At 42.6% G+C, this 120,201-nt stretch overlaps 2 protein-coding genes across 7 annotated transcripts; both read left to right on the forward strand.

The window, feature by feature from the left end:
- Nucleotides 1–16,323: 16,323 nt before the first annotated feature.
- U2AF1 (U2 small nuclear RNA auxiliary factor 1) lies at nucleotides 16,324–35,935 on the forward strand. 6 transcript variants are annotated; one of them, XM_038404412.2, is made up of 9 exons: nucleotides 16,372–16,504; nucleotides 20,914–21,001; nucleotides 24,029–24,059; nucleotides 24,674–24,740; nucleotides 29,821–29,870; nucleotides 30,762–30,860; nucleotides 32,862–32,995; nucleotides 33,570–33,662; nucleotides 35,645–35,935. In XM_038404412.2, the coding sequence occupies exons 2-9, from the start codon at nucleotides 20,955–20,957 to the stop codon at nucleotides 35,799–35,801; spliced, it is 678 nt and encodes a 225-aa protein (XP_038260340.1). In that variant the 5' UTR covers nucleotides 16,372–16,504; nucleotides 20,914–20,954; the 3' UTR covers nucleotides 35,802–35,935. The 6 variants fall into 6 exon arrangements, with proteins under 6 accessions (XP_038260325.1, XP_038260333.1, XP_038260340.1 ...); XM_043506669.1 differs by lacking the exon at nucleotides 16,372–16,504 and adding an exon at nucleotides 17,332–17,583; XM_038404397.2 differs by lacking the exons at nucleotides 24,029–24,059; nucleotides 24,674–24,740 and adding an exon at nucleotides 25,647–25,713 and having other exon boundaries at nucleotides 16,324–16,504.
- A 6,540-nt stretch (nucleotides 35,936–42,475) lies between these two features.
- Nucleotides 42,476–104,987, forward strand: LOC119855182 (cystathionine beta-synthase-like). The gene is given in 21 exon segments (XM_043506654.1): nucleotides 42,476–42,701; nucleotides 52,609–52,660; nucleotides 66,445–66,652; nucleotides 69,848–69,954; nucleotides 71,163–71,297; nucleotides 80,472–80,533; nucleotides 80,535–80,552; nucleotides 83,193–83,327; nucleotides 85,027–85,096; nucleotides 86,866–86,957; nucleotides 87,852–87,977; nucleotides 88,600–88,684; nucleotides 88,909–89,014; nucleotides 89,804–89,819; nucleotides 89,821–89,859; nucleotides 89,861–89,880; nucleotides 91,225–91,359; nucleotides 93,037–93,145; nucleotides 99,821–99,905; nucleotides 101,313–101,347; nucleotides 101,350–104,987. Coding segments are annotated over 19 exon segments (1,656 nt in total). The 5' UTR covers nucleotides 42,476–42,701; nucleotides 52,609–52,660; nucleotides 66,445–66,446; the 3' UTR covers nucleotides 101,425–104,987.
- Nucleotides 104,988–120,201: the final 15,214 nt, after the last annotated feature.

Raw genomic sequence — 120,201 nt, forward strand, 5'->3', positions numbered from 1 at the left:
GTGGGGATGCCTGTTGGGAAGCGCAGGGTTACATTCCAGTTGGAAGGGCTAGGTTGGCTGTCACAGCTGAAGGACAGGAGAGGACTGAAGAAGAGTCTGAGTTGTGTGGAAGTGCAATGTCAATGGACTGGAGGTTGGGAAATTTTAAGGACTATCCCTGCAAGTGATAAATAGACTTAGTTTTGGGATTTTTGTCATGGATTATTTGCACCATGTTTTGGTAACAAATCGGCCCCAATGAGGGGGGTTATTGAGATAAGAGAGTCTATTGGGGATCCTTTAGGGGCCAAGAGGGGAGCTGGAGCAGTAACCCTGACGGTAAGGCATCCAGTTGCCGGGGGCATTCAGGGAAAAGGGTTCACAGGCAACAACACACATACTGACATGCAGCCAGCCTGTGATGTGGACATGCCCTGAGAGAGTGAGAATGACAATACTCAAGGTCAGTGGTTCTTCTTCTGTGAAGGAAGCTCAGCAATCCCATTTCCACCTCCCAGAGATGCCTTTGCCACTGACCACTTCAGCATTGCAGGATGGGAAAGTAGCCATGTTCCACACCAAATCTCCATGAGACCTTCTCTTGTGAAACCTTTTGCACTGTTATCTCAACAGTCATACCAAAGAAAGTGGGCTTCTGGATCTGATGATTACACCTTGATCATTCAGAGTGGCCCACACCAAACAATTTGAGCCAGTGTCTTGAGGGCTGATCTGAGTTAATCCTCTTCAGATTCTTGAAGTTTACCTATTTATTACTTGTGTTACTGTAGTGCCTAGGAGTGCAGTCCTGATCACTAGGATTGAAACTACACTATATGGAGTTCTTTAAAAAAATCGTAAGTTATTCATTGTCCCCCCTGCTATTGCTCAGGGATCAGTGAATCCCACAATGTAGGCTCCCCCCATTTTGGTGCAGAGGGTAGGATGCTGTCCTGGCTGCTGGTGCTAGTGCTAGGAACTAGGGTTGTCAAGCGATTTAAAAAAGTAATTGCAATTAATTGCACTGTTAAACAATAATAGAATACCATTTATTTAAATATTTTTGGATATTTTCTACATTTTCAAATATATTAATTTCAATTACAACACAGAATACAAAGTGCACAGTGCTTGCTTTATATTATTATTTTGATTACAAATATTTGTACTGTAAAAACCAAAAGAAATAGTATTTTTCAATTCACCTAATACAAGTACTGTAGTGCAATATCTTTATTGTTAAAGTGTAACTTACAAATGTAGAATTATGTACAAAAAAATAACTGCACTCAAAAATAAAACAATGTAAAACTTTAGAGCCTACAAGTCCACTCAGTCCTACTTCTTGTTCAGCCAATCACTCAAACAAGTTTGTTTACATTTGAAGGAGATAATGCTGCCTGCTTCTTGTTTCTCTGTGGAATAGTGACATCACAAATCCTGAACATGTTCATCCCTTGCTGTAAGCTGAGATGCTCATAGGCTTTGAGCTTTCTTTACCACCACCACCCCCACCCTTGGGAGACAATAGCAGCTGTAACCAACGCAATGTCACCTGAAAGTAAGAACAGGCATTCAGATGGCACTGTTGTAGCTGGCGTTGCAAGGTATTTATATCCCAGATGCGCTAAAGATTCATATGTCACTTCATGCTTCAACCACCATTCCAGAGGACATGTGTCCATGCTGATGACGGGTTTTGCTCAATAATGGTCCAAAGCAATGGTGGACCAATGCACATTCATTTTCATTATCTAAGTCAGATACTACCAGCAGAAGGTTGATTTTCTTTTTTGGTAGTTCGAGTTGTATAGTTTCTGCATTGGAGTGTTGTTCTTTTACTCTTTTGAAAGAATGTTCCACACCCCCTTCCTCTCAGATTTTGGAAGGCACTTCAGATTCTTAAACCTTGGTTTGAGTGCTGTAGCTGTCTTTAGAAATCTCAGATTGGTACCTTCTTTGTGTTTTGTAAAATCTGCAGTGAAAGTGTTCTTAAAATGAACAACATACGCTGGGTCATCATCCAAGACTGATATAACATGAAATATATAGCAAAATGCAGGCAAAACACAGCAGAAGACATGCAATTCTTCCCCCAAGAAGTTCAGTAACAAATTTAATTAACTTTTTTTTTTAAACGAGCATCATCAGCATGGAAGCATGTCCTCTGGAATGGTGGCTGAAGCATGAAAGGACATATGAATGTTTAGCATATCTGGCATGTAAATACCTTGCAACGCCAGCAGCATTATCTCCCGTAAATGTAAATAAAGTGTTTGTCTTAACAATTGGCTGAACAAGAAGTAGAACTGAGGGGACTTGTAGGCTCTAAAGTTTTACATTGTTTTGTTTGTGAGTGTCGTTATGTAACAAAAAAAATTGAAATTTAATTTGTAAGGGGGTTGATTTATATAAGAACTAAGTATTATGGTTGTTATTTATTATGATGATGAAGTTGAACTTTCAAGATAAACAGATTGCACTACAGTACTGGTATGAGGTAAATTGAAAAATACTATTTTTTCTGTTTATCATTTTTACAATGCAAATATTTGTAATAAAAAAATATAAAGTGAGCACTGTACACTTTGTATTCTGTGTTGTAATTGAAATCAATATATTTGAAAATGTAGAAAAATTCCAGAAATATTTAATACATTTCAATTGGTATTCTATTAACAGTGCGATTAATCATGATTAATTTTTTGAGTTAATTGCATGAGTTAACTGCGATTAATCGACAGCCCTACTAGGAACATCTCAAATTGGCAGCCCACCACCTGTAGCTGAGCCACCCTCACTGCTGAATTCAGTGAGGTTTTTAGCCTCAAGTAAGGGCAGCTCAATAGTGTGAGAGGCTAGAGGCAGCATGATTTGGGGAACTAAAGTGAGTCAATTAAGTCTGAAAGTAGTTAATGAGTCAATGAGAAACAGGAAGGATGTTCCAAGTGGCAGGAGCTGCAGTGGTGAAGACCCTTTCAGTGATGAGATGTTTGGAGGGGACAGAGAGAGAAAAACACTCTTCAATTTAAGAGCAGCTAAATGCCCCGATATTTTGTGGGTTTTTCTACACTACAAGCACTACTGTGGCACAGCTACAGTGCTGCAGCTATGCTGCTGCAGTGTAGACACTTACTATAGCAATGGAAGGGAATTTTCTGTTGCTGTAGTAAATCCACCCACTTCAGATGCAGTTGCTAGGTTGACAGAAGAATTCTTCCATTGACCTAATGGTGTCTATCCAGGGCTTAGGTTGGCTTACCTATGTCTCACAGGCATGTGAATGTTTCTCCTTTCAATAATCTGCAACTTTTCAACTCTCTGTTTGTTGTTGATGAGGCTAAGAGTGGAAATTTTTTTTTGCTCTTTTAGTCTTTGCCTTTCTGATTTCGAGTTTATTCAGACTTAAACTCTCATTCATTTAACTCTTGTGTTACTTCCAAATACCTTAATAAATACATGTATGAAAGCACAGTTCTAAAAACTAACACTCTGCTACTGGCAAATTCCCTTTGCCCTCTACTAATTTTCTAATTCTCCTGGCAAGGAAGCACCTGTATAGCATGTTTTTACTCTTAGCCTTGGTCTACACTAGGAGTTGAGGTTGAATTTAGCAGCATTAAATCGATTTAATCCTGCACCTGTCCACAACGAAGCCCTTTTTTTCGACTTAAAGGACTCTTAAAATAGGATTAACGCTGAAATCGGCCTTGCCAGGTCGAATTTGGGGTACTGTGGACACAATTAGATGGTATTGGCCTCCGGGAGCTATCCCACAGTGCTCCATTGTGACCTCTCTGGACAGCACTCTCAACTCAGATGCACTGACCAGGTAGACAGGAAAAGGCCTGCGAACTTTTGAATGTCAATTTCCTGTTTGGCCAGTGTGGCAAGCTGCAGGTGACCATGCAGAGCTTATCAGCAGAGGTGACCATGAAGGAGTCCCAGAATCGCAAAAGAGCTCCAGCATGGACCGAACGGGAGGTACGGGATCTGATCGCTGTATGGGGAGAGGAATCCGTGCTATCAGAACTACGTTCCAATTTTCGAAATGCTAAAACATTTGTCAAAATCTCCCAGGGCATGAAGGACAGAGGCCATAACAGGGACCCAAAGCAGTGCCGCGTGAAACTTAAGGAGCTGAGGCAAGCCTACCAGAAAACCAGAGAGGCGAAAGGCCGCTCCGGGTCAGAGCCCCAAACATGCCGCTTCTATGATGAGCTGCATGCCATTTTAGGGGGTTCAGCCACCACTACCCCAGCCGTGTTGTTTGACTCCTTCAGTGGAGATGGAGGCAACACGGAAGCAGGTTTTGGGAACGAGGAAGATGATGATGACAAGGTTGTAGATAGCTCACAGCAAGCAAGCAGAGAAACCAGTTTTCCCAACAGCCAGGAACTGTTTCTTACCCTGGACCTGGAGCCAGTACCCCCCGAAACCACCCAACGCTGCCTCCTGGACCCACCAGGCGGAGAAGGGACCTCTGGTGAGTGTACCTTTTAAAATACTAAACATGGTTGAAAGGCAAGCATGTTTAATGATTAATTTGCCCTGGCATTCGCGGCTCTTCTGAATGTACTCCCAAAGCCTTTGCAAAAGGTTTCTGGGGAGGGCAGCCTTATTTTGTCCACCATGGTAGGACACTTTACCACTCCAGGCTAGTAGCACATACTCGAGAATCATTGTATAACAAAGCATTGCAGTGTATGTTTGCTGGCGTTCAAACAACATCCATTCTCTAGCTCTCTGTGTTATCCTCAGGAGAGTGATATCATTCATGGTCACCTGGTTGAAATAGGGTGCTTTTTTAAGGGGACATTCAGAGGTGCCCGTTCCTGCTGAGCTGTTTGCCTGTAGCTGAACAGAAATCTTCCCCACTGTTTGCCACGGGGAGGGGGGAGGGATGAGGAGCTAGCCACATGGTGGGGGGAGTCAAAATGTTACCTTGGAACGAAAGCACATGTGCTATGTATGTAATGTTAACAGCAAGGTTTACCATGAAAAAGGGTACCCATTGTTCTATAAAATGTGTCTTTTTAAATATCACTGTCCCTTTTTTTTCTCATCCAGCTGCATGTGTTTCAAGGATCACAGGATCTTCTCCTTCCCAGAGGCTAGCGAAGATTAGAAGGCAAAAAAAAAAACGCACTTGCGATTAAATGTTCTCTGAACTCATGCTCTCCTCCCACACTGACAGAGCACAGACGAATGTGTGGAGGCAGACAATGTCAGAGTGCAGGAAAGCACAAAATGACCGGGAGGAGAGGTGGCAGGCTGAAGAGAGAGCTGAAGCTGAAAGGTGGCAGCAGCATGATGAGAGGAGGCAGGATTCAATCCTGAGGCTGCTGGAGGATCAAATTAATATGCCCCAGCATATGGTTGAGCTGCAGGAAAGGCAGCTGGAGTACAGACCGCCACTACAGCCCCTGTGTAACCAACCACCCTCCTCCCCAAGTTCCATAGCCTCCTCACCCAGACTCCCAAGAACGCGGTGGGGGGGCCTCCGGCCACCCAGCCACTCCACCCCAGAGGATTGCCCAAGCAACAGAAGGCTGGCATTCAATAAGTTTTAAAATTTTAAAGTGCTGTGTGGCCTTGTCCTTCCCTCCTCCACCACCCCTCCTGGTGCTTCTCTCCTCCACTACCCCTCCTGGGCTACCTTGGTAGTTATCCCCTTATTTGTGTGATGAATTAATAAAGAATGCATGAATGGGAAGCAACAATGACTTCATTGCCTCTGCAAGTGGTGATCGAAGGGAGGAGGGGAGGGTGGTTAGCTTACAGGGAAGTAGAGTGAACCAAGGGGCAGAGGGTTTCATCAAGGAGAAACAAACAGAACTTTCACACCGTAGCCTGGCCAGTCATGAAACTGGTTTTCAAAGCTTCTCTGATGCACACATGCCCTCCTGTGTGCTTCTAACCGCCCTGGTGTCTGGCTGTGCGTAACCAGCAGCCAGGCGATTTGCCTCAACCTCCCACCCTGCCATAAATGTCTCCCCCTTACTCTCACAGATATTGTGGCGACACAGCAAGGAATAACAGTGGGAATATTGGTTTCGCTGAGGTCTAACCAAGTCAGTAAACTGCGCCAGCACGCTTTTAGACATCCAAATGCACATTCTACCACCATTCTGCACTTGCTCAGCCTGTAGTTGAACAGCTCCTGACTCCTGTCCAGGCTGCCTGTGTATGGCTTCATGAGCCATGGCATTAAGGGGTAGGCTGGGTCCCCAAGGATAACTATAGGCATTTCAACATCCCCAACGGTTATTTTCTGGTCTGGAAAGTAAGTCCCTTGCTGCAGCTGTTCAAAGAGACCAGAGTTCCTGAAGATGCGAGCATCATGTACCTTTCCCGGCCATCCCACATTGATGTTGGTGAAACGTCCCTTGTGATCCACCAGTGCTTGCAGCACTATTGAAAAGTACCCCTTGCGGTTTATGTACTCGCCGGCTTGGTGCTCTGGTGCCAAGATAGGGATATGGGTTCCGTCTATGGCCCCACCACAGTTAGGGAATCCCATTGCAGCAAAGCCATCCACTATAACCTGCACATTTCCCAGGGTCACTACCTTGATATCAGCAGATCTTTGATTGCGTTGGCTACTTGCATCACAGCAGCCCCCACAGTAGATTTGCCCACTCAAATTGATTCCCGACTGACCAGTAGCTGTCTGGCGTTGCAAGCTTCCACAGGGCTATTGCCACTCGCTTCTCAACTGTGAGGGCTGCTCTCATCTTGGTATTCTTGCGCCTCAGGGTGGGGGAAAACAAGTCACAAAGTTCCATGAAAGTGCCCTTACGCATGCAAAAGTTTCGCAGCCACTGGGAATCGTCCCAGACCTGCAACACTATGCGGTCCCACCAGTCTGTGCTTGTTTCCCGAGCCCAGAATCGGCATTCCACCACATGAACCTGCCCCATTAGCACCATGATGCCCACATTGGCAGGGCCCGTGCTTTGAGAGAAGTCTGTGTCCATGTCCTCATCTCTCTCGTCACCACGCTGACGTCGCCTACTTGCCTGGTTTTGCTTTGCCAGGTTCTGGTGCTGCATATACTGCTGGATAATGCGTGTGGTGTTTAATCTGCTCCTAATTGCCAAAGTGATCTGAGTGGGCTCCATGCTTGCCGTGGTATGGCGTCTGCACAGAAAAAAGGCGCGGAACGATTGTCTGCCGTTGCTCTGACAGAGGGAGGGGCGACTGACGACATGGCTTACAGTGTTGGTTTACAGGGAATTAAAATCAACAAAGGGGGTGGCCTTGCGAGAAACAGAATGGCCCCCTCAAGGATAGAACTCAAAACCTCAAGGAAAGAACTCAAAAGTGAGTTTAGCAGGCCGTTGATTTCACGGCGGGAGGGAGGAGAAAATGAATACAAAACAAATCTGGTCTATTTCTTGTTTTGATCCACTTCATCTATATTTATACATCTTGCTGGCAGCAGACTGTGCAGTACGACCGCTAGCCATCGTCATCTCCTGGGTGCTCGGCAGAAGACGGTGCATATGACTGCTGGCCATCGTCTTCTGCTGGCTGCAGATTAAAAGACAGTGCTCTGCCGGTAGGACTGAATCGCCATGAAATGAAACTTAAAAGGGAAATGACTTGGCTGAATCACTCCCATGTTTGCCCAGGCGCTCCAACCTCATCGAGGTCGGTTAAAAGAGCACCCTGGACTACATCGATGACGGCTACCAGTCATACTGCACTGTCTGCTGCCAAAAGGCAATAAACTGTTGCTGTGTAGCAATGCAGAACCACATCTGCCAGCACCGAGGAGACATACGGTGACAGTTAGCTGAGCAGGCTTCATGCTTGTCGTGGTATGGCATCTGCACAGATAACTCAAGAAAAAAGGCGCAAAACGATTGTCTGCCCTTGCTTTCATGGAGGGAGGGAGGGAAGGGGGGCCTGACGATACATAACCAGAACTACCCGCGACAATGTTTTAGCCCCATTAGGCACTGGGATTTCTACCCAGAATTCAAATGGGCAGCGGAGACTGCAGGAACTGTGGGATAGCTACCCATAGTGCAATGCTCCGGAAGTCGATGGTTGCCTCAGAACTGTGGACACACTCCGCCGACTACATGCACTTAGAGTATTTGTGTGGGGACACACACAATCAACCATGATTTGAACCATGATTTGAGGACTTCAATAGCTCAGACATGGGTGAGGTTTTTCATAGGAGTGGTGGGTGACATTCTGTGGCCTGCGCTGTGCAGGAGGTCGGACTAGATGATCAGAGTGGTCCCTTCTGACCTTAGTATCTATGAATCTATGAAAACCCGTATAAAAACGCTTTCTACAGAACCAACTTCTATAAATTCAACCTAATTTCGTAGTGTAGACATACTCTTAGGGACGAATCCTGCCATACACTCGAACACTCGCTGATGTCAGAGTTTTGCATGAGTTTCCTGTGGCAGGAATGGACCCCCTGTTCTTTTTGAACACAGACTAATACCAAGTATTGTAAATAGAGAGAGATGACCTTGCCTCCTGTATTCAAAAATGGTACTGTTGGGGTTTTGATTGTTGTTTTTTTAAAGCTGTCCTGAGCAGTAATGCTATATGTTGGTCTGTAGGAAAGTGTTTTAAAATACTCAGCAAATAATTTAGCATTAGCAACATTAATTCTGTTTCCACATGTGACCATTTCTCTTTTCAGATGCTAGTGAAGAAGTCCCTTATTTTCTTGGAGAGTTGTAATTAGCTGTTAAAATTACAATTAACAGAACTCATACAACGCAACTGCAACTATTCAACTGTATTAAAGTAAGCAGCGTACATGTTAGTGCTTTAGTAGTATTGACTGGACAAATGGGTTAGAGCTATATCAGTTATTTTGCATGTCATAATTGGAAAAGAATATTGAATTCATCGGATGCATCCGATGAAGTGAGCTGTAGCTCACGAAAGCTTATGCTCTAATAAATTTGTTAGTCTCTAAGGTGCCACAAGTACTCCTTTTCTTTTAGCTTATACTGCTGTTCACCTGATCTAGGAAGACTTGCTTGTCCCTGTGGAAAACACAAACAGAAAAACTCAGACATACGGAAAAATTAAGATGCATAATCTCTGGAACATATTATTGTTACCTCCTTTGGATCTGAGCTGTTACCCAATATTTGGGGTGTTGCAGGTTGTTTCTGTTAAGAGAAGAAACTGATGACGGAGCTAGGCATTTCTTTGGTATAATCCTGTTAAGTCACAAAGAATGTGCAAAGTCCTGTTTCCCTGAACACATCTGTAATCAAACAGCAGTAGATAGTTTCTTTGGTCACAGATCCAAGCTGCTTTCCAGCCTGCAGTCTGACCAAAAGCACTCTCTTAGCTGTCTCTCAGGGTCACCCTACAAGTGCTTCTCTGGCTGTCTCTGGGCTTCCTTGCTCCTTTTTTGTCTGCTTCTGCTGTGTTTTTTTGCTATTTCTCTCTCTCTCACACACACACATACTCACTCACCTTCCATCCAATGCCCATCCCCATCTCCTGCATTTCCATTCAGATCTCAGTGAAACCTCTCTGCCCACATAGCTCAGATTCCTGACCAGCCTTGCACATGGCCTGCATTTTGGGTGGTGGCTTCCTTTTGTTTCAGCTATCTTACTCCAAAAAGGAGCTTAACTGCTCTTTCTATTTATCCTGAATGAAAGGCAGCCATTACACCATCAGCTGCACTGGGGTTTTACTCAGCCTCCAGCATAAAATTATAAAAGGAAAAGTGTACTTAGGAAGACAAATACTGAGTGTTTATCTGATCTGAGGGAGCAATCCTGATTGGGGGAGAAGAGGGGGAAATATAGACCAAAAAAGCATAGGTTGAGAATAAGGCACTTCACATCTTTCTCATTGCAAATCTATCAGACAAAGAGAGCAGACTGCCAGTACCTGAACTCCAGGTCTGTTTTATTGAACAGGGAATAGATTACAGAATTATATATTAGTAAAGGATATTTGGATGAATGATTAGCTGGGTCAAAATAGAAGAGTCAGGGAAGTTTATCTTACTACCACATTAAGTTATTTCCTCTGTGGTGTCTGCATGTGGCCCTTGATCCTCCACCGAAAGTATTGCGTGAATGGTTTAATTTTTCACCACTGGAGGGAGCTACAGTGATGCAAATGAAGGTTCAAATTAAGTTTTTCATCAATTAGTAGTGCATCTGTTACATTTATAAGAGCCCTATTCACCAGCACATCCTAGTAATTGGTTATTGGGGAACTCCTACACTGGTTTCATTAGGAAATTTGAGAAAGAGAGCTGAATAGGGCTCTAAGTAAGTGTATTGTCTTTCAGGTTGCAGCTTTTTATAACTGGACTTTTTTTCTTAACAAAATCTCCCCTGTAAATACATTTTCAGGATAAATTTGGCATAGTTTGGGCTTTTTTTGGAGGGGGGAGGGTTCAGGGGAGTGGGAAGCATACATCAATCAACCTCATAATGGAAATAGCTTATTTGCTGAAGGATCTTCCCCTAAATTACCACTGTTTGATCTGATGTTCCTTCTGTATTTCACTTACAGAAAAAAATTTATAGATTTAATATTAAATAATAGAAAAATTCTAGAGTTTTACAGAATCTACAGCAGCTACGAATCGCTCCTCCTTTCAATTAGTTTCTGGTTGCAAAGCTATATGTCCTTCCCCACAGTGAGAGAAAGGATGGCCTTGTGGTTAAGGCACTGGAGTAGGATTCATGGGTTCAATTCCCAGATCTGACACAAATGGCTTTCATGACCTTGGGCAAGTCACTCTATCTCTAGATCTCATCTGTACAATGCAGGTAGTAAGACTTCTCCCGCCCTCTTTTGAAGTCAATAAAAACAGAAATTGCTGTTGCATTATTTTGCCTGTTTTTTAAAAAAAATCTGAAGTTATCAGAAAATGAAAAGCCCCAAATCCAATTAACTATGGAATCAGAGTGCAAGAGACCAGTGAGAAACCAATAGTCTATGGTCTCAAGCTACCCCCTTCCCTCTAGTGCTCAAACCCAGTCTCAGAGAAGAATCAAACCTGCACAGTCTCTTTAGTGTCAGTCTTGGAATTCCATACTCTGCAAAGGTTTCAGAGTAGCAGCCATGTTAGTCTGTATTCGCAAAAAGAAAAGGAGTACCCGTGGCACCTTAGAGACTAACAAATTTATTAGAGCATAAGCTTTCGTGAGCTACAGCTCACTTCATCGGATGCATCCGATGCACTCCTTTTCTTTTTGCGGATACTCTGCAAAGTATCATAATACAATGCACAGTTCAGGGCCCTTGGTCCAAGAAGCTTGACACTATTACTGCCCCATAATAACATAAAATATTGGTTTTTTTCCCCACTATACTTCTGGAGCAAATGAAAGCCCAGCATATCAACGAGTTGGATTTGAAGTATTTGCTCAACTATAAACACCACAGCATACATTCAGTCCCTGTCCAAAGAGACTCTCTAATCACCTAACAGTCTCCCTTGGCACACAGAGAGCAGACCAAAAGAGCAACAGCAGCAGTGGGGGATCACTAGAGCCACTGAAACACTGACAATATGGCCCTTCATCTCTACAGAAGATCTGAGCTCAGTCTCGTACTTCAGTCTTCAGTACTGCCCACTTACTGAAAGGAACCAGAGACCTTTGGCAATAACTTACAAAGACCGTCATTCAAAAGGTGTTTATTTTTCTCTCTCATTCCAGCTCTCAGAATGCTGTAGGATGATTGCAGTCTTGCCAGCTGGATCATGGCACTTCAAATAAGCAGCCCCATTGGCACAGAGCAGCAGGCAGCCACAGAACTCCAGTACCCAAAATACAAATGCTTACGTTTCATGGGGAAGCCCTTCTAGCAGGCCCCTGTGAGGACCAGCAGTAGAGCAGAATCAGAGAGTCTGTCCATCAGCTGATGTCATCAAGCGGTCTGCATGCTGGAAGTCATCAGAATAGAAATTAGGATGTTGACTGTTGCATGTTACCCTTATTATAGCAATGAGACTGCCATGTGGTGATATTTTGATTCAGCACCATGGCATCACAGGGATTTCTCAACCTGTCACCTTTCATCTCCAGGGGGAAGATTTGCCTAATATTTGGCCTAAATTCTTAATCTCTTCCCATTTCTCCAAGTTATACTGCATTAGGTCACCCTAAATACTGGGAAGGACCTGCATTTCTCATTCTCTGGGAAATTCCAGAAATTAAAATAAAAATCCAAAACAGAACAAAAAGTGGACATTTTAAAATATCCTTCAGAATGGCAATTCCGAATTATTGTTTTGAAAAAGTCAAAATATGCATTTTTCATTTTACATTTTTCAAAATGTTTCCCAAGCTCCCTTTGCCCAACATATGGGGAGACAGGCAACTGTCAAGGAAGTGGAAATCCCAGTGGCACTGGAACAATTTTTTTGAGTGGGGGTGCTGAGCTGCACCCCTCTCACTCCTGTCTGCGCCCCTCACAGCCTCCTCGAGCTGGGCTCGGGAGCAGGGCCGTGGCTCCGGGGCGGGGGGTGGGATGCAGACAGGGGTAAGATGGCAGAGGTTGGGGCCGCAGCTAGGGGCGTGGGGCTGATGACTGGGACCTGGGGCGAGGGGCTGGCGCCTGGGACCCTGCATTTGGGGCCAGCGACAAAGACCTGGGGCCCAGCGGCCAGGCAGGACCCCAGGCCGGCAGCTGGAACCCCACATGTGAACTGGCAGCAGGGACCCTGGGGCCAGCAGCAGAGCCCCTAGGCCTGGGGCCGGCGGCCAGGGCCCCACATGCAGGGCTGGCAGCAGAGCCCCCGGGCCTGGGGCTGGGTGGGACCCTGAGGCCGGAAGCAGAATCCCCAAGGCCGGCGGCCAAACGGGACCCCAGGCCGGCAGCAGAACCTCCGGGTGAGGGGCCAGTGGCCGAGCAGGATCTGCGGCTGAGAAGGACCCCGGGGCCAGCAGTGGAGCCCCCGGGCAGAAGTGGGGCTGGCAGCCGGGACCCCGGGAGGTAGGGGCGCAGGGCCAGTGGCTGGGATGCCTGGCGCAAAACCTAGGGGTGTTGCAGCATGCCCCCACACCTCTGCTTCCCATGCCTATGAGAAACCCTGGCAGGCTGCCCTGGAGCCTAGGAGCGTGAACTTTCTAGCAGCCTGCTCTAGGCTCCTGGGGATTACCTATTGAAATCCCAGAGAAGTGGGAACAATGTTCTGATGGAAAAAATAAAAATTTGAATTTTCCAGCAGAAAATGTTGATTTTGCAGAAAATGAATTTTCCCTCAGAAAATGATTGATGGGAAATTCCTGACCAGCTCTAATGGTTCACAGTTCCTTTCCTTCCTTCGTATTAACAGTGTTGCAGATCATCCCGTGATTTCCCCTTCCCAGTCGTCTTTTGACCAAGCAACCCAAATTTACCTATCCTAAATTTTCCTCATAAATCAGGACTTTCAAAGGCTCAGTTATTTTTGTTGTTATTCTCTGAACTCTATTCAGTTTATCAAAAGCTTTCTGGTAATAAGAACTGAAAATAATATGCCAGGAGGAACTAACCCTTGTTCTGGGTCATGATGCCTTTTGAGGTGCCCAGAAATGAATACAGAATCCCAAGCAGCGTCTCAACAGAGCCATAAAGCAGGGATCCCTTTTTGCACTAGGGCAAGGACATAACATCTTTAAGTGCAGGAACCCAGGTGGCTCCAGTTCAGTGGTGCTGAATGTCTATAGCTAGAGAAGTGTTTCTGGATTCTTTCAGGATGAAAAACACTGAAGTAACGGAAGAGGAGAAGGACCTTGGAGTATTGGTTGATCATAGGATGACTATGAGCTGCCAATGTGATATGGCTGTGAAAAAAGCTAATGCGGTTTTGGGATGCATCAGGAGAGGCATTTCCAGTAGGGATAAGGAGGTTTTAGTACCGTTATACAAGACACTGGTGAGACCTCACCTAGAATACTGTGTGCAGTTCTGGTCTCCCATGTTTAAAAAGGATGAATTCAAACTGGAGCAGGTACAGAGAAGGGCTACTAGGATGATCCGAGGAATGGAAAACTTGTCTTATGAAAGGAGACTTAAGGAGCTTGGCTTGTTTAGCCTAACTAAAAGAAGGTTGAGGGGAGATATGATTGCTCTCTATAAATATATCAGAGGGATAAATATAGGAGAGGGAGAGGAATTATTTAAGCTCAGCACCAATGTGGACACAAGAACAAATGGGTATAAACTGGCCACCAGGAAGTTTAGACTTGAAATCAGACGAAGGTTTTTAACCATCAGAGGAGTGAAGTTTTGGAATAACCTTCCAAGGGAAGCAGTGGGGGCAAAAGATCTATCTGGTTTTAAGATTCTACTCGATAAGTTTATGGAGGAGATGGTATGATGGGATAATGGGATTTTGGTAAGTAACTGATCTTTAAATATTCAGGGTAAATAGGCCAAATCCCCTGAGATGGGATATTAGATGGATGGGATCTGAGTTACTATAGAAAATTCTTTCCTGGGTATCTGGCTGGTGAATCTTGCCCATATGCTCAGGGTTTAGCTGATTGCCATATTTGGGGTCGGGAAGGAATTTTCCTCCAGGGCAGATTGGAGAGGCCCTGGAGGTTTTTCGCCTTCCTCTGTAGCATGGGGCATGGTTGACTGGAGGGAGGCTTCTCTGCTCCTTGAAGTTTTGAACCATGATTTGAGGACTTCAATAGCTCAGACATGGGTGAGGTTTTTCATAGGAGTGGTGGGTGACATTCTGTGGCCTGCGCTGTGCAGGAGGTCGGACTAGATGATCAGAGTGGTCCCTTCTGACCTTAGTATCTATGAATCTATGAATCTATAAATATAACTCGCATGGTGCCTCTCCTGGGATTTTTAAATTGACTTTTAAAGGGAGAAAAGTTATATAGCATTTTGATAACTGACACTAGTACTTATAGTAATACAGCAATCCATTTATCAAAGCCTGGCAGTTATCATTTTAAGGGAGTTTTTTGAGCAAAGGTTTGTGTCCAATGCATTTTCATAAACCAAAGTTATTTTAAAATGTTAGTGTATCCCTGTCAGCTCTTGCCAAGTTCATTTTATTTTGTTTTCCTGATGCATCCCTTACTGACAATCACTAGGTTAGCTGAGGCACACAGTGGCATTTTCTGTTTGTGTGCAGCTGTCAAATGCCTAGAGATCAACTGAATGCCTTTCATTGAGTGAAACCATTGTCAAAGTATAGTAATGTTACTAAAACTTTTGTTGCATATTAAAAACCAAACATTTGTAAAGGTCTATTTTGTAACCAACCAGAAGAATGTTCAGTGCATTTTTCAGTTGCCATTTTTATTCCCCTATCCCCAGAACTGGAGTGATTGTTTTTGGCCCCCAATGATACAAATGCATATGTACAACTTTCTGCACATGAATTGTCCTAATCACTTCAGTAGGAATATAAAAATTGTGCTTAGATATGGTCTGAGCCACATATTTCTGTTTTAGAGAAAAGAAGCATCTCATAATCCTCTCCACTGATTTCCATACACATCCTGATAGTTACTGTACAACTTTACGCAGGACTAGAAGCACACTATACATGCTGTTTGAGGAATGCCGATTTCCTACTTTTGATGTCCTTAAAAGATTTCTTGTGGTTTGTTTTTATTCCTTTTCACTATTCCCTCTTCAGAACCCAGCACAGCCCTGCCCTGCTATCAGCCCACTCCTGTTGGCTTATGGGGTACTCAATAGGCAGTCCTATGGCCCAAATCCAACCCCCCCCCAGACACTTTTGAAGGAACCCTGAAATCTTTTTTATTTAATGATCATCCTTTTTTCAAATTATTTTATTCTGGAGTGTGGACCTTGACCAAGAAATTTGGACCTTGACTACCCTTCACGAAAGCTTATGCTCAAATAAATTTGTTAATCTCTAAGTTGCCACAAAGGTGTATCCTCCTTTTCTTTTTGCCGATACAGACTAACACGGCTGCTACTCTGAAACCTTCCAGCCAAGGGCACAAGCCAGTATTGCCAACCCTTGTGATTGTAGCAGGAATCTGGCCGTGCAGAGCTGCTGCCTTGAAAGCCCCAGCGCCGGGAGTCCCGTGATTCGGTGGGAGCCTCAGATGACAGCCCGCGGGGCGGAGGGAAGAGCTCTGCACGAGCAGCTCCTACCCCGGCTGGGGTTTGACCCCGCTGATTTGAGCCAGTCCCGTGACGTGGGAGGTGGGGGTCGGGGCCCCCTGCTCCCGACCCTGCGCTTCACAGGCGGGCTCCCTGCTGAGGCTCGGGAGCCTTGGCGGCGGGGCCAGGCTGCGCGTGCGCCGGGCTGAGGCAGCTCGCACTGACTGAGCCCCACGCCCCCGCCGCGAGAGAGAAGCGGGTGAGGAGGTGGGGGGGGGCGCATGCGCAGATGGCAGCAGCTCCCCTCCCATGCGCCGGTCAGTGGCTGGAACGCGGTGGGCGGGGCGGAGTGTTTCCGGCGCGAAGCTGTGACGCGCTCAATCGGCGCCGGGGGCTCTCCGGCGGTCGATCGGTGGTGGGAGATGGCGGAGTATCTGGCCTCCATCTTCGGTACAGAGAAGGACAAGTGAGTGCCCTGTGCCCGTAGCTGCGCCACCGGCGGAGGCTCCGCGCTCCGGGTACCCTGCAGGGGAGAGATGGCGGGGGCGGGCGGGCTCGTGCGGCCTGTTCATATAATGGGTTTCAACGCGGAGTTCCCCCCCCCCCGGGTTCTCGCGCCATGGAGCGCGCGTGCGCGCGCCCTGCCTGCGCCGCAGTTTCTTGCTTCCCGGCCTGGAGCAGGCGGAGCGGCCTTGGCGATTGGAACGTGGCGGCGCGCGCTCCCTTCTGTGGGTGTGAGAGGAAACTGGGCGGCGCGCGCTGCCTTCCGGAGACCAGGCCCGTGTGGGGGAGGGGAGCTGACTGTTCCCACGCCGAGCGGGCCGCGCGCGGCAGAGAGTCTTTCCACGCGCTTATTCGCCGATCCCCATGAGGAGCCGGCTCGGACACCTCCGCACTCTGAGGCGGGGACGGGGGCGGGAGCGAGCACTCTGTGCGCGCGGAGCGCCACCCCACGTGCTCTCCCGCGCTCTGCCTGGCTGTCGGAGTCTGCCGCCCTGCTGCGGGCACGCGCTCCGGGGCGCGCCTCCCGCCGGGCGGGCCCTCGCGTCCCGGTGTGGAGCCGTGAACAATTGGGGATGGGGCCCAGCGCCGGGCCGAGGGCTCCTTTCAAAGCGTGCTCAGGCCAGTAGCTCCCTTCCCCCCGCCGTCCTCTATAGAGCCGCCTCGACACCCTGTGGCCGCGTAAATCCAGCTCCTGCTGCTCTGGATTACAATAGCGAAAACGACCCTCCCGGCTCTGCTGTCGCTTTGCTGCTCGTGAAGCTCTGATCAGCAAAAGCCCTGGAGCCGTTGCTGTGCTCATTCAGGGGCACTAATGTATCCTCTTTACCCTTGATCGATGTCTGGAAGATTCATTTTTTGCAAACTCCAGGGCCAGCAGTCTCGTTTTGTTTGTTTGTTTGTTTGTTTGTTTGTTTGTTTTTTTTTGCTCTGCTCTTAAAAAGATAAACTTAGGTTCTCTAGAAATGGGTGATGCCGTTGATTCTGACATTGCCCCCGTTGGTTTTTGATGGCTCATGGTCATCCTTCTGTCAGAAAATGAGGGTATGCGGCTTTTGAATGTTGCTAATGTTGCTGCCTACTTGATGGAATGGATTATTGATAAATCGTGCAAACATTTTTGATCCCTTTAGGGACTGTGCATGATTTTCCTCCCACCCACCCCACCAGTTCCATTCATTCTAAGTGAGGAGAATTGAAAATGAAACTTTGAAATTGTCATTGAGTGGAAATTGTTGGGGGTATTATGAATTATTAGAGGTTTTGTAGTTATGTTTTTAGCTTTTAGATTTGGAGCGAACTCTACTCCTTCCCCCCCCCCCCCTTTCTCCTGGGTCATACTCCACCCTGCTCCTGGAAATGGCTGGCTGCTGGCACGTCTCTTTTGCTGTGGAGGAAGGGGCCGGTGTAGCCAGCCACTTCCAGGAGTGGGGTGGTGCCAGGGCCGGCATGCAGCCTGCCTGACCCCCACTGCGCTGCTGACCAGGAGCCGCCTGTGGTAAGGGCCTCCCGGCTGGAGCCTACACCTCACACCCTCTCTTGCACCCTAACCTCCAGCCCGGAGCCCCCTCCTGCACCAAAACTCCCTCCCAGAGCTTGCACCCCTCACTCCTGCACCCCTTCCCCAGGCTCAGCCAATGCACACCCCACAGCTGAGAACGTTACACGGATTTGTGACAATCCCTGATGGATTTTGGATCTATAAACCACAAATGGCACTAATCAAAAGTAAAACTCATGAAATTAGGTGCAATGTAACCACGTGATCCCTGCACCCAAACTCCCTCCCAGAGCTTGCACCCCTACCCCAGGCTCAGCCTGGAGCTCCCTCCCACACTCGGAACCCCTTGGCCCCAGCCCAGAGCCTGCATCCCCTCCCACACCCCGTCCCCCTGCCCCTGCTGGGTGAAAGTGATTGAGGGTGGGGGAGAGCGAGTGACGGGGTGGGGAATGGAGTGAGCGGGACCTCAGGGAAGGGGCGGGGTAGAGCCTGGATTGATCTTAACTTCAAAAAGTGATCTTGTGTGTAAAAAGGTTGGAGACCACTGCTGAAATATATCCATCTCTGAGGGTTGTCTACACTTAAAATGCTACAGCAGCACAACTGCACTGATGCAGCTGTACCACTATGGCATTTCAGCGAAGATGCTACCTACACCGATGGGAGGGGTCTTTTCCTGTTGCTGTAGGTAATCCACCACAAGAGGCGGTAACTGTGTCCATCCAGGAGATGCCCATCCCTCAACATAGTGCATAGGAAGTTATGTTGGTATAACTGTGTCGCTCACCCCTGAGCCACGTAGTTATACCGACATAAGTTGCTAGTGTAGACTGGTGGTTCTCAGCCAGGGGCACACATACCCTGGGGGTAATGCAGCAGTCTTCTATGGGGTACATCAGCTCATCTACATATTTGCCAAGTTTTGCAACAGGCTATATAAAAAGCACGGGCAAAGTCAGTACAAACTAAAATTGAATACAGACAAAATGAGAAAGTAAGCAATTTGTCAGTAATAGTGTGCTGTGACACTTTTTTGTATTTTTGTGTCTAATTTTGTTAACAAGTAGTTTTTAAGTGAGGTGAAACTTTGGGGTACGCAAGACAAATCGGAGTCCTGAAAGGGATACAGTAGTCTGGAAAGGTTGAGAGCCACTGTAGACCAAACCTGAGAGGCAGCGGCTGGGTCAATTGGCAGAATTCTTCCATCAACCTACCTGTGATTACAGTGGGGTTAGGTCAACCTAGCTACATTGCTCAGGGCTGTGAAAAGTTTCATGCTAGGTCAACCTAAATTCTAGGTGTAGGCCAGGTATGAATTAGAATATAATCTTTAATGGGTGTTGAATGTTTCATGCTGTGGTCTGGTGATAGAAGTTGCTGCTTAGAAGCCCAAATAAATACTTCAGCTTTCTTCCATGCCTGTAATTGTGACTGCAAAATGGAATTTATTAAAATCATTGTTGTCAATATGCAACATGTTATGCATAACCCATTAGAATTAAGTGCTTTTCACTCTGTTCCTCTGTGCTATGCAGCTGAAGCAACAACGTGAAATTTACCAATTATTTAAGTTCTGCTTTTTAATCACTGTAGTGAACATACCAGAGTTAATGGGGGGCGGGGGGGGAATTGTGGGGACATGCAGAGCGGTAGCTGTGTTAGTCTGTGTCAGCAAAAAGGAGGCGGAGTACTTGTGGCACCTTAGAAACTAACAAATTTATTTGGGCATAAGCTTTCGTCGGCTAAAACCCACTTCATCGGATGCATGCAATGGAAAATATAGTAGGAAGATGCATATATGCAGAAAACATGAAAAAATGGGTGTTGCCATACCAACTATAATGAAACTAATCAATTAAGGTGGGCTATTATCAGTTGAAACAAGTTGGTTGCTTTTACAGCTCGACAAAAGGAAATATGAAGGAATTGTTGTAAATTGTGAGTGTATGGATAAAGAAAAGTAAATACAGACAAAAGCAAGGTTATATACTTTGTGTATGTATATAGCCTATATTGGCAGTTTTCACTCTCCCTGCACTATCTAGTGCCTGTGCTTACTTTTCATAACTAAGGTAAATAAGTCCTTTAAATAGAAGAATGAAGTCCTGTTCTTATTGGTTCATGGGCAGTTTATGCAGCCATGGTACAAATTACCTCTTGATTATAAAGAGAAATAGTCAAGGCTAGGTCTAGCAGTTGTTTGTAGTTGTGAAATTAGAAATACTGTGTGTTCAGTTTATATGTTTCATTGGGAGCCAGCGGGCATTGAACTGTGCGTTGGGGGGTGCAGGGAGAGGGGGAGCTAAGCTAGTGGAGTCTGTCTTCCTGTGCTGGGAATCGTGTCTCCCAGCTGCAGTGTAGACATCCCTTAAGTGTCAACTATTTGACTGTTGGCTGTTTTAGCTAGTGGGATGGGAAGATGGAGTGAAGCTGACTGAAAGGAAGGAAAGAATTGGGGTTTGCCTGGATGAAGAGAGAGACAGAAAGGAAAGAAAGGCAAAAATGAAAGGATGAGGAAGAAGGAGAAACAAATGGCAAGAATAGTGGTTACAAGTGAGAATATTTTCCCACTGACCCTGAATTTAACAATCGGGTACTGAATAAGAACACTTAAGTACTTTAGATTGCAGCTGCTCTGCTTGCTTTTGATTGTCCTGGAGTTCAGCAGATCTCTCAAGTCATGGATGAGGGGGAATCAGTATAAGCTGACTAGTCCCATTACTGTCTTGGACTTTATTGATTTGATTGACCTATGTAATTGTGCATTAAAGTTAAGTTGATAGTGTGCATTTTATGTTAAATGCTATTTGTGTATTAATATCCTCTTGCCTTGTATTTCCATAGACTAATTATCTCTTGTTTTTTACTTGCAGAGTGAACTGTTCATTTTATTTCAAAATTGGAGCTTGCCGTCATGGGGACAGATGTTCTCGATTGCACAATAAACCAACATTTAGCCAGGTTTGTTCCCTCTTGTAGAATTTATGTACATCTCTCTTTAAATGTAGGTTCTAAGCACTTCAAATGAATAATTACCATATCCAAAATTAACTGAGGCCAAAAAACGTTTTTATGTATTTGTTTTTTCCTCCCCCAGCATTTATAATAGTCTCCTGTCACCCTAAAAGTTGCAGGGAGCAATGCTATTGTAAGCTTGTCTATAGTAGAGACCAGACAGTTCTAACTGTAAGGTGTGTGCCTTCTCGGAGATGTTTAGGCACTTAAACGAGATTGATTACATCACAAACAATGGCAGCATGTTTTACCCATCCCAAATGGGAGAACTTCCAAGATTATTTTTTTATAAGCAAATTTGCTTCCTTATCTGACATGGTCAGAAGAGATTTCCCTGCCCTCCTGTGATCTTTGGCCCAGGCTAAAAGTGTTAGCGGTCACTTGCTTAGCCCATTGGGTGTGGAAAGATTGCTTCTCTACCTGTCTAGCTGCTTAAGGATATACAACGATTGACTCTACGTAATATCCAGTCTGTGGCTGGTTAAATGTTACCTGTGAAATGAGGAGTGGATATAGGTTATAAAGAGAGGGGCATTGGTTGACATGCATTTTTGATTTATTAGCACTACAGTTCTCTCAAAGAATGTCTTCTACACTCCTGGAAAATTTCCGCATTTAAACTCCAGTTTATGTTTACTTGGTTTTCTATCATTGCTGATTGTCAAGATATGCAGGTAAAGAGATGATTTCTCATTTATTAAATAATTTTTAGTGGTTAGGAAAGCTCCTTCATTTCCAGCTATTTAGCCACAGAAATACAGTATATGCAACAGTGGAAGTGCCTTGCTAATATGCCTCAACCATGAACTGGGGAGACCACTTCTAATATCTCATCTACAATAGAGTTCTCCCATTTTAAGAATCTGCTTTAAAATTCCTCTTGCAAACATAGCTATGCTACTGATTGGTCAGAAACCATTTATTTTTAAAAGCTGTTATAATATTACAGTACGGATTCCATAGAAATGTAGAGCTGGAAGGAACCTGAGGAAGTTAAGTCCCACTCCCTGTGCTGCGGGAGGACCACATAAAGTTTAGACCATCCCTGACAGGTGTTTGTCAAATCTGTTCTTAAAAATATCCAATGAGTGGGATTCCACAACCTCTTGGAAGCCTATTCCAGAGTTTAACTACCCCTTATAATTAGAAAGTATTTCCTAATACCGAACCTAAATCTCCCTTGCTACAGATTAAGCCCATTACTTGTCCTACCAGAGACATGGAGAAAAGTTGATCATATTCCACTTTGTAACAGCCCTTCACATATTTGAAGACTGATTTCAGGTCCCCCCTCAGTCGTCTTTTCTCAAAACTAAACATGCCCAGTGTTTCTTGACCATTTTCCTCAGATGTCAGCATTCTAAACTTTTTATCACTTCAGTTGTTCACCTATGGACTCTCTCCAGTTTGTACTTTGTACTTCCTATATTATGGCTGGACACGGTATTCTAGCTGAGGCTTCAACAGTGCCAAGTATAGTGGGACAGTTGCGTCCTATGTCTTACCTATTTGACACTCCTGTTCGTGCACCCCAGAATATTAGCCTTTTTTACAACCATTTTTCGCAACTGTTGAATCATATTCAATTTGTGATCCACTATAACCTCCATCCTTCTCAATAGCACTACCATCTACCCAGTTATTCCCCATTTTGTAGTTGTGCATTTGATTTTTCCTTCCCAAGTGAAGTACTTTGCACTTGTCTTTGTTAAATTTCCTCTTGTTGAATTCAGACCAGTTCTCCAATTTGTCCAGGTTTTTTTAATTCTAATCCTGCCCTCCAAAGTGCTTGCAACTCTCCCAGCCTTGATATCATCTGTAAACGTTAAAGTATAGTCTCCACTCCATTATCCAAGTCATTAATGAATATGTTAAATAGTACTAGATCAAGGACTAACTCCTGAGGTACCCCACTGGATATGTCCTCCTAGTTTGACAGCAAACCACTTATAACTACTCTTTGAGTATGGTCTTTCAACCAGGTGTGCACTCACCTTATAGTAATTTCATCCAGGCCACATTTCCCTAGTTTTCTTATGACAATGTCATGTGGGACTGTGTCAAAAACGTTAGTAAAATCAAGCTACATCATAGCACCTACTTCCCTCCATCCACAAGTCCAGTAACCCTGTCAAAGAAGAAAATTAGGTTGATCTGGCATGATTTGTTCTTGACAAATCCATGCTGGCTATTCTTTATAACCCTATTATCCTCTAAGTGATTACAAATTGATTGTTTAGTATATGTGGGTTAGTGCAGGCCTAGTTGTAGGGAGACTTGGGTTCGATTCCTAACTCTTTCACTGATTTCCTGTAACAACACATCTAATGGATACTTGCCATCCATGCTGTCTGGCTTAAACATGTTTTCAGAAATCACTTTTTAAACCTGAGTTTAAAAGTAACTGTTTCCTAACAGTGAACCACAAATTTTCTCTCTGGCAATTTAATCCTTGTTTAGCTGATGTCAGTTGAAGTGAACTGCTGGGCTTGACAGGGTCATGTTGTGAAGTCAGTCTACTGTGTGTGTGATATTGGACTTGACACACAAGCTGGATTGTGATGTCGCTAGTGAATCTGATGTGTAATAGGTTGATTATGGAAGTCTTTATGTAAATATTGGTAATCAGCTGTGATAGAAAATCAAGGAACAGATCTTATTAATAGAGAGTTATTGCCATGGTTATATTTTATTGTGTTGCCACCACTGGTGCAGGTATTGGTTTGGTTGATGTGTTAGTAAAATCAGTTTATGATTTAAATGTAATTTAACAGGTTCTAATCTCTTGGTGGCATCAAAAAACAAAAGTGTTGCACCAGTTAAATTCAATTGGGGATGAAAGTTCATGCAAACTAACATTAAACTTGTATATTAAGTAATTAAATCTAAATCTCTTTGAGCTGATTAGTTATATCGACATTGGAATTTTATGTAATATTAGTTTACTAACTTAAACATGGTTTGTTTTTTCAGACAACTTGATTTTAAGAAGAACGGTACAAATGTAAGGTTTCAAGCCTGCCTGGTCTAATTCTTCAAGTAAAAAGCAGAAGGGCTAAAAGGATATTGATCTTTATTGAAGGATCGGAAAACGTGAACATTTAAAACTATTATATTATTTAAACAGAAATTCCACCAAGAAACTGCTTGATGAGACAATAGGGGGTATCTAGTTGATACTTGAAAAACTTGATATCTGAGGCAACTGTTTAAAGACTTTACAACATCGCATGCTATGTTCTGTGCACTGTCACAAATGCTGCTTTTCTAGGCTCACAGTAATGAATTTGGTTTAAATTAAGATAAATGTGCATATCTGCATAACTCTGAGCAGCTTGAAGAGCAAGGTGATGTACTTCTGACACAAGATGTCATACACTTATCCCAAATAAACAGTTTCAGTAAATATACTTGGGACAGTTCACTAGGGAAACCAAACACAGCTCTTTCTTGGTGGTTAATTTAAAACTGTTTTCATAATATGATGGTTTGGATGCAGTTACAGAAGATACTCGCAAATACAAAAGGAAAAATCTTATGAATAGTTGTCTCTTTGCAATTGTCTGTTATATGCACAGCAGCCAGTAGAATTCCCCTTTTTATTTTTTTTCCCCGCAGACCATCTTGATTCAAAACATCTATCGTAATCCCCAAAACAGTGCACAGACGGCTGACGGCTCACACTGTAAGTCCCACAGTTGGAGAAATTTTTTTAAAGAATGGTGTTAAAGAGCCCACTCCTAATTATGAGAAAATAATGTTGGCTTCTGAGCTGCTGACATAAAGCTGTTGCAAACAGGACAAGTGATGGAACTCTTCTTGCGCATATATCAAGAACTTGGTAAATGTACATGTTTATAAAGTGCAGAAAGTGACTTCTATAAAAAGATAAACTAATTGGATCTCCTTGATTCAAAATCATTTGCACAGTGCATGAGTATTTTTACATCCTGTAACTGTTAAACCCTGTCACTTATTGTTGCATTCATTTTTTTAAATGATTACATTGCAAGCATTTATCAAATTCTTGATATAATATGAAAACTTAGGTATATTTATGATGTACGGTAAGTTGCCCAAAATTGTGCATTTTATTTCACCTTTCCTTTCTTTAGGAAATGGAGATTTCATGTTATACCATGATTACTGTGTTATACATTAGAGCCTGTGCTGTTTTTAGTATGTTTTGAGGGGTTGTTTTATTCACTAATTGTTCAATAAGGCCAAAATCAAACATTTGACTGTGCTGATACCTTACATGTTACAGCTTTTACTATGAACCTTGGATACCATTCATTGTATTGGAAACTTTTTCTGATTGACCCCATGTAAACACTTCTATTGTAATGGAGGTGAGCAAACTAATCGTTAAAGTAAAAATACAGTAATCGAGTATCATGAGATCTCTATTGCTTTACAGTGTTAGGTTGGTTCAGAAAGGTCACCAGCTAAGTGAAAATTTCCCCTCTTGGGAAAAAATAACTACCTCTCTTTCAGCACTGAGACTCGGCTAAAGCGATCACCAAAAGGAAACCAGTTTCGTGTTAAATTTCTTTTCCATAATATAAAGTTGTTGCGTTTTGTATTTCAGACCATTGCCCTCTTGAACATTTACCGTAACCCTCAAAACTCTTCCCAGTCTGCTGACGGTTTGCGCTGTAAGTTCATACAAGTTCCTTCACTGGTTCCCTGGGCTTGATTGTCAGAGCTCAGTGTCGACTTAAGCTGGTCTACCATTTTAGCTTAACGGATCAAACTGACCACACTTCATAAAATGTGTCAACAATTTTTTGTCCTTCTCACCCCTTCCCCCTCCCCCCCAAGAATTTGTTTCGTAGGAGAAATTGGATATTTGTCCATTAAATCAAAAAATGGTTGAAATGATAACCACTGTAAAGCAGTGATCCACTGCTGTCTCCTTTTGCCCTTCTTCCCCTCTGCCACTTGCCTGCATCCTAGAAATATACTTTTGCTGTTATGTTTCAAAGCTACGCATTATATTTCACTGCTCAAAAAGCAGGACAGTCACGCATTTACTTAACCCATAACATGTTTCCCATCACTATGTTAATGTTGAGAGCTCTCAAATTTGGAACTTTCAGACTGCTTGCAAAAATATTTGTCCTAGGCTAATGATGTGGCTCCAGTTTAGTGACTACTTTGGAAGATAAATTGGACTGACAAATGCTGCTCTTGTGCAGCTGTCCTTTTGGATAAGTGCATGTTTAAAAATCTCCCTTACTTTGAAAATTCAAATTCCAGAACTAAGTTACATATTTGCATAGTAGGAAATAATTTTAAAAGTACTCTTGGGGAAAGGAAGCAGTTTGGATATTGTTATGAACTAATTTCTTAACTCTTCTGTAGTTAGGAAATGGGTAAAAAGTCTCATATTGTGCATCATGACAGAAGTTAAATGACTGAGATTGTCAGTTTGTGACTACTGATCTGTCATTACAATTGAACCAATGACACTAGTAGAAAAAGACGTTAAAGGCTTTAGAACTAAAAAGATGGGTGTTATTTTTCTAATATTTTATAACAAATGGAGCATGTGGTGGTAAAGTTTTGTTCATTTATTACTTTTTTAACCACTGGATCATAGCTGGTAACTAATTCGAACTAGTCTAAGTTCCCGGCGCCAATTTAGAACTGCACAGGTGCTCAGGGAACCTGCCCGGGGGAGGGGCACCCCAACCTTGACCGGCCCCCAGCCTGCTGCGGCTGGGGCACCACCCTGGCCCCAACTATGCCGTAGCCTGGGCCTGCTGTGGCCAGGACACCCCTACTCTGGCCCGAATCCAGATGGCGCAGCACGCCCCGGACCCAGGCGCAGCAGGGGCAGCCCTGCACAAACCAGGGTGGAGCACCTGGACCCAGCTGCAAACAGGGCGGCACGGCCTGGACCTGTTGCAGGGCGCCACTTCCTGAATCTAGGCCCGGGCCTGTCACAGCCGGGACGCCCTTCCCTGAACCTAGCCCTGGCTGGACCTGCGGAGACCAGGGGTGGGGCGCCTATCCTGCAGCCCCAGCCCTGGAGCTGTCGTAGCAGGGAGAGACACCTCTTCCCCTCCCAGTCCAGTTGCTGCTGTGAGGAGTCTCTTTCCCCACTGTAGCCCCAGAGCACCCTCCTGCACCCCATACCCCCAGCCGGAGCCCTCATACCCCTGCACTCCAACCCTCTGCCCCAGCCCTGAGTCCCCTCCCACACTCCAAACCCCTCGGTCCCACCCCACCACGTGATTTTGTTATGTGCACCGGTATGAAGTTGGTGTCTCACATCACCTCCATATTCGTGCAAATAACAAAATTCATTCCACACATGGGTGGGAACAATTAGAGGGAACACTGGTTACCAGCATTTAATTAGACATCGTTCTATTTTATGAAATCAAATACTAATTTCAGAGTGAAATGTGATTCATAAGATAAACAACTTATAGGATAGCATAAACAACATATCTTATAAAAAAAAAATTAATGCCCCTGATTAGATCAACTTGACACTTAATGTCAGTTGTCAAACTGGGACTTTTCTTTAGAAGTAGAATGTTGCTTATGAAGTTTGTCTAAGTTTATAAAGTTCTATTGGCCTGTAGGCTTTTTGTTATAGATGTTTACGGTGTTATTACTATCTGTGTATTGCTAAAAATATGCAGTTGGAAGTTGGGTACTTCCTACACATCAGCTAAATTCTCAGTGAGCTGGTAACTAATTTGAACAGAATTATAGTTGCTTGGTTTGCTGTGCAGCTGTTTAGGTTTTATTTGCCCAGACCCTCCTGGAGTTTGCAAGAATCTTTAGGTAAACAGATTCTCCAAACTAGAGTTTGATATTAATATTTAAACTTCAGTTTGTTTGTCTTGATAGATGGGTAATTGTATAACAGCCTAACTATGCCTGATATAGTAGAGTTATAGCTCTATTTTATCAATGGGTGTGCTGAAACCCTCCCTATATCTTTTCAGCTTTGTCCCTATTTAAATACTTCATATATTCTTAATGGATAGCTATTTAATGTTGCTTTACTGTTTTCCTCTCCATTGTTGTCATAGAGGATTAACATTAATTTTGACTAGTAATAGTCTTGATTTTATCTAGTAGTTGGGCTTTTCAAGATTCAGACACTGATAGCCCTGGAACTTGAATATTTGTGAGATCTGTGTATGATGCCTATCCTTTCCATCTTAGAGGGACACTCTCAAGTACTTTTCTTTTTATAATCTTAGTTTGGCAATGGAATGTCCGTATCAGTTTTCAGCACTTTCCCATTTCGTAAACTTAGATCATGCTCCTTTCTTCCTATGGAGCCCAAACTGATGTTTTTTAAAAAATCACTCGGATGTTAGTGTGCTATCATCATTATGTTGGCACAGCCCTGGGAATATGGTTAGTTATTAAACTGTCTCTATGTAATGAATGTTGACTAAATGTTTGGGAGTTTTTTAAAATTGCTGCATAGGCAAGGGTTTCTTGAAAAGCAAACGTTGAATCTGGAAGGTCAAATATATTGAGCCTAAACTACTTGACCAGTGTCCCTTTAACCTTATAGAGGAAAATCATCCATAGTTCTACGAAGATTAGGTAGCTTGATCGGTTAATATTAAGCATCTTTCAGTAAAGATGAAAAGCTGTTTTAAATGGCATCATTTGCACTGTGATCCAGAAATGGCTGGGTTCAGAACACCTGTTCTTGCACAGTGACTGAGGCAAATAAACATAGCTTTATTGGACCATCATCCTATCGTATTGCAGGTTTTGCTCAGAAAAGCAATGGTGTTGCATTTTAAAGGTTAAAATATTGTTTTTGCATGAAGTGCCACATCTATTTTAAAACTACTCTACTTGATTGTAATAAAGCCATTTAACTGAAGACTTAATCAATCTGGCTTTAATGTATATAACTTATTAAATAAAATGTATGGTAAAATGGTGTAGAACTGGAAATATCTATTGTAATTTATTTTGCTATACTTAATACTTTGAAAAATGAGCAAAATTTTAATTTACGTTAGTTTTTTAGCAGCAGGCAAGCAGCACTCACCTGCAAAGGCCAGCTAGGAGCATGAAAATGATATAATGTGAATATATGGCCAGCCTCTCGCATTAAAAAACAAAAACAAAACCATTCTGCAGTGTTACAGAAAGATAAATTGGCATTAAAAATAAAATGGAAAAATGCTTTCTACAACAAAGCCACATAGTTTCACTCTTTACTGAGGGAACAAGAAAAGTGTATCTTGTATTCTGAACAAATTCAGTGGATCATGATGAGCTGCAGTTTTAATCACATCAGTGATTTCTCAAACTAGTGTATTTATACTGGAGGAGTGAACATCTTTAAACAAAGCTCCACCTTTAGGAAGAGAAATATTAATAATAACCATGCTTTAAAATAGTTAACGTGACAAAGCACTTGCCTTCTGTGTAGGTAAACCATTAGTAGATAGAGGGTGGGGTTCTACATTTAATCAGTCACATTTCAAAGTAAATCCTTTCCCCTTAAATTTGGCGTGTACTATTTGGATGCTGATTAAAACTTGTCTTGATTTGACCATATTAGTATCACATACTGAGATATGCCTTTCTTTTGGGACTCAAAGCTGCTCACAGTTATTTTTAATACTCCTTAATGATTAACTACATGGCATCTCTTATGCTTCGGTAGATGACTTCTTCTGTTCTCTAAAATATATTTTGTAGTATGTTCAGAGTCTGGTCATTCAAATATTGATTCTAATCAGTATGACTCTTGGAATTTGCAGGTGCTGTGAGCGATGTTGAAATGCAGGAACATTATGATGAATTCTTTGAGGTATGTTGAAATTCACTGTTTAAAATGCATTATATTCTTCAAACATTCTTAATTTTTCAAAGGCAAACATATAAAGTTTAGTTGGTCGAAGTGAAAAATTACAAAAAATAAACTTTCCAGCTAATCCTTGATGGGACCAAAAAAGGAAGAATATCATTCTCTCAGATTTACTACTTCTAATTCTGATAAGTAGTGCCTTAAATGCACATTACAAGAAACACTCCCTGCCCCAGAGAGTGTACTGTTTTAATGATAATAAGATTGGATGCTGGGAGTGATCAGGGAAGGATGGTGGAGAGGGGAAAAAACACAAATTAGTCATTTGGTTGCTTGACTGATATGTGTATCCTGTTAGTGTTTAGATATTTTTTGTATAATTTCAGTTTTACATATATTCCCTGCTGTAGTCTTTTTAATTTGCCTATAACTCTATTGTTTATATTAGACCTTGGATTAAGTTTCAAAACAAAATACCATATGGTCTATTTTTGGTGTCTCGGATTCTGCTTTTTACCTCACACAGCTGAGTTAAAAAGTATACTTCAGTGTTAGCAAACAATAAATTTGGAAATATAGTAGACTGAAAGATTGGCTTTTCTTTCCAAAAGGCTTTAGTGTCTTGTATATTTCATTTTCCAAATAAAGAAAAGTTACCTTTTTGTTCTGTCGTTAATTACTTTATCCTTGTAGTACTCACAGTGTATTAGATATTGTCCATGCACACAGGCTGATACAGTGCCTGCCCAGAAATTTACAGTCTTAGAACAAAAAATGTATGAAGGGTATTGGGAGAGAGAATAGTCTTCCTACTTAGAAATGATTGATTGTCTTGTAGGTATGTTTAATCCATCTAATTTGCACAGTGTTTTTAATAAATTTCTCTATATTTAGGAGGTCTTCACGGAAATGGAAGAAAAATATGGTGAAGTTGAGGAGATGAACGTTTGTGATAACCTTGGAGATCATCTCGTTGGAAATGTATATGTAAAGGTAAGATGTAAAAGCACCTCTGCAATACATCATGAATACAAATTTTTCTTTAATATACACAATTAACATTTTCAAAACATGGCGACACCTTTATGAAAGTAATTACCTGTACGTTGGAGTGGTTATGTATATATGTGTGTGCGTTTGGATTAGAATCCAAACCAGGCAGAAATACGTCCCCTTACAGTTGATTCTGTCTTGTTTTCATAAAGTTTAATCTCACCTTTTTAATTCTGAAGATATTTCCCATAGATGAATTGTTGTCTGATTTACATTTGGGCATTGAAACTCAGAGCGGTGAACTATAAAATTGTTAACTTACAAGTATGATTGTGACATGCTCACTTAAATGTTAATTACTTCGTTGTTGGAGAAAGGCCCGGTTGTGTTCAGCAACTGCACTTGAGAGGAGTTTCTGTTTACACTGAATGTCTTGCAATTTCTCTGAAGCCTCTCAAAATAGAAGCACCAGATGGTTTTAAGGAGAAGACTAGAATAGTTGGGTTCAGTTTTGACTTCAATTGTGACCAGGATCAGCTCAGTCCACTCGAATAAAAAAAAAAAAAATGAACTCTCTTGCTCTGTGTTAATTTGTGTGTCAACTGGTTAAACTACAATACAAGTAGATTTTTTTAAAAATAAAATTCCAATCAGTTTTTTCAAATGTTTCAAGACTGTTAACTTGTTTTATATTCTCCCTACTGAAATGTAATAAATGGAATATTTACACTGTTGCACATTACAGTATTAAACTTTAAAATTAGAAGTACAATATGCTTAAAAGGGTTAATCAGATGAAAATCATACTTTAAAATTCTTGCCCAGCTTGCTAGCAGTTGAATTTATTAGAACTGTCATAACTTGCCTACTCTTTGCACCTTGCTCAACTTGAACATTGAGGCTAGGCTTTTTTTTATAATGTTGATGAGATCATTACTCAAACTGGAATAGGTGTAAAAAACAGATTCAATGAAATGGCATTTGTACAAGCCTGACCCTGAAGGGGGGCAGGGGGTAACTGGGTATTTACAATAATTGCTGAGATGCATACAGCCATTTTAAGTGTTCCTAGTTTTATCCTGACACCCTTCTTTAACCCCAATCCTTGTCCCAGTTGCATGTCCCCTTTCATTGCCCACTCAGACTTCTGACTGTCCTCACAGAATTTTGATGGAATTCAAAAAGTATTTATCACATACTTTCCAGTCAGTTTTGCTTTCTGGTTCTTAGGTAATTAGTACTATGTATTGTTTTGGAGTGTAAACACTGAACGGTGGGATAGAATCCTAGAATATCAGGGTTGGAAGGGACCTCAGGAGATCATCTAGTCCAACCCCCTGCTCAAAGCAGGCACAATCCCCAATTTTTGCCCCAGATCCCTAAATGGCCCCCTCAAGGATTGAACTCACAACCCTGGGTTTAGCAGGCCAATGCTCAAACCACTGAGCTATCCCTCCCCCCTTATTGGTTTAAATCTCACAGAACCTTTTTATTGCACACTTACTTTTTTGAATTTGAATTTGAAGTGTTCTCTTCTTAGAGAACATAAATTCATGGTCTAAAATGCTTGACAGCCTCTTTAAACTCTAATTGTCCAGTAAATAGTAAGTTAGATAACCGTTTTATATTCATCAGTCTGATATACTTGCAAGTTATGTTATGTAAGTCATATTCCTCACAAATGCCTGCAAGACCAATTAGTCTTTTAAACATGGAATGTTAATGTTCAAAAAAATTCTTTAGTCTGGAGAGAAACCACTAAGTCCTCTCCAGATTGCCTATTCATGTTTAAAATGTTACTGCTTAAATAATAAACTGAATGGACCCACATATGTTTTATTAAGACACCACTTAAGAGTAGGGCCAAATAGAATACAAAATGGACTACTAGTTTTATTACTGGCCTTGAGCACATGTTAAATATCCAGCCAGGAATTAAATGGTAATGTTTGACCTATTTTATGTAACATTTTGAGAATGTTAATTTTACTTTCTTCTCAGTTTCGTCGTGAAGAAGATGCAGAAAAGGCTGTGATTGATCTGAACAATCGCTGGTTTAATGGTCAGCCGATTCATGCTGAGCTTTCACCTGTGACTGACTTCAGAGAAGCTTGTTGCCGTCAATATGAAATGGGGTAATGAAATGATATTTGCTACTGCTTATTTATTATAATAGCTTAGAGAGACCTCCAAGTTAAGCTTTTCATGAGTAAGGTTTCTCAAGAGCATTTCCAAACGATGCATTCAGTAAAAATACAAGAAAATACACCTAAAGCTACCCTAACATAGAGATTCTAGAGTAAGCTCAGTTCACATATCTTAGCACCCATGTGCACTCAAAAAAAAAAAAAAAAAAAAAAAAGTACTTGTGGCACCTTAGAGACTAACAAATTTATTTGAGCATAAGCTTTCGTGAGTTACAGCTCACTTCATTGGATACAGTCTCTTCATCTCTACAAAAAAAATTCCCTTCACTTTCAGACATTCATGCACCAGGCATACAAGTAATTCCAGTAAATTATGCTCAAGTGTAACTCTGACTTCAGGGCAATTTAAGATATTTTACCAAGAGTCATACTTCCCAATGTTTAATATTACATTAAAAAAATCACAGATCAGTTAACATAACCACTCAGGTTTATATAGAAGAAAAGCTAAGAGTATAAATTTGAAATGCTTTCTTTGTGGTAATTTTCTTCTACTCCACAGAGAGTGTACGCGAGGAGGTTTCTGTAACTTTATGCATTTGAAGCCCATCTCCCGAGAATTGCGACGTGAATTATATGGACGTCGTCGTAAGAAGTAAGCATTCGTATTTTTAATTTAAAGCCAACTGATGCAAATAATTTAGACATTTTTTTCGCTAAGCTTTTTGAAGATACAAAGAATAGGATCTGACTTTGAGGAAAGTTGTTTAAATCATTTTTTCTTCTCCCAATCCAGTTCTGTTACGGAATCACAATCTGACTCTTCTGTAAATATTCAAGACTTACTCTGGCTTTATGGCAAATTTAAAAAATAATCAAAAATGGAGGGTGGCAGAAAGTCAGAGTTTCCCCTCTAGGTTATCAGTTCATATCTATTCCATGTTGGGAAAGTGAAGTCTGATTGTTGCATGTGTTAGATGAGTTGATGATCTTGGTTCCATTCCTAGTGGACAGTTGCCAACCTCACAAAATTCCATAACAGTTGGTGCTACTGTTCCCCCTTGGTAGGCATGCTGTATATCGAGTGGGCAATAGTCAAACTTCCACACAGTTGCAAAAAGGTTTCTGTTAATCTTAATTCAGGTATGTTGGCGCATGTTGCATTGCTGCTATCAGTATGAAACCTCTTTTGCTGTTAAGACTTCGCTTTCCAGTATTATCAGTGAAACACTTTCACAAACACAAAAATTCGTATTTTTCTAAAAATGCTGTTAAATTGTCTTGCAATATTTTGGAAATTGGAGGAGTAAACTTAATTGTGAAAAGTTCATATTGCATTGTTTCCTGCTTTCCTGAGAAATTAAGTATTAATTAATTTTAAATTTGAAAGTGTCAGGGATACATTTGTTTGCATTATTTATCCTAAGAACGTTGTTATAATGTAAAAAATGTGCTGCTGACTTAAGAGCCACATGGTTACTTTTCTGGTTCCCAACCTCTTTTCCCTTAATCAGAAACACTTGAGCTCGGCCTCTCTTCCTGAAAAGCCTTCCTTGTCCTTTCTTGTGAGATTGTGAATATGGATTTTCAAGAATGGATTATGTATATTTAAAGGTGACCTGCAGTATTGTAACCAAAATGAGACTTGTGCCAAATGACCCAAATTACAAGGGGCAAAGTAGACACTCAGCACAAACGATCTTGCTTTTTCATCTTTTACCTTACACATACACACTTCTACCTATCTCCAAAAAAGCACCACACATTTTTGCTGTGACACACCAGAATGCGTCATTCTTTCAAGTCCTAGATCACCAAACTCCCCTGAAATATAAAGTTGGTTTATTCACAAGTTGGGGCAAACACAGTTACTCAGTTCCACTTTGAGCTCCATAGCAATGTCTATAAATAAAAAATCATGTTGTTCATATTTAGTAATATAACTTTTTAAAAAAATTTAAATGTATGATTTTCCGTTTGGTAATACAGCGGACTTACTAAAGCCTTTCAAAATCCTTCTCAAAGATTTTTGTGACCTTCTTCCCTAAGAGGCTGGCTCTGGAGCTCTGAGTGGCTGTGACATAAGAGAAGCATTTTTGGACTCCTGCAGTTCACTGGCCTTACTATGTTGGTGATGGAGAAGGTGGAGGGAGACTGAAGAGGAGGAAAATGCTTTGGTCTCATGCTACTTGGGAAATTCAGTACAGAAAATCCTGATTTGTTAGGTTTTTTTATATATAGCAGTCCCTATGGCCCGTACCATTAAATCTGTAAATGGCTACAAAAGACTTCTCACAGTGCTGCAACTGGTTCTGCATAACAGTGCGATTAACTTAGAGGGGTACTTACAGGGAACTGACCCTTTTCTGGCCATTCAGACAAGTGACTGCAGTTAACAGTTTTCACTATACATACTGACCCTTCACTGCCTAAAACTGAAGAATTCTGTAATGATGGCCTTGTGGGCTTGAAAGTGCTGGGCTCTTAGGTGGTGGTAATACCTAATCCCTACCTTATTTCAAACTCTACTTCTTTTTTCTGGTATTTTCATTTGAACCATTGATCCTTGGTACTCTGTAGAATATTGCTGCATTGTTTCACTATATTTACGAACTACAATCTTAATGCTTTTTGCAGGCATAGATCCAGGTCAAGGTCCCGTGAACGTCGTTCTAGATCCAGAGATCGTGGTCGTGGAGGCGGTGGCGGAGGAGGTGGCGGTGGCGGAGGAGGAGGAGGGCGGGAACGTGATAGGAGGCGGTCAAGAGATCGTGAAAGATCTGGTCGATTCTGAGCCATGCCATTTTTACTATATGTCCGGTAGAAAGTGTTGTAGTCGATTGACCAAACAAGTTCCTAATGAGATTTTTTTTAAAAAAAAAAAAAAAAAAGATGGGCTTCTGAATAAAAACTTGTAGAGATACAGTATTCTTTGTGTAACTTGTTTCTTGTGGGGGAAGTCTTTTTTTTTAAACTGTCATTCCTCTTTCTTGACAAATAGCTGGATTAACTATGCTTGCGGTAAAGGTGGCAAATGTATTGGAGGTGTGCAAGTTTTTACATTTAGGTATGAATTAACTTAAGGAAAATGTGTATGCCTGTGTATATAATATAAAATAGTATATTATATACATGGATAACATGCTATATTGCTTAAGAGACAGTTACAATTTAAGTTTCCCTTTCTGCTATGCTGTCTGCTTTTTTAGGTTAGTTTAGGCACATTTAAAGGAAGGCTGTGCAAAGTGCATTTATTTACTCAGTAGAAATGCTAAGTTACAAAAATATGTATGTTAATAGAAGTCTGCACTGTCTATCACTGTGACTGTGGCATTTACAATAAATCCAATTCATTGGTGTAAAATCTAAAGCCTATTCTCTAAGCCCTCTGGAGTAGTTGAACTGCTACTCCTGGCTGTGCCAGAATTCATAGTTAAGCGTGTTTTTTATTTTATTTTTTTTTTTTTTATTCTTCACATACATACACATCTACCTGCCTCAGATGATTCCTTAGGAGGATAGTGTATCTAGTGCAGTATTTAAGGCAAAAGTTATGAATGCAATATCTTATAACAGACTATCAAGTTATCATGCAAAAGCTCATGCTCCATACAGCAGGATGAGTTCTGTGTAAAAAAATATCTGAGTATCGGATCCACCTTCATGGAGGGTTTCTTTTACTTGAAGTTGCATTGGCTGTCCTTTGAACTGAAAGCATATCAGTATTCAGGATAAGCAGTAAGTTGGGCGCTAGTGAAAAGTACACTGTACCTTCTCCATTTGTTGCTCACTTCTAAGAGAAGATCTGAACTGTAGTTAAAAGTATCTTTTCCTACATAAGGCACTTGCATAGCAAAGCTAATGGACAAGAGCATTTTATTATATTTTGAAGTTAAGTTATTTTTAGGCTTACTCTATCTACATTCTTCATTGCAACTGTGAATCATAGCTGTACTTCATAAAGCAAAATACATTTTATGGGATTCAGTGCTGCTTCTAGCGCTAAAGCCTCTAACTTACAAGTTGCTGGAACATCTTAAGTGCTATACAACTTGTACAGTAGCTGATTTTACAAGATGTATAATCAGACTTGGATCCCGGTCTGCTTATCGATCCATGAAATAGCATAAAGAGTTGTAGAAAGTATCCACCAGTTACAAATTCCTGTACATCAGGAATTATTTAGCTTTCAGAAAGGGAGGAAATTGATTAATGCTACTAGTGTTTTCAAAAGCTTGTATTAATGAGAACTTGCCTAAAAATTGTTGAAGAATAGCTCTCTCTAAATTCAGTGGATATAGACATTTTGTGGCCAGGGTAATAATTAACTTTGTTTTTATTTTATCCCCAAATGATAAAGTAAGAAAAGACCGCACTCGCTGGCACTTAGAATTGGCAAATAGTGATTAATACTGAAGGAGGGAATCAGAAAATCTTACACATCATACCTCTTTAAGGTGAACTTTTGGGCCAAAATGAAAATTGAGTTATTCCCAGATTTGTGAAGAATGCCTTCACTAACCAGGTTGGGGGGAAATCAGCACATACAGAAACTTGGTTTTAAAGGCTAAGGGCAAAGCAAAAGAAGCTTTTCTCTTACAGTACCATTATGATGTGTAAAGATGGCTTTGATGTTCTATGTTTCAATACACTAGAAATTAGGCCCTGGCTTCCTGTCACCTCAAGGACTTCAACAGTGTTTCAAGGACCTTGAGTGGCAGTATCGCAATGAGCTGAAACCTGGGGGTGCCCCTGTCACCAGTTGAGAAGTTGAAATTGTTAACTCTTAGCCCTCTAATTCATCTCAATGTACATGTTAAGATTTACCCATTTTCTCTTCAGTGACATTCTGTGTTACTTAATACCCTTTTCTAGTTAGATTGCAAGATACGGATGGTATTCATGTGCATTCAGGCAATGCCTACAAATCAGGGATTATTTTCTTGTTTCACATGGCAAACAGCATGTGTAAGACCTTGTCTGCACCACAAAGTTATGTTGCTAACTAGCCAAACTGATATAAGCCAGTGTCTACACAGTGATTTGTACCAGTTTATTTAAATCATTTTAGCCTGGTACAGCTTTCGTTTGTAAACAAGACCTAAACTTGTACACATCACAAATGAATTGTAAAGACCACAGTTTCTCATGGTTTGCTTTATTTTACTTCAAAATTTTTCTCTCTCATTGAAATCCACTGAATGTATCATTTTGTGGCCTTGTGAATTAATAACGTAACTCAAACGTGCATTCAGGGACACTGATAGCAAACCAGGGGATGTCATTGAATTTCACAAGGAAGAAAAGCGTTTACAGTTTTACATTTCCACAACCTGACTAGTGAGAGCACAAGAACACATCTAGCACAAACTCACTTTTCATTGTAGCCTTGCCCTTCACCTGTAATACTGCATACTACATTAGTGAAATTGTTCAGTGTGAACTTTTAAAAGGACTTGGCACAAATGTCACTTCCTCGAAGCCACTTAAAATTGCTAATTAAGCTTATTAATGGAAATGCAGAAACTTCACTTTAATATCCTAATCCCCCTCTCCCCATATACAAAGTGTAGAACAGGTAATATTTTTTTTTAAAGGTAGCTACTCATGACTATCCAAATGTTAAGATTTCTTCTGTTGAAAAACATCACTTTTAGCTCATGGAACTTCTTAATCTCAAGTAAATGACAGCATATGGTACCTTTGATGTCTGGATATGCTTAATTTTAAATAAACTCATAATTCCAAGTGACTTCCTCTTACTTGTATTAGTCTCAAATCTGATTCCTCTGTAAAATGCTGCTTGTCCATGAATATGATGTATGTTAAGACTGTAAAACCAAATGGAGAACTTGTTCAAAATAAAGCTTTTTTTGGTACATAATCTGCAAGTAATAGAAACATAACCCTTCTTTTAAACCAGACACTTTTCTTTAAAACTGTGCCAGCAAGGTTGTCAGGTGCTAAAAATTTTAAACACCCCACCTGTCAACTAAACTCTTATGTTCATTTGTTAAGAGACAGATCTCTTTTTTTTTTCTTTTTTTTTAAATATTTTAGGGAATGGTATTTGTTTCCTCAATCTAAAAACAATTATAAAGCCATATATAGCACTTGGCCACAGGTGTTACCAAGTGGAGACCACGGTCTTTCCTTATGCAAATCAATAAGGGTTGTACTTGAGGAAAGGCTGCAGGATCTGTTTTGTATATGATTGTAGAAATCAGTCTTTGCTAATACCACATCACTTTTATTTAAGAACATGACAGAAGGAGCTTGCACAATTTAGGAAATAAGTAATTAGTGTCTTAAAAGCCCAACACACTCCCTTTCTCCCTGTCATTGTACAACACAACTTGGTAAATTGGTTTCAGTCAAGGGTTAGTGATTGTAGCTGGTTCCTCTGCTGACATTGTCACTACATTTCAAGCTATCCGCACAGACAGGTTAAATCTGAATTTCCTGTGCTTTTATCCTACACATGTATAATCTCACTCTGCAGAGTAGAAACTACTTTAAAAGCCTTCAGTGCCTGAGAGCTGCATCTTTGAATTTTTTTAAGAAGTAATAATTCTGCTACTTGGGAGCTAAATGTTTATTGTACAGTATCAGAGCCTTGCCTCTGTTCTAGATAGTGATTTTTGAAAGTAGAATTCCTAAATTCTAATTAAATATACTCATTGTAACTAGAAATATTAAATGTCTCTCTCCTTTCTGACTAAATTGATATATCACAAACTTAGAACTGTTTACTTTGTATATACATAAACATCTTTGACCTGGTTGGTGGACTAGTCAGCAAGGCTTTTTTGTTTAGTGGGGTCTCTGTTTTTCCATAGTCACTGTTTATTTTAACGATTGCCTATAATAGTAAATCATGTATATGGAAATCAGCAAAACCTATATCTCATGATTCCATATGTATCACAGGTCCAGTCTTTGTCCTTGTTGATGTCAGGAGTGAACCCCCTATAATACATGATTTACCATGCTGATTTTCCTTAACAGTACAGTTATGGTGTTTATCTGTAATGGTGGCCAATCTGCATACTTTACCCTTTTGTTCCTGGATTATTTTAAAATCTGTTTTAAAATATTTTGATATGTCAAATACACTTACTGCAGTTTGCACTAATTAGCACCCAGATCCAAAGGCAGCAAAGAGGCTTAAGCTTTTTCTGCACATACACATTGCACTGGTGTAACTTAAATCACTGTATAGCTGCTCTCTTAGGGTTCATCTTCACTACTTGCCGGATCTGAATGATGTAGCTGAAGTTGCGTATCTTAGTTCGAAACCCCCTCTCCCCCCCCAAGTGTAGCCCAGGCCTTAGTGGCTTATTTCAGTTTAATTTAGGTGGATTAGAAATAGGTTTTTAGTTAAACTACTGTAAGTCAGGTTTATATTTGAGTGCTCAAACAGCCTTTTTGTACCAATATGGCTATTTGGAATTGCACATTTAATTAAACTAGTACAACTGTGTGTGAAGATAATCCCTAATACCATTCACACAAATAAAGTGAGCAGGATGTGGCCACTTACTGAACAGTCAAAACTTGGGAACTCTAAAGTCTCCTGTGCTGCACCTCCTGTGTCTCATTCCTGTTCTTGCAGACTACTCTGTACAGGACACACTATTCCCTTTTTTTTTTTTTTTTTTGGGGGTGGGGGGGATGGTCCTTTTAGTTCTTGGTGGTTCTGCCCACTGGTAACTTTCTAGCCCTTATGTTGCAGAGAAGGACTTGAATGTTTGTCTGTGATATTTCCTAACAATCATTAGTTTATACTTCTCATCCACCTCCCTCCTCCCAAGCCATCCAGAACTAGTTTTGAAGGCCCTTAAAAATTCTACATATTGAGCAAATTTGTGGCTGTGAGGTGTTAGAGTTGCACATTATCTGACTGAAACTGAGTTAGCTCTTTTGCTGAGCAGCCAATCGTAAACTTTGGCAACGAGGAGCTACTCAATAATGAAAAGGCATCACCAGAACTAAGCACAAGCTGGTTTCCAGTTGTGGCTCAAATTGACTCTTTGTGGTCTTAACCATTTTTAGTTTCAATATTTGTAAAATGGGGATGATGATGAGGATTAATCATCACAACACACTACAAGGTAATTAGGCACTGATTATAAAACCCTATATAAATGCTAAATATTGTTGCCCATTTTGCTTGAGCAGTTAACTGCTATTTGGGGCTTTGCAGGGTTATTTGTTCAGAGGAAAAATTGTTGAGCGAGGTATATACTTTGGTGCAATCCTGTTTGCTACAGTCTGTGCTATTCTGTGTAAATTTTAAATTGCCGATTAAATTTTCCTCCAAAGCAATTGGTGCATCATGTGGGTTGACATCTTATTAAACCCCGAGACAAGAACTGCATGTAATATTATGAAGAGCTACATGTGCCTTGAAATTCCTTGTTTATCACTGGCTTAGTGGGTAGGAGTGGTGCTATTTCTTTTCAAATTGAAGTAGCTGCTGCTACAGGAGTTGGATGTATTCCCCACAATGAGTGGGAGAGATGAGATCAAACTTAGATTGGATGAAAATGCTTCTCCTACAGGAACAGGTAGCTGCTGGTCTACTATCTCTAAATTACATGTAGAACCTCAATTACAAATTCACTGCTTATTTGAATTATTGACATCACCAGGCTACTGTGGCAGCCTGCTTGTGTCTTCCTTAGCTTGGGGACTGAGGCCCAGATCCTCAGAGGTATATGGGTGCCTAACTCACTGAAATCATTGGAAGCTAGGTGTCCAAATATTGTTAAGGGTCTGGCCTGAGTCCTTAAAGGGCTTCATAGGTGTCCAAGTATTGTCAAGGTTCTGGCCCCAGTCCTTAAAGGGCTTCAACTGGAAGACTCCCTTTCAGCAAAGCATTGAACGCTCTGGTCCCTGCTGCAGCATATGGTTAAATCCAGCGGGACTACTCACATACTTAAAGTTAAGCATGCGTTTAAGTTCTTCCCTGAGCCAGGGCTTGAGTGCTCTGTACCTTTCAGGATCCAACCCTTGTTTGCCCATTAAAACACAAAACCAAACCTCCTTATTTATTGTTGTGTGAAATGCTGTAAAATAACTTATTTCTACATCTGTTCACTAATACCCCTCCAGGTTCTTCTGCTGGCACCCATCACTAGAGTAACAGCAGCTTTCAGCAACGCAGAGCTGGTGTATGTACGACCCTACCCCTGTCACGGCATCCGTGTGGACAAAGGGGCCTGCCTGGACAAGTCCAGTTGCAGGACCGGGGCAAATCTGCAGCTAGCTCCCTGGATTGGTGGAAGACCAAAAAAAAATATATATATATATTGGAGCCCCGTTCCTTCTCTAGGGGACGCTGGGGCTTAGCTGAGGGGCTAGAGGGGCGGACCTCGGCTGCGTCCTCTCCCTAGGCAGTCAAAGGCTGGACGCGGCTGCGTGGGCGCCGCGGACTCTCACCCGGCTGAACACACGCGCAGGGGGCGACTCCGCTTTTCTATTGGTGGGGCGTGTCCCCCTCCGCCCCCGGCCCGGCCAATCAGCGCGCGTTCCCCCCCTCCAAACGCTAGAGAGGGTAGCGGCTGGGAGACTTCGCTTCGCAGGCGCGCGCGCGCGGGGCAGGCAGCTGCGGGGCCCGGCGTCTCAGCCCACGCGCGGGGGGACTCGCGCCGCCGCCGCCGCCGCCGCTTCTCTCTTCCTGTCACTCCAGGCAAGCGCAAGCGGCGGAGCCGCCCCAGCGGCGTGCGGCTGGGAGAGCTCGGCTGTGGGGTAGCGGGGAGAGGGAGAAGGGGCATGGGCAGCCCGGGGGCTTCACGTTGGCTGGGGAGATGCGCCGCGCTGCCGGGGTTGCGTCGTCGTTGCCGAATCGGCGTGTTCTTTGTGCGGGGTGCGTCTCTTCCCGGCCGCTTTCCGATTGCATCAGCTTGCGCTGCATCCGGTAGAGGGGGTTGCGAGAGGTCGGGTCACCCAGGTGGTAGTAGTTAGGATGACGAATGGGTTTAGCGTCCCGTCCCCCCCCCGCCCCCCCGTCTGATTTGGAGACTTCCCGAAAGGGAGCGAAGGTATTGTGTGCCCCAGCCCCCCGCCATCGTTACATCGCTATATTCTCTCTCTCCTCCCCCCCAATAAATGCAGGCAATGGTGGAGATTGGAGTCAGCCGCCTCTCCTGCTGGGTGGTGTAGGGCGAACCTTGATGCGATGGTCGGAGTTGGGGAACAAAGCTGACGAGTTCTTGTTACTTTGTCCTTCGGTCTTTAGGAAATTCACTGCATGAAATAAACTGCTTGTGCTGGTTGAAATCTGGAGAATGTTATCCTGGGGGATGAGATCTTGACCAATTGCTGCGATGATTAATACGTGTGTGAATGTGTGATCGAGTTAGTCTGGCGCATAAGAATATCCAGGTGCCAAGTTCCGGTCATTTTCTTTTATTCCAAGTCTTGCTGAAATCCTGGCTGCTCGTAATATGCTACCCTGGAAACAGGGTCGCCTTTAGGCACCTAGTGCGAACTAGAGTTACAGATAGCTTTTGCAGATGGGATGAGTGGATAGCTTTCTCCAGTTACCGTTTAGAGGGTAAATGGTGTTTGACTGGGTTTTGTTCTGGCAAAATTCCAGTGTATTAAATTCTAGTGTTTTTAAGATGGGCAAAGCTAATTAGAATATGATGCAATCTGCTGGACAGTAGAGAAAACATTGTTGGATGGAAAATCCTCTTCTCAAGATGATCTCCTGTGAATTAATTTATCAAAAATATTATTTGCTGTATTCATCTCAGTAGTACTTATCCTGATAAAAGAGAGATAGTAAATATTGTCTTTCCACAGGCCTGTGGACTGTGTATTTTTAAAATGTATTTGGAGGTTATTTTGTTTCCTGGGGTGAGCAGACAAACAGAAGGCAGCGGGGAACTATTCTATAGAAATGGATGATTTGTAAGTAATATTGATTAATGGAAAGTTTGTGATGCCCAGGGGTTAACATTTCTGTGGGAGAGCCACATGTAAAGAAAAGCACAAATCTGGAGGGAAAGACTGGGAGTTAACTACTGGGAAGCCTACATCAGTTATTGAGTGAGTCTCCTTTGCCTGTTAGCATAGGTCCTCTTTGGCTGCTTTGTTGTGTTAGTGTTCCAGTTTCTCTCCCCGTTCCTTACAGGCTTGGCACTAGTTCTTTGTCTGACCATCCTGGGCTTTCCTCTGCCAAAAACCTGAGGGCTCTTACATGTTCTTCTCACAACACTTATGTGGCTTGTTAAGGCTGGTGAATGTTTTCTGTTGTTTTATACAACCCCCAGTACACTGAATATGATTGGGGCCCCTGAGAGCTACCACAGTAAAAATGATTATTCTAATACGAATAAAACATTATTGAATTGACCAGTAATAGATCTGATTTCCCCCCCTTTTTTAAAATAAATACGGTCTCTCATTTTTTCTGTATATCCCATATCTTTCTAAGGGCTTGGTCCTGCAAGGTGCTGAGCATGCTGGCCATAATCCAATGAAGTAACTAGCCATGTGGTCTATTTTTAAATAAGTAATTGTCCTATTTATGCCAATGCGACTCTGGTGAATTGGAGTCAGAGTGCTCAGGACCATGCACGACTGAGCACTCAATAAGGGGAAGGAAATTCCAGAGTAGTGAGGGAAGGGAAACAAGAGCCTGGAGACCTCATATATAATGAGAATAAAATGGAGGAGGGGTAAAATGGAGGGGGAGAAATTGGGATGGAGAAACAAGCATGTGCTGCTGGGTGAAGGTGTTTTTGGTTTTTTTTTTTGGTTTTTTATAAAATATGGAGTTGCTTAGTCTAGTAATTCTGGGAATAAGAAACCCCACCATGCACAAAGTTTAATGAGATCATTGCATACTGTTGCCTGAACAAGTTCTATATGCTTTAATCCAAATGCTTGGGAGATTCGGTTACCACAATTCTACTTTATTGAGTGTGACTCAGCAACTCTTAAGTCTTTAATTTGCCACATACCATTGTGTGTGGGGTTGGAAAAAGAGGCATGTAACTCAGTGCTTCTGTTTCACTCACCTTGGTGATGCAACAGCACTGCTGTAAAAATAAAAAGCCAAAATCCTGTGTGGGGGTTGTTTTTTTTTTTTTTGTTTTAATATGGGTTTGAAGTTGTTACAGTGGATTTGTCATGATGTAGCTCTGCTTTTTGGCAAGCTGCTTCAGTGTTGTCTCTCTGCCAAGGTATAAGCTCTGTTATGCTTAGCACATTAAGGAAATTTGTTAGAATTCTAACTTGAGGGTGTTACACAATGTTTAGTAGCTCCTGATAATTTAAATTTCTTGAGGTGTTAGATTACAAGAAATGTCTCTACACCACAGGACTTGTACTGGGAGCCTCTAAAAATATTTTGCTTTGATTTTTAAAGAATAGCGCTGCTGAGTTAGTTTAATTTTTTGGCTAGTCCTCTCATTACTGCTAATCTAAACTGTTTTCACGAGAAGCATTATGACATATTTCTCTATTTGTATCTAGCTCGTATTGTGTTTGAGGCTTTTATTTTATGCAAATTTAAACTTTTTTTACCTAAAAGTTTGGTTGTTCTGGGTTTTGGTTTTGTTTTGCCGGGGGGGGGGGTGTTAAATTGACTTAGTTAAACTGATGCAACTTTATGTGGATACACTTAATTTCATTTTTAAACCTGGAGAACCAGGTATAAACAGATATACATATCCAACTAGGGATTTTCACTGGTTTAACTAAAGGTGTGATTTAGTTACAACTAGCTCAAGTTTGTGTGCAGACTAGGTCTGAGAGTGCCTTACTCTTAATCTCTCCTACAAGAAACAGGTAATCCAGAACTGCTAACTTTACCTCTGTTCAGTAGGGACAGGTGCCACTTTCCACCAGCATTCATTACAGATATTGCCCAAGTAAGAGATGTAGTACAGGACTGTGGAACAGCAGCTGTTTAGTGAATTACATGTGGAACTAGGAATTGAGATCAGAATTCCATTTCCTGCTCTCTGTAATCTTGGGTGAGTCACTTAATCTTTTCTGTGCCTCCATTTCCCTACTTGTACAATGGAAGGAATGCCCCTCTGCCATGTACATTGGCCAAACTGGACAGTCTCTACGTAAAAGAATGAATGGACACAAATCAGACGTCAAGAATTATAACATTCAAAAACCAGTCGGAGAACACTTCAATCTCTCTGGTCACTCGATCACAGACCTAAGAGTGGCTATACTTCAACAAAAAAGCTTCAAAAACAGACTCCAACGAGAGACTGCTGAATTGGAATTAATTTGCAAACTGGATACAATTAACTTCGGCTTGAATAGAGACTGGGAATGGATGAGTCATTACACAAAGTAAAACTATTTCCCCATGGTATTTCTCCCTCCCACCCCACCCCCCACTGTTCCTCTGATATTCTTGTTAACTGCTGGAATTAGCCTACCTTGCTTGTCACCATGAAAGGTTTTCCTCTTTCCCCCCCCCCCCCGCCGCTGGTGATGGCTTATCTTAAGTGATCACTATACCTTCAAATCAGCGGCACTGCGATGGGTACCCGCATGGCCCCACAGTATGCCAACATTTTTATGGCTGACTTAGAACAACGCTTCCTCAGCTCTCGTTCCCTAATGCCCCTACTCTACTTGCGCTACATTGATGACATCTTCATCATCTGGACCCATGGAAAAGAAGCTCTTGAGGAATTCCACCATGATTTCAACAATTTCCATCCCACCATCAACCTCAGCCTGGACCAGTCCACACAAGAGATCCACTTCCTGGACACTACGGTGCTAATAAGCGATGGTCACATAAACACCACCCTATATCGGAAACCTACTGACCGCTATTCCTACCTACATGCCTCTAGCTTTCATCCAGATCATACCACTCGATCCATTGTCTACAGCCAAGCGCTACGATATAACCGCATTTGCTCCAACCCCTCAGACAGAGACAAACACCTACAAAATCTCTATCATGCATTCCTACAACTACAGTACCCACCTGCTGAAGTGAAGAAACAGATTGACAGAGCCAGAAGAGTACCCAGAAGTCACCTACTACAGGACAGGCCCAACAAAGAAAACAACAGAACGCCACTAGCCATCACCTTCAGCCCCCAACTAAAACCCCTCCAACGCATCATCAAGGATCTACAACCTATCCTGAAGGACGAGCCATCGCTCTCTCAGATCTTGGGAGACAGACCAGTCCTTGCTTACAGACAGCCCCCCAATCTGAAGCAAATACTCACCAGCAACCACACACCACACAACAGAACCACTAACCCAGGAAACTATCCTTGCAACAAAGCCCGTTGCCAACTCTGTCCACATATCTATTCAGGGGATACCATCATAGGGCCTAATCACATCAGCCACACTATCAGAGGCTCGTTCACCTGCGCATCTACCAATGTGATATATGCCATCATGTGCCAGCAATGCCCCTCTGCCATGTACATTGGCCAAACTGGACAGTCTCTACGTAAAAGAATGAATGGACACAAATCAGACGTCAAGAATTATAACATTCAAAAACCAGTTGGAGAACACTTCAATCTCTCTGGTCACTCAATCACAGACCTAAGAGTGGCTATACTTCAACAAAAAAGCTTCAAAAACAGACTCCAACGAGAGACTGCTGAATTGGAATTAATTTGCAAACTGGATACAATTAACTTAGGCTTGAATAGAGACTGGGAATGGATGAGTCATTACACAAAGTAAAACTATTTCCCCATGGTATTTCTCCCTCCCACCCCACCCCCCACTGTTCCTCTGATATTCTTGTTAACTGCTGGAATTAGCCTACCTGCTTGTCACCATGGAAGGTTTTCCTCCTTTCTCCCCCCTGCTGCTGGTGATGGCTTATCTTAAGTGATCACTCTCCTTACAGTGTGTATGATAAACCCATTGTTTCATGTTCTCTGTGTGTGTGTATATAAATCTCTCCTCTGTTTTTTCCACCAAATGCATCCGATGAAGTGAGCTGTAGCTCACGAAAGCTTATGCTCTAATAAATTTGTTAGTCTCTAAGGTGCCACGGGTACTCCTTTTCTTTTTGCGAATACAGACTAACACGGCTGCTACTCTGAAACTTCCCTCCCTATGCTCTGTAAAGTACTCTGAGAGCTATACATTAAGAGTATTATAGAAGTGCAGAGTATCTCTACATATTTATGCTATGGGAGGAAAGGTCAGATCTGCTTTCCACTTTTAGTGGAAAGTTTATACTTTTAGTATAAACAAAAGTAGTCCACTTAAATACAGAATTGGATAATGAAAGTTACCATCTCCAGATTAGGGACAGAAACTTTCCAGTCTCTTTTCTCTAATGCTCTCATGCTTTGATATTTGTACAGGAATAGGGTTGCCAATTTTGGTTGAACATATTCCTGGAGGTTTCATCAAATGACAGTCTTTAATTAAAGATTAATCTTTAATTCCTAAAGACTCCCATACAATCCAGGAGGTTTGGCAACCCTATACAGGAGTCTTGTTATGCAGAAAATCTGTTGGACTGTGTGTGTGTGTGGGTTGTTTTTTTTTTAAACCAAACAAAACAGGTCGGCAAGGTGATTTGACAGCCCCTCAGATTTCATGAGAAGTCCTGATACTACTCAGTACACCAGTGTCTCTAGCTCCAGATCTGTGTGCAGGCAGTCCTCTTTTCTGTATGAAGTGTTAACCTGGGACATTTTGCTGAACTTGCTCTGGGTAGTCTGATACTCATGGTTCACCATTACTTTGCCATCAACCCTAGTTTTAACATCCTGGTAACGTTAAAGGGGTGGGGAAAAAGATAAGTTTTTATTTCAAGCCACAGGGGAGGACTTGGATATATCAGTTCAGCACTGAGGAAGAATATTGATGCAGAGAAACACCTGTGCATTCATCTTCATCTATAGGATAAGACTATTGTGAGAGAATTGGACTGAACAACTTTGAATCCCAAAAGCCCCTCTGTACCTCTCTTGAGATGTACCTCTTCCACAGAGCCATAGTGTAATTCAGGTATGCCCCACTCCAGCAAAGCACATGAGTAGACCCTTTGGCTTCAATTGGACTATTTGCTTAAGATTAAGCATATGCTGAGTCATGGCCGTAGAGTCTTTCCTGAGTTTGCCTCTTGTGGGTGTTTATAAGTCACCAAATGCTGCAATATCTGAGTACCAGAAAGTTTAGAAGATTCTTGGAAAACCACAGTTATACACTAGTTTAATGAGACTTCAGATTTCTCTGCTTTCCCGCTTCGCTGCTCACAGTACAGTCAGGTCATCTTTTCTGTGTCAACAGACACTGATTGGCTGTTGCCTGGGATGTAACAGGATAGTTTCTTCTAGTCTCTGGGAGAAGGGTGCATTCTTAACCAGAGCACTTTCTCTGTGCTTTGTTTCTAGAACGTGACTTTCAAAAGCACTCAGAGTTGGCCTAACTCTGCTCCCATTGAAGTCAATTGAAGTTTTCTCATTGACTTCAATGAGAGGCAGAGTAAGGCCAACTCTGAGTGCTTTTGAGAATCCCACCCCAACATTCTGCGAATAAAGGGATTAAGAAATGCAGTGTGTATCAGCAGTACGTGTACCTGCCTCTGAAGGCCTTGCTAACTGATCTGACTCAGATGTTTGGGGCCACTAGATACTGACATCAAACTGCTCTTTCCATCTTCCACCTCTTTCTGTAGGTTTCAGAGTAGCAGCCGTGTTAGTCTGTATTCGCAAAAAGAAAAGGAGTACTAGTGGCTCACGAAAGCTTATGCTCAAATAAATTTGTTAGTCTCTAAGATGCCTTTTCTCTTTCTGTAGCAAACTCAAGTCAAGAACTAAGATAAATGGTAGAGAAATACAGTCCCATTCTCCAGACAAGGCACGATGGAGTCCTGTACCCTACTTTCTACTTAGCATTCAGCCCTCAGATATCCATCAGATCTCACTCATAAACCTGTTTGGTTGTCTTTTTTTGTTTCGTTTTTGGACAACTTAACTTCAGCTTCAGGTGCAACGTTAGATCCCATGTGGAAACTTTTTTATTTTATTTTTTTATTTTGCAGATGTTTAACACTGCGTCAGATAAATAGCCTTGGAAATGGACGACTTGTACAATGGGGGAAAAATACAGTGCAGGCAGTGTCAGGAACAGTTTTCTAGTCTGGTCTTGAACCCTGTTCTGAAGGGACCTACTCTAGGGACAGAAAGGCATTTTGAGTTTTATTCTGTCTGAACTCCCCATGGAGGTGCCAGCTGGGATGTGGATGGTTGTCACACTGGTGATCTTAGTCCAGATCCCAGTGATCACAGAGTGACAACTTTTAGCCACTGCGGGCATAGTTGGGACTCAAACTGGTGCCCTCAAGATCTCACCAGCAATCTGTTGAGCCACCCCAATGGCCTGACTGGCACTGATATGGAAAGCAAAGTTCAGAGCAGGCTGCTAGCTGAAGAAAATTCCAAGTAAAGGAGTGAGCAGAAGATCTGTTTTTAAAAATATTCTCCATCTCTCCAAGTTTAAAGGGCTGGATACGATGAATGACGAGAATGCACTTGCTCTAGAAAGCAGTGAATACAGATATAGAACTAAATGCTTTTCTACCGTTTTTCTATTTTTACATGTTTCTATAAAATAGTTTTCTAGTTTCTGGTTTTGTGTACTTTTGTGTGCAATGGAAAAGATTGGGCTTTTTTTAGTTACCTTTGATTCAGTCAAACTGGTAAGGGGGTGTAATTTTTTTTACACAACTCCCTGTGCCAGCCTAAATGTCTGTGTCTCAGTGGGGATTTACCCCAAAAGAAGGAAGTGTTGCTGATGCTTCTGACCTTCTGGGTTTTCTGCTGGAGGAGGAGCATGAAGTTGCACTCAAATTTCCCCAGCAGAGGCTGCTGTAGGGGTGCACTAAATCAGTGTATTCCCTTGCTGCTCTGTCCATGCCTCTCCCTTGCCAGTCTTGCCAACTATTCATTGGTGACCAGGTGGAACTGTAGCTTTCCACTCCTGTAACTTTGCCACCTCCTTGCCCACATTCTCAAAATACTTCCCACCATCAGGGGCCTCTATTGGCACAGAAGCTAGGCTAGCCCTTGGATGAATTTGGGCAAGAGGACCTAAAGCTGTTCTACCCTATGTTTTGCTGAATTTGCATGTCAGAATTAGCCTTGAGCCAGTCTGAGTGTGAATTCAGGGTCTTGCTGGTATATAGAGTGCATGATTGCGGGATCATTAATATAATTGATGATGCTTATAAGGAACTGATCCCAATTTTTGGCTTTTCTGGGTAAAGAGTACAAACCAAGCTCAACTCTTAATCCCATAGGATGTTTATACATCACAGCAAGCTTGACTACTGCTGGTTAATGTTCTTTCATATCCATTGGGGACTAGATAAAGAAGTTGTTCCCTTTTTAGCATAAAGGGCTGTCCTCACTCTCTTAGATGTCACCCTAGAAAAGTTGATTCTCAGAGCACTAGATGGCTCGGCAGTAATAGAGACTAATTCTCTGTTATGGCAGTCAAGGTCTTTGTGTCCGTGTGTGGACTTTGTGGTAGCACATAGAGATGAGGTGCATCTTTAAAAAAAGAAACATGTACTAACTTTTTAGAAACAGGCACAGTAACTATTAAATCCTTAGGATTTTTTTGTGTCCTTGCTGAATACAACAACGCATTTGTGTGCAGGGTCTTTTTAGAAACAATGTTATGTTCCAGGATAAAAAATTTGGCAGCTATGATAATTCTACATTGGTGTGCTTCCTCTTTTTTTAAAAAAAAAAAAAAAAGGTTGTCCCATCTTTAAACGTTATTTAAAACTCAATCTTTAAAATGGCTTCCTCTTTCTTTATAGCAGAGGTTTCTGGTCCTTTAGCAAAGGAGATGACAGGAGTTCATGGGGTATCTGATGTATCTAGAAAAGAAGTGTACGTTTGATGGTAGGTAAGCAGGTATTGTGAGGGGGGAATATACAGGGGAAGATGGTTTTGAGGGAGGAGATAATGGATATCTCCATGAATAGGGGGTGTCTCTGAGAGAATGGGCTTCCTTACAACCAGGGGTGCTGGGCCGATTTTTATAATGGGGGTGCTGAGAGCCATTGAACCAAACTGTAAACCCTGTAAATGAAGGAAACCACTTCGACCCAAGAGGTACGACAACACCCCCAGCACCCCTAGTTCCAGCACCTGGGCTCACAACCCTGTTTCAATGGGGGCAGCAGGCTGCAAATATACTTTTTCTTCAACACATAGATACAAGCTCTTCTGTAGCAAATATTCAAGCATATCACTCTTTTATACATCTGGAAACAGTGTAGCAACCAAGCTTAAAAGCTTTATGCACAGACTGAATAATCTGAATTGGTCCAGAGTTTCTGCTCCAGACTAGTCTACTGCCTTCCCCTTGCAAAGCCATTGCTCAAGGGGCCTTGGCGAAATCAGAGCCCAATGATGGAAGCTGTCTCTTTGCTGTTTATTGCTACAATATACAACCTTTCTGTTCTTTACCCACTGCATCCAGCCAAATGGCACTTTTCAAAGGTGGCATTACTTGTTTCTATATTGTGCACACAGAGAAAGTTGTTCTTTCTCTTTAAGAAGAGTCTTTCAAAACATTTTTTTTCTCATTTTTTGTTTTAGGAGAACAAACTGTATTGGAGACCCCTGAAGCAAGAAGTTTAAGGCATTGGTGGTAAGTTTCAGGTTCATAATTAACCCTCTTACAGAAGCATGTAGTATTACTAATAAAGTAACCAAATCCCTTCCTGTTGGGCAAAACTCTCACTGCCTTCTTCCTTGTTTGAATATAAAAAAGGTATTAGCTGTTCCAGAACTCAGTGTTCTCACTGGGTGTGCTTGCAAACACACATATCAACTATAAATTCTGTAGACACATAATCTTGTGTATGTACATAGAGGCCAACTGTTTCATCAATCATATGTATACCTGCATGTGCCTCAGAGGAAGTCATAAAAACCTCTAGAATAAGTTTATTATACTAAAACTATCATGATATTGTGGATTGGCATCTCAGGACTTTGTATGAATATGACAGCATGCTGAGTCCCACTGGGTAGCTGGAAATGTCCAGTTTCCCAGTGATATAAAATTCCAGTTTTTAATCCCTTATGGCTGTCAAATATCAGACTTCATACTGGTACCTACTACTTGTCTAGGACTAAACATGGCCTGCCTTAGGTTTAGGTATGTGCTGTCTTTTTAATTTTTGTTTTGTGGGGGATGGGCAGGGGAAATTAAAAACACTTCTCAAAGTGTGGTTTTGTTATGGGGGGGTGGAGGGGAGAGAAGAGGGGGTTAATGGTGACTGTTTAAAACTGCTTAAATGCTTGGAGTGTTAGAATCTGCTCCAGGGAGAGGGATTAGTGGGCCGAAGCCATGTTTTCATCAGTGGTGCATGATCAATAAAATGTAGAATAACATTTTAGAATCATCACACGGTTCCACTGTCTCGTGGTTCTCCAGTTTATTAAATGAATATCCCCTCCAGATACATAGCATGTGTCTGTTTGTTATAGTGGCACTGAGGGACCCTGATCAGGATTGCGGCCCCACTGTGCTTAGGTGCTGTACAACTGTGGAAGTAGTCGTAAAAATATTAAGGAAAAGCTCGGACACTTTCAACGACTTAAGCCAGATACTTTTTCTAGCTGCCAAACGTACAACTATGAAGGCATGGGGACAAGTCTCAATCATGCCCTAATAAACAGTTGGCTGGACTTTGAGAAACTAACTTTATATATGCTTAGACTAGCTCATAAAGCATGGACTCCCTTTTTTGGATTTTGCCTTCTAACACCGGAGTCCTTCATTTTGTATACATGCAGGCAGCACTAGCTTACAACTGAGAAGAACTCTCAACAGATCTCTTCCATACCATACTTGGGCTTGTTTGCTCCTTTCCCCTGGGAGAGGTCAAAGGGGGAGCATTTCTGCTAGCTTTTCCTTTTCCTTGGAGAGTTTTCTCCAGATTGCTCCATTGGTGGAGAAGTTTGTAGGGCTGCTCAGTGCTGTGCTTCTCTGAACACCTACGTTTCGTAGCCCCATCAGTACTTCCAGCAGAACTGCAGATTCTCCTTAAGGCCACTGAGCTAAGGAACTACAAACAGAAAATCTCTGTCTTCCCCTGCTCTCATTGCTTGGGCCTGCTCCGCCCTGCAGTTTGATGGGTGTAAGCGACTTGCGTCATCCTAGTTGTGCGTATACACCTCTACCCCAATATAACACGTACTCTGGGGGTGGAGCTGCTTTAATAACAGAAGTGCTCGAGACTAATACAAGTTCGATATAACGTGGTTTCACCTATAACGCGGTAAGATTTTTTTGGCTCCCAAGGACCGTGTTATATCGGGGTAGAGATGCATTTACACTAAAATTTGTCTCCTGCCAATGTAAGCACCTTGTTACAGCAACATAATAACTGTATGTCCACCTTTGTTGAATATAAATAAGGGGGAAATACATGAAAAATAAGGGATAACACTTCATTTTAAACAACATTTTAGAGAAATATTTCCCTTAGCATGTTGTGTATTTGTTTTCCTTGGGTGTTCATTTCTGTTGCCCTCAGGTATACAATGCAATTATCACAAGCTGCAATTTTTAGGTTTAAAATGGTAGTTATCAGTTTTAATACATTTCAATACATCTGTTTTAAAATCAGTTAATAAAACTGTGTACATGTGCAATTGAAATTAGTTAATTTGAATCTTAACATTGCAGAAACCAGCTAAATATTGATTCTGTTCATCTGTCCAGATCTGTTTACATGAGGAAAATCTTTTCACTGCTACATTTGAGATAGGAATGGACATAATAAATTCCACGAGTTTTAAGAAATTGGGATGAGGAGCTGACTATGTTTTAAAGCTTAACTTTTCCTCTGCACACAGTACTCTCTGAACCTTCTTTGCAATAAAACATCTTCGTGCTCATATGTGGCAAGCGTTTGCTGCTTACTTAGAATTCTGGAAAGGGAAAAGTTCATTAATGGCTTTCTCAATTCTTCCTGGCATCTTCTTACCTGTGTTACAAGTGCAAAAACAAAGTCCTGCTGAGGGAGCGGGGTGGGAGTGTGGGGGCACTGCTGAAAATTTATCCTGTTTTAACAGGCAAAATCTCAAAGAAGTCATATCCATGATTTTTATTTCAGATGTGCAATTCATTGCAGTCTTAGAAGAACACAAAAGGAGAGCCTATATTTAGCTTGTGGTTAGCTTGTTAAAAAGCTAAGTTTCTTCAGGCTGAATTCTACATTGAAAACAAGGTTTAACCAACAGTTAGATTGCTTAGTGCTGTCCAAAGATTTGATTTGACCTGACCTTCATAGAATCATAGAATAGAATCATAGAATCATAGAATATCAGGGTTGGAAGGGACCCCAGAAGGTCATCTAGTCCAACCCCCTGCTCAAAGCAGGACCAAGTCCCAGTTAAATCATCCCAGCCAGGGCTTTGTCAAGCCTGACCTTAAAAACCTCTAAGGAAGGAGATTCTACCACCTCCCTAGGTAACGCATTCCAGTGTTTCACCACCCTCTTAGTGAAAAAGTTTTTCCTAATATCCAATCTAAACCTCCCCCATTGCAACTTGAGACCATTACTCCTCGTTCTGTCATCTGCTACCATTGAGAACAGTCTAGAGCCATCCTCTTTGAAACCCCCTTTCAGGTAGTTGAAAGCAGCTATCAAATCCCCCCTCATTCTTCTCTTCTGCAGACTAAACAATCCCAGCTCCCTCAGCCTCTCCTCATAAGTCATGTGCTCTAGACCCCTAATCATTTTTGTTGCCCTTCGTTGTACTCTTTCCAATTTATCCACATCCTTCCTGTAGTGTGGGGCCCAAAACTGGACACAGTACTCCAGATGAGGCCTCACCAGTGTCGAATAGAGGGGAACGATCACGTCCCTCGATCTGCTCGCTATGCCCCTACTTATACAACCCAAAATGCCATTGGCCTTCTTGGCAACAAGGGCACACTGCTGACTCATATCCAGCTTCTCGTCCACTGTCACCCCTAGGTCCTTTTCCGCAGAACTGCTGCCGAGCCATTCGGTCCCTAGTCTGTAGCGGTGCATTGGATTCTTCCATCCTAAGTGCAGGACCCTGCATTTATCCTTATTGAACCTCATTAGATTTCTTTTGGCCCAATCCTCCAATTTGTCTAGGTCCTTCTGTATCCTATCCCTCCCCTCCAGCGTATCTACCACTCCTCCCAGTTTAGTATCATCCGCAAATTTGCTGAGAGTGCAATCCACACCATCCTCCAGATCATTTATGAAGATATTGAACAAAACGGGCCCCAGGACCGACCCCTGGGGCACTCCACTTGACACCGGCTGCCAACTAGACATGGAGCCATTGATCACTACCCGTTGAGCCCGACAATCTAGCCAGCTTTCTACCCACCTTATAGTGCATTCATCCAGCCCATACTTCCTTAACTTGCTGACAAGAATGCTGTGGGAGACCGTGTCAAAAGCTTTGCTAAAGTCAAGAAACAATACATCCACTGCTTTCCCTTCATCCACAGAACCAGTAATCTCATCATAAAAGGCGATTAGATTAGTCAGGCATGACCTTCCCTTGGTGAATCCATGCTGACTGTTCCTGATCACTTTCCTCTCCTCTAAGTGCTTCAGGATTGATTCTTTGAGGACCTGCTCCATGATTTTTCCAGGGACTGAGGTGAGGCTGACCGGCCTGTAGTTCCCAGGATCCTCCTTCTTCCCTTTTTTAAAGATGGGCACTACATTAGCCTTTTTCCAGTCATCCGGGACTTCCCCCGTTCGCCACGAGTTTTCAAAGATAATGGCCAAGGGCTCTGCAATCACAGCCGCCAATTCCCTCAGCACTCTCGGATGCAATTCGTCCGGCCCCATGGACTTGTGCACGTCCAGCTTTTCTAAATAGTCCCTAACCACCTCTATCTCTACAGAGGGCTGGCCATCTCTTCCCCATTTTGTGTTGCCCAGCACAGCAGTCTGGGAGCTGACCTTGTTAGTGAAAACAGAGGCAAAAAAAGCATTGAGTACATTAGCTTTTTCCACATCCTCTGTCACTAGCTTGCCTCCCTCATTCAGTAAGGGGCCCACACCTTCCTTGGCTTCCTTCTTGTTGCCAACATACCTGAAGAAACCCTTCTTGTTACTCTTGACATCTCTTGCTAGCTGCAGCTCCAGGTGCGATTTGGCCCTCCTGATATCTTTCCTACATGCCCGAGCAATATTTTTATACTCTTCCCTGGTCATATGTCCAACCTTCCACTTCTTGTAAGCTTCTTTTTTATGTTTAAGATCCGCTAGGATTTCACCATTAAGCCAAGCTGGTCGCCTGCCATATTTACTATTCTTTCGACTCATCGGGATGGTTTGTCCCTGTAACCTCAACAGGGATTCCTTGAAATACAGCCAGCTCTCCTGGACTCCCTTCCCTTTCATGTTAGTCCCCCAGGGGATCCTGGCCATCTGTTCCCTGAGGGAGTCAAAGTCTGCTTTCCTGAAGTCCAGGGTCCGTATCCTGCTGCTTACCTTTCTTCCCTGCGTCAGGATCCTGAACTCAACCAACTCATGGTCACTGCCTCCCAGATTCCCATCCACTTTTGCTTCCCCCACTAATTCTACCCGGTTTGTGAGCAGCAGGTCAAGAAAAGCGCTCCCCCTAGTTGGCTCCCCTAGCACTTGCACCAGGAAATTGTCCCCTACGCTTTCCAAAAACTTCCTGGATTGTCTATGCACCGCTGTATTGCTCTCCCAGCAGATATCAGGAAAATTAAAGTCACCCATGAGAATCAGGGCATGCGATCTAGTAGCTTCCGTGAGTTGCCGGAAGAAAGCCTCATCCACCTCATCCCCCTGGTCCGGTGGTCTATAGCAGACTCCCACCATGACATCACTCTTGTTGCACACACTTCTAAACTTAATCCAGAGACACTCAGGTTTTTCCACAGTTTCGTACCGGAGCTCTGAGCAGTCATACTGCTCCCTTACATACAGTGCTACTCCCCCACCTTTTCTGCCCTGCCTGTCCTTCCTGAACAGTTTATAACCATCCATGACTGTACTCCAGTCATGTGAGTTATCCCACCAAGTCTCTGTTATTCCAATCACGTCATAATTCCTTGACATCACCAGGACCTCCAGTTCTCCCTGCTTGTTTCCAAGGCTTTGTGCATTTGTATATAAGCACTTGAGATAACCTGTTGATCGCCCCTCATTCCCAGTATGAGGCAGGAGCCCTCCCCTCACAGACCTTCCTGCCTGTGCTTCCTCCCGGTATCCCGCTTTCCCACTTACCTCAGGGCTTTGGTCTCCTTCCCCCGGTGAACCTAGTTTAAAGCCCTCCTCACTAGGTTAGCCAGCCTGCTGGCAAAGATGTTCTTCCCTCTCTTCGTAAGATGGAGCCCGTCTCTGCCCAGCACTCCGCCTTCATGGAACACCATCCCATGGTCAAAGAATCCAAAGCCTTCTCTCCGACACCACCTGCGTAGCCATTCGTTGACCTCCACGATTCGACGGTCCCTACCCAGGCCTTTTCCTTCCACGGGGAGGATGGACGAGAACACCACTTGCGCCTCCAACTCCTTTATCCTTCTTCCCAGAGCGACGTAGTCCGCAGTGATCCGCTCAAGGTCATTCTTGGCAGTATCATTGGTGCCCACGTGGAGAAGCAGGAAGGGGTAGCGATCCGAGGGCTTGATGAGTCTCGGCAGTCTCTCCGTCACATCACGAATCTTAGCCCCTGGCAAGCAGCAGACTTCTCGGTTTTCCCGGTCAGGGCGGCAGATAGATGACTCAGTCCCCCGGAGGAGAGAGTCCCCGACCACCACCACCCGCCTTCTCCTCTTGGGAGTGGTGGTCGTGGAACCCCCAACCTCAGGACATCGCATCTCATGCCTCCCAACCAGCGGAGTCTCCTTCCGCTTTCTCCCCCCAGACATATCATCTGGTCCACTCTCCGCATTGGTACCTGTGGAGAGAACATGAAAGCGGTTAGTTACCTGTGTCTGTGTTACTGGAACCCGGACATTCCGCTTACCTCTTCTGGAGGTCACATGTTGCCAAGCTTCTTCACTGGCCTCTTGGCTCCTCTGTGCAACCTGCTCTACATCTTTAGAGCTTTGTGCCCCTAGAAGGCTATCCTGAGTTTGGTCCAGAAAATCCTCAGTCTCTCGTATACAACGCAGGGTCGTTACCTGTTGCTCCAGACCTTCAATCTTCTCTTCCAATATGGAGACCAGCTTGCACTTTGTACAGACAAAGTCGCTTCTGTCCTGTGGAAGAAAGACAAACATGGCACATCCAGTGCAGGTCACAACAGCTGAATCCCCCCCTTCCATATCACCTACCTACTACGGAGCTTCCTCAGAGACGTTGGCAAGATGTAAGCCTCACTGGGCTCACTCCAGGCGAACTCCCAGGCAAACTCCTGCTGTGAGCTGCTCTGCTGTCCCCGCCGCTCAGCTGGTTCGCGGGGCTCTGGCTATTTTTAAACAGCCAGGCTTCCCTGACGCAAACACACAGACACCCTAATGCCCGCCCCCTGCAGGCTAGCAGCCAATCAGACACTCACTCAGGCTCCCTCCCAGCAAACACACGCTCGGATACTTCCTCAGCAAGCAAACACACACACTCGATACTTACCAGTCCCAGGCAAACTCCTGCTGTGAGCTGCTCTGCTGTCCCCGCTGCTCCGCTGGTTCGCTGCCGCTCAGCTGGTTCACCTTCCCTTACCCATGTGACAAATCAATGACATAAGGGAGTCAAGGGAGTGGGATGGTCACCCTAACAATAACACCACCTCCCTGTGTGGTGTAGAGCTGTGCAGTGCAAGTGTAGCGGCTGTATTTTTGTGTTGATTCTGAGTCCTCCAGCAGCTGTACCACAATACCGCTGTTCCTGCAAGAGTGATTGTTCTGGTCGCAGTTTTGAATTCTATTGCCCGGGGGTCATAGAAACCCAAAACCTGCCTCTTTAGGTTTTTGAAATGCTGTTTCCTCATGGCCTGTGCCAGTTGTGCAGGGGGATGCTGAAACAGGGATGAGCAGCAGGGTCCCATGAAAGCAAAAGAACTCTGTCATGGTTTCCAGAAGGCCAGGGAGGGCAGCAACAAATCTGGTGCTGTCGTGCAGCCCCAGCTGCTTCTACAGTGACTTGCATGCCATACCTGGCAGCAACCCCACAAGCACCCTGCAGACCTCTGTGGTCACTTTGCAGGAGCTCAAGGTGGAGACTCCTGCCAGCAGGAGAGGAGGTGGATGCGTGGGGACATAAAGACGTGATGGTGGACTCAAAGCATGCTGCAAGCCAGGAATTGTCTGAAACTTGGCTGGAGTCGAGCCAGCCCCTCCACACAAGCGTGGATGAACCTCCTGGTGAAGGGGAAGGGCGTTTGGTAAGTGCCTACATGCGTGTGTTTTTTTTTTTTTGTTTTCACTTCTTTGATTTTCACTGCCCAAAACGTCACCTCCCTCCCCTTTTGCCCTTCTTCCCCATTTAGAAATGGCATCCATTCCATCCGCAACCTTAAAACAGAGGCACTCCCTTTTGAAGGCTGTCTTTCCTAATGTAATGGGAATAGGGAATACATTCAAAAACACCATTATGGCTGTCGGATTACGCCATCCTGTTCAGATCAGTGTCCTGTGCTCGGGTAGTAGTAGAACAAACAGATAGTTGGCATCTGCTTTTCAGTCCTTTGGCTTGTTGAGCTAGGCAGGGAGTCAGGGCAGAGTACTTTATCTGTGTAGGGTTGTCCGTTTTAGTTTCTTGAGAGAGCTCCATGAAACGTACATGGAGATACTTTACAGTCCTTTCCCATAGATTTCTAGGGATGGCAGCCTGGTTTCTTCTACTGTGATAGGAAACTTTCCATACCACTCCTGTGGTGAGTACTCCAATGGTGCCAGGTGACAACAGGTTTGGAGCCCACGGGTGGCTTTGGGATGCTGCCAGCAGCTGGGTTCTCTGCCTTTGTGCCTCATGAGTTAATATCAGCCCGGATCGCTGTGGCCTGTGGAAAATATTGCTAGCACTCTCAGCACTTTCCTTATACCCATACTCAGGTAGGGGAGCCCAACATTTATAGCTTCCACGGTCCTCTTTTCTCCCTCCCCCGCCACTAGGCCATACTGACTATGGTTTGAGCTGCAGAATGGTGCTGTAGTGATCAGCTCCAAAGCTGAAGTGACAATTAGCATTTCTAAAGGTATTTATGGGAGTAAGGGAAAGGAATTCTGACACGTCTTTTCCTTTCCATGGTGGTTGCAAATCTAATGGTGCATTTGTCTGTTTTAATCAGGGGCCTCCAGGGGTGCCCCTCTGCACCTGCTGAACATCTGACCCTCAAGAAGAGGAGCAAGAAGAGGACTGGGAGAATCTGTTCTGCAAGATCCTCCAATCCTCTATGGTCTCAGATGGTGAATGCAGGGCTTGGAGAGGCCCCATGACCATGGAAAAGGTCTGGGAATGGAGAGAGTGGCTACTGCAGGAGAACCAAAAGGACCAAGAGGCACACTGGAAAATGCACCAGGATATAATGGGATTACTCAAGCAACAAACAACTTTGCACAGAATTACTCACCTTCGTGCCCAAAGATCCTGAATTCAGCAGCCTTTCCAGACCTTGGAGAACTCCATGGTCACAGCTCCCTACAACCCCAACACACTGGTGGCAGCATGGTGTACCTCCTTACCCCTACTACTCCACAGCACAGGGGACAGCAAAGAGAGCAATAGCTACACGTACACCAAGTTGTGAAAACAGGTCGGTGCTTGTGTTGCCATACAGTATAGTCAGTTATTAGGTTTTACATACATGGACATGAATGTTTGCTTTTTAATTCTATTTTTACTGGGGATTTAAAATACGATTCACCCAGTTAGTGTTGATAAAAAGTTTTTAATCTTGTGTGTGTTTGTTCTTTGATTTTGTTGTCTGTTTCTTTGCTGAATTTTTGGAAACTCAGTATCTTGCTTAGCCTACCCCTCACATTACAGAATACAGAGCACGAGGTGAAAACCCACCTATACTAAGTACAAGCAAATAAGTACACATGAGAGACACGTTATAAGCAACATAACACTACTGTGGCTGATTGTTAAAATGGTCTTCAAAGCCAGCATTTCTCAAGTGCAGCTACTGTGGCTGCATGTGGCCCCAGGGGGGTTTTCTGCAGCCATGACAGCCTCCTGGGCAGAGATGGGGGAGGGGCAAAGCAGCCGCTCCTCCCTGCAGTGTCCAGGGGCGGGCTTCCACCATTGGAGTCTGGGGGTGGGCTTCAGCTCTTCCCCTCCTCCCAGCTCCAGCCGTGGGGCTGGTCTTATCTAGTGCTGTAGTCAAGATGCCAGGAACAGGGTGAGCCTGGGGTGTGAGGCTACGGAAGGCAGCTCAGGGCAATGAGTGGGGGAAGCAGCGGGGGCCGGGAGATGCAGTGAGCACCGGGGGATCTGTGGGGGCCAGGGGCACCAACATACAACTGTACCTTTTTATTATTGTCTGGGCGAAAACAAGACCCTACATAAATAAATTACAATAATTTGGACATTTCTAACACAGGTGAATTGTACCTCCTGTATTAGCAACACTTGTGAGAATTGTGCTGAGCTGTGCAGGGTCCATGCTTCTGCCAGAGGTATGGTAGAGCCTGAAAAGCGGTGTGAGGGACTGTGGAATTTTTAAAAAGGCACAACATGTATGGGATAGAGAAAGTGGGAACTCCATCCCTGGGTGAATTGCTGGTATCTCACAAAGCATTGAGCTGGAAAGTAGTATGGAGTCTACTAAGATACCTACACATGGTGCAACACATTCTACATTGACACAAGCACTTGTGGTGAGAATGTGTAGCTCTGATGCAAGCAACTGTTCAGCTATGTGCCTGAGGGGCAGACAAAAGTCAGCAGCTGTATGCTGACATAACTTGAGTCAACCAACCTTGGTAGCATAGACTTGGCCTGGATCCAAGTGAGCATTGAGCAGCTGGGCTGGGGGAGGAAGAGACAGGTGTAGCCAGCTGCCCCAATACCCTATCAGTAAGGGCAGTGTGGCAGTATGCTGGCAAGCAGTAATATAAGAGGGCTTCATTTGTTCTCCCATATTAGAGAATCTTTCAACCGCTGTTTAACAGAATTTACAGATTTATCTGATATCCCTACCACACAACTGTTACTAATCCTGTTTTACCAATCCTGTCCACTTTGTTTTGCAGTATTTGCTCTGAAGCACAGGGAAAAAAAAATTCTACTTTGATGAATAGTGAATAGTAATAAGATTCCTGGGGGGGGGGATCAAATTTCTCTTGGATTAAGTCTATGCTTAGGAAAATGTCAAACTGGGAGGCTTCTATTTTAAGCTAAAGTCCCAAAGAGATAAAATGAGTTTCTGAGAAATGAAGTGGGAGAGCTTTTAATCTTGGGCATAATATCAGCAGAAAACTTGGCAACCTTGTTAAAGTCTAAAATCCATTTAAATTGTAAACAAAATAAAATAAATGCAGCAGAGCATATCTGAACAGCTGTGTGTGTCGCACCTCATAGCGGCTACTATTTGTCTAGCATAATTTGTTTACATTTTTTGAAAGGGCCAAATTCTGCCCTGCCTTGAAATCAGTGGGGCTTTATGGTTTGTCAGGACATAATTTGGCCTAAATGTAGGATTAGAATATCTTGTGACTGGAAAAAAATGTGTTCATGTGCACAGATATTTTATTTTCAGGATGCGTATCCAGGCAGCCTGCACTTCACACAGGTTAATTATGCTGAGGGGTGTTCGTGAAACTGAGGGGATAAAGCCAGGCATAGCTGTTGTCCAACCTTTCCTGCACTGCTCTGCCAGTGAGGTCCTGGTCGAGGCGCATCACCCTCTCTCCCAAGGCCAGGGCCTCTGCAGAGTGGAGCCTGTAATGGTTTTGACACCAATAAACACACGGGCAAAAATTTTCCAAGTGACTTACAGGCTTTGGGTGGCCAATTTGAGACCACTTAAAGGAACTGTTTTCGAAGGTGGGCACTCAGCACTTTGGAAAATCTCAAGCCCTTTCAAGGTGTCTCAAGATGGGCACCAAAAAATAACTAACTAGTCACTTTTTAAAATCTTGACCAGTCACTGATGTGGAGTGACTTTATCTGGGGTTTGAGCCTATCTCTGTAGAAGTGAAAAATGAGTCTGCGTCAGAGAATGCCCCATGAAGCTTTTGTTTTGCTTGCTGCCAGTATTCTATGCATTGTGGCCTAATGCCCAAATGAGGTAAAGACAAATAAACCTGAAGAGCATATTGACTAATTGATTCTTCTGAATCATTTACCTTCCATGCTGAATACCCTAATACAGATGCACACCCTAGAATTCACTGACCGCTGTTATCTTTATAGGTTTATCCTGGGCAGAGAGATTTGGGCATGGGTCTAGAGGGAAATAATGGAGATAAAATGAAGAAGAGTGCTTTGATCCAAATTAGGTTTAGGATGGTGTTCAAATTCGAAGCTGAATCAGGGCCAGGGTTTAGATTTGCTGGGTCTAAAGTTTCATAGGATTAGCTGCTGTTGTGAGATTCCTGCCATTGTGAGATGCAGTGTCACGGGAATGGCTTTCTCAAGCCATTCTGGTCTGGAACCAAAATCATAACACAGAGAACCTGGATCTGGCACTTGGGATCTCAGATTCTCTTCACCCTCCGGAAATTTTAAAGAGATTTGAGGGTCTGGTTTCAGCATATCTCTAGAAAATAACTTCCAGAGCAAAAGGAAAACCTGTTATGCCCATCAAATGTAGTGGGGTTTATAATCCTTTTAAAATTGATATGTTCAAGCAATGGGGTTTCTTATGTCCCCTCCCATGAGAATGCATTTGGAAAAGACATGGGTTCAGCTATGCTACCCTATCCAAAAAAGCTATGTCATTGGGGGGGGGGGGTTTGTAGACACATGACCTAAAATAAGACCTATTAATCATCTGCATAGAGTGACTCAGGAAATCTAGTCCAAAATAAATAGTCCTTCATAAAACTGGCCCTGTGAGCCTACCGCTCTTTCCTGTAGAGCTTGGTCTTGGAAGCAATTCAGCTCCAGGTTTTATTTTTCTTTGTGGCTTTTGCTAAAGTTTCTCCCCACATCCAGGTTAGTTTCCCTCATTGCCTTGCTCCAGAGCGGGCGGATACCTACTCCCCTGCCCTCCCCAGAGACAGAGTTTTCAGGGGTGTTTCTGGGTTTTTGCCAGACCAGTAGTTCTATGGCAGCTCTCTCTCACTTTCACCCACCCATTGAGGATCCTCTTGCCTCTCTAACACAACCATTCCCTACCCCCTTCTCTTCTACCTACAACACAGCCACATTATCTGGTTAGGAAGATAAATGCAGGTCTGTCTAGAGTCAGTCAGCACTGCTGTCCGATCATCCAGGGGGTATATGCCTGCCAGCCATCTGCTTGGGATGGGGAGATCCTAGCTCTTTGGGGTAGAAAGTGGTGATGGCTTGTTTTTTGTTGGGGGGGAGACTCCACTGCTCCATTGATCAGTCTTGTCTCTTGATCTTTGAGACCGCCTGCTGTAAACTGTGGGCAGCTTCTAATTAATACCAGTCTGTCTTCACGGCATTATCATTGCACAGGATGTGGTCACAAATTTTTGCACTCAGTGCTGCCCCAAAGCCAAGCCCAACTTCCCATTTCAGTTATCAGCCCTTCATAGCTTGAACCGTGATCATAACACTGACTGGCGTCACGGTGCTGCATAAACCCTAACCCGCCCTTAAAAGACCGTTGTATGTTATTGTTTTCATATATAGGGAAACTTAGGCTGGAAGATCACTCATGTAGTTGCTCTGTGCCGATGGGAGTGAGCTCTCCCATTGACATAATAAAACCACCTCCACGAGGGGCAGTAGCTATGTCTGAGGGAGAAGGTCTCCCACTGATATAGTGCTGTGCACACTGCTGCTTAACCCAGCAAAATTTACGTCGCTCAGAGGGGTTCGCTATTCACATCCCCGAGCGACATAAGTTTTGCCAACATAAGTACTAGGGTAGATATAGCCTAAGATTCTGATGCTAAGTGATTTGCCCAAGCTCACCATAGAGAGTTAGCAGCAAGCTATTATCAGATCATAGAAGTTCCTGCCTCCAGCTGTGTGTTTAGATGGCTAGGCGATGGCATCTCCCTGGAACTTGATACTAGAACAGTATGAGACTGAGCCCCTCCTCTAATGAGGTGAAAAGATGGGGAAAGCAGAAGATTCCAGAAGACTTCAGCTTTGTGTGTCATAATAAAGGCAAGACAGTAGCAGTATGTTGTGTAAGCCTACATTGCTCTTATGTTCGGTTGCTTCCATAATAATCTGTAACATCATGATACAGCAGGGTTTAAAGTAGTCTGCTGCATATGTTAAGTGGCTTTGAGGTAATCCTTTTGCTTCCGAGGAAGCTCAAAGTGAGTCTCAATGGCAGGTTCTTCTTTCCTTTTCAAAGACATGATGCCTTCAGTTCCTCCAAAAGCAGAGATGGACACCGGTTCCTGCTCTCACTTCTCTGCTAAATGCCTGCTGAACGGAGGGCTGGAGAAGGAGCCCTGTAACATCGGTGAGGAGAGAAAGTGGATCCGACCTGACACCCCTAGCAAATGTACCTGGGAGCTGGGGAAACCCCCCTCTGAATCCCCTCATTATCACCCCACTTTGTAAGTGATACCTTTCTTTCTTTGTTGCCTTGCAGTGTTAACCAAGACTTTATCCCTTCAAAGCACTGCATGGGTTTAACTAAAGATGTGAATTTTTTTTAGCTGTATTAGTTAAATTGGCATGCTTTTGCATATGGATACTTTTATATCCGATACCTATAATGTACAGTTGCAAGCTCAATATGTTTAAACCTAGCTTATGTTATAAAAGAGGCAAACTCCCATTGACTTTAATGGGGTCAAGAGGTCATCTTTTGTGTTTGACAGTTTTTTGCTTTCTCATATTTACACATTCACTTTCATCTTCCTTAAATGGTGCTATTTAACCCTCCCTCCCCAAAAATGCAGACAAGAAATGAATAAATTCACCAAGAATTTCATCACACCTACCTATAATTGCAGCATTAATCTGTGCTCAGCATTTCATAGATTCTTACAGCCAGAAAGGAACATTAGATTCATAGATACTATTAGATCATCTAGTTCAGTGGTTTTCAAACTTTTTTCATTTATGGACCCCTAAAAAATTTCGAATGGAGGTGCACAGCCCTTTGGAAATCTTAGACATAGTCTGCGGTCCCTGGGTTGAAAAACTACCGTTTTATGGTAATGACAACCTTTTGCAGACCCCTTAAATATAGTCTGCAAACCGCTAGGGGTCCACGGATGACTGGTTGAAAATCACTGATCTAGTCTGACTATTTCCAGTCTGCTTTTGTTGACAAACCATGGTTTGGAGCAGTCATGGCATTGATGGAGATTATTTGTGCATGCTCAGCAGAGATGACTGAAGCATTCATTTTCCCTGGAAGGGCTGAAATTTATGCTAACCTACTTCAGATGGTGAGAGCGTAGCAGGCTGTGGATCGCAGCTTTGTAGCTCTTGCCTTTGACCTGGGAATCATTCTTTACCTCCCTCCCCCTGTATATCTCGCCAGTGAATATGCTTTTTATTGTAGCCCCTATCTGCTAGAAGGAGAAAATGTCTGAAATCTTATAAATTCCCTCCCTGCTCCCCCTCGTTACTAATTTGAGATGCAGAGAACTCCTTTTCATCTCTTTCCTTAAAATTAACAATACCCCTTCCAAGCTAGAACAGCCTGTTCTTGATGTTTAATAAATAAGTTTTCCAACTCTTCTAAACAAAACATTGTACAAACATTCCTTCCCATTAGCCTTTTGCTTAAAGAAGCTGATGGGAAGGTGCATTAGCCAGAGGGCTTGTCTATACGGGCAAGTTTCTTTGCAGTAAAGCAGCTTTTTGCACTCAAATGGCAGATGCGTACACACTGCCATTCTGTGCATAGAAACTCCTCAGTTGCAGCGCTGCAAAAAACCCACCTCAACAAGCATCGTAAGGCTGTTTATGCAGAGGCTCCAGCACTCTGTTGCCAGTGTAGGTACTTAATTGCTTTCTGTGCTGTAATTGGCCTCCGGAGCTGTCCCATAATGCCTCAAGTGTCTGCGCTCTGCTCATTGTTTTGAACTCGGCTGCCCTGGAGATGTGTGCCCCTCCCCTTTCAAAGCTCCATTTCTGACAGCTGTTGTGTGCTGTGCTGATCTGCTCCGGGACACACCGCAAACCGTTAATGTGGAATGCTCGTGCAGTTGAACACAGAGGCGTGCTTATGAGAGAGAGAGAGAGTGCACCCAGGGAGGGAGGCGGGGGCTGATGTCGGGGTTTCCCCTTCCCCTGCCTCAAGACTGGTTGCTTCTTGCTGCTGTCTGAACTTAAAAGACAGCATGTTGAGAGACTCTCTGTCCCCCCAAAACTCACTGTCTCTCTTCCTCCCCCCCCACACACACTCTGCCTCCCACCCCCACCACTTCAGTTGAAAAGTAGCTGTCAGTGTATTAGGATGCCCATGGAACAATGGGATTGGGAAATCTGCATCATGTGACGCTGTGCCTGCGCCATGAGACATTGCAAACCATTCCCAAAGCACCCTGCAGCCAGTTGCACAGTGGGATAGCTACCACAATTCACTGCTGTCTTTGCAGTTGCAAGAGCTGCTAATGTGTATGTGCTCCAGCATCACAAAGAGCACAGTGTGGACATGCAACAGCAGTTTAATTCCAGCGTTTTAATAAAAGGGGTATAACTTGTGGCGCAGAAACTTACCAATATAGACATACCCAGAGTTAGCTCATGTTAAGTAACCTATTAAGCAGTTGCCCTGATCAAGTGAATAATTAAGTTGTTGGTAATGATGACAATAAACTACATTAGCCATTTTTCAAACTTTGGGTTGCAACCCAGTACTGGGTCGCTCTGGTCAGCACCGCCGACTGGAATATTAAAAGTTCCATCGGCAGTGCTGCCCAGCTATGGCAGGCAAGTGCCTACCTGTTTTGACACCGTGCTGCACCCCGGAAGCAGCCAGCAGCTGGTCCAGCTTCTAAGCAGGGGGGCCACGAAGCTCCGCATGCTGCCCCCGCTCCGAGCACTGGCTCTGCACTCTGAACTGGTGGGGACGTGCCTAAGAGCCAGACCTGCTGCTGTCCGCTTCTGGGGTGCAGTGCAGTCCGCAGTGCCAGGACTGGCAGGAAGCCTGCCTTAGCCCCCCCACTGCGCCACTGACTGGGAGCCGCCAGAGGTAAGTCCACACCCCAATACCCTGCCCCAGCCCTGAGCCCCCCCAAAACCTGGAACCCTTTCCTGCACCCAAAACCCCTCATCCCTGGCCCCACCCCAGAGCCTGCACCCCCAGCCCAGAGCCCTGACTTCCTCCTGCACCCCAATCCCCTGCCCCAGCCCTGAGCCCCCACAAACCTGGAGCCCCTCCTGCACCCAAAACTCCTCATCCCTAGTCCCAGTCCAGAGCCCCTTCCCACACCCTGAACCCCTCATTCCAAACCGCAGCCCCCACCCCTGAGCCCCCCCACACACCCCAAACCCCTCATCCCCAGCTCCATTGGGTCACGGGCATCAACAATTTTCTTCAACTGGGTCCCCAGAAAAAAATTTTTTTGAAACCACTGAACTACATAAGGCGTGAGGTAAATGCATGTTCTTTGCACTATCCATACCATTTCACTGATGTCTGATTACTCCAAAAGTTTTGGATCAGGGTTTTGCTATCTTAGAGAGTCCTTTCTGTTGTGAACTTCTGTACGTTTAAAAAGAATATCCAAAATAAGCATTTGACCTCCCAGTGTTACCGCCAACAACTAATCGATGTGTCTGTGCATTAGGCCAAAGTCTCCAAACATCCTGCCAAACATTCTGAAGAAAATTGGTGATACTCCTATGGTACAAATCAACAGGATCGGAAAGTTCTTTGGACTCAAGTGTGAACTCTGTGAGTACCTGCTGCAGATAGAAGTTAGAGATGTATCTTCAGATGTCGAGTTAGAGGTGTATCTTCAGAAATCTGGATCACCCTATTTAACAGTGTTCATGAGAGCTGGTTGGGAAATGCTTTTTATTCCTGCGGAAAAAGTTGACAAAAATGAATGTGCTGCCCAAAAAAAGAGAGAGAGAGAGAATTCTTCAGTTTTTGGGTTTGTGTTTTGATTGCCTCTACATCCCCTTCTCCCCCTCCCATCCCCCGCCCCCGCGCTCGTGCGCATAAACAAAAAGCAAATCTCACACACTACGCATTAAAAATGGACATTTTCTGATGACATTTCCCTTTTGATTAAAAAGCCTTTTTTTTGGTCAAAAAAGTTTCAAGTGAAACTTTCAACCAGCTCTCAGTGTTGCCACTGGACCCTTCAGAATGAGGCTGCAGAATAGTCACCAAAGAGCGTGCAAATGATGAAATGGTTGAAGCAACTGACTTTTTAGGGAAGATTTAAAAGAACAAACTACGGTCTGCATAGCTTGGCTAAACAATGACTGCTGCATGGTAATAGTGTAAAAGTACATGGAGGGAATCATCACAGAAGACGAGATTCTGTTTACTATTGTCCAAAGGGCTGAAACTTGGAGATAAAATTCAAGGGTGGACTTCTTAACAGTTAGAGGAAGTTCCCAAGAGGTGGAAAATGCAGTATGGAACAATCCTTCATTGGCAAGGGAATGGCCTATTTAAAAAATCCCATCTGATACTGGTAGAGCACCCTAACCTGTCCTCACTCCCCCTCTCCTGATTTGAGCTACACATTGTTTTTTAATCCTCCTGATCTTCTGCCTCAATGTAACAAGGCAGAGAAAAGAGAACAAAAGGAGAGACCTATTAGTTAAGATGAAACTGACATGGTGTGGGACTTCTTGTTCCTGTGGCCAGCTGTGAAATGTGCCAAGAATTTTATCAAATTGGCCAATAACACTGGAAATGCTGACTTCTCCATTGTACTGTAGGCTGCCTCTCCCTTTTTCTTGTTGGGAGGTAGGGGGTGTTTAATTAGGCAGAAATTACCTTAGCTGGAGTGTTTTTGGATCCAAGTAAGGAGTCAGAATTCCTCTGGTGAATGTGGTAGTGCCTCTTTGTTTAAAAAAAACAAAAACAAACAAAAAAAAAACCACACACACACCCCCCCATTTGTTTGACTATTCTGTTTCCAGTGGCAAAGTGCGAGTACTTTAATGCTGGGGGGAGCGTGAAGGATCGAATCAGCCTGAGGATGGTGGAGGATGCGGAAAGAGCTGGGATTTTGCAACCTGGGGACACTATCATTGAGCCAACATCAGGAAACACAGGTAGGAATTTCTAGGTCACAGTGAGATTGCTAAGCAACTGTGGGAACGTGGTCTGAAGGCTTCCATGGAACTATAGGAGAGGAGTCGGAGCAGAGAGGGCTGCTCATTCAAAAGAGAAAATGCCTGACAGGAGGAGAGAACCTCACAGAAGTTCTGCTCCCAGCTCAGGGTCCAGCTGATGAAGGAAAATAGGATGCTTGGTGCTGGTTAGAGTGGGTGGTAACTAGTGTTAAGGTTACAGAGGCTACTGATTACTTTTTTGTATTTAGAAGTTAGTACCTGAGTGACCCACAATTATTAGAGGACTTGGTTGTCCTCACTATATCCACGTCAGGTTGGGAAGTATTCTCCCCATTGTCCAGAGCAAATTATAAGTGACTTTCCAAAAGTCACATGAGGCTGAACTGGAAATCAAACTCAGGTCTACTAAATGTCAGTCCAGCACCCTATCCACCAGACCATCTTTTGTACTCTTGACTCTGTAGGAATAGATCAGTAGTCCAACATCCTGTCTCAGATAGTGGCTGATGCTGGATGCTTCAGAGGAAGGTGTAATCTCCAAGTTATTCAGTGACTGAGAGGGGGGCCAAATAGTTGATGAGAGCAGTCTGGAATTCTTTTTCGGCTTCTGCTCTGAAGCACAAGGGTTGCTAGCTCTTGTATCTTTATTCTACAATCTTGTATCCAACTGAAACTACAGAGAGTATGCAGGGGGGAGGATGAATGGGCTCCTGGCCCATGAGTGGGGCTTGTGGACACTACTGGAACACATAATAGAGTACCCAAGCTGGAATTTGCCCAGGACATCTTGGGTTGTGCTTGTGGAAAGAGCCATGTGCGTCCAAGTGGTGAGGTGTTTAGCTGTGCAGTTTTCCCAAATGACTTCAGGTAGTGCAGAGTGTTGTACTGAGGCACCAGTTCTGCTGTGAACCTGTTGAGTAGCCAACGCCACATCCTGTGGCACTTAGCTGTTCTTCAGAGGTGTCCCATCTGAAAGTTGACACAGCTAGACCGTGCTTAGCTTTGAAGAGCTGCTGATAGCTCAGCACAAGTTAATTTCATACAGCTCTGCAGTGCAAGCTGGAGTGAGGTCTGGAAAGGAGGAACAAAAATAGCTTCAAGGTTAGAGCCTTTGGTAGGCACATGACATCCTCGCAAAAACACTGGGTGACTATCTAGATACAGCTCTGTTTTCAGCACTCACCCTTTGAAGCCTGGAACTGCAGTCTGAATCCTACTTTTGAGACCTATGAGTTTGGATCTGTATTTTTCATGCCTCTGACTCCTTACCTGTGGTGACACTGCTGGCTATAGATGACACTGTGTTCTTTCATACAGGACTATGTCTCTTAAATCAGAATAAAGAACAGGAGTACTTGTGGCACCTTAAAGACTAACGAATTTATCTGAGCATAAGCTTTCGTGGGCTACAGACCACTTCACTGGATGCATAGAATGGAACATATAGTAAGGAGAGAGAGAGACACACATACATAGAAAATGAAAAGGTGGAGTAAGAGGCTAATTAATTAAAGATGAGCTATTATCAGCGGGATGAAAAAAAATTTGTTGTGATGATCAAGATGGCCCATTTAGACAGTTGACAAGAAGGTGTGAGGATATTTAACGTGGGGAAATAGATTCAATATGTGTAATGACCCAGCCACTCCCAGTCTCTATTCAAACCCAAGTTGTTGATACCTAGTTTGCATATTCATTCAAGCTCAGCAGTTTCTCATTGGAGTCTGTTTTTGAAGCTTTTCTGTTGCAACTCCTTAACAGATTTAAAGGTGGCAATTTTGCAAGGCCTAGAGTAAGCAGCTGTGATGCTCTCCAGGGGTACCCAGCGTTTTGAGGCACATCACCACCACCACCTGCCCTAGAGTGAGGGAGTCTTGTCAGTGCCTACCATGGATCAGCTTCTGAAACCAACAACCTGTGACAGCACAAGTATTGCCTTCCAGGCCTCTTCAGGCCTTCCTTTGTCTGTTCCAGTAGCAATGGACACACACAAACTCCCAAACCCTCTCTGAGCATTCCCTGTAGTAACCAGCCCCTTATCCACTCACAGAAATCGTAGGTCTAGAGGATTCAAGTGACAGTGAGTAAGGATACTGGAAACAAATGGCTATAAACCGAAATCATAGCACGCTTTCTAGAGGCTAAACAGGCTAACCTCCTGTCTACAGAAGTTTCTCATCCAGAGTCCTCTACAGCATTTTCAGTCAAGCTTGGCTGAAACCCCTTTTTCAGAAAGCAAAAGTGCTGTCCTTTTACTTCCTCAGTGAAGTGTCTGGTGTTCCAGTTGCCCCACTCCCAGATATACCCAAGTAAACCCTTGTTATGCACCTCCAGATAAGTTTCTCTGCCTCTGCTCTGTTTCTCTTCCTGTTAGTACTTTTTTACAATCCTTCCTTTGCATTCAGTTCTGACTGGTGAATGAGACCATACTCAATTTGTGTGCGAATAGACAGATGGAGAGACATCTCCTGTCTGACAGAAAACCAGCTTTTCACCAACCTTGATACAGACTTTAAGAACATATTTTCAGTATACATACATAACTCTTTACATATTTCAGAGTAGCAGCCGTGTTAGTCTGTATTCGCAAAAAGAAAGGAGTACTTGTGGCACCTTAGAGATTAACAAACTTATTAGAGCATAAGCTTTCGTGAGCTACAGCTCACTTCATCGGATGCATTTGGTGGAAAACAGAGGCGAGATTTATATACACACACAGAGAACGTGAAACAATGGGTTTATTATACACACTGTAAGGAGAGTGATCACTTAAGATAAGCCATCACCAGCAGCAAGGGGGGGAAAGGAGGAAAACCTTTCATGGTGACAAGCAAGGTAGGCTAATTCCAGCAGTTAACAAGAATATCAGAGGAACAGTGGGGGGTGGGGTGGGGGGAGAAATACCATGGGGAAATAGAAAAGGAGTACTTGTGGCACCTTAGAGACTAACAAATAGTTTTACTTTGTGTAATGACTCATCCATCCCAGTCTCTATTCAAGCCTAAGTTAATTGTATCCAGTTTGCAAATTAATTCCAATTCAGCAGTCTCTCGTTGGAGTCTGTTTTTTGAAGCTTTTTTTGTTGAAGGATAGCCACTCCTTAGGTCTGTAATCGAGTGACCAGAGAGATTGAAGTGTTCTCCAACTGGTTTTTGAATGTTATAATTCTTGGCGTCTGATTTGTGTCCATTCACTCTTTTACGTAGAGACTGTCCAGTTTGGCCAATGTACATGGCAGAGGGGCATTGCTGGCACATGATGGCATATATCACATTGGTAGATGCGCAGGTGAACGAGCCTCTGATAGTGTGGCTGATGTGATTAGGCCCTATGATGGTATCCCCTGAATAGATATGTGGACAGAGTTGGCAACGGGCTTTGTTGCAAGGATAGGTTCCTGGGTTAGTGGTTCTGTTGTGTGGTGTGTGGTTGCTGGTGAGTATTTGCTTCAGATTGGGGGGCTGTCTGTAAGCAAGGACTAGCCTGTCTCCCAAGATCTGTGAGAGTGATGGGTCGTCCTTCAGGATAGGTTGTAGATCCTTGATGATGCGTTGGAGAGGTTTTAGTTGGGGGCTGAAGGTGATGGCTAGTGGCGTTCTGTTATTTTCTTTGTTGGGCCTGTCCTGTAGTAGGTGACTTCTGGGTACTCTTCTGGCTCTGTCAATCCGTTTCTTCACTTCAGCAGGTGGGTATTGTAGTTGTAGGAATGCATGATAGAGATCTTGTAGGTGTTTGTCTCTGTCTGAGGGGTTGGAGCAAATGCGGTTATATCGTAGAGCTTGGCTGTAGACAGTGGATCGTGTGGTATGATCTGGATGAAAGCTAGAGGCATGTAGGTAGGAATAGCAGTCAGTAGGTTTCCGATATAGGGTGGTGTTTATGTGACCATCGCTTATTAGCACCGTAGTGTCCAGGAAGTGGATCTCTTGTGTGGACTGGTCCAGGCTGAGGTGATGGTGGGATGGAAATTGTTGAAATCATGGTGGAATTCCTCAAGAGCTTCTTTTCCATGGGTCCAGATGCTGAAGATGTCATCAATGTAGCGCAAGTAGAGTAGGGGCATTAGGGGACGAGAGCTGAGGAAGCGTTGTTCTAAGTCAGCCATAAAATGTTGGCATACTGTGAGGCCATGCAGGTACCCATCGCAGTGCCGCTGATTTGAAGGTATACATTGTCCTCACCCATAACTATTTCACATTTGGGGACAAAGTCACAAAGTTCAGCCACCAGGTTAGCCGTGACAGTATCGGGGATACTGTTCCTGACGGCTTGTAGTCCATCTTTGTGTGGAATGTTGGTGTAGAGGGCTTCTACATCCATAGTGGCTAGGATGGTGTTTTTTAGGAAGATCACCAATGGACTGTAGTTTTCTCAGGAAGTCAGTGGTGTCTCGAAGATAGCTAGGAGTGCTGGTAATGAAGGGCCTGAGGAGGGAGTCTACATAACCAGACAATCCTGCTGTCAGGGTGCCAATGCCTGAGATGATGGGGCGTCCAGGATTTCCAGGTTTATGGATCTTGGGTAGCAGATAGAATACCCCAGGTCGGGCTTCTAGGGGTGTGTCTGTGCGGATTTGTTCTGTGCTTTTTCAGGGAGTTTCTTGAGCAAATGCTGTAGTTTCTTTTTGGTAACTCTCAGTGGGATCAGAGGGTAATGGCTTGTAGAAAGTGGTGTTGGAGAGCTGCCTAGTAGCCTCTTGTTCATACTCCGACCTAGTCATGATGACGACAGCACCTCCTTTGTCAGCCTTTTTGATTATGATGTCAGAGTTGTTTCTGAGGCTGTGGATGGCACCTTCAGTCCCCAACTAAAACCTCTCCAACGCATCATCAAGGATCTACAACCTATCCTGAAGGACGACCCATCACTCTCACAGATCTTGGGAGACAGGCCAGTCCTTGCTTACAGACAGCCCCCCAATCTGAAGCAAATACTCACCAGCAACCACACACCACACAACAGAACCACTAACCCAGGAACCTATCCTTGCAACAAAGCCCGTTGCCAACTCTGTCCACATATCTATTCAGGGGATACCATCATAGGGCCTAATCGCATCAGCCACACTATCAGAGGCTCGTTCACCTGCGCATCTACCAATGTGATATATGCCATCATGTGCCAGCAATGCCCCTCTGCCATGTACATTGGCCAAACTGGACAGTCTCTACGTAAAAGAATGAATGGACACAAATCAGACGTCAAGAATTATAACATTCAAAAACCAGTTGGAGAACACTTCAATCTTTCTGGTCACTCGATCACAGACCTAAGAGTGGCTATACTTCAACAAAAAAGCTTCAAAAACAGACTCCAACGAGAGACTGCTGAATTGGAATTAATTTGCAAACTGGATACAATTAACTTCGGCTTGAATAGAGACTGGGAATGGATGATTCATTACACAAAGTAAAACTATTTCCCCATGGTATTTCTCCCCCCCATCCCACCTCCCACTGTTCCTCTGATATTCTTGTTAACTGCTGGAATTAGCCTACCTGCTTGTCACCATGGAAGGTTTTCCTCCTTTCCCCCCCTGCTGCTGGTGATGGCTTATCTTAAGTGATCACTCTCCTTACAGTGTGTATGATAAACCCATTGTTTCATGTTCTCTCTCTCTGTGTGTGTGTGTGTGTGTGTGTGTGTGTGTGTGTATAAATCTCTCCTCTGTTTTTTCCACCAAATGCATCCGATGAAGTGAGCTGTAGCTCACGAAAGCTTATGCTCTAATAAATTTGTTAGTCTCTAAGGTGCCACAAGTACTCCTTTTCTTTTTAAGAATATCTGAGGAACAGTGGGGGGTGGGGTGGGGTTGGGTGGGGTGGGAGGGAGAAAATAACATGGGGAAATGGTTTTACTTTGTGTAATGACTCATCAATTCCCAGTCTCTATTCAAGCCTAAGTTAATTGTATCCAGTTTGCAAATTAATTCCAATTCAGCAGTCTCTCGTTGGAGTCTGTTTTGAAGCTTTTTTGTTGAAGGCTAGCCACTCTTAGGTCTGTAATCGAGTGACCAGAGAGATTAAAGTGTTCTCCAACTGGTTTTTTGAATATTATAATTCTTGACGTCTGATTTTGTGTCCATTCATTCTTCTGGCTCCGTCAATCTGTTTCTTCACTTCAGCAGGTGGGTATTGTAGTTGTAGGAATGCATGATAGAGATCTTGTAGGTGTTTGTCTCTGTCTGAGGGTTTGGAGCAAATGCGGTTATATCGTAGAGCTTGGCTGTAGACAATGGTTATTAGCACCATCGCTTATTGTCACATAAACACTTCCCTATATCGGAAACCTACTGACCGCTATTCCTACCTACATGCCTCTAGCTTTCATCCAGATCATACCACACGATACATTGTCTACAGCCAAGCTCTACGATATAACAGCATTTGCTCCAACCCCTCAGACAGAGACAAACACCTACAAGATCTCTATCATGCATTCCTACAACTACAATACCCACCTGCTGAAGTGAAGAAACGGATTGACAGAGCCAGAAGAGTACCCAGAAGTCACCTACTACAGGACAGGCCCAACAAAGAAATAACAGAACGCCACTAGCCATCACCTTCAGCCCCCAACTAAAACCTCTCCAACGCATCATCAAGGATCTACAACCTATCCTGAAGGACGACCCATCACTCTCACAGATCTTGGGAGACAGACCAGTCCTTGCTTACAGACAGCCCCCCAATCTGAAGCAAATACTCACCAACAACCACACAACAGAACCACCAGCCCAGGAAACTATCCTTGCAACAAAGCCCGTTGCCAACTCTGTCCACATATCTATTCAGGGGACACATCATAGGGCCTAATCACATCAGCCACACTATCAGAGGCTCGTCACCTGCACATCTACCAATGTGATATATGCCATCATGTGCCAGCAATGCCCCTCTGCCATGTACATTGGTCAAACTGGACAGTCTCTATGTAAAGAATGAATGGACACAAATCAGACGTCAAGAATTATAAACATTCAAAACCAGTTGGAGAACACTTCAATCTCTCTGGTCACGATCACAGACCTAAGAGTGGCTATCCTTCAACAAAAGCTTCAAAAACAGACTCCAACGAGAGACTGCTGAATTGGAATTAATTTGCAAACTGGATACAATTAACTTAGGCTTGAATAGAGACTGGGAATGGATGGGTCATTACACCAAGTAAACCATTTCCCCAGTTATTTCTCCCCCCCACCCCACCCTCCACTGTTCCTCAGATATTCTTGTTAACTGCTGGAAATAGCCTACCTTGCTTGTCACCATGAAAGGTTTCCTCCTTTCCCCCCCCTGCTGCTGGTGATGGCTTATCTTAAGTGATCACTCTCCTTACAGTGTGTATGATAAACCCATTGTTTCATGTTCTCTGTGTGTGTATATCAATCTCCCTCTGTTTTTTTTCCACCAAATGTATCCGATGAAGTGAGCTGTAGCTCACGAAAGCTTATGCTCTAATAAATTTGTTAGTCTCTAAAGTGCCACAAGTATTCCTTTTCTTTTGCAAACTCTTTACATAGTATCTGTCCATGCTTTTCACAGTGATATTTGTGACCAGTGTGACAGCAACTTTCATTTGAGACCTCACATGACATTCTTTGGTGAACCAGAATGTACATTCCAGAATCAGGGTAAACCCCCTGCACCTCATTGCCAGTTGGCATCAAGAGGGTTCTTGGGTCACACCAGCACAGGGAATTGCTGGTCACTCCTGGCCTCTGCCCATAGCTAGTAAGTTAATTTCTCTAAGAAGGGCATAGGATTTCTCCTCCCTTGCAGCTGGCTCCTTAGTTTGACATTTGCAGCACTTTCATGTTAATCTCCTAAAAGTATAGGGTGATAGAGTTTGGGGTTTAGAATGTCTTTCTGATTGTCAGCGTTGGTCAGGTTTTACCTCCGTATCGGGCATTAGTGAGACCATGGTTGGAATACAGTATCCTGTTCTGGTATCATCACTTCAGAATGGATGTTGATGAGCTGATTGGGAATTTTTCAGTGAAATATCTTTTCATTAGAAAACTGACTTCTCAAAACCAACTTTTTGAAGTATATGTTTCAACAAAACTTCCTCAGAGAAACCCACCCCAGAATACCTAATGGCTACTGATTCAGAGTAGAGACTCGAACCTGTATCTCCCACATCCTAGGCCAGGCATCCTAACCACCAGGCTCTTCTGGCATAATACATATTTAATTATTTATACAAGGTGGAACAGTTCTGACATGAGAGCAAGACGACTTCCCAGGTGAGTGCTCTCTCCACTGGGCAATTGGTTATTGTGAGGTGGCTCTTTTAAATGGAGCAGGAGGGGGTGGGGAATTCAAAAAGTCTCAGTTTTGCTCTGCTATGGAATGAAAACAAATTCCAAAACCTTGATGTTCATGAAATGGAGTTCTAATTTTCTGGCCAGCCCTAGCTGATACATTGGAAAGGGTTCAGAAGAGAGCTACAGGAAATGATTCAAGGACTGGAAAACATGCCTTAAGGTGAGAGAGAGAGAGAGAGAGAGAAACCAACAGGTTGAGCTTCTTTTATCCAAGAGAAGATTGAGAGTTGACTTCATCCCAGTCTACAAGTACCCACCTGGGAAGAGATCTGTGAACAGCTCTTTAATCGAGCAGGTGGAGGCATAACAGGTGCAATAATTGAAAGCTGAAGCTAGACAAATTCAGCCTAGAAAAAAAGATGCAAATTGTTAAGTGAGGATAATTCTAACAGAAGTTATGGGCTCGATGTAGAATTGAGTGAGGTTCTGCAGCCTGTGTTATGCAGGAGGTCAGACTAGATTATTTTAATGGTCCCTTCTGGCTTTAATCTATGAATTCTATTCACTCCCAAACTACATCTGTAACACGCGGGCAGAGGTGGGGTAGAGGTAAAAACTAGGCTGGGAAACCCAGCGACATGAACTTGCAAATTTCCCAGTCTTTGCTCACCTTGTTGATGGCTCTGGTCTGGGGTTAAGCCAAATGTTGCTTTTAAAGCAGACAGTCCTGCTCTCCAACTATCTTGGAGAGTAGCAACCTTTTCCTTTTAGTCTCTGTAGGGATACCCCATTCAAGCTGGGGAGAAAAGCTCTTAAAACGGGGACATGCAGAAGCTACCATTGTGGTTTTGTTTCATTAAACATACTCTGTATTTCTCCACTTCCAGGAATAGGGCTGGCCCTGGCTGCTGCAGTGAAAGGCTACCGCTGCATCATTGTGATGCCAGAGAAAAATGAGCATGGAGAAGGTCAGAACTACTTGTATTGCCAATAATTAAAAATAAATTTGTCTGAATATGTTTAGATCCTGATGGGAGGAGGATGTCATCTTTTTGACTGTGAAATTGGATACTGAGGCACTGCAAACCAATTTACCATGTGTCAGATATTTTTAAATAAATTGATCAGAGTATATGTATAAACTTCTTGAGGTGGGGAAGGGCAGAGGGGGTTGCTGTCAATGTGAAGGGGAATATTGGTAGGCCAATCGCAAAGCAAAAAGGCAGAAATTATAGAGGTGAAGCTGCCAGTAGCTGTAGCACCACTGAGCATAGGAATTTTAAAGTATTCATGTCAGTGACAAGAAAGACTTGAGATGCGAGCAGAAATTGAAGTGATACTTAATCTAAGGAAAGACTGTCATTGAGTGGAGGATCTGAGGGAAGCCAGTGGAGACAGCTGAAGAACTGGATGCTTTAACATCATGCTCTGTGTAGAGTGGTGAGACCTGAGAGAGAGTGCTAAATTGCAGTATATTGTTTCAGGTTACACAGTGGGAAAGTGATGGCAAGTGGCTAAAAAGCAAAAATGTTTTTTCCTCAGGTAAGGAAATTTTGGATCCATATGTGCAGAGGAAGCTTTAATGACCAAGGGGAATAGATCAATATGGAATCCTTCATTGTAACAGTAGTGGAAAGAAATAAGTTTCTAGCCTTCATGACTTCAGCCTTGCTGCGCTTGATCCCAATCCTGCATCGCTCACTTGTGTAGAACTCCCACTGAAGGTCAGAGGGAGGTTGGCCTGAGTAAGGATGGTGGGATCAAGCCTCTGCTCTTTTGATTTCAATTCTTGGGTATCCAGTTAAGTTGGAAGAGAAAATTCAGAGCAGCACATAACTTCGCCATGGGAATAAGATGATCTTGGTCCAGATAGTTCCCTTACACCAGTGCTAGGCTGGATGGTAGAGAAAACAATGCCGAGTGTTCATGATTAAGCTATAGGCACTATGCACAGGCTCCTGTGTGGATTTTTTATTTTTGTTTTTGCAGCCTGCATTTCACTCTTTGAACCAAGGAGCATTAGGGCCCTACTGCGCAAAGGCAGTGAGTTATGGCATCGGCACAGCTGTTTTAAGAATCTTCCATTCCCAGGTCTTGGGTGTGTGAAATCTTGCAGCTGTTGAACCCAGGCAGGCCTAGGGGTACAAAACCACACGTAGCCAGAAGAGGTACCTGAACATTACAACTGATATATTTAAATACTGCCTTTCACACAGAGATCCCAAAGTGCTCAACCAACTTCACAGATAAGAACTGCTTTCCCCATTGTTCTAATTCAGCCCTCTTGAGGGTTGGGATGGTGTAAGTAGCTTAAAATCTGCCTACATTTTACAATAGTCAAGAACAAGTGAAGAAAAAAATTTGGCCCAGCTAAAACTACAGCAACTGTAGGAGGCAAAACTGGAGTGGAACGAAGTGAGGCCATTGGAACTAACATCACTAATCTTGACGAAAATGACATGAGATTTTTAATGACCACAAATGATTAGGACCTCTGTTTTCAATGTCCTTTGAAAAGATAACAACTTCAGCAGTAGAGGTGCCCTCTGGTACTCTGCTGGCACATGGCAAAGTTCCGACATGAAAGGCAGAGTGCTCCATGCTGAATTGCCCACACCGCATCCTGCAGGCACCTGGATTTGCCCTGGAGTCCTGTTGCTTAAACACTGGACTACACCCAACCCTCCTTTGCTAATGACTTTTTCAAAAGATCACACTTCTCGTGGTATGACTGCCAAACATAAGGAGGATGTCTGTTAAGGGATCTACCACCTTGCTATCTAAGTGGGAGGTCTACTGCATAATATGTTTGAAATCACTGCACTTAATACTTATTTTTAACATTTTATTATGTTGCTGTCTGTGAGCCAACCAAGAGTGGGTCCTAGTGTGCAAAGCACTGTCCAAATCATTGGAAATAAAATGGTGGTTTTAGGCTATGGCACTGGGAACCTTGGCTGTGTCTTTATTAGACTGTAAAGTAGCTGGTGTGTACGTGTTTTTAATACTTTGCACTGAGTAACCCCTCACTACACACACAAAAAAGGTATGTAGAAATGTGAGTGTCCTCAATTCATACTCCAGACAAGCGGACTGTAGCCAAATGCTGCTTTCTTATTTGCCATTGAATGTTACATTTTCAGGTCAATCCATCATGTAGCTTTCAAAACATGAGTTGTGGGAAGGGGGGCAGTGTTGCTTGGGCGTGTGATAAGAATTATTTTAGCTCTGTAATTCCACCAGCAGAATTGATTAGATTTTGCGGGGGCTGGGGGAAATCTTCAAACTAGCTTGAGGTGAAAATGTAGGTTACATACTAGTGACAAATGTGCATCCTTGTAGGCAAATAATCATAAATTTTAGCCCACAAGACTTTAAAAAAAACCAGACAGAAAGGACAGCGTTTAACCTGTGTGGGGCATCTGTTTTGAAACACTTTGCCTCTGGGAATTGAATTGATACAGACTTTAAGCAGTGGGTATGGAAGAGTTGCACACTCTTGTTTATGTAAAGTTTATGGTCGGCTTTTTTTTTTCCCCCCCATCTTCTGGCATACCAGTTGGGTCTCTGTGCCTATGGAGATTTTTGACTGACTCTGTTTGATTCAGGTGGATGTTCTGAGAGCTCTTGGTGCTGAGATTGTGAGGACCCCAACTACTGCCAGGTTTGACTCACCTGAATCTCATGTGGGAGTAGCATGGCGACTGAAAAATGAAATCCCCAATTCCCATATCCTAGACCAGGTAAGGTCCTGAACAACTGAGGTGCATGTGTGGGATAGAGAGAAATATTGGTTATCTCCTTTTCCTGCACTCCACAGATGAAAGGGTAACAGCCCTGGATAGGGGTATATGTAGTTTGAACCTGGGATCTCTGGATCTAAAAGTGTGAATTGCTGTTGCCTGACCAGGTTCCTTAGCTCAGCAAAAATAGCAGCTCACAAATGTCTAAATGTGCCTTAGCCACTAGAGTGACACAAAAAGCCCAGGGTGAACTGGCTTTTCAGATTGAAGCAATTTAAATCAACAATTTTAATCATGATTTAAATCAGCAAACCAGAAATAGTGATTTAAATCATTCGTTTGAATCTTGTTTTGTAGTTGTATTTTTAAGTTCATTTCCTGAAGAAAAATTGGTAGCCATTGAAATATGTTGGTTTACAATTAAATATAGCTTTTGCACTAAACTTGGGATGACTTTTTGCTAGCCAGGAAAATATATAATTGCTTAATAATTATGTATTGCTTAATGTACAGTACTTTCAGATGCTTAATTTTTACATTTTGTTTATTATGTTACAGAATGATGCATTTCTTATTTACTAGATTAACTTCTGTACCTTTGATTTGTGTCAAGCTCTATTTGGATGAAAACTGGAACTGAATTTAAAATGTGCAAAATAGCACTTAATTATTTTTATTAGTTAAATAAAACTGCCTTAAATGTGCTGGATACATAAGAAAAATAGTAAAATATTGTTTGCATTTACAACTAACTGATTTATTAAACAAGGGAAGTATCTATAGTTAGTGAATTGAACTGATTGTTTCTGTTCACCATGTCCCTCAAGATTTTAGAAGTAGTAAATCTCATCTTCTCACACCTAGTTTTTATTCTTTGATCAGAAGAGAAAAACACACTTTTCTGCCTTTTCAGTTCTGAGTCAATTTCTCAACTTAAAAGGAGTTAGTCAGTGAACTGAAGTAGTTGAATAAACTGAAATGAAGAAAATACTCTTTGTACCTGCAGAAGAGGCTATTGCTATCAAAAGCTGATTTAGCACTTCAAACTCTAGTTTCTGGTGCTTGCCAAGTGACTTCCACTAGTTCAGTGGTTTGACTTTCTTTAAAACTTTGGCAGCAACCATATTCTGCTCAATATTATATTTCTAATTTAATTGTGATATTGATAATTATAGTAAGTTTAGGCCGTAAATAGGTTGCCATAATTTCAAATGTTTATTTAAAAAAAAAGATTTAATTTAAATCTGATTTTAAATAAAAATATACACATAATTTAAATTATCTATTTTTATCCACCCTGAAAGAACCACCCTATGTTAGCATAGGTTACAGAAAGACCAAGGTAATGTTCTCTGCTAGGTTGGCAATTCTGTGCATTGGAGTTTTACAAAGTTCAAACTTCTACAGAACATAATCCCACAAGGAGATTGCCCTTGGCTTTCAGGGATGTTGGGACCTTAGAAGTACCTTGGCACAAAAATACCACTTGCTTTAATTGGGGCAGTTGCAGGAATCTCTTCCAGGCCAAGGTAGAAAGTATTGGTAAATGGCTGAACAATTTAGAAACTGGTGGGAGCCTATAGTGTCATTGTGGGGTTTGAACAACACTGGTCATTTTTTGACCTGCTCCTCAGACTGTGATTTTTATTTATGAGCTGTTTCCCTGGTTTCATATGTTTTCCATTGTATTTCAATGTAGTACCGTAACGCCAGTAACCCCTTGGCACACTACGACACTACAGCTGAGGAAATCCTGCAGCAGTGTGAAGGTATGCTAATTCTTCTGCTAGCACTCTTTTTTGAATTAACCTCTGGAGTGCTCTTGTTTTAATCACATACCCCTGTGGAAAGCAGATCAAGGCTCTGAGGGGTATAGAATTGCATAGGCTCTGAGATGGTTTATGTAAAGTTTACAAAATTCAAATGAGACACACTTCTAGTTAGAAGTTTGGGATTTTAAAAAAAACAAAAACCAAACTTTTGCTTTTACCTTTCTATGACTGTGACTGGCCAGTCACAGTGATGACCCCTAGATAAAGAAGTCTGCATAGTTCAGAGGAGTTGAAGACCTAGGGCGTTTGTGTGTTCATGAATGGGAATTGGTTTTTAAAAAGGCTTGACTCTTAGTTCTTAGTCTAAATTGTGCATATGGGTTTTGATTTATCTTTTTTTAATTTATTTTTAATTTAATTTTAATTTAGTTTAATACTAGAACTCTGTGTAATGTCCACTTACCTTATCACAAGACTTTCCTCAGTTGATGGTGTCCTCAGGAATACGCATGGGTTAGGAACCAAGCTTTTTCGTAAGGTTATGATTACGTCACAACGATCACCACGGTCACGGAACCAGGAATTTTGCCATTTATGTGGACCCTGTTTCCGTGTGTTAACAGTACGTTAGTTCACTTGGATCTAGTCCCATTTCCAAGAGGACTAAATCAAAATGAACTAGCAAACTGTCAGTGCGCACCCACAGTGTCCACAAGGTTACCGTAACCTGAGCATGAAATTATTTATTTTCCACTGTGAAAGTGCCAGGAATTATGCATGATTTTTATCATGGCACAGTTGTATTCAGACTTACCAGTAAGTTGTGTTTGGAGCCAGCAGAGGGAGCTTACACATCAGGTTTCTTGGTCTGTGCCATAAAACCTCACGTTTAGCCTCTCAATGGATTTCTGTATTTAAAGTAACAAAGCCCTATATTGGATTTTGATAGTGACAATGACCTGCATGTAAAGTGCAGTTATAGTCCGAGTTATATAATGAGTTTTTGTTTGTCTATGCATGCTTTCCATGTCAGACTTCCTCCATTTACAAGTGCAAAGGTGGTTTTACTATCACTGAAGATGCATTCTGATTTCAGAACTCATCTTGACTCTCAATCCATCTTGTAAAGTCAATGGGCCTTATTCTAATCTCACTGTCAAAGGTGTAAGTCGATGTCATTACTTCAGTCAATGAAATCTCACCCATGGGAGATCAGAATCAGGCCCTATTTTTTGGGATGTTTTTGATTTGTAAGCATCACTTTTTATATAAGTGCCCGGAAGTTAGTGAAGTGCTCTTTAAATGATATATTACCAGAAATAAAAGACAATCAGATAAAATAATTGTTGGCCACGTCCTGATTGTTCTATTAATGCACAAAAAGAGCTAGAATAATGACAGATCAATATCTACCACCAAACATAGTAAAACAAATCCACAGATGGCAAATACAACACATACACCCCTCAGCCCTTCTCCAAGCCTTGAAAACATGGGTGTTGCAGCATGTCCAAAAGGCTGTCACAAAGCTGGGCCCCGTTGGACTAAACGAGGGGGAGAAGGGAGAACAAGGTCTGAAATTAGGTCTCTGAATACACCTACGGTGAGGTAAAAGGCTACTGTAAATTATCACCTTTTTGAGGTGAACTGCACTTTCCTTGGAGAGAGTAATGCATCTTGTGCATTCCTGGTCTGCAATATGATTTTTATCTATAATGCCAATGGATGTTTTCAAGGTGGTATTTGATTCCTTGCACTTAAAATAGGAAAAATAGCCATGCTGGTGGCTGGAGCTGGCACAGGAGGCACCATCACTGGCGTTGCAAGAAAGCTGAAAGAGAAATGCCCAGATTGCAAAGTAAGTGGCAAACTAAAGCATCTTGGTAACTATTTCTAGCTGTAAGTGTCTTGCCAAGTTCCTTGTGGGACTAAGTTCCATTTTTCTGATCTTTGCTGGTGCACTGTAATCCCTACTGCACACATCTGCTTGGGTGGCAGTTTGAGCTGTTCACAAAAAGCATGAGAAGCATCTCATTCTCTTTTCACTTGTGAACCAGTCCGGGTTTGATTCTGAAAATTAACCACAAACTCACTATGGCCCATCTGAAATATGTTGTTCTTCCTACTATGTATATTTTGGATATCTGTTTGTATCCAAAAGATGTTTGCGCTTTCTCCTTCACTGACTTTACAAGGGGTAATTCTTTAGGATCACTGAATTCTGGCCCAAATGAAACTTGTCCCATGACATGCAAATCTTTGTGTCCCCCTCAGTAGGCATGTATTGTTCCTGTCTCTGTTACCCTTATGACTCTTGGTGCCTGCTTCCATTTTCCGATGGAAACAAGATACTAGGTTTAACACTAGTGCCTTGTTACCTGAGAAGACTTCTGCTTGCTCCTGGTACAAACTGGTAGCGATCTGACTTCTGAGTGGGATAGGGCAAACACCTTCCATTGAGCTAAACAAAATATGCATAGAATGAGCTGTGCCTTTCCCCTACAATGTCCCATATGCTGACCAAGTAAGATGAGTTGCTGAAGGGTAGGAGCAACAAGACAGTTTGCAAAAGGGGACTTGCCAAAGGACAGCTTGGGGGGGGGGGAGTCTTATTTCAATGACCACGGCCTGTATCTGCATGGATGGCATGACAGTTTTGTGAGGCAACAGTCCTAACATAACACTTTGATTTAATGGCTATGTGTTGAAAAAACAGTGTAACGGTAGCCAAATCTGAAATCCCCTTCTCCAGATTATTGGCGTCGATCCCCTGGGCTCCATTCTTGCTGAGCCTGAAGAACTGAATAAGACTGAGAAGACGACATACGAGGTGGAGGGGATTGGATATGATTTTGTCCCTACCGTGCTGGACAGATCGGTAAGTCAAGCTCCTCAATTAATCACTCCTTGCCTTCTGCTCTGAGGGGAGGGGGAGGAAATTGGAAATAGCATGGCAGCTACTCTGAGGCACACAGAGAGCGTTTCTTTGAGATTAGAGGGGTTAGGAGGCACAATGAAATTCTCTTCCCACTGTATCCCAGCAGGTAAAGCAGCCTCAGGTGAACTTCTGAGCTGGACACATTTCTCTTGCTCTTTCATTGTACTGTGTGAAAACGCTGCACAGATAGCTTTTTCCTGGAACAATCCCTTTAAATAAAACCAAAAAAAACCCCAACCTTCAACTTGATCTCTAGTCCAATGGCATCAGGTGCCCGGTAGGACTCACTTTTCTGGCAAGTCAGCTGGGAATGAAGGAGAGTGACCAGTTGTCCTTGTAGCTTTTCACACAATCATTTTATTTAAAAGGCAAAGTACTTTCTACTAGTATGGGGAACACCACTAATACCACTGTAGTGTTAATTAAGGCCCCCCCCCCCCAAAAAGCAGTTGCGGGATGTGAAGGCAGTTGTAAGTCTATAATTTGAAGCAGCTGAACAGCATCTCCTGAAACGGGGATAAGATCAGCTATGTCTTTTGTCTCCTGTCCCCTGCACTCTTAGGTGGTGGACAAGTGGTACAAGAGCAACGATGAGGAGTCTTTTGCTTTGGCACGCATGTTAATCAGAGAGGAAGGATTATTGTGCGGTAAGAGCTAGTACTGATCCTCCAAAGTTTCCTGTGAATTAGATTGCAGCATTGTGTAAATCACTTAATCTGTCAAAGGGAAACCTTTGTCAGTGTTGGAATTAGGGCTCCAGAGTTCTTTCTCTAGCCCTGAGCTCGACCCACCTTGCTCTGATCTTGTCCTCCTGTTTCACAAGTGGCTTCCACGTGTCGTGGTCTTGACTGTGTGATCTGGGTTTTGACAGGTGGCAGCTCCGGCAGTGCAATGTCCATTGCTGTGAAGGCTGCCAAGGATTTGACGGAGGGTCAGCGCTGTGTTGTCATCTTGCCTGACTCTGTCAGGAACTACATGTAAGAAACTGCTCTGTTCTCTTTTTGCTTCGTGCCTGCTGCCTTCACAGAGTGTGGGGCATCATACTTTAGCCAAGCTTTTCCACATGTCTATGGTTTTTTGGTTTCCCAACTTGAGGCCTCCGGCAGGAGTCCTGTTTTACAGAAGGTGGGAACTCAGCGAAAATCAGGCGCCTTAAAGGTATCTCAGATTGGGCATCCAAAAGTCACTAGTCGCTTTGGAAAAGTTCGAGTCCTGAGTTTCTTTAACCATTTTAACTGGGATCTCTTCTGGAACTTTTCGAGGAATGGTTGTCCTCTACTATCTCTACATTGTGCTATGAATTAAAGAGAATACTACTGTAGTAGCAATGCATGCCAGGATGCGGTGGGGAGGGGAGGGGGACACAGTGTTACACTTGCTCTAAGTCCTGCAGTTAAATTCACTTGACCCCACACTTAAAATACAGCTTTACTCTGTGACACTGTTCAGATCCGCATTTTGTAGCGTGGGAGCACAAAACTGTAAATGTATTTAATTTAATCCCTTCCAGGCCATTCATTCCTCCATTACAAGTGGTCTCATTTATTTGGTTGTGCCATTTACTTTCTTCTTTTTACAATATTTCTACCCACATATCACTTTGCACGTAAAGGGACTGACTGAATGAGTGCTATAGTTTGTTACCTATCACCATTCTGTTTGCTGGGGATGGTAAAAATATGTGCCATTGTATGTACTACCAAACACAAGTGTAAATCGCGTGAGGGAGCTGCATGACTGACTTTGCTTTCTTGCCGGTTTCCCAGGTCCAAGTTTGTGAATGCAACAATGGATGACCCAGAACGGGTTCATGAAAGAAGATAGACATTATTAACAAACCTTGGTAAGGCAGTTCCTGTGTCATTTGAGTTTTGGTGAGCCTATTGGCAATGGGTGCGGGCAACTTTAAATTGCACTAGTAGCTTGCAGTGTTTCTTGTCTGTTTGAATTGATCCCTCTGTACATTTGGGGATATGATGATGGCTACTTAATCAGTAGAAATATTTTTAGTTTTTCACTTTGAGAAAGATAAAATTCTTTTGACTTGGTGACAATTGCAATTCTTAAATGAATGAAAACTTTTTAAACTCTTCCTCCAGTCCAGTTATTCGTGATGTTTTAATGCCTCATTGATGTTTATGGTGTCATCTACTATTAATTAGGCAGGTTGAGATGCATATATGCTTTTGGGGGGCAGGGAACTGTCTTTTTCTTTTGTTTGTGCAGGACCTCACACAATGGGGCCCTGGTCCATGATTAGCACTCCTAGGCACTGCAGTAACATAAATAATAATCCTTTGTCAAGTACAGTGAAATGGACATTGTCAGCTTGACATCTAGTCAGTATCAAAACAGTTAAAAGAAGTTTGGGGATACTTAATTGCCCTAAGGCCCATGCTAGACTTCATGGTTTTCCATCTTTAAACAAATGCCTGCCTCTCTCCTGTTGCTGCTGGAAGACCCACACACAAAAACGGGGGGGAAAGTTTGCAAACAGTCTGTACAGAGAACACTGACTGGACCCAGAGTGAACAATTGGAAAAATACCTCTCTAAGGTCTTCATTTTGTATTGTAATGCCCAGAAGCCCCAGGTAGGATTCGGACTACTGCTGTGCTACATGCTGTACTAACAGAATAAGAGACACATTCTGTTTTTACAGTTGTTTAGATGGTTAGCAGTTTGGGGCAGGGGCTGTCCACTATGTGTGTGTGCAGTGCCATGTACAATAGGGCTCTGACCTTGGATGGGGCCCTCTTGGCATTACTGTATGACAAAATGATGGATGTTTAGTTTTGAGCCAAGATGCAACCCGTGGTTGTACCAGACAGTTGGATGAAATGGAGGCTAAGGGTAATGCTGATAAGAGCACATGGCTCCACCAAAACTATCTAGATGTCTCACTAAATGGCTTCAAGTCCATTAAAATGTTGTTTTCCTTTTTTGTAATCAAGATCTAAATAACCAACTGGAGATATCTGTAATCTCCTGCCTGGCCATTTGCTTTGCAAGGATTAGGAATCAATACGATGGAAAAGGGATATGGTTGTAATTATTTCCCTTCCTGAGTCCTGAAGACCCAAGTGAGCCTTTCTGCTGGTAGTGAGGGGAAATCCTGTAAGGTATTTTAGTGCATGGCTTTCAGAATGATCAGACGAGTTGCTGTAAAACCTATGTTTTGTCCACAGGTGGTGGCACCTCAAAGTTCAGGAATTAAGTCTCTCTGCTCCCCTGACAGTGCTTCCAGGTGTCACCTGTGAAAAGACCATTGAAATCCTCCGAGAGAAAGGATTTGACCAGGCACCAGTTGTTGATGAATGTGGGTATGTTCAGATATCAATATCTTCCTCCCTTCCCTCCCCCTCCAAAACAAACCTGTAAGTCAAGTTTCTGTTTCTGTTATTTACTGTTTACACACAGTAAATGAGAAGTGTGCCTTTTGTCATTTAATTCTCTGGCATCTCTTGCAGGGTCAACAAGAGTTCAGAAATGTCATACCACACAGCTTTCAGATTTAAAATGCTGTCCTGTCAGGACTACCTGCTCTTGGCCTATAGGTCTCTAGCTACCATGACCTTATATATGAAATGTCTCTGTCTATAATGAAGAAGTCCCTCCAGTTTTGTCTGGGGGATCACTGTGGACTCCTGGGTGAAGAATAGATCAAAGCAAAACCTCTCATTTAATAAAACTGAGGGTGAACCACCACTCTGCAGGGTTGGGTGTTCTCCGTAGATTCTTCATGGCATTTTGCTGCAGTGAAACTGGAAAGTGGTCGCTAACCTGGGCCTAAAGAAATTTTAAAAATCTCAAACCTTGAGGCCACGTCCAACATCTTCATTCCCTCAGCCTCCCTTGGTGAGCCTGCTGAATAGCAGAAGTTGAATGCTGATCTTTGGTGGGCTAGTGGTGACCTTAGCCTTGTCTCAAGTTTCTTATGGAGGCCGGCAGAGACTATTTAAATCTGCAGGTTCACGTAAACCACATGCAGTCGTGGTCAGAGAACTGAGTGATTTGAATAGACAGTAGAGGAAACCACTAGTTCACCCAAACCTTCTATTACTAGCTAGGAGCTCTGAGTCATGCTACTAGTGTCCATCAGCCTTGTCATTTGGAATCCCCCTGAATTTAGCGTGTGCCAGCACACGCCACAGTTTCAGTGGGAAGGACCCAAGACTATTTGCCCCACTTCCATTTTGGCTCTGGTAGTTGAGCACAGTCAGGTAGGAGGGAGGGTCAGTAAAATAGCTAATTACAGCAAAAGTAGGGAAGACTCCCATTTTAAATGTAATCCAGCCAGGACATTCACACCCAAACCCAGGACTTTCCCAGAAAACCGGCATGTCTGATTACCCAAGTTTTGAGTCTCCTTGCAGAGCAGAGTTCACTTGGGGGGTATCAACACAGCAGCGAGCCTCCCAACCCAGGTCGACAGACAAGGGCTTTTGTTACCACACTAAAAATAGCTGTGTAGACCCTGGAGCTTAGGCTCTGAAGTCCCCCCCCCCTTCCCTAAGCCTCAGAGCTCAAGCTGCGGCGTCTACACAGCTATTTTTTTACTGCAGAAGCAGAAACCTGAGTCTGTCAAGGTGGACTTGGAGCGGGCTGCCACTCATTGTGTAGAACACACCCTTGGTGGCTCTGTCTGCAGTGAGGGTGCAAGAGATAAGGGAGAGCTGCATTGTCCGCCTCCCCGCGGCGCTGGGGACAGGGTTCGGAACCTGGGCTGTAGCCCCAGCAGGAACATCTGCATTACTATTCCTAGCCCCGCAAGCCTGAGTCAATTGATCCAGGCTCTGAGCCTCAGAGCTGTTGGTTTTTTTCTTTGCGCTGTAGACATCCTCAGAATCTGAGAACACCTCTGAAAATGGTGATCTACACCATTAAGCCAGTTAAACTGACTTTTGGCCATCCTCTGAGGAAAGCCTGCTGCGAGTGCGGTTCATGGTCTCTAGAAAACCCATGAGTGTCTGCCATGTTTGACCACACCTCCTCTTCAGTGTGATTTTGGGAATGGCTTACCCTTGGGAACATGCTTTCTTCGTACTTGCTGGGAAAGTTCAGCCACAGATCATGTCGGCCAAAGTAATCTACAAGCAATTCAGACAGGTAAACCTGCTCTGTCATCTACTTTATTGTTAAAGTATGTTGTAGGTATCTGAGCATTACAGTGACATCAGCTAGAGTAAGATTTGAAGTAGGGCCATACAGAATCTTCTCTTTGAGAATGTGCCACTATGATGGCAGACCTGGGTTTGGATATCTTTTAGACTCTAAATTCAGACGGGGGTCATTGAAAGGCTCCCAGACTTGAGTTGGTTTATGGTGCCTGCAACAGAATATGAACCCTGGTGGGTTTGATAGGGACTTTTTCTTGTCATTGGGATTTTCTTTTCATGTCCCCCTTCCCCCCCCAAATCTGAATTGTAAAATGAGTGTTGTTAGCCTCCATGGGAAGAATCGTTGAACTTCAAACAGCTCTTTGTGTGTAAATTCCAATGGCAGTTGAAACCAGCAAGTGCTCGCTTTGCAACGAAGACTGGAATTGTCACAAGCTGGTGACTGATTAGTTCTGACCGCCATCAAAGTGCATGAAGCATTATGCCAGGCAAGTCCACCGGCAGTCCAGATGTGCCATATTTATTGTACAGTAAATGGGGATAATGGAACTGAGCTCCCATGGTAAAGGACTTTGAGATCTACTGATAAGCACTACAAGAACTAGGTGATATCATTAATTGGGGAGCTTATGACACTCAAAATAAATAGTAAGATATTATGTTTTGTGGCAGCTTTCTTCAGGCTTTAGATTCAATATTACATTTATAGTAAATAATTAGATCCATAATGGATCTTAATTATTAATATTTAAAATTCTGGAGAGGGAATTGTATTCAGCTGTATCTAATTCTTATAGTATGTATAATCTACTGGCTGCTTGTTTATAGCTTGGGAAAAGGAGGAGCGCTAGTGCTTTACAGACAAAATGAAAGAAAAATATTTTTTTCTCCCTAGACATCAAATCAAACATCAGGTGAAACTCTGGTGTGTAACATAACTATTTAGTTCCTGTCGTCCCTCGCTTTGCTAGTCCCTATGTTGCTCGTACCTGCATGGTGTATTCATTGTTGTATCTCTAATAGTCAGTTCTTGTGCCTCTCCTCCATTTTCTCCTGAAATACGCTGATTGAACATCCCTCTTTTCCCAGCTCCATCCCCTGGTATTTGCCACTGCTAATATGCTGGCACAAATACAGTTCTCTGTTTAAAAAAAAAAATCAGAATTACTATTATTATTAATTATTTGTTTTGCTGTAGTACCTAAGAGCCCTAGTTGTGAACCAGGACCCCATTGTGCTAGGTGCTCTACAGACCCAGAACAAAAATAGTCCCTGCCCCAAGGAGCTTACAGTCAAAGTATATAAAAGAAAAACAAAAGAATCCTAGATGTTTGCTTTTTTTTTTAATTTGGAATTAAATTTTTATTTAATTTAAAACTAATTTGGAATCTGTGTCAGTGAAATTGAGGAAAAACTTAAGAGTCCTCATTGTCCCCAAATATGGTGTAAAGAATTGTTTGAAGGAATAGATCTTTTAAGGCCGACTTCAGATAAAATGGCTATGTTTGGTGTGACTGGAAGGCAAAGCAGTCCTAGTGAAATAAGGAAACTTCTCTCATGTATGGGAGTCACAATAATTTTCTTACCAACTGGTCATCTTAGATTTGAACAAGAATTACTCTTTTGATTTAAAATGACCAGCTATGCATTTAATCTCCTGAAGCCATGAAACATTACAGTCACAAAATAACCTATTCAAAAACAGGTACTTCAGATTACCGAATAGAGAGGATGGGCCATCCTTGTGAGAAAGGCACAAGACTTGACGCAGGGAATCTGAGTGTTATTGGGATTAACAGCAGATCCCAAAGTGTGCTGGGCATTATGTAGGTGTATAGGAAAAAAAACCAGCTGTCTTGAAGAGCTATCAAACTAAAAAGGCCAAACAGGACACAGTGGGAAAAGTGAGACTTGACAATCAAAGCAATCATTGGGATTGGCTGCGTGTTGCTAGTTTTTCTGCAGTTTTTTAAAAACTCTTTGGAGTAGAAGTAGGTCAAGGGGGAATATCAGGAGCATATGTTAGCAGGGAGCAGCAAAATGTTATAGGGAGTGGATAGTGGAGGGAGTGTGATGGAGAGAAGAGACCAGAGCGATAACCAATTTCCTGCATGACCTTAGTTTTCCCCATCTGTAAAATAGGGGAATAATATTCCTTCCTCACGGGAGTGGTGTCCATCTTAATTCCTGAGTGTCTGTAAAGTGTTTGGAGAACATCAAGGTGCTAGTAGCCCAAGGTATATAAACGAATATGAACAGGAAATAGAAAAGATATTAAACCTCAACAATTTCCTTTTATATATTTTGAAAATGAGCCTCTATTCTTGCTCCCAAGCTTTTTGCATGAATAAGTCTGGGTGCCCAAGGGTTTGTATGTTCTCAGGCTCATTTTTGCTTGCACAAATCTAGCAGCAACATCACTTATCTGATTGTGTGTACACAATTTGTTTTAACCTGAGGCTCTTTACTGGAACAAGTTTTTTTTGCTGTAAGCTAATCTTTTCCCTAAATAAAACTTTCCTAACTGATTGGACGTCACAAGGCATCTGTAATTATCATGGCCCAGGAGCTGTATCCTGGGAAATGATGACTGGTCTGGGGCATTAGTTGCCTTGTGTCACTAATACCAACAGGTCATTCATCCCTGAGAAATTTCCCACATTGAGATAGTTGTTGCTGTTTCAACTGAGAAGGGGAGAAATAAAATTTTTAGTGGGAGATGCATTTTCTGTTTGTAATGACACATCATTAGAGCTGGTGGGAACTGGAATTTCCATTTGACAGGGAATTCCACAATTTCCAAATTTGTTTTTTCCAATTCAAAGTGAAACAGGAGAGTATTAAAAATGCCCACAGTATTTTCAATATTTTGAAAAGGTTTAGTCTGAGGTCAATGAGAAGATTTTGTTTGGATTTTGACTTTAGGATTTTTATATTTTTAATTTAATTTTATCTTATTACTGACATTTTGGAATAAGATGTCAAACAAAGTCACTGAGAAATAAAGAAGTCAAATGTTTCGCTTAGATTTTTTCCAAATGAAACTTTATCAAAATGAAGAACATAAGAATGGCCATACTGGGTCATACCAAACGTCCATCCAGCCCAGTATCCTGTCTACCGACAGTAGCCAATGCCAGGTGCCCCAGAGAGAGTGAACCTAACAGGTAATTATCTAGTGATCTTTCTCCACCCTCTTACAAACGGAGGCTAGGGACACCATTCCTTACCTATCCTGGCTAATAGCCATTAATGGACTTAACCTCCATGAATTTATCCATTTCTCTTTTAAACCCTGTTATAGTCCTAGCCTTCACAACCTCTTCAGGCAAGGAGTTCCACAGGTTGACTGTGCGATGAGTGAAGAAGAACTTCCTTTTATCTGTTTTGAACCTGCTACCCATTAATTTCATTTGGTGGCCCCTAGTTCTTATAACTTTTTTATATTTACTTGTTCCCATAATATAAGAACTAGGGACCACCAAATCTTTTATTATGGGAACAAGTAAATAACTTTTCCTTATTTACTTTCTCTACCCACTCATGATTTTATATACCTCTATCATATCCCCCCTTAGTCTCCTCTTTTCCAAGCTGAAAAGTCCTAGCCTCTTCAATCTCTCCTCATATGGGACTTGTTCCAAACCCCTAATCATTTTAGTTGCCCTTCTCTGAACCTTTCCTAATGACAGAAATGCCACATTCTCCCTGTCCCACCTTCTATTTAGATGCGACATTCTGTATATGTTTCCCAGACCTGAAGAAGAGCTATGTGTAAGCTTGTCTCTCACCAACAGAATTTGGTCCAATAAAAGATATTACCTCACCCACCTTGTCGAATTGGCATTTTCTGAGGAAAAATGGCCCATCAGAAAATTTTCAACCAGCTCTGCAGCTCATGTTTAGAAAACAGCGCTCTCCCCCTCACCCCCCCCCGGTATGTTATCTAATCAGATGATATGAAACACATTTCAACATTCCATTTACCAGCGAACAAATCAGCTGTATCTTGCCTCTATTAGCCAGAGGATAGAGTTTCTGCCAGTTGGTAAGAAAACTTTGAGCCTGATCCTATACATGGAAGTTTCATTGACATCAGAAGGAGTTTTGCCTCCATATGGAATTGGGCCTTATGTGCAAATTGCATGGCATCACATCTAACCCTGCCAGTCTTAGGGAGTCTTGAAGGTGTATTTTAAAAGGAAATGAGAGGAAATAAACCATGCCAAATTCTGAAAGTTTCCTAGGATTTCCATTATGAATAACAGATGCTTTTAAATTGAAGCATGCATTGTAGTTGCAAATTGTACTCTCTAGTGGTGACTCGTTCTAGCTTGCCTTTGCTTTTAACAGTCATTGCATATATATGTATTTGTGACACACATCAGTGTTTACCAATCTATGTGCAAACCCAGGAACTAAGAAAAAGTAGGTGATTTATATAGATTTAGCTTAAAATGCTTGCAGTTAGTCTTGGGAAAGTCTGTGTGCTACCGATAAAATATACGGCATAAAGAAAGGAAAACTCAAGCCTGCGTGAAGGGGGAAGAATCACAGTCTGCCTTGAGCCTTACTGAGTCAAGCCCTGGCTTGCAACACAATAACTTTCCACATAGATAATCCCTCAGAGTCGTATCCTGCTCTTGATCCACATCCAGAAGTCCCACACTGGTTGCATAGATGAAGTGCAGTATATTGCCTCTAATTCCCTGGGGTCTATCTCAGTACAGTGATAACAGGTGTGGTTATCTTTCCTCCCAGTAGAGCCCACTTAGTATCGGATGTACCCTTTGTTGGCAGACTCTGTCCTGTATGTGCAGAAAAAGGGGCTCAAAGATCTGACAAGGCTTTTCCCGGTCTTAATTCAGTTATCCTCTCCCATAATAGCTTGGATGGGGTTTTTTGGTCTCTGCATTTATTTTTTTTTAAATGTAAATGATACCTTTGAGGATCCAGGCTATATGGGCACCTAACTCCTATTGATTTCAGTGCAAGTTTAGGAACCTAAATACCCTTGAAAATCTGGGCTGTTGTCAATTTGCACGCATGCACGCGCACACAAAGTACAGTAAATAAACACTTTGTTGAGTCAGTCTATCCTGTTTCCCCTCCCCTCCCCCTCCACACCTTTTTTTAAAAAAAAAAAAAGGTGCAAGTCTCCCATAGTATAGGAGTCCAAACTCCATTTTCCAGTTCAGGCCATATCACTTACAGGAGAGGATTTATATCCCAGTCCCACACTGAGCTCCTTGCAGGATAAAGGCTGTACTCCAGGGGTAGGCAACCTATGGCACACAAGATGATTTTCAGTGGCACTCACACTACCAGGTCCTGCCCACTGGTCCGGGGGGCTCTGCATTTTAATTTAATTTTAAATGAAGCTTCTTAAACATTTTTAAAACCTTATTTACTTTACATACAACAATAGTTTAGTTATATATTATAGACTTAGAAAAACCTTCTAAAAACATTAAAATGTATTACTGGCATACAAAACCTTAAATTAGAGTGAATAAATGAAGACTCGGCACACCCCTTCTGAAAGGTTGCCAACCCCTGCTGTATTCTATAGAAGGCAAGTTCATCTGTGGTGTAACTTCACAGAAGTGTCCTTATAGGGTGACCAGATGTCCCGATTTTATAGGGACAATCCCGATATTTGGGGTTTTTCTTTATATGGACTCCTATTACACACACACACACTCACACCCCGATTTTTCATACTTGCTGTCTGGTCACCCTACATCCTTATAAAAGGTACAGCTGATAGCCCATATTACTTTTGGATGGAAAATCACCCAGTTAATATACCAGATTTGTTTTCAAATTGATGGGAGCACATAGATAATACCAAAAGATGATTGTTCATAGAATGCTATTTTTTGCTTTCTTTTAAATACCCAGCAAATGAGATTAGCCTGTAGGGCCAAATTTTCAAATGTATTAGGCACTTAACTCCCTTGGCAATTAGGTGGCTGAATACCTTTCAAAATCTGGTCTTTAGTGCTTTATTGTTCTATGTTGCTAAAGAAAAGCCTAACAATAGTTTAAGCAGGTTCATTGAATTCTTGATTCTGAGTTCTTTGTTTGTTGCTTCTGAGTAATATGTTAGCTCGGGTTTGGGTTTTTTTTGTTTTTTTTTTGTTTTTTAATGGCTCTTCTTGCTGCTACCCTCCCCAAAACATCTTTTTTCCAAATCAACTGGCAGTCTGATTTCCCCACCCCCTCACTTCCATTCCCTCCGGAGTTGTACAGGTGAGTATAGTCTTATGTTACATAGTAACATTCTTTCATTACCCACGGAACACTGATTTTTACCTCTTAGTTTTTTAAAAATCTCTCCTGTCTTTAGTGTGTGTGGGTGGGTGTGAAAATGAAAATTTCAGGTGCTACTTCCCCTGGATTTTTTTCTTTTCTTTTTTTTTTTTTTTTCTTTTTGTCCAGCTTTTTTCCAAAAACCACACCATTAACAAACCCCAAGAACTCAGTGGGACATGGATTCATTAAGTAATAGTTTTAGTGTACAGCACTTTAAACATGAACAACGCTATACAAGTGCTAATTATTATAATTTTAACGGTCTCTAGGATGGTGGGGGGCGCTGTTGAACTTTTATGTTATTACAGGACACTTTGCTTTTAAGTTGGTAACTTTCTCTCTTTAGATTCATCTGCAAGACAGCTTGGGGAAACTTTCTCATATCCTGGAAATAGACCACTTTGCTCTAGTTGTACATGAACAGATTCAGTGTGAGTATAACATAACACTCCTTGTAAAAGGTTGTGTGTGTGTGTGAGAGAGAGAGAGAGAGAGAGAGAGAGAGAGAAAACAGTACCAAATGACACCAGTGAGCTGTTATGTATGAGGCATTATATATTGTGTGGCAAAAGTTGGGTAAACAAAGGCCCCAACCACCTTACTCGTGTAGATATTCCTGTATAACACCATTACTAACATTGGATCATGAGAATGATGAAATAATTAGAAACATTCTTTACAGTGAGACTCAAGAAGCTCAGTCTGCTTAGCAGACAAAGAGTAAATTAACAAAGAGTAAATTAAGGGGTGACTTAATCACAATCAGTAAGTATCCACGTGGGGAATGGAAATTAGATAAGAGGGCTCTTCCAGCTAATAGACAAAGGTATAACAAGTTCCAGTAGCTGGAAGTTGAAGCTAGACAAATCAGACTAGGAAAAAAGTGCACGTTATAACAGGGAGGGTAATTAACTGTTGGACAAACTTACCAAGAGTTGTGGTAGAACTCGCATCACTGGAAATTCTTAAATCAAGAGTGGATGTTTTCCTAGAACATTGCTCTAGTTCAAACAGGAATTAATTCAAGGAAGTCCTGTGGCCTGTGTTGTCAGAAGGTTAGACTACATGATCACAATGGTCCCTTCTGGCTTTATAGTCTTAAGAATCTATGAGCATTGTGACCATGCACCACTTTGCACTGAGAAAATGTTTTTCTGATTGACCTCTAGCTTTTTTTGTGGGTTCTTAAAGTTGCTGTAGAACACATCATAGCATCAGAGTCATTCAAATTGTTCTTTCCATTGTGCATTATCTTGCATTTTTCTATAAAGAATTTCACCTGTTAGTGTGTTACCCATTTGTTTGCTTTGTTAGATCCCTCTAAAGTGACTCTCAAGCCCCTGTAGACTTCACTAACCTAAACAGTTGTCTTTTGCAAATGTTGCCTCTTCACTGTTCACCCCATTTCCAGATCATTCAAATAATGCTAAATATTAAGTCTCCTAGTACAGCAATGTGAGGCACTACACTGCTAACGTCTTCCATGTTGAAAACACAACTTATTCCAAACTTTTATCTCTCAGCTACTTCTTAAGCCATGATATAAATTTACCTCTCTTCCCATGACAATTTAGTTTCCTTTTGCAACCTTATGAGGAAATTTAGCAAAGGCTTTCATTTCAGTAATTCCTAGAGTGCTGTCAATAAGAATGGCAGCTCACCTCCATCTGAATGTACAATCGGTTGGGTAGGTTGGCTTAACCAGACCTGCGGGCCTCTAGAATTTTGGAGTCATAGTTGACTTCTAGTTTTAGGCAGCAGTAGATAAAAATTGAGTATGTGTGTTTTGGTTTGAGCCTTGCAAAGGTAGGAAAAATCTTCTTGTGTTTTTTCTGTAGATCACAGTGACGGCTCCTCCAGTAAGAGACAGATGGTGTGTTTGGCGTTGTTACAGCCATTGACTTGCTTAACTTTGTGACTGCACGGGAGCGGGAAAGAAGGGCCACCTAAGTTCAAGGACCACTCTGCAACATCTTCCATGGTATTTTGCAATCTCTAGAAAGAATCAGGTCTCTCTCTCTCTCTTTTCCTTTGCTAGAATGTTCTGTCTCATGTTTTGTTTTTAACATTCTAAAAATAAACACAGCTGGAATCATCCCGACTACTGTAATATAACCAGCACATCTAAATGTTGCACAGCTTTTCAGAATTGTTAGCTCTCAGCCTGCTGAAATTGGTTGACCTGGATAGAATTTATATAAAAAACAAATGTTAGACCTTACTGATTGTATTTAAAGTCTAAAACACTGTTAACACTTAATTGAAGGTAATAAAGTGAACAGCCAAGCCATTGTGTTGGAAGCTGAGGCGGAGAGCAATCTTGGAAGACTGCCTATGAGACTATGTGTTGCTCATTAACATAGAATAAGTCAGACTGGATTTGGTGACAATATGGGTATGCCTTACCTAGTAAATATTTCTGTATCTTTTCACAATGCGATTGTTAACTTGAAACAGGGTTGAGGTAAATCCTGGACTCCAGCTATAGGGTTTACCTCCAGCAGCTGTTTTGAGTCAGAGCGATCACTTGCCTTGTCTTGACTGAAATATTGCAATAAGATAGCTAACACAAGGAAGTGATCTTACTGTAAAAGCCACACCTTTTATTAGTGAAGACACAGCTTGTATCATTATTTTTGCCTGGCTGAATAAGCACATGTGTAAACAACAATATATCAAAATCAGATCAAGCTGTCTAAAGAGCGGAATTCTTAGCAGTTATGGCATGTTTCGTGCACAACAAGAAGGCAGATCTTTCCCGTGAAAACTTTTATCTAAGACTGACCCTACTTGAACTGAAATTCTTATGCCTACACTGGGTTATATAACGTCATTCTTTCCCGTCAGGAGCAAGGCGGAGGCCCTGTAAGATCCTTTCATAGCAGCCCCCTGGCCTCCTCAAGTGCTTCTGAACTCTAGATGTTACTGCAGGGAAGGAAAAACTAGCTTCTGTGATGTATAACAAAACATAAACACAACTACGACAAAATCCTGCCCCTTACTTAGACATATATAATGGACTACAGGCAATAGGGCTGCATATGTCTGAGAGAGGGCAGAATTTGGCCCATAATATTTAACAAGTGTACTGAATACACTGTGGCCATATTTACCGGTGCCCCACTGCAATGGCATTGTCTGAGCCAGTCACAGTGGAGGGGATGCTGTGCAGTTAGCTAGGTGTAACTGTATGGATTTCTTTTAGTTACAGAGGCTTCTGGTCTCTCATTTGTATCTGACTTGCATTAGTTTAGTGTTGCCCTTTCTCAAACTGTTCAGTCCCCCTAACCTTGTAATCTGGCTAATAGCAGCTCTCAGCCACTCTGCAGTGGTTAACATGATAACTCTACAGTTATGGGGGGGGGGGAATCTACTTCCTATCTCTATTATCACTGCCGTGATCCTCCTCTGATAAATATTTGCCACGGTAAAGCTCTCTGCAGCACAGAGATGCTGTCTCGGCTTCTCACTCCCTTTTGCTGTAGCAGAAAAATTCTACAGTTTACACAAAAACTCCCAAAGAAACTGCAGCTGTCAATCAACTAAAAGGAATTTATATATGTGTGTGTGTGTGTGTATGTATATGTGTGTGTATATATATATATATATATGTGTATGTGTGTGTGTATGTATATGTGTGTGTATATATATATATATATATATGTATGTATGTGTGTGTGTGTATATATATATATATAATAATGAAAATACAGATGGGTGGGGTTTTATTTATACATACGTACATACATACAATATAAAACCGCACCCATCTGTATTTTCATTTCCCTCCTTCCTTCGATCTCTGCAGGTCAGCAGGTCTCTTAGCCATACAAATGCGTCACATTTGCTTTGCAGTTTGAAAATCTGCAGCCCCTGCCTCCCAATTTAGTTTTGAACACAAACTGTAAACAGAAATATTAGTTATTTTGGAGACAGTAGCCTTGCTGGTCTGGAGAGGAGAGAAATTAATGTGTAATGGGAGATGAGAGTTAAGACTGGCTTTGGACGTTTCTTTACCTTCTGTAGCATGACCATCTCTATTTTGTTTTGTAACTGCTTCTCTTTACTCTTAAAAGTTGAATATTAAAAAATATCATCATTATAACAACTTCAGGCTGCTTCATGTTAACTCTTTAATGTCATATCCATGGCTACTAAATGCTTCTGCCTTTGGCCTCTAAGCTTATTCAACCCAGGGTCTGATTACCTCAAACACCAGAAGTCCCCTGAAGTTACTGTTATAACAAAGTTACACAAAGTGTCTGAAAGACTTAAAGCTCTCCCTGTTGCTTGGAGCCAGTGAGCAGCTTAGATAGCTTTAAAGAAATGCTCCCTTCCACTTGGTCCTGGACTGATTTAAATAATTTTCTAACTATTGATGGAACAGTACCATTGGGAGGGGATCTTATAGACAGTTGCATCTGGCAGAATTGTCCCAGTCCTGAAATGGACTTGGAGGAAAAAGTAATCGAATGCAGTGGTCTGTTCAAAACTCCCTGTGTATTCTATGGCAGCAATCTCAAACTGTGGGTCGGGTTTGCCTAAAAATCTCTGTATTTACAGTGCTGTGAAGACCAAATAAGGCTGGCAGAGAAGTGTGTGTATTTGAGAGAGAAACTCAAGTCTTGTGTCCAAAGCTTGAATAGAACTATTTTTACTGGGGGGGGGTGAGTGTGTGTGTGTGTGTCTGCACCCTCCATATTATCTAGCTTTTTTGTAAACGGATGCTGGCTATCTTACTTAAAACTACTTTACACAGGGATATTTGTTGAAATGTTGCATTGCATTTGTATGTCTTTCTCTTTAATTTCAACCCTTTTGGTTTACTAGTGACTCTGTAAAACATTAGTTTTCTTATATGAAGGCAATTTTTTAAACTAAATCTGTGTAATTCATCTTTGCAAGGTTTCCTAGTAACTTCACGTGTCAGATAAGGATTTAGAGAGCTTTTAAAGTCCTTTTTTCCACTCATGCCATTTCTGTGGCTGACTCCAGAATTCCATGTATGTAGTGTAATTGCAGGCCATGTTGGTCCCAGGATATAGACAGACAAGGTGGTGAGGTAATATCTTGTATTGGACCAACTTCTGTTGATAGAGACAAGCTTTTGAGCTACACAGATCTTCCTATAGCTTGAAAGCTTCTGGTCCAATAAAAGACTCTCTCTCTCTCTCTCTCACCTTGTCTCTCCAGAATTCCATGTAATTCATTTAATTGCTCCTGCTGGACAGACGTAATCTTCAGAGTTCACCACTGGGTGCTGTCTTAACCATAGATTGCAATACAGAGCTTCATGCAGCAAGTAATACAGTGTTTTAAATGGTGTTAGCCATGCAGAATTCATTCAACGCTCTTTCTTACTGTTAATGTCAACATTTAAGGTACTCTTCAGTAATTAAGGGAAGTCTTTTATGTTTTAAAAGGAACATATTCAATACAATGTGCTGTATTTATTGCACAAAAGTTCAATGTACATTATAAAGAGTTCAATAAAGCTACTTGAGTGACTTAAATGGATGGTATATTTTTAATTTTGCTGTTGGCAGTCCAAGTTGAAAGTACCTTTGACTATAGACCTGTTGTGTGAAATTTCCATCAGTCATAAGGCACCACCCAGTTCCAATTGGTTGGCTGTAACTTTATCTGCCCTTTTTATCTCTCTGGGAGGAGCTTGGGATATGTGCGGATCCTGGAAGAGAGCCATGTTTTCTCTGCCCTATGTTTCCTAACAAAACACATGCAACAGTAAAGATGCAAAACTTACGCACACACACAAAAGGCAAATGCTAAGGTGTTTACAGCAGCATTTACTTACCCACATTGCAAGCCTGTATTGATTACTAATTGGACTGATATTTGCATACATGAATAAATAGGAACAGTACGGATCAGTTAACATGCTATGAGAACTTGGTGTCTTTTTTAGTTGTACAGTAAACTCACACTGTTAATGATGCTGTAACAAAACTTTAGTTTTTAATTTTCTTTCTTTTTTTAAAAAATAAGCTGTCAGGGGAGAGGGGAAATGCTATCTGCATTGTATGAAACTACTTGTTTGTGTGTGTTGCATAGTTACACAATGTCTCAGTTAATTGCTCATCTTAAACCAGAGCAGAAATGGTTTATTTGCCATGCACTAAAGTAAACATTTAATCTCCTTACAAAAATTAAGTTATAATTTGCACGGCAACAGCTCTTCATGTGGACTAGCTACTTGTGAAGTTTGAAGCTCAAGTCTTTCAGATCTATGTGTATGAATATTTTCATTTTTTTTAAAGCAGAGAAATTATATTTAGAATGCCCCCCAACCCCCATCAATAATAGCTAGACAGATATTTTTCCTCCAAACCTCCATTTTTGGTATCAATCAGAAGATTCGATTTTGTCCTATTTTTTTCCCCTTTCTTTTTCTTTTTGGAATGTTTCAGCCCAATGGGAGAATTTTGCAAGAAAGGAGTGACTATAGCACACTTATAATTGAAGTCACAGTGCAACATTTGCTCTGTTTTGTGACTTAATGTTTTTTCTTAAGTTCGACTTTTGAGGTGTTGATCAGTGACCCAGTCTAAAAGTCATTCTTGGACAAGAGGTCCTGGATTGCTCAGTGGATGTGTAATACAACACGAAGACACCCTGAATACCTCCTAGATTACTGGTTGAAATATAGCCCACCTAGGTAGCGACTGCAAATAACTTCCATCAAATGTTTGGTAGCATATAGAAAATGAATTCTGATCATTTCAGTTCAATATCTAGTGGACAGGTGTTGCTTGCAAACCCACTGTTGCAATGATGCAGCACTAGTGGTGCCCACAGCAGAGAACAATGGCTAACGGAGCATGGGGGAACAGGGCAGTCTTAGCCATAAGTTTAAAGCTGTCTGCCTACGGTGCCACTTTCAGTGGAGCAGCAAGAGTGTCTCTGATCACTCCCTTCAGTTCATTCCCAAACTCCTGTTCAGCCTGCAGTTTCTATCTACTTGCTTACTTACCCCACTCCAAAAAGGGTTTCCTGTTTCTGCTCACTTGTGTGCAGCAGTTCCAAACATGCCCCCAAATCCTTTGTACATTTGCTTCTTGAAGCACTATGCAGCTAAAGCGAAGGACTCTGGGGGTACCCTTTGGTTCTAAAGGCAGCTGCTGTGGGTGACTGATCAGAAACAGGGACCCCCTTTTGGTAAGAGGAAGTGACACTGATGGGAGACATGGTGGAAGGGAGGAAGCCTAGATTTGCAAAACAGGCAGGTATGCCTGGGGTTGATAAATGATTGAACCCTCCTCATCCCTAGAGGTGCTCCCCCTGAATAAGGTGGGACAATGCTCGGAAGCTTGCAAGGTGCAATCTTTGCTGAGCCCGTTCTGTAGATAGAGGACTTCAGTCCACAAAACGATCTTTCATAAGCGATAAATTCCCTTTTAGAAAAAAGTCCTGTTACTGATGGAGGTGCCTGTATCTATCCCCTCTGGGTGGTAAAAGCTGAAAGTCCCACAGACATGCTGGAGATGGGCAGAGGGAGCTCAAAAATAAAGGCAAACCCCCCAAAAATTCCACAATATTGTCTTTTTAAAACAACTCAGGATTTGGGGGGGCCCTAACTTAAGAGTTTTGAACCTGTGGGTTTGGCAATGCTGGGATTAGCGAGGAAAAGGAGGTAGTCGGTGCTGCTCTACCCTACATGCCCTCAATTTGGGGACACAAGGAATTCAGGACACAGGCGTAGCCCAATGGTCAAAGATTTCTGATCTATAGGCATAGGGCACAGGTACACACAGCATGATGGGAGGAGTGGTAGATACGCTGGAGGGGAGGGATAGGATACAGAAGGACCTAGACAAATTGGAAGATTGGGCCAAAAGAAATCTAATGAGGTTCAATAAGGATAAGTGCAGGGTCCTGCACTTAGGATGGAAGAATCCAATGCACCGCTACAGACTAGGGACCGAATGGCTCGGCAGCAGTTCTGCGGAAAAGGACCTAGGGGTGACAGTGGACGAGAAGCTGGATATGAGTCAGCAGTGTGCCCTTGTTGCCAAGAAGGCCAATGGCATTTTGGGATGTATAAGTAGGGGCATAGCGAGCAGATCGAGGGACGTGATCGTTCCCCTCTATTCGACACTGGTGAGGCCTCATCTGGAGTACTGTGTCCAGTTTTGGGCCCCACACTACAAGAAGGATGTGGATAAATTGGAAAGAGTACAGCGAAGGGCAACAAAATGATTAGGGGTCTAGAGCACATGACTTATGAGGAGAGGCTGAGGGAGCTGGGATTGTTTAGTCTGCAGAAGAGAAGAATGAGGGGGGATTTGATAGCTGCTTTCAGCTACCTGAAAGGGGGTTTCAAGAGGATGGCTCTAGACTGTTCTCAATGGTAGCAGATGACAGAACGAGGAGTAATGGTCTCAAGTTGCAATGGGGGAGGTTTAGATTGGATATTAGGAAAAACTTTTCACTAAGAGGGTGGTGAAACACTGGAATGCGTTACCTAGGGAGGTGGTAGAATCTCCTTCCTTAGAGGTTTTTAAGGTCAGGCTTGACAAAGCCCTGGCTAGGATGATTTAACTGGACTTGGTCCTGCTTTGAGCAGGGGGTTGGACTAGATGACCTTCTGGGGTCCCTTCCAACCCTGATATTCTATGATTCTATGATTTCTATGCTCACCTGGACAAAATATCTGAGTCAGCAGGTAAGGTAAGTGACAGTTCTTTCTGCCCCCAGTTAAACCTGTGCAAGTGTGCTGGAAATACAGTTGCATGAGCACAAGTGAGGGCTAGTTTTAAAGGCAATAATTACATAAGGCACTCAGTCCTGTTAGTGAATAAACAACAAGTAATGCTTCTGCCAGTCAGAGTTGGCAGCAATGAGGGCCGGATTCAGTATCTAGGGGTTCCTTTTCAACAATACAACCCAAAACTGGCTCAAAAACCCTCACCCAGTGACCTGGGACAATTAGACACCACTCCCTGACTTCCTGTAAGAAGCAATACTTCCCCTTTCGCAAGCGCAGAGTCTGAGTTTAGCAAGAACTTCTAATAAAAGGAGGTTTCAGAGTAGCAGCCGTGTTAGTCTGTATTCGCAAAAAGAAAAGGAGGACTTGTGGCACTTTAGAGACTAACAAATTTATTTGAGCATAAGCTTTCGTGAGCTACAGCTCACTTCATCGGATACATTCAGTGGAAAATACAATGGGGAGATTTATATACACAGAGAACATGAAACAATGGGTGTTTATCATGCACACTGTAAGGAGAGTGATCACTTAAGATGAGCTATTACCAGCAGGAGAGCGGGCTGGGGGGGAGGGAGGGAAACCTTTTGTAGTAATAATCAAGGTGGGCCATTTCCAGCAGTTGACAAGAATGTCTGAGGAATAGTGGGGGATGGATATAAACATGGGGAAATAGTTTTACTTTGTGTAATGACCCATCCACTCCCAGTCTCTATTCAAGCCTAAGTTAATTGTATCCAGTTTGCAAATTAATTCCAATTCAGCAGTCTCTCGTTGGAGGTCTGTTTTTGAAGTTTTTTTGTTGAATAGCAGCCACTCTTAGGTCTGTATTCGAGTGACCAGAGAGATTGAAGTGTTCTCCAACTGGTTTTTGAATGTTATAATTCTTGACGTCTGATTTGTGTCCATTTATTCTTTACGTAGAGACTGTCGAGTTTGACCAATGTACATGGCAGAGGGCATTGCTGGCACATGATGGCATATATCACATTGGTAGATGCGCAGGTGAATGAGCCTCTGATAGTGTGACTGATGTGATTAGGCCCTATGATGGTGTCCCCTGAATAGATATGTGGACAGAGTTGGCAACAGGCTTTGTTGCAAGGATAGGTTCCTGGGCTGGTGGTTCTGTTGTGTGGTGTGTGGTTGCTGAAGTGAAGAAACGGATTGACAGAGCTGGAAGAGTACCCAGAAGTCACCTACTACAGGACAGGCCCAACAAAGAAAATAACAGAACGCCACTAGCCATCACCTTCAGCCCCCACCTAAAACCTCTCCAAAGCATCATCAAGGATCTACAACCTATCCTGAAGGACAATCCATCACTCTCACAGATCTTGGGAGACAGGCCAGTCCTTGCTTACAGACAGCCCCCCAACCTGAAGCAAATATTCACCAGCAAATATTCACCAACTTACTTGGGAGTGGGTCTTTTGCTCTGGGTTTATGTTTATGAACTTAGGTGCCATAAGTACTCCTTTCTTTTTAATAAAAAGAGGGAAGTAACTCAGCATTAATTTGGGAAAACACTGCAACTAAGAGGACTAAGAAATTTATTTGAGCATAAGCTTTTGTGAGCTACAGCTCATTTCATCGGATGCATTCAGTGGAAAATACAGTGGGGAGATTTATATACACAGAGAACATGAAACAATGTTCTCTTGCACCAGAAACACTGTCCCAAAATAGATCTAATACTTAGGCCTAGGTATCAGTGATTTCAGCTTTGCAGCATGCAACAAGACTCTCAATTAAGTCTAAATTACCTCTTTTATTATACTGTGGAGAGAGCAAGGGTTAAATGGTGTCCAGGACCTTAAACAGGGCCCTCACCACCAAATACCTGTCCCCACCCTCTCAACTCATTGGGCTTTGGAACCCATGCCTAGTGAGTGCCATTAAGTTGACGGTAAGGCCCTCCATTGGGGTATGCCAGGCACAGTTCTGCTGCCCTCAGTTCACACAACAAGGATAGCATCCCTTTATTGTTCCTGCCACAATAACAGGGAGACTGGGGATCCAGCCCCAGCCACGCGATTATTTGGGCAAGCAATTCCCATCATGCTGAGTATCTAAGCAGGGTGGGTGTGTTCATGCAAACAAGATCAACTCCTGAAGTCCTTTTGCACAGCTCACCACTAGATGTCAGAGGAGAGCTCATTCAGACTGTTTACATCCATAACACAAAAATCCCCTGAGGACACTAGGCTAGAATTGTTTAGATTTAGTAATGCAGAGACGGCCAAGCTAATTGCTTAAATACAGGCAGCAACAAGAGCTAGATCCATAAAGGCACTTGGTTGCCATAGTTCAACATTTAGGCACCAGTGAGATCTTCACAGCTCCTCCTCAGTTATTCTCTAAACTTGTAGGTGCCTAAATTCCCTAGTTGCCTAGATCTCTGCCTGCAAAGTCCCCATAGAACCTTAGCTCACACAGGTGAGCATGTGTAAAACTGCCTAAGTCCAGACACTGCCAAGCTACTAGGTGCCCTAGCTCACACCTAAGCCCCTAGATAACCACCCATCTGGTAGCTGTGCTCAGAGCATGCCGACTGGCCTCGCACAACAGACAGCTGAGGGCAACTTGTGTATATACATGCGCTTAATCGCCTGCTGGTCAGGGTATTCATGGGATGTGGGAGATCTGGTTTCAGATCTTTGCTCTGCCTTATTTAGAGCAGGGACTTGAACTTTGAGTTTTCATATCCCAGATGAGTGTCCTAATTCATTGGGCCAGAGGAAGAGCATTGACTTTGTCGCTCAGTGATTCATGCACTCACCTGGGAGGTTGGGGACGTGAGTTCTGGTCCCTGGGCCAATGAATATTAGTTCTACACAAATGGAACCACTCCAAGAGGAGGGCTTGAGAAAAATCCCAGTATAGCCTAATGGTTAGGGCACTCAGGTGGGCAATGGGAGCACTATGTTCACATCCTGTTCCAAATCAAGGAGTGCAGGGGATCTGAAACAAAAAGGATTGGGTTTCTCTTCCTCACCTCCTTTTGGGAAACCCCCTTAGGAATGTCTGTTAAAAGTAAGGAGTGTGTGGACCACCATGTGCCATGACCAAGGCAAAGTATTTACCAGTTGCAGTGGGGGGCTTGGTTGAAGAAGAATGTGTTTTACCTTTGGGTGATGGCTCAAGGAAAACAGAGACATCCTCCGTGTTTTAGAACTGTGCTGCGCTGGATTGTTCTCATAGAAGACATGAACAATTTACTGGGAAAAATATAAGAAGCGCAGGTTATCCCACAGCTTGTATTATAATTTTGCCAGATAACAAGACACCCCAGCTCCTTGACCACACTGAGACGTATTCTTCTTTCCTCTGCCAAACTCTGAGGTAACACAGATCTGGACATCTCTGAGGGCACCAGCAATGAAGGAACAGCTGGGAAGAGGTGGTGTACTTTAAAATTAATGTGCAGGTGATACAAACAAATACTAAAGTCTTTTGAAAATATAGGCCCTATTGAGCCCCACATTGTGGTAACTAAGAGAAATTTTGAATTTCCTAAAACGTGATTGTTGTATTCAGTTGTATTCATTCAATTTCTGTCTATAATTCCATAAAGATTAGGACTTAACTTTGATACCCTCACTCATGTTGAGCAGTAGCTTACTTTGTAAGTGATACTACTGACTTCAGCTGGATTACACATAAAATCAGATATACTCAGCATGAGCAGAGGTATGGAATCTGACCCTTAGTGAGAAGAACGTTTTATTGTTTTTTAAAAAAGACTTTAAAAGATTTCTTTTCTTAATGAGAAAAAAGAATAGTTGATAGATGTTGTTTTTCAGGTTTCAGCCATGGAGTGAAGCTTTATGTTCATATAAAGATTGTATAATAAGCATACAGACTTCTGATATAGCTAACTACTGATATATTTTTTTCAACCTTAAACAGTCATAATTCATACAATGTGAAAGTGAAAGGACCAAGTCCTCTATTGGCTAGCATAATTCCATTGACTTCAATGGAGTCATGCTAACCAGTAAAGAATTTGTCTCTAGGCTCTTACATCAAAACAACTTTACCTTAAGGCATCCTTTAAAACCAGTGAAAAATGTTCTGCTTTGAATGTTCAGACCTGCCATTTTCAACTTTGCTAGACTGTTTTTCTTCACATGTGGGTGGATTTCCCTCCTCCTTGAGGAAGGCTGCACTCACACCAAGCTTCACACTATAGCTTCAGTTACTTTTTAAAAAGCCACAGGAAACATTTGTCACAGGGAAATGTGTGTGGTTTTCTCCTTCCACAATGGAATAAGCTTAAAAACAAGCACTGAACCAACCTGCCTCCAAGTTTCCCCCAGAATTCACCTTTGTGCTGCACCCATCCTTCCTAATGAGAATTCTAGATTCCCATCGAAGAGAAAATCAAGCTGAGAGGTTGGCTTTGTGGTCATGAAATTCCTAAGCAGCTGGGCACCCACCAGTTCAAACTAGTGGAGCCAGATCAGCGCTTCATCCTTTCAAAGGCAGAGTAAATTGAATAGTACTCAATTAATCAATGTGAAATCTTTCAGATGATCTTTAAAAAACAGAAGCCCTATCTGCTCCTTCTAGACATAACTTATTCAATGTGAGAGCAAGGAATTTCCCAGATGTCTTTGCCCAAAATGTGCCATCTTCTCTCTGCTACTGTCCTATGACGTGTTGCAGTCTGGTTGTCTACCTTGGTGCAGCTTTCCTGCCCGAAGAAAGTTCATTTCAATGGAAGCACTCTGAGGTCTTTCAGGGTAAAAGCTGGTATGTAAATACAAAATCTGAATGCACCCCGCCTCTGAAGGGAACTGTCATGCAAAATTTAAATAAACAACTGCCATTTACTTATATGATCTGGTTTTTTTCTACTGTTAATAACATTTGCAGATGGAACTTGAACATTGCACCGTAGGAAGGTAAGAATATACAACATGTACCACTTTGTTTTTTTATGTTATATACTCATGATGAAATTAATGGGAGTTGTTTGCATGGAATGAAGATATGATGGAGTGTCAGAGCTAAACTCTGTTCCCCACAAGATGTGTGGGCTGAACTGCCCCATCATCGGAGCACCACACGTTGGCAAGGCAGCATCAAACCAATACAAAATTCCTGTGTCTTCAGTAAAGAGTGTGCAAGGCAGATCTGGCTGTGTGAGGAGGTTATAGACCCATGCTGCTCAAACACACCGTTGATGTTCATCTCACAGTCAGTCCCATATCTAGACTAGATTTAAGCATGTATTGGTTCAAAGTATATTTGTGAAGGGAGATATCGAGGCCAGAATGGACCCCTTGGATTATTCTTTAACTGGAATGTACACAGAACATCATTCTTACTGGGACTAACATTATTTGGAGCACCTTTATGTGTGACCAGGAAGACTGGGTCACATCAGATAACACACAGGATTGTTCCACTATGGATTATCCCTGGCAATGTTTTCCAGAGATTCAACATATCACAAAGGCCAAAGATAATGTCATCCCTCTGCTGGGGCCTCTGTCTGTTATGTTTATTGCCTTGGAAAGGTTTGGGTCCAAAACAAATAGTCATTGCTGCTTTTTATAACCTGCGTTCATGTACGACAGCAAAGTTTCCCACACATCTCCTTTTTAATAGTTGTTCATCTCAGCCAGCAAGCAATCACTTGAAAATCCTTATAGAGTCCTTAGCTAAGGGTGCAAAGGATCCCTAGGTGCTATACCCTGATTTAGTAATAAAGCTGCTAGCAACAGGAATCTGGAAAAAAATCTATAACTAACCTCTTTCAGCGCCCCGCCCATCAATCTTAAAGTGTATCAGACATGCTAGGCAGTTAGTTGCGTAATCCTAGAACTGTTCTCCCATAATACCATGCCTTTGTACCTGAGGGTGACAGAATAAAACCTTATGGGAGCTGGTGCTACTCAATGTGAGTAACTGCTGCGGAATCAGGCCCTGAAAATGTGTTTGATTGTAGAGTTCCCCAAAGACATGAAGGATATTCGTACAGTGGGGTGCACCAAAGCGTTTCTTATCCTTCTGTTATGGTCTTAGTTTCTGACTCAGTGAGACCCCTAAGCACATGCTGATCTTTAAAGTTAAGCATATGCTTAAGTACTTTGTTGAACTGGGATGGGTTTAAGCATGTGCTTAAGAGCTTGCCAAACGGAGGCCTGAATGTACATGTGCCTGGTGAATTTTTAAAACTAAAGCTAAGTAATGAACCCTAAAAAACTGAATCAATAAATAAATTGCACATTCTATTTACATCCTGACCATTAAGATTTTGAGATGAATCACATACTAAACCTGAGCAGGTATACATGCTGTGAGATCGCCCAATCAGTATCTTTCATGAAGTGTTCTAACGCAGCTGATTGGCTTTCTCTCACACTGCTGCAGATATAAACAGGCAAGCTAAAGCATTAGGGGGAAGTCACTCAGCAACTATCTTGAGGCCAGGTAAGTATATCTTATCTAATACTCTCAGTATTTCTCTTCTAATAGTACATGATATATATGCGGTTTTTATTAATCAGATAGCATTGCTTTGATTTTACTGTAGCCTGTGACTTGGGGGCCATATTCCAAGGTTTGATTAGGGTTCATTGAGAATCTGTGTTAACAAGTTCTGGATAGTCCTATTTTATTGGAAAACTAAACTTCTATTTGCCTAGCTTGGTGAGATTTTTAAGAAAAACATTTTCTATTCACTCACTTTTAAATTACACAAAGATTTGAATTTTCTTTGAGTGCTGCAAAAGATGGGATGGGCAAATAGTATGAAAATCTTTCTATTGTGCCAAACCCTTCTTTATCTCTTCATTCAGTCTAATGTATGAAGGTTTCTTCGCAGAGCAGGGATGTTTTCTTTCATTTGAAGAGTTATCAGTGCAATGTGATTAAATACCCATAAACTAAATCTGCAAAACACTTCATACGCATCAGCTAAGGTGACGTGTCCTGTGCAGCATGTTAGACACAACTTACATAGCTGCAACGCCACAATCACACGCGCTCCAAGCCCTGTTTCCCCCTTGCTGCCTCTCTGTCCAATATGTCCTGTGTTATTAATTTAGACCAGGGGTAGGCAACCTATGTCACACATGCCAAAGGCGGCATGTGAGCTGATTTTCAGTGGCACTCGCACTGCCCTGGCCACCAGTCGGGGGGGCTCTGCATTTTTAACTTAATTTAAATGAAGCTTCTTAAACACTTTAAAAACCATATTACTTTACATACAACAATAGTTTAGTTATATATTGTAGACTTATAGAAAGAGACCTTCTAAAAACGTTTAAAATGTATTACTGGCACGTGAGACCTTAAATTAGAGTGAATAAATGAAGACTCAGCACACCACATCTGAAAGGTTGCTGACCCCTGATTTAGACATTAAATTCAGTACATTCTGTGCTTGCACAAATGCTTCAATTTCAATGTGCTACAGACTTCTTGTGTTGAAAATGAGTAACTGCATCACAGAGACTGTCATGGAGGGGGCAGACCTGGATTTTTTTTTTTTTTTTTTTTTTTACTAGTTGAGCAGAGACCAAGTGGAGCTTTTGCCACATGCGAGAGGTGGGTTTGGGTTTTGGCAGCAGGAAAAGTAAGATTTCTCAGCCACCTCTTTAAATGTTTGATTAATTAATGCCAAAGGCCAGTATAGAATGTGATTTTTAGCAAGGTAAGTAATGTCCTGATTTCAGATTATGTTCAAAGTACTGCATAATTATGTCTCAGAATTTAAGTTTACATTTAAAACAAAATAAGTTTCTAACCTTTATGGCTGGGAAGATAGACTTCAAAAACAGGACTCAAGTGTAACCAATACCCTAATGTCTGCAGACTCAGGCAGACAGGATGAGACAATGCCTCTAATAGAAATGTGAACTCCCCTACTTATTATGAAGCCTAATCATAACAAGAACATATTATTCTAGTACTGACTGCTTATCAATAATATCCAGCAAATGTGCCCCCTGCTGGATGTAGGGACAGGTTCTGGGGTGGGAGTGGAGGTGGAGGAGCAATGGAACAACTAACTGCAGTCAAGAATGATTAGGGTTAGGAATGAGGAAATGAAACACTCTCTCCCAAAATTTTAAGTGACAAAAAAAGATATACCCCCCTTCCTAGTGACAAGCTTCTGTCCGTGACCCTTGTTATGAGAGCTGCTTGTTGGGAAGTGTGTTAATCTCCTTTCAGACTTCTTCAGTTAATCTCTTCTTTATAGACAAGTGACTTGTGCTCCTTGTCCCTTAATTCACAAGGCAAATAAGGATCTGCTTAGAGAGACACTCCCAAGGCTGGCAAACCCAAATTGTAAGAACACTAACATTTTAAAAACTTTTGTTTTAAATCTCCAAACTAGCTGCAGGTTCGGTGCAAGTGTTGGGAAGGAGTTCAGAACATCCATTTTTTAGCCAGATTGATTCATATGTCCTTAGTCATAACTAGTACTTAGTCACCCATTTCCTGCCAGTACTCCCAGTCTGTAAAACGGTGGCTGGAGTGAGTGCTGCAGGCACCAACCAGTCTAAAGGATCAATGCATGTTCTTCCATGGAACATTTTATTAGAACAAAAGCACAAGTACATTGTCGACCTATGTGAGTCTTGTTATTAGTCTCACAATATCTTGTATTTTCTTTAAGTCCCAGGACCTGGAATCAGTTGGTGATGTGAGACTCTCCGTTTTTTGTTGTTGTTGTTTTGTTCTTTAACGTCTGTTTTTAGCCTTCAAGTTGTGGAGAAAAACTTGAAAATGTGACTCTCAAAGACCAGAAGACAATCTAAAAGAATCCAAGATCATTGGCTTGAAAATAATGAGACTTTAAACTTAATCTCCATTCATAATTTTAAATGCTTCAAAATTCAATTCATGGCTAATTTGGGAGTAGGAGGATTGTATCAGATTAATAGATTCGAAAGCCAGAAGGGGCCATTGTGATCATCTAGTCTGATCTTCTGTATAATACAGGCCATAGAACTTCCCTAAGGTAATTCCTAGAGCAGATCTTTTAGAAAAACATCCAGTCTAGATTTTAAAATTGCTGGTGATGGAGAATCCCCCACAAACCTTGGTACATTATTCCAATGATTAATACTCTCACTATGAAAATCTACGCCTTATTTCCAGTCTGAATTTGTCTAATTTCAACTTCCAGCCAATGGATCACATTATACCTTTCTCTGCTAGACTGAAGAGCCCATCTAGGTACCTACAGACTGTAATCAAGTCATCCCTGAACGTTTTCTTTGTTAAGCTAAATAGAGAAACTCGAGCTCAATCACTATGCGGCATGTTTCTAATCCTTCAGTCATTCTCATGACCCCTCTCCAGTTTATCAACGTCCTTCTTGAATTGTGGGCACCAGAACTGGACACAGTATTCCAGCAGCAGTCATACCAGTGCCAAATGCAGAGGTAAAATAACCTCTCTACTCCGACTCGAAATTTCTCTGTTTCTGCATCACAGGATTGCATGAGCTCTTTTGGGCACATCATCACATTGGGAGCTCATTTTCAGCTGACTATCCACCTCCATCCCCAGGGTTTTTTTTTCAGAGCACTGCTTCCCAGGATAGAGCCCCCCCACCCCACCCATGCCAGCATGTTCTACGTTTTTTGTTCCCAGTTGTATACCTTTATATGTATAATGTATAATGCTTGCGTGTGCCCAGTTTACCAAGTAATCTAAATCATTCTGAATTAATGATCTGTCCTTTTCATTATTTACCACTCCCCCAATTTGTGTCATCTGCAATTATCATTTATTTTATATTTCTTTTAGGTCATTAATAAAGATGTTAAACAACACAGGGCCAAGAACCAATCCCTGAAGTGTCCCACAGGAACACACACACCCGATGTTCTTTCTTTTTACAATACTATAATAAATTTTGTACAAAGTATGCCTTGTGAGGAATCATTTCATAACTCATAATCTGCTGAACATTATTGTCCTGGTAAAATATGTACGGCAGCATTATATATGAAGTTATAAAAGATTCCACAATCCAGATTGTACCCTGGGAAATGTCACAGTGATGTTTCCCCATTTACAGTTTTGAGACCTAGGAGTTAGTCATTTTTAATCCATGTAATGTGAGTCATGATAAGTTTATATCATTCTAGTTTTTTAATCAAAATCTCATTCAGCACCAAGTCAAATGCCTTACAGAAGCCTAAGTATTTTACATCAACACTATTACCTTTATCATCCAAACTAGTAATCTCATCAAAATACATGCAAGTTTGGCAGGCTCTATTTTCCATAAATCCTGTTCATTTGCATTAATTACACTACCTTCTTTTATTTCTTTATTAATCGAGACATATATCAGTCACTCCATTGTCTTGCCCAGAACTGATGTCAGGCTGACTGGCTGATAATTACCTGGTCATCCCTTTTGCCTTTTTAAAAATTGGCCAAAACATTAGCTTTCTACCAGTCTTTCAGAACTTCCCAAGTATTCCTAGACTTATTGAAAATCAACACTAATGGTCCAGTGAACCCATCAGTCAGCCATTTTAAAACTCCTGGATGCAAGTTATCTGGACCTACTGATTTTAAAAAGTCTGACTTTAGGAGCCCCACAGATATTAATGAAAAGAAAAGGAGTGCTTGTGGCACCTTAGAGACTAACACATGTATTTGAGCATAAGCTTTCATGAGCTACAGATCACTTCATCGGATGCATTCAGTGGACTGAAGTGGGCTGTAGCTCATGAAAGCTTATGCTCAAATAAATGTGTTAGTCTCTAAGGTGCCACAAGGACTTCTTTTCTTTTTACGAATGCAGACTAACATGGCTGCTACTCTGAAACCAGAGATACTAGTGGCATGCAAAGAGTATTACCATCACCATATGATGACATTTCATCACCTGTTTCTCCCCCCCCATACAGAACACAAATATTTATTGAAAACTTCTGTGTTTTCTGCATTATTATTGATAATTCTGCCATTTCAACTAGTAAGGGACCATTACTATTGTAAGGATTCTTTTTGTTTCTAGTATGTTTTAAAAGTAATTAATGTTCTTAACACTGCTGACCATAGATTTCTTCTTGTGTCCCTTGGCTCCTCTTGTCAATTTTCTACAATTCCTAACTTCTTCTGATTTATATTCATACTATCAACTTCTCCTTTCTGCCGTTTTGTTATATATATTTACAGGAGCCTTTACTTCCCCTCAAACAGTTTTGTTTTTAACCAGGACAGTCGTCGTCGTCTTCTTCACTAGGTTGTGGGATTGTGGCTTTTTCGGCAAATAGTAAAGTGTTCTTAAATGATTCCCAATTATCATTCACATTTTTCTGATTATATTTTTCCTCTCAGCTGATTTGAATCATAATTGTTTTTAGCTTTGTGCAATTAGTCCTATTAAAGCACCAAGTATATATATTACTAGCCTGGACTAGCTTACACATTATAGAAGTCATGATCACTTGTACCTAAGCTCCCATTAACTTTTAGTTCTGTGATCAGTTCCTCTCTATCTGTTAGGAGAAGGTTTAATAAAGAATTCCCCCCACACTGGCTGCAACACTTTCTGAGTTAGGAAATTGTCATCTATAAAGCTCAAGAATGTTTTTGTACCGGCACCATGAGACCTCCAGCATATGCCACTCAAACTGAAGTCCGCTATGATCCCATACTGTAGATAGCGGTGTAAGGAAGTGGTCATCCTGTTCCCTAATGTCAGTTGGTGGAGGCACCAACTAGTACCCTACCTTGTGCTTTAAGTGTTAGGACATTGATCCATAAGCATTCAAGATAATTTTCTTCTGAGTTATCAGTGATTTGGAAACACTAATGTCATTTTTGACATAGAGAGCCATTCCCCCTTCCCATGGGTGTCGCGTGAACCACCAGCTGAGGGAGGCAACCCCCCAGCCCGGCCCCTTCCAGCTGAGGCCCGCCTGATTCCCCCTCCCCGCTAGAGCTCAGAGCCCCCATGACCATGGCCACCAGCCCAGGCTAGCACCCCAGCCCCAAAGGAGCACCAGGAG

This window comes from Dermochelys coriacea, chromosome 1 (assembly GCF_009764565.3).
Source record: "Dermochelys coriacea isolate rDerCor1 chromosome 1, rDerCor1.pri.v4, whole genome shotgun sequence".
NCBI classification, from domain to species: Eukaryota; Metazoa; Chordata; order Testudines; family Dermochelyidae; genus Dermochelys; species Dermochelys coriacea.

Coding starts and splice junctions, on each gene's coding strand:
- U2AF1 (XM_038404397.2), top strand. CDS start 16,461: ATGGCGGAGTATCTGGCCTCCATCTTCGGTACAGAGAAGGACAA. Junction 25,714..29,820: donor GTCTGCTGACGGTTTGCGCT/GTAAGTTCATAC, acceptor TGGAATTTGCAG/GTGCTGTGAGCGATGTTGAA. Junction 29,871..30,761: donor ATTATGATGAATTCTTTGAG/GTATGTTGAAAT, acceptor CTCTATATTTAG/GAGGTCTTCACGGAAATGGA.